The 144179-nt window shown below is 36.4% G+C and overlaps 9 protein-coding genes across 14 annotated transcripts in view; 3 read left to right on the top strand and 6 right to left on the bottom strand.

The window, feature by feature from the left end:
- ddr2l (discoidin domain receptor family, member 2, like) overlaps window positions 1-18898 on the bottom strand; it is a 41875-nt gene extending 22977 nt beyond the window's left edge. Inside the window, exons 1-5 of the mRNA XM_058776043.1 lie at window positions 18708-18898; window positions 8065-8172; window positions 7861-7963; window positions 6733-6961; window positions 2123-2270 (exon numbers count right to left, since the gene is read on the bottom strand). Of these exons, the coding sequence (XP_058632026.1) occupies window positions 2123-2270; window positions 6733-6961; window positions 7861-7963; window positions 8065-8125 (541 nt within the window). The 5' untranslated portion in view covers window positions 8126-8172; window positions 18708-18898. The remainder of the gene's footprint in view (window positions 1-2122; window positions 2271-6732; window positions 6962-7860; window positions 7964-8064; window positions 8173-18707) is intronic.
- A 31083-nt stretch (window positions 18899-49981) lies between these two features.
- ier3 (immediate early response 3) lies at window positions 49982-51152 on the bottom strand. The gene has a single exon (XM_058776261.1). The coding sequence runs from the start codon at window positions 51093-51095 to the stop codon at window positions 50457-50459; it is 639 nt and encodes a 212-aa protein (XP_058632244.1). The 5' UTR covers window positions 51096-51152; the 3' UTR covers window positions 49982-50456.
- Window positions 51153-68218: 17066 nt separating this feature from the next.
- Window positions 68219-74958, bottom strand: tor4ab (torsin family 4, member Ab). 2 transcript variants are annotated; one of them, XM_058776256.1, is made up of 3 exons: window positions 74847-74958; window positions 71964-72317; window positions 68219-71287 (listed from the first exon to the last, which is right to left on the bottom strand). In XM_058776256.1, exons 2-3 carry the CDS (start codon window positions 72303-72305, stop codon window positions 70472-70474), a joined length of 1158 nt encoding a protein of 385 aa, XP_058632239.1. In that variant the 5' UTR covers window positions 72306-72317; window positions 74847-74958; the 3' UTR covers window positions 68219-70471. The 2 variants fall into 2 exon arrangements, with proteins under 2 accessions (XP_058632239.1, XP_058632238.1); XM_058776255.1 differs by lacking the exon at window positions 74847-74958 and having other exon boundaries at window positions 71964-72822.
- Window positions 74482-90820, bottom strand: LOC131540899 (E3 ubiquitin-protein ligase RNF183). Its single transcript, XM_058776260.1, has 3 exons — window positions 90626-90820; window positions 87196-87839; window positions 74482-75038 (listed from the first exon to the last, which is right to left on the bottom strand). Exons 2-3 carry the CDS (start codon window positions 87768-87770, stop codon window positions 74849-74851), a joined length of 765 nt encoding a protein of 254 aa, XP_058632243.1. The 5' UTR covers window positions 87771-87839; window positions 90626-90820; the 3' UTR covers window positions 74482-74848.
- On the bottom strand, window positions 89559-99918 carry wdr31 (WD repeat domain 31). Of its 4 annotated transcripts, XR_009271354.1 has the most exons (12): window positions 99699-99918; window positions 99250-99347; window positions 99041-99172; window positions 98844-98970; window positions 97548-97622; window positions 97243-97387; window positions 97059-97159; window positions 96900-96967; window positions 95566-95707; window positions 95320-95482; window positions 90973-94353; window positions 89559-90759 (listed from the first exon to the last, which is right to left on the bottom strand). XR_009271354.1 is itself a non-coding variant. In XM_058776257.1 (10 exons), the coding sequence occupies exons 2-10, from the start codon at window positions 99085-99087 to the stop codon at window positions 94193-94195; spliced, it is 1029 nt and encodes a 342-aa protein (XP_058632240.1). In that variant the 5' UTR covers window positions 99088-99172; window positions 99699-99918; the 3' UTR covers window positions 90836-94192. The 4 variants fall into 4 exon arrangements, 2 of the variants coding, with proteins under 2 accessions (XP_058632240.1, XP_058632242.1); XR_009271353.1 differs by lacking the exon at window positions 99250-99347; XM_058776257.1 differs by lacking the exons at window positions 89559-90759; window positions 99250-99347 and having other exon boundaries at window positions 90836-94353.
- Window positions 99919-104448: 4530 nt separating this feature from the next.
- On the top strand, window positions 104449-115689 carry slc2a11b (solute carrier family 2 member 11b). Of its 2 annotated transcripts, none has more exons than XM_058774612.1 (12): window positions 104449-104589; window positions 105448-105546; window positions 106222-106382; window positions 106732-106856; window positions 109279-109408; window positions 109570-109718; window positions 111043-111230; window positions 112869-112979; window positions 113644-113745; window positions 113953-114028; window positions 114663-114790; window positions 115019-115689. In XM_058774612.1, the coding sequence occupies exons 1-12, from the start codon at window positions 104536-104538 to the stop codon at window positions 115205-115207; spliced, it is 1512 nt and encodes a 503-aa protein (XP_058630595.1). In that variant the 5' UTR covers window positions 104449-104535; the 3' UTR covers window positions 115208-115689. The 2 variants fall into 2 exon arrangements, with proteins under 2 accessions (XP_058630595.1, XP_058630594.1); XM_058774611.1 differs by lacking the exon at window positions 104449-104589 and adding an exon at window positions 104854-105050.
- Window positions 115690-116257: 568 nt separating this feature from the next.
- Window positions 116258-118028, top strand: LOC131541018 (glutathione S-transferase theta-1-like). The gene is made up of 5 exons (XM_058776488.1): window positions 116258-116561; window positions 116753-116840; window positions 117007-117157; window positions 117264-117437; window positions 117585-118028. The coding sequence occupies exons 1-5, from the start codon at window positions 116438-116440 to the stop codon at window positions 117729-117731; spliced, it is 684 nt and encodes a 227-aa protein (XP_058632471.1). The 5' UTR covers window positions 116258-116437; the 3' UTR covers window positions 117732-118028.
- Window positions 118029-122065: 4037 nt separating this feature from the next.
- Window positions 122066-126811, top strand: LOC131540808 (glutathione S-transferase theta-3-like). The gene is made up of 5 exons (XM_058776068.1): window positions 122066-122288; window positions 122691-122810; window positions 122959-123251; window positions 123393-123500; window positions 126710-126811. Exons 1-5 carry the CDS (start codon window positions 122165-122167, stop codon window positions 126809-126811), a joined length of 747 nt encoding a protein of 248 aa, XP_058632051.1. The 5' UTR covers window positions 122066-122164.
- An 11662-nt stretch (window positions 126812-138473) lies between these two features.
- LOC131541167 (glutathione S-transferase theta-3-like) lies at window positions 138474-141233 on the bottom strand. Its single transcript, XM_058776745.1, has 5 exons — window positions 140570-141233; window positions 140175-140262; window positions 139938-140088; window positions 139628-139801; window positions 138474-139471 (listed from the first exon to the last, which is right to left on the bottom strand). Exons 1-5 carry the CDS (start codon window positions 140691-140693, stop codon window positions 139334-139336), a joined length of 675 nt encoding a protein of 224 aa, XP_058632728.1. The 5' UTR covers window positions 140694-141233; the 3' UTR covers window positions 138474-139333.
- Window positions 141234-144179: the final 2946 nt, after the last annotated feature.

The raw sequence follows: 144179 nt of genomic DNA, 5'->3' as shown, positions 1-144179 counted from the left end.
GAGGGCCAGAGAACTCTCGGAATGCATCAGAAATATCTTAATTTGTGTTTCGAAGATGAACAAAGGTCTTCCGGGTTTGGAACAACATGAGGGTGAGTAATTAATGACAGAATTTAAATTTTTGGGTGAACTAACCCTTTTAAAATGCGTTTTGGTCGATTGGATCACAAGGAGACACATTCCCATTTGCACCTGCTGTTTTCTCTGTCCACTTTCGATCACTTCAGTCTTCATTTCTTAGAGGCGAGTATGAGCGGGTGTATGTACGAGCTTTTTCAAATTTTTTGAATCTAATATTGTGAAATAAGCTTGTGCAAATTACTTATGAACGCAAAAGGAGACAACTAAAAAAACCATATGGAGAGGAGAAAGTTTCTGCTCTGATAGGTACAAAACTGCGCTGAACACAGAGGGTTTGTGTTAGAATCAGGACTGGTAAGAGAACACTGTGCTTTTTACTTTTTTTGCCTTCAAACCAAACTTACAATTTCAGCCGGCAATGTTTAAATCCCTTTGGCTAGTGCGCTTCAACAGCACTTCCTGTAATGTTTAAGAATTAGGTCAGAAGGCAGAGAGGGGCATTTTTAGTAGCTGTATGAAATCATTCAACCATATGAGCATCTACACTAAGAAAGCAATCCATTAAAATGCATTTTCGACTACCTCTGGAAGTGTTTGTAGTTTGTTTACAGGGTTATCTTAGTATCATCGAGCTAATATTATAGTTTTTATTATTATTTTAAATTAGTTTTTATATATTTACTGTTTTCATTTTAATTGTCAGTTTTAGTTTTACTTATTTTAGTAAATCAAGATAAACTAAAGGAAAATGAGCAATGTTTGCAACTAGCTAAAATAAAATACTTTTTTATATTTTCAGTTAAAGTTTATTTTATTTCAAGTAACACAAATTGTTTTATGGTTTTAGTTTAAGTTGTTTGTCTGAATTTATAAATGTTTCCATTCTGCAGCTTAAAAGAAGGATCAGATTAATACAATTAATTTTTTATTTTTTTTGCATAATATTAAAGGGGTGATTGACTGTTTTTTTTCAAGGCTTGATTGTGTTTATGAAGTGCAGTCTAACGTGTTCATGCTTCGTTTTAAAAAAAAAAAACATTATTTTTCACATAATTTACCTCTATTCTACACTGCTCTGTCCCTTCTCTGATAAATGCTCCGATGATTTCCAGGTTTTATGAAGCCCCTCCCTCAGAAATACACGATGGGCTCAGATTGGTTAGCTGGCCCAGTGTGTTGTGATTGGCTAAACCGCCTCTAGTGCGCATCTAAACGTCCTGCCCCTCACCTCATCGGCATGTGCTCCGGTTATATTGTAAACAATGACGTCATCTATATTGCTTATCAATTTGAGCCCGATTGAGACGCAGAGGATATTAGTGAAGAGAATCGCGCAGAACCTGTGCAAGCACGGCTCTTAATGGTATGTTTGTTTGTTGTTGTCTCATGCTTTTAGATATGCTGTTATTTGTAAATGCTACTGCTTCTGTTAGGTTCTAATATAAGGTTTTATCCTGATTAAAGCTTTAATACAGCATGGCAACTGCACGCGCGTCCATGTACAACGCTTCTCACTGCTGTGTGAAAATAAGTGTATAAATGGAACAGTTCATTGTTGGAACTGCTGATGATCTGAATGAGAGAGAGAGAGAGAGATTTGTGTGGGGAGCAGGAACAGTATTAAGAACCGCTGCTTTAGAACATTGATTTTGAAACTTGTGAATCCATTAGAATCTAGAAGACAGAATCGCGATTCATATATGAATAGATTTTTACGTGCACCCCTAGTTTCTCTTCCTCTTCTCTAAAACAGCGCAGCATGGCCTCACCCCTTTGCTGCATGTTCCCGGGGGCGGGGTTTATCTGGGTTTGTGACGTCACAAACCCGGGAAGTAACTCGTTGTAGTCCTTATGAGCCGTTTTTGTAGCCATTAAACTGCCATCATTTTAAATGACGATATCTCAGTTTGCATTGACCTTTCAGCTTTGTAACTTTGCAGATATTGTTTATGCTCAAACAGCAACATTACACACTAACTAACGTTAAAAAAGTGAAATCGCAATCAACCACCCCTTTAATTATGTAATTCTTATGACTTACCCTGCCAGGCGCATCCGAACAGCTCTACTCTCATACACACAGTGTGTACGGCATCGGTGACGGGAATCAAACGTAAGAATCGAGTGATGATGGGAGGATGGAGGTCTCTCACCACAGAGTCGTAGGTGTTTATATTGCCCATTATAGTCTGCAGAAAACATTAGTTAAACAGAATGGCACAATATCATGCTACATCATGAACATAGTTACAGCAGGATAAGCATGCAGTGGTCACCACATAATAAAAACATTATGGACGAACATAAGTGAAAATGCTGCACAATGAGACAATCGACAGAAAACAGAAACCATGCAAAACAACTTTTTTTTTAAGAAAAGTTTGTAAATTTTATAGCTAAGTTTTTTTTTCAAAAAAAATATTACGCTGCACAACTCTTTTCAAAACTGATAATAAAAAGTGGTCGAATTATTAAAAAAAGGGGGGGGGGTGGTGTGGGCAGTGTTTTTTTTGGGGGGGCTGTACACTGCAGCTAATTTTGCACAAGGATTACAAAATTTGTAAGACTTTTATTTAATGAAAAATTTGCCTTATTAAACAAACTATTATTTATAAGCTTTTTTATATTTATTTATTCTTTATTTATAAGCTCTTTTTGGGGCCTGAAATGGAGGAATTTTGGCCAATACTGCCATTTAAACAATATTTTGCTGAATGTGTTTTTGTGCTGGCACTTTTGCTGGGACTGTCATGGATAAATAAATATGACAATAAAACTGGCAGTAGGTGGCAGCAAGTTTTAATAAATTTACTGAATCATTCAAATCAAACGATTCGTTCAAAACGGCTGATTCAATTAGAAACAAAACAAGTGAATGGACCATTTAATCACTGGCTCACTTGATTCGTTCAAAAACAGATTCATTCAAGGAATAAAACACCATGTTTCTCTTCACTGTTGTATAAAATTATTAGCATATTTTTGCTCGCGCACATGTGCTGATACTCAGAAAAGTACATTATTTGTGCAATGAATATAAAAACATAAAAACTTACATGGGTATTTTTTCTTTCATTGCTTGAATTATAAGGGCATTGTAACTGCATTCTGATGGGCTTCATCGCGCAGTGAATGCTTTGGAAAGATGTTTTTTTGTTTTTTAAGTCGGCACAATACTTGATAATATCAGCTCTCTTATATCGTCTCACAGACCCTAACACACATTCAGTAAAATAACAGTATGTCAGGGGAATGTCTTTAAATTCTAATCAAGGAAAAATCAAATTATCTTCTCTTTAACACTAGAACCGCCACGGGGTAAATTTTACCCGTGGCTGTTTTTCAAATGTACATAACAGATTTTCAACAAAACATTCAAGTTTCCCAGTCATTGACTTTTACTAAAATTGTGTAATTTACAACCCAATATTGTTAAAAATTATTTTGATAAAACCAGATCAAAAAACGGAGCATTTATACCTAAGCGCCGCACGGGTCAAATTTACCCGCTATATAATGCATGTATTTTCGCGCTGTCGTTTTCTTGCCGCTTGTGTTTTAACATTGTACATTTCTAGGCAACGCCTTTCACTCACCGATTTCAGTTTCATAAATAAAGTCAAAATGACTAAAAAAAAGGCGATTTATGGAAGGTAGGTATTAGAAACACTAAATACCACGAGTGATGGTGAGTCTGATGGTAATTGCGTCCTGGGTCGGCTCAGCATCTGACAGTGATCCAGACATCATATTTAGATGTTTTAGCCTAACGTTACTCATAATTGGTCAAACTTTGGTTTTATTATTTCATTTTTGTCTTGCCATATCGTTTATTGTTCGCTACGGTGCTGCTATTTATTCTAGTCTGGCCATTTCCTGAAGAAAAAAAATCCGATCTATGATGTAATGTATAATATATATATATATATATATATTTTTTTTTTTTTGATTACCCGAAGTTTATTGTTGTTGTTCTCTCATTCAAATTATAAATGACGTAACTAAACAAATTAATAATTGGGCCTAGGTGAAGCTGTGCGCTTGAATTTGTCATAGCATCATCCTATGCAGTGTGGTGAATTATTATTGATCATTATTGTCTAATTTAAATAACATGGGTTATCCTAATATATTGATTAATGACATAGTATTATAATATTACACCACCCAAATATTTACTACCTTCTAATTTTCGTTGTCAGTGCAGGCTTTTTTTTTTTAGCTTACTGACCATTATGGATTAGTGTATGCTGCATTAAAAAGTCTTTAACATAAAACCACAGGGTAAAAATATAGTTGACGACTAGACATAAGCATTTCATGACTCTAGACACTTCTTTGTGAAGACAGTGGCATAATACAGCGAAATAATATGTTCTTTAGCCATATAAAAACAGTTGCCAGGTGTGTGGGTAAAATTCACCCGCTGGCGCTTTTAGGTATACAGCGACCTCTGGCGGTTCTAGTGTTAAAGAACTTCAAAAGTTGCGCTTGAACCATTTTGCGTGAAAAATGACAGAAACTTGCTCCAGCTTGTGCGCAGCTTGTTACAGTACCGAGCACTGATTGGCCAATCTCCGTTATACAGTTTAAGTATCGCATAAGTAGAGAATTTTAACATTTAATTTGCACGATACGTTTTACATAATACACAACATTATTAATCTAAAGGTGATGGTGGTTTTACAACCCGAATTCCGGATATGTTGGGATGTTTTTTAAATTTGAACAAAAATATTTTAATTCACAATAGAACATAGATAACATAACAAATGTTTAAACTGAGAAATGTTACAGTTTTATGCACAAAATGAGCTCATTTCAAATTTGATGCCTGCTACAGGTCTCAAAATAGTTGGGACGGGGGCATGTTTACTATGGTGTAGCATCTCCTCTTCTTTTCAAAACACTTTGAAGATGTCTGGGCATCGAGGTTATGAGTTTCTGGAATTCTGGTGTTGGAATTTGGTCCCATTCTTGCCTGATATAGGTTTCCAGCTGCTGAAGAGTTTGTGGTTGTCTTTGACGTATTTTGCGTTTAATGATTCGCCAAATGTTCTCTATAGGTGAAAGATCTGGACTGCAGGCAGGCCAGTTCAGCACCCGGACTCGTCTACTACGAAGTCATGCTGTTGTAATAGCTGCAGTATGTGGTTTTGCATTGTCCTGCTGAAATACACAAGACCTTCCCTGAAATAGACGTCATCTGGATGGGAGCATATGTTGCTTTAAAACCTTTATATACCTTTCAGCATTCATAGTGCCTTCCAAAACATGCAAGCTGCCCATACCGTATGCACTTATGCACCCCCATACCATCAGAGATGCTGGCTTTTGAACTGAACGCTGATAACACACTGGAAGGTCTCCCTCCTCTTTAGCCCGGAGGACACGTGATTTCCAACAAGAATGTCAAATTTGGACTCGCCTGACCATAGAACACTTTTCCACTTTGAAACAGACCATTTTAAATGAGCCTTGGCTCACAGGACACAACGGCGCTTCTGGACCATGTTCACATATGGCTTCCTTTTTGCATGATAGAGCTTTAGTCGTTATCTGCAGATGGCACGGCGGATTGTGTTTACTGACAGTGGTTTCTGGAAGTATTCCTGAGCCAGAATACTGGAAGTATGTCAATGTAATGTCATAGTAATGTCAATGACAGAATCATGCCGATGAGTGATGCAGTGTCGTCTGAGGGCCCGAAGACCACGGACATCATACAAAGGTCTTCAGCCTTGTCCCTTATGCACATATTTCTCCAGTTTCTCTGAATCTTTTGATGATGTGATGCACTGTAGATGATGAGATTTACAAAGCCTTTGCAATTTGATGTTGAGGAACGTTGTTTTTAAAGTATTCCACAATCTTTTTACGCACTCTTTCACAGATTGGAGAGCCTCTGCCCATCTTTACTTCTGAGAGACTCTGCCTCTCTAAGACATCCCTTTTATAGCTAATCATGTTAAAGACCTGATGTTAATTAACTTAATTAGTTGCTAGATGTTCTCCCAGCTGAATCTTTTCAAAATTTCTTGCTTTTTCAGCTTTTTGTTGCCCCTGTGCCAACTTTTTTGAGGCCTGCAGCAGGCATCAAATTTGAAATGAGCTCATTTAGTGGATAAAAGTGTAAAATTTCTCCGTTTAAACAGTTATGTTCTCTATGTTCTATTGTGAATAAAATATTGGCTCATGTGATTTGAAAGTCTTTTAGTTTTCATTTTATTCAAATTTAAAAACGTCCCAACATTTCTGGAATTCGGGTTGTACTGAAGGGATGCTTTTTGTCATTTTTTTCCACCAGGGGTGACATCCCCCTGCATCCCCCCTCAATTCGAGGCCTGATAATAAGACACTCGAGCAGCAAACCAGTAAAATGTTAGTGTCAATCAGCCATCGTGGGAGGGGTCCAGGTCTGTGTGACGTTACACAGACAGGCATCTGAGAACGCTTGATTTGAAAAAGGGGTTATGATTTATCTGTATTTTAAAAAAACCACTGGGTGGATTTTTATCATTGTAGGGTGGTTGTGTACACACACTGCCAACACACATTTCAGTTCAAACAACATGTAAAAGTGAATTTTGCATCCGATGACCACTTTAAATATCGGACATTTAGTAAATACTCTCTTGTGCATTTACCTACCTCACTACCAAAGCGGTTTCTCCAGGAGATCCAGTGGTGTCCATCGCGACTGTACTCAAGACGGTATTTGCGTGCAAACTCGTTGCCGGAGTTGCGTGCGTAGCGACCCTGTGTAGCGACCACAGTGAGGAAGATGAGCTGACGAAGGTCAAGCTGAAGATACTGAACATCTGAGGGCTGCAGCTGACCAGCAGGACACCAGGCGCCGTCCCCCTCCTCACGGTTTAACCTGATACCACAACAGACAGATGCTCATTTCTCATTTTTATTTAGTTTAACTTGAAGTACTAAAATAACTAAATAAACTCAAAATTATTAAAAATTAAATAAAACAAAACTACTAAAACTTTATAGAAAATTAAAGCAGGAACAGAAAATGTAAAAAAATTCTCATTCAAAATATTACAAAATTATAAGAGCATATCAAAGTAGAAAATGGTTATTTTTTTGTATTAAAACAAATTTTTTTCTTATCAATATTTATTATTTTTGTTTAGTTTAACTTAAAGTACTAAAATAACTAAAACAAAATTTCTAAAACTTTAACAGTGTAAACAGAAAAAAAAAAAATAATAATAATAATAATAATCTAATTGGAAATATTAACAAAAACTATAATAACATGCCAAAATAGAAAATAATTATTTTAAATTGTAAAAATATTTTACAATATATTTTTTTAACTTTATTTTTGATTATATAAATGAATCCATGGTGAGAATAATAGAGAAAGGTTTAAAAATCATTTAAAACCAATTACTTTTGAATGGTATATATAATTTATTAAAAGTTTTCTTTTTTAACTTAACTTCCTGTAAAACAATGTGAATTTATTTTATTTAAGCTAATACATTTTCTATTTTTTATTTTTCTTTAAATTAATTTGAAGTAATAAAACAACTAAAACTAAAAATAATAAATGATTGTATTTTTTCTGTTCCAGCTTTAATTTTAGCTAGTTTTAATAGTTTGTGTCCTTGTAGGTCATAGTGTGTATGAGCTACAAGGACACAAACTATTAAAACTAGCTCAAATTTAAGCTGGAACAGAATAAATACAATCCAACTCAAAATATTAACAAAAACGTTAATAGTATATCATATGATACCAAAATAATGCTGATGTTACCTTGCATACTGAGGGCCTGTGGTTTCATACCACTGGCTGGAGGCAGTGATGTCATCGTTTTTGATCCTCCCGTCCTCCATACCAAGAGGATAACGACAGTGAGCTGACGAGGTCAAAGAAGGACACAGAGAGAAAATGAATGTTTTTGGAGCTGTCTGTATGGATGCATATGTTTGTGTTGGACTGCATGTACTCTACCATTACCTGGGTCTATCTGGCCATTGATGTTTGTTAGTGAGATGGTCAGCAGCAGATAAAGCAGCATAGTGAGACCTCGGAGTCTGCCGACAGACCAGACTACAGACTACATCTCTGTGGAACAGAAAGAAACAGCAGTACTGTAGCATCTACTCATTTCCAGCCGAAATAAACAGAACAACATCAGAGCCTACTGTAGACCAAAACAAGGTTCAGATTCAGAACAAGATGAATCTAAAACTAGGATGCGCATTTTATAGAAGTGAAACAGAGAAAATAGTGAATTAATTTCCACATTAATGTCAAAACACCCAAGCAAGTCCTCTTTTTATATTGTCAATAAAAATTAAACACACACTGCAAACATTAAACAAAAGACTCAAGACTCATATTTTTGGGATATACACTATTCAAAAGTTTGGGGAATTTCTTTTGAGAAATGAATCATTTTATTCAGCATGTATGAACGCATGTTAAAAGTGACAGTAAAGACATATTGTTACAAAAGATTTCTACTTAAAAACAATACATCAAAGAATCCACACATAAAAACTTTTTAAAATTATAATAATAATGTTTCTTGAGCATATTAGAATGATTTCTGAAGGATCATGTGACACTGAAGACTGCAGTAATGATGCTTTGCATCAAAAGAATAAATTACATTTTAAAATATATTCAAATGGAAAATGGTTATCTTAAATTGTAATAATATTTCACAAATTTACCGTTTTACTGTATTTCAAATAAATGCAGTCTTGGTGAGAATAAGAGTCTTCTTTTAAAAACATTTAAAAATATTCCCAAGCCCAAATGTTTGAATGGTCCTGTATAAAAAATAATAATAATAATAATAAAAAAAAAAAATAAAATAAAATAAATATATATATATATATATATATATATTTTTTTTTTTTTTTTTTTTCTGTGCATTTTAAGTGTGTGTTTTATCTGGCACATAATTTCTGCCGTTGAAGAAAACATCTTTAAACTCTGAAGGGAGCCGACTGTAAACGCAAGACAAATCGGCACCCTGATGCTTTCATGCACGGCGCAGCTGCAGAATCCTCTGGGTTTTCTGAGTCCTGTGGGAACCCACAGGTCATATTAGCATCACTGCTATGCTAACTATGCAAACTATGCCAGAGCAGATGTGGCCGGGAATCACTGAGAATTCTGCCTCATTCAGGGTGGGATTCTCATTAGCGACGAATAAAAGAGGTCTTTTTAAAACACACAGTATCATTGAGACTATAATTGTAATAAGTACCATGCCGTTATTTGCATGTGGGACTGCACATAAACCTTTACGTGAACAATAATGTTTTCTTGCCAGCAATTACTCATGCATGCCTTATTATTGTGCATTTTATAAATAAAAGTTGGTTTGCTGAACATAAACTCTGTGACATGATTATCTAATAAAATGTTTTTTGTTTTTTTTAAACCACCAGACTCTCTCTCTTACTCACAAACAAGCTATAAAATAGCCATATTATTCTGAGGTTTCCATCCAAAACTTTAGAAATCATTTTCCACATCTCCTGCTCCTCATCATTAATGGTAAAGAACAAACATCACTATTATTGCTCATATTTATGCTTAGAGATTTAGAAAAAACCTTTAACCCTATTATTAGCGGTATTAAATGAACATAACTTGTGACAGAGATGAATAAGTCCTCAAATCATGTGGCTTGTTGAGGAGAGGGATTTTTTTCTTTTCATTCATTCACATCTAAGCATGTGGATGTGTGCTGAAGTGAGTGATTTGAGGCATATCTACAGACAAAATTTCATAGACATTTCAGGCCAGAAGTAGGGCTGCGTGATTATTCAAAATAAACCGAAAAAAATGAATAGTATTGTAATTTTTAAAGTTGCACTGTAAAATTTAATTATTATTATTATTCTATCATTCTTCAGTAACACTTTAGTATAGGGACCAATTCTCACTATTAACTAGTTGCTTATTAGCATGCCTATTATTAAGATATTGGCTGTTTATTAGTACTTATAGCGCATATTGCACAAGACCATATTCTACATCCCTAATCCTACCCAATACCTAAACTTAACAACTACCTTACTAACTATTAATAAGCAGCAAATTAGAAGTTTGAGGCAAAAGTCTTAGTTAATGGTTTGCGAAAATTCGACCTTTAAATAAAGTTTGACCCATTCTTCTTAAATGCTCAGTTTTTTTTTTTTTTTACACATTGAAACAGAATAATAGTTTCATATTTTTATTTGGTAGTAGTAGTAGTATTCATAATACTAGTACTGATTGATAATAATAATAATAATAATAATTAGTATTGGGCTATTACAACAACAATTATTACTGTTGTTGCTGTTGTCCCAATTACTACTATTTGAACAACAACAACAATAACAATAATAATCATAATTATTATTAATTGTTGTTTTTATTAAATATCATTTGTCAATTTTATTTAGTTGTATTAGTTAATATTATTGGTAACACTTTATTTTAGGGTCTCTTAAATAGTTGCTAATTAGCATGCATATTACAAAAATATTAGCCATTTATTAGTAGTAATTAAGCACATATTAATGCCTTATTCTACATGACCTTATTCTACATCCCTAATCCTACCCAACACCTAAACTTAACAACTACCTTACTAACTATTAATAAGCAGCAAATTAGGAGTTTACTGAGTGAAAAGTCATAGTTAATAGTTAATAAGTGTTCCCTATTATAAAGTGTTACCATGTTATTATTTACTGTTAATATTATTGTTATTATTACCAACAATAGTTGTTGTTATTGTTGTAGTAATAATAAAGTATTATTATTATTATACTACTAAGCAAAAATGATAAACTATTGTTTAACAATTTCACTTTAAAATAAAGAAAAATATAATAATAATAATAATAAATGTTGTTGTTGTTGTTTTATAGTCATTTTAATTTATAATCACAATTTTTTTTGCCAAATTGTGCAACCCAAACAAACAAGCACAGCAAACCTGGAGCTTAAAAACACACACAATCTAAATCACTATCACAATATTTATCAGAAACTATTTTTCTCAAGGTGGAATGACTTTGAAACCAACTGAATACAAACATGCTAAACACCACAGCAGCATCCTAAAAAGCATCCTGGCACCGACGATTCCTGCTCTAGGTGTTCGAGGTGATTTCTAGGATGTTCCTGGTGGCTGTTAGGGTGTTCTGTGATGGATCATTTTTATGTTCCTAGAAGACATTTTCTTACCAAACACAGACAAGAAACAACATATGACAAATCAGTGTTCTGCCGGCCAAAGCTTCAGTCAAAAGCCTGAGCCAAACTTCACTGCTCTCCTCCAGAGCCGAGGGCCGCGGGGCCCCTCTGATAGCAGTGCGTATCAGCGCTGGAAAGACTGAGATAAATGTTAGTGTTGTTGTTAGGACAGACATGTTTGAGAGTGTGTTGAGTGCAGTGCGATTACTGTGGAGGGTCTCTCTCGCTCCCCAAACCTCAGACCGCAGGAATGTGTCTGATTTCATGAGTGCATCACGCCCCAGCCATTACCCCAGAGACAATTACACACAAACCATCAGCAGTCATTACTTACAACCATCACAAGTTCAGCGAGTTTGGCCGTTATGAAACAACATCACAGACAAGCGATCATGGCTGATTATATCGATTATTTGTGCTATAGACATGAATGATACTTCAAATCATTCCGCTTGTGTTGTAACTTATCTGAGCGGTCAGACTCTTCGAGTTATATCACAATATCACAGAGACTTGAGGATGAACTTTTTGGTAACACTTTAGTTTAGGGACCAATTCTTACTATTAACAAGTTGCTTATTGGCTGTTTATTAGAACTTAAAGCACATATTGTCACGTGTTGTTGGAGCTTGGAAACGAGGAGATGTGGAGACGAGGAATATTGTAACTAACAATCTTTAATGATGAACTCAGGAATTACAGAACTGACAACCACATAGACATACACAAGAGCGAACACTGAGACCAGGAAACACAGGGCTTAAGAATACAAGGGAGAGGAAATAATTAACAACACAGGGCTGGGGATGAATTAACTAATGATGACATGAACTAGGACAAGGATAGGAACTCCAAATAAGGTCACAAGAGGAGGGGAAACACAAGACGCTGAGACACAGTCTGACACTACCCCCAAATTTTTGAGGTAGTTTTGGGCTGGCGATCAAGGGGAGCTGGCTCTTGGGGGCGCTCTGGCAGCGCAGACTTTTGGGGGCGCTCTGGAAGCACGGAGATAGGGAGGCGCCTTCGTGGCGCAGGCACTGGGAGGCGATCTGGAAGCGCGGACTCTTGGAGGCGCTCTGGAAGCGCGGAGCTGGACGGGACCAGCGGAGACACTGGGGGGCACTTGCGAGGGGCAGGCACTGGCGGGCTTGCCATACTCTCTGTCAACGGGCTTGGGCAGGCCGCGGATGGCGGCGTGTGAGGGAGAGCCGTGGGCGGCGGACTTGCCATACTCTCTGATGGTGGGCTTGACATTCTCTCTGTCAACGGGCTTGGGCGGGCCGCGGACGGCGGCGTGTGAGGGAGAGCCGCGGGCGGCGGGCTGGTTCCGACTCGGGACCGGACACTTCCCAGACACCAGTAGACCCCTTCCCTCCAGCACAATCCTGTGGTGTCTGGGAGGTCCACGGGGCGGTGGTAAGAGACCCCGAGCCGGAACAGGTGGAGGATGGTCGCATCGTCCCATGCGACCTCCGGGGCCAATTTACAGAACTACCCCGCAAATTCAAAAAAGGGGAGATCCTGACGGGCAAGGGCAAGGATCGGAGCGGCAGGTTCCATCACTTCAGTTTCGGTTTAGGTTCGGTCTTCTGTCACGTGTTGTTGGAGCTTGAAAACGAGGAGACGTGGAGACGAGGAATATTGCAACTAACACAATCTTTAATGATGAACTCAGGAATTACAGAACCGACAACCACATAGACATACACAAGACTGAACACTGAGACCAGGAAACACAGGGCTTAATAATACAAGGGAGAGGAAATAATTAACAACACAGGGCTGGGGACGAATTAACTAATGATGACATGAACTAGGACAAGGACAGGAACTCCAAATAAGGTCACAAGAGGAGGGGAAACACAAGACGCTGAGACACAGTCTGACACATATTAATGCCTTATTCTACATGACCATATTTTAGATTCCTTAAACCTACCCAATAAGTAAACTTAACAAATATCTTACTAATAAGCAGGAAATTAGGAGTTTATTGTGGCAAAATCGTGGTTAATAGTTAGTTATTACTGAGAATTGGTCCCCAAAATAAAGTGTGACTGACTTTCTTTTTTTTTTTTTTACTTAACCAAAAAAAAAAAAAGAAATCACCTAAAATACTGCAAAAGAGCAGTAATTTAAATAATATAATGTATTAAATCTGGCTTAAAATGTGTATATATTATATGACATACACTACCATTCAAAAGATTGGTGTCAGTAAGATACTTTTATTCAGCAAGGATGCATTAAATTTACCAAAGATTACAGTAATGACATTATAATGTAACAAAGGTTTCTATTTCAGCTTTCAAATAAAGGCCTTCTATTTTTCAAAGAAGTATAAAAAATTATCTAAAAATGTATTACGGTTTCTACAAAAAAAAATTGCGGCACAACCGTTTTAAACATTGACAATAATCATAAATGTTTCTTGAGCATCAAATCGGTATATTAGACACTGAAGACTGGTGTAACGGCTGCTAAAAATTCAGCTTTGCATCACAGGAATAAATTACATTTTAAAATATGCTGAAATGGAAAACACTTATTTGAAATTATAATAATATTGCACAATTTTATTGTTTTTATTGTATCAAATAAATGTAGTCTTGATGAGCATAAGAGACTTCTTTCAAAAACATTTTAAAAATCTTACATGCCTCTAAACGTTTGAACGGTAGTGCATTATCAGAAACAGTTTTCTTATCATTACACAAAAACAAGTGATTTGCTTGGCTCGCGTGTTTATCATACAGCGTGTTCTCAGTGTGTTGATGAGAATACCCCATGAGCCATTACATAATACACTTGTTACGGTGAACAAAAACACATGCATGCACACGATCAAACAGACAAATGAAACATTTTCAAAGAAAATTGTGTGATACTTTACAGCTATTGCATGAAAGGGGGCTGCAGATATAATGTGCGTACTAAAGGAAGAGGAGGATGGAGGTTGCAGATGGTTTATGTAATGTTTGGCTCAAGTAAAGGCCTGTCCAGTGCCGGGATTCCAGCCTTCTTGCTCATCTTTCTAAGGGGCCTCATGTGACTGACTGGGAAACACAGCAAAGCAACAAAACACTAACAGCGCTAACAGACTTTTTGCTAACAGGGAGTATCTTAAAAACAACATGCAATACAGTCCATTTTCTTTAAATTCAGAATAAATTAAAGGAAGTATGACAAAACTACCATGATGCATAAATACCATAAAATTTACATAATTTATTATTGAGTTGTTACTATACTAAAACATCAATAGTCAATACCAAAATCAGTGAAATTTCACAATTCTCCAAGCCAATTTTAATACTAATGGTTGTCATTTAAAATCCGAACATCATTGGTAATGTTATTGTTTTAGTGATTATGCAAACAAAAAGACATTTTATTTGTTGTCTGTTGATTTTTAAATATAAAACTTGGTGAAGGGATTTATGTGACTGTACTTTTTGAACATCTCCAGCACATACTACACTGACAAAATGAAAAATTGCTAATATATTTCACAAATAACAAAAAAAAGCAGTAAGTGAAATAAATATGAAATTTAGAAGTAAAAAGATGGAAATAGTATTTTCTTGTAAAACAAACTCCAATAATCTTTGTTACATTTACAACTTTTAAGCATTTTTTTTTTTTTACAGTGCATTATGTTGCGCTTACGTTGTACCTTTACTGAAAAGGATTTTGTATTTACAAAGTGCTACAAACAATGAACAGTCTGTTTCATGAAGGAAAGTCACATCGCATAACCTACCCAAATTCCAGACTCTTACAACCAGCACGTACATGCATGCATGCATACTGACAAAACATGCAAACCTCTGCAAGCATGCAGGAACGTGTTTGCCCTACTGAGCTAGAATTAAAGGACAGAGAGAAATGTAAATCCATTCTGTTCACTCTCATCTGCACAACATGTTTCGCACACAAACGCATGCATCACACTCACATTCCTGCATCCTGGTGTTAAGGAACTGTAGTACAGTTCACTCAATGGCCTCTGCCGAGTCTTACTGCCAAACATCTCAAATTATGCAACACAATAAACAATGTGCAGAGCAAAACCAAGAGAGAGTCGCTGGCAGCTCACCAGAGAGATAGAGCGAGAGACTGCACAAAACCACAGCCAGAACCGACATTAATATTGTAAATAATCTCATTCAACAGCCAGTTAGTCAGGTTAGATAGACCTCAAGTGTACTTCAAATACACCACACAGGGGGAATAAAACAGGATAGTAAAAACTGAGAATTCTCAATGTATCCAAAACCAAATGCTTTGTTGCCTCAAGGACAAACTTACTGTGGCCACAACTCCAGTTGAAGAAAACTTAAAGCCTTTAATCTATTCAAGGGTTCATGCTGAGATCTCTTTATTTTTTGAGCATGGAAAAAACCCATAGGAAAGAAGAAAACAACAACTAATATAGAAAACAAATATAGACCGTATAGTCTCCGGTTTATATGTTTCTGAATTTATGAACTGACAACTGTATAATATGAATGCAATGTAAGTTGTTTTGGATAAAACTGTCTGTCAAATGCATAAAATAAAATAAATATCAGTCTGTAAAGTAAATACAAGTCTGCAATTAAAAGTCAGAAATCTCAATTTGTTTGAATAAAATTGTCTAAAAAATAAATAAATGCAAGAATAGCTGTCCTTGCATTGATGTTCTTTTGGTTTATGAAAGTAACTTACTATAATAGCAAAGAATCAGCAGCACAGTTTATCACATATAGGCTAAATGTGAAAGAGTGAAGTGACCCACTTTTTAAAAACAGGACTAGTGTTTTTCCATTGTATCACTACTACTATTGCTGCTTGTAAATGAGTAACTTAGATTAGCTAGTGTGCTATGTACAGTACCGTTCAAAAGTTAACATTTCACCATTTATTTGATCAAATAAATACAGTAATAATGTAAAATATTATTACAATTTAAAATAACTTTTTTCTATTTGAATATATGTCAAAATGCAATTTCTTCTCATGATATCAAAGCTCCAGTCAGTGTCACATGATCCTTCAGAAATCATTTTAATATGCCGATTAAACATTTCTTATTATAAGCACCAATATCAATGTTGCTTAATATTTTTGTGTAAACTGTAGTACAATTTTTCTTTTAGTAACAGTATTTATTTGTAATGGAACTATTTTGTAACATTAAACATTAAATTCATATTGCCTCTATAACAAACATCATCATCTCTTTCATCCCCATTATGACAACCTGAAAACATTTCTTCATTGACCTCAAAATGGCTTCAGCAATCGGACTGTTGCTGATTCTGTCAAGCGTTACGGTCTGCAGTAACTTTCAGAGATAAACGTCGAACAGAGAGCCTGATAATAAGACACAGACAGAAACGAGAGCTGTGAGCATGAGAAAATTTATGAGAATTTATGCTCAAGGCATTTTTCATTTGTTAGGCAACATCTGACCTCTGCTCTGGCATACAACACTTTCTTGCATCACAGGAGAAAGAAAAACAGCACACTTAATAAAAAGCACAGAGGAAATCACTGTTATAACCAGCTTTACGAAGATTAAACTCAGAGATGAAATGCCTCAGATTCTCAGCTACAAATGCTTTATGATTGATTAAAAAGCACTAACCTGTCATCTCACATGAAACAGGTCAATTTGATGAATTTCAAAGATCCTTCACTTTTCAAAGCAGCAAAACTATCAATCTATTACCAATTCCTAATAATAAATGATGATTCAAGGAGATTTTGCAGCTTTTGTCTTTGGTGAATGCTTCTAATACACTCCATTTAAAGTTCACCCTAAATATAACTTGCTGAAAATGTACTCATCCCCAGGCCATCTAAGTTGTAGGTGCGGTTGTTTCGTCATCAGAACAGATATGGAGATATTTAGCATTATCACATGCTCAGCAGTGGATCCTCTGCAGTGAATGGGTGCCGTCAGAATGAGAGTTCAAAGTGATGTAATACTAAATTTATCCAAATCTGTTCCAATAAAGAAACAAACTCATCTACATATTGAATGGCTTGAGGGTGAGTACATTTTCAGCAAATTTTCAAAAAAAACTTTCTTTAATGCTTAAGTATTTTTTTCTATAGAGGAGATGGGAGCTGAACAGCACTTTTAAGAGTAAGTTGTCACAATGGGAAAATGCCACTATTTTAGGGTTTTCTGCACAGTTTAAACAGTAAAGCAATTATAAAAGACAAAACTATGCATGAAGCATTAAACATCGTAAAAAAAGTTACAAATAAAAACATGGAACCATTTTTTGAATAAGATAAATTGTATAAAATCACAACTTATATGTGAAAACCACAAATGGCCCATTTAAGAAAAAAAGCCTTAGTCCTGAGAACAGTTCAACCTTCCAGCTGAAACCTAACTTCATTCTTATATAGTTTTCTTTTGCCTGAATGCGACATTACCTATCAGGTGGTCTGACTACTAAAATTAATTTCTCTACTTTCCATATTTTCATAATGTTTTGATAATAAGCTATTTATTAAAACTAATTCTTAGTATGCAAGGCGTAAAATTGTATAACTCATTATCACCCCATCAGTATAGCACACTCAAATCAAACTCAAACTATCAGAAGTTAGGCATTATGAATCACGGACATGTCCGAAAGACTCGATTCTCAGTTCAATGAATTGAACTGAGAATCGACTCACAATGATCCGAATTAACATATTCGAAATAGACGGTTCTCCAATTTAATCAGTCGTTTGAGAATGAGAATTGTTGACTGGATAAACGCTCAGTCTGACTCGCGAACGAATGGTTCAGACCGGTTAGTGAACCGATTCAGAAAATGATTCGTTGAATCGGACATCATTCGTGCAGAATTCATCATTTAAAACATGTAACATTTTTTAGCTGTAATAAAGGTAACAGTAATCAGTTCTTGTAGGTAAAAGTAGGTGCGCACTGCGGCCTGGTTTATAAAGCTGATGACAATGAGACAAATAAAATCACAAAGCAGCAACTTTAACAGACAGAACCAAACAAACTCTTCAAGACAATAAACTGTAGGCTAATAACACTCACAAAACACTTAACCATTCAATCGATATATAACCCCATCAAACAAAGCACTATTTAAATAATATTGTCAGTGTAGCCTATTCAAACTTTTTCAAACAATTGCCTGTAAATGAAAGTTAATAAACCTGTGCTGATGTCTAACAAAAGCGTCCAAAGTTGACAAAACAAAGTTTCAAACATCTGTGAATCACCTCGAGTTCAACAGCAGCACACATCTGATCTGTCTGAACGCAAGAGTGTTTCTCAATCGCAACAAAGAGTTGAGAAAAATCAACAACTTCAGTTTGTCTTCGGAAACTTCACTATCCTTCGCTTCAAACTGATTAAATACCTGTTTTCCGGATCCTGACAATCGTTTATCCCACCGAAGTCACATCCGAAAGTCAACGCGCCATTACAGATGTCGAGGCATTGTGTTCAAGAGTTATGTTCTTCAACACTGTTACAATGCATCGGAAGATCTGCTGCAGGAGAAGAAGAAGAAAAGAAAAAAACGCTCCAATGTGATTTTTACATCACATCCCTCTTCCGGCCGCTTGAGAGCAATGGATGTAACGCCGATCAACTCAAGAAATAGCAACACTTTGAATAGAAACAGGCCTATATGAAAATATGAAATATATTATTTCATTTATATTATTTATAAATAAATAAGATTTATTTAATAAATACAATAAATACAATTTACAAAATACAGTATTTTATTAAACGCATTTTAAAATCTAAATATTATATATTTATTAATTATATTATATTATATTATATTATATTATATTATATTATATTATATTATATTATATTATATTATATTATATTATAATTTATTATATTATGAATAAATTGACAAGCCAAAGATGTTCTTTTTAAAGATAGTAACATACATTTGTGGCATGAATTAAGCTATATGAAATATATATATGTGTGTGTGTGTGTGTGTGTGTGTGTGTGTGTGTGTGTGGATTTTTGACATAAAAGAAAAATCAATAATTTTGACCCATACAATGTATTGTTGGCTATTGCTACAAATATACCCGTCACACACACACACACACACACAAATATATACTGTATAAATATATTTTTTATTTTATTTTATCTATCTGTCTTCTTTTTATTTAAAAAAATACACATTTGACCCATCATCAATTGCATATTTATTCTCTAACTGCTAGCTTTTCTTGTAAAACTAGCACTAGCTTTCTTTTTTCTATTCTATCTACTTGTTTAAAAAAAAAAAAAACCACTGGGTTTCTTTTTTGTATATTCTATCTACTCGTTTTCTTTAAAAAACAACAACAACAAAAGAAAAAAACCTTTTTATGTGTACTGCGTTAGGCTAACCAAGACTTGTCATAGCACTTGCATGTTGTTGCTCCTTTGTTGGTTTTGATTGCTTCTAATGTCCTCATTTGTAAGTCGCTTTGGATAAAAGTGTCTGCTAAATGACTAAATGTAAATGTAAATGTAAATATATACAACCCGAATTCCGGAAATGTTGGGACATTTTTAAATTTGAATAAAATGAAAACTAAAAGAATTTCAAATTACATGAGCCAATATTTTATTCACAATAGAACATAGATAACATAATGAATGTTTAGACTGAGAAATTTTACAAGGTTATGCACAAAATGAGCTCATTTCAACTACAGGTCTCAAAATAGTTGGGACGGGGGCATGTTTACCATGGTGTAGCATCTCCTCTTCTTTTCGAAACAGTTTGAAGATGTCTAGGCATCGAGGTTATGAGTTTCTGGAGTTTGGTGTTGGTGCTGAAGAGTTCGTGGTCGTCGTTTTTCGTTTAATGATGTGCCAAATGTTCTCTATAGGTGAAAGATCTGGACTGCAGGCAGGCCAATTCAGCACCCGGACTCTTCTACTATGAAGCCATGATGTTGTAATAGCTGCAGGATGTGGTTTTGCATTGTCCTGCTGAAATACACAAGGCCTTCCCTGAAATAGACGTCATCTGGAGGGGAGCATATGTTGCTTTAAAACCTTTATATACCTTTCAGCATTCATAGTGCCTTCCAAACATGCAAGCTGCCCATACCGTATGCACTTATGCACCCCCATACCATCAGAGATGCTGGCTTTTGAACTGAACGCTGATAATAAGCTGGAAGGGTCTCCCTCCTCTTTAGCCCGGAGGACACGTGATTTCCAACAAGAATGTCGAAATTGGACTCGTCTGACCATAGAACACTTTTTCACTTTGAAACAGTCCATTTTTAATGAGCCTTGGCCCACAGGACACGACGGCGCTTCTGGACCATGTTCACAGATGGCTTCCTTTTTGCATGATAGAGCTTTAGTTGGCATCTGCAGATGGCACGGCGGACTGTGTTTACTGACAGTGGTTTCTGGAAGTATTCCTGGGCCCATTTAGTAATGTCAATGACAGAATCATGCCGATGAGTGATACAGTGTCGTCTGAGGGCCCGAAGACCACGGGCATCCAACAAAGGTCTTCGCCCTTGTCCCTTACGCACAGAGATTTCTCCAGTTTCTCTGAATCTTTTGATGATGTGATGCACTGTAGATGATGAGATTTGCAAAGCCTTTGCAATTTGACGTTGAGGAACGTTGTTTTTAAAGTATTCCGCAATCATTTTACGCAGTCTTTCACAGATTGAGCCTCTGCCCATCTTTACTTCTGAGAGACTCTGCCTCTCTAAGACATCCCTTTTATCATGTTACAGACCTGATGTCAATTAACTTACTTAGTTGCTAGATGTTCTCCCAGCTGAATCTATTTAAAATTTCTTGCTTTTTCAGCCCTTTGTTTCCCCCGTGCCAACTTTTTTGAGACCTGTAGCAGGCATCAAATCTGAAATGTTATATTACATATTTATGTAATGATATTAAAATGTCTCCGTTTAAACATTTGTTATGTTCTCTGTGTCCTATTGTAAATAAAATATTGGCTCATATTGGCTGATTTGAAAGTCTATTAGTTTTCATTTTATTCAAATTTAAAAACATCCCAACATTTCCGTAATTTGGGTTGTATGTATATATATATATATATATATATATATATATATATATATATATATATATATATGTATGTATATGTATTGTATAATGTGTGTGTGTGTGTGCATTACAGTGAACAAAACTGTACTGCTGAGTATAAATAGCCAAAAAATAGCCAAATTCTTTTATGGCATGCATAGATTTGCATGAACGCACATATTTTGTCTCGTATCCCTCCCCAGGTCAGCAATGTCAAATCATAATTTTATAAGGACTCTAGTGTATGCAACAACTGTTCAAACACTACTCCTTCAGTAACTAGTCCTCTAGTAACTTGTAGTAAAATCTGCAGTAAAACAAGATATATAGGGGAGAATGGAGCAAGTTTTGAGTCCAGTCTCCAGTCACATAAATGCCTGATTTCTCAAAAATTAAGTTTATTTATTTATTTAAATTTTATATTATTTTATTTCATTTTTTATTATAATTTTATAGTATTACTAGTATTATAGTATTATTATTTTATTTTAAATACCTAAAAATCTTTTATTCCAGGCAGCTCCCGCTGTATTTGCTCATGTCGTGCATCAGAGGGCAGCACAAACTCATGTTTCTGTCTCTCTGACAGCTGTTATGCCTTTTTGAGGCAGCAGCTGTTTCGGCACATTCCTGAAAAGACGTCTCCAGAATTTTTGCATTTAGTCAGGGGTGATGCAAGACCTAGCAGCCTTATTGGCAGTCTGTGGAAGCACACAGGATTGCTTGGAAAGTCCCAACAAGACTCTTTAATAATTATTATTATTAAAATATTAGTTTTTCATCCATTAATGCAGTATTATTTAGGTTAGAACAACCTCATTTATCTTTATTTATTTATTTGTATTAATTTCCACTTAAATAACAGTTCTAATGGTTAAGTCAGATAACATGGAATATATGGAATATAAGTGTTGCATGTTTCAAATTCAGCTGGTCATTATGCCAAAAAAAAAAAAAGAAAAAAAAGAAAAAAAGAAAAAGAAGCAGCAAAACAACCAACCAAACAAACAAACAAAACAGTATGATACAAGACAACATATGTTGTATGTATGCTTATGATATAAATTGAATTATAGTGAAAAAAAACTGAACATAAATTTCCAGACATTCATTGAGTTAGCATGTTTTCGCAGCATTTTCACACACTTATAAAACGCCAATTTAATTCAAACTTTAGGTTTGAATAACCTAATAATAATTCATTTCCACTTAAATAACAGTTCTAATGGTTCAGTCAATTAATCAGATAGGGAATACATGGAATATATGTTTTAAATGTTTCAAATTTATATGATAAAGTCAGCTGGTCATTATGGTAAAAATAACAGAATGATACAAAACACAAAGTTTGTTGAATGCATATGTTGTAGACTGAATTAGTAGACTCACCCCATCCAACCCCCGCACCCCCCACCATGAAATAAATTTCCAGATATTCATTGAGCTGTCATGTTTTCACAGCGTGACCGGCAAAATCTATCACACTTAAAAACATCGCAACTGACAGGAAGTGCTTTGTCACTGTGGAATCCTGACCTCTTCATCCTCAAAGCAAACTGGTCTTGGCTGGATGACCGTTACTGTAACATGTGAAAGTGATGAAGCATTTGGGAAAGGCCTCTCTTAAACAACGCTGGAGTGATGTAACATGATTTCCTCTCCTCTGCTGGCCAGCGTGAAGGAGAGAGAGGAAGTGAGCACTCGGGCAGAGCTGTGACAACACAGGAAATACTGAGAGAGTGGAGAGTCTGGAAAACACATTGAGGGTTGTGCAGGGATTCTTCACTTTTCCGTAACATTTCAATTGATTCACTATATAAAATGATTTGTGAGTTTTTCTATGAAATGAAGGGCTTTTGCATTTGGAAAGGTGATTTTTAAAGTAAACCTTTGCATTGACACATATATCCTGAGATTTGATCACAAAAAGCTGTTAAACATTTTAACCATTATTGACCAGGAAAACAACCCAATTGTTGGGTATGTTGTCACATTAAATGGGCTAAATTATCGTAATAGTAACTGGTATTAAATAGCACTTGTTATTATAAGCTAAACAGTAAAACAATTTTGGAACCCAAAACAATTTATGACCAAATTGATAATAAAGGTATTTGTTTGTTTGTTTATTTATTTGTTAGTTAGTTAGTTATTTTATTATTTATTTTTTTATTTTTTTATTTTTTTATTTTTTTTTACAATAATTTACAAATAAACTGTATTGTGGTTTCTTTTTTTAAATACTTGTTCTTTTTTTATTTTACTTTCCGTTTATGCCCCTCATTGTTTTGATGCTGTGTGTGTCATGTGTTCCCGCCTCTTGTTTCCTTATTTGGTCATGTTCCTGTCCTTGTTAAGTGTGATTATCAGCTAATTCTAGTTCAGCTGTTTTAATCATTATCTGTAATTATCATGTGTATTTAGTTCCTGCCCATTTAGGTAGATTTTGTCTGGTCTACTTGTTATTCCCCGGTGTTCCTGTCTGTGTCAATCTTCTCTTGCCTTGCCTTGCCTTGCCTTGTTTGGATTCATTAAAGACTATTATTTGAGTTATCCTCGTCTCCTTGCTCCTCCCTGCTGTGTGCACCGTGACAATAACATTATTTCGTTTTAAATAATGGATTTTTTTTTCTTTCTTCAATTTGTACTTTTTGCTTACTTTTATTTATTTACGTTGTTAGTCCTTTTTATTTATTTATTTTTTTTCTCAGTCGCTTTGGTGTATTTCTCGAATCATCCTTAATATTTGCAAAGAAGTATATGCATTTCTCAGAACAATTCATACAAACAGCACCGCACAATGGATTTCCTGTAACTTAATCTGTAGTTCATCTCTCAAAAGTAAGTATTTATGTCAATGAACATATCAGTGCAATCAGAATGAAAAGTCATTGTTCACAAAAAAGATAGTCAAAATGCTTAGTCATGCTGTCAGTATAATGGTGCACTCTGTTGGTATTACATGATGTAAACTATGGAAAGAGTTTGGATGACAGTTACTGTAAAATGCAGAAGGCTGCGCTTATGTATGCCATGTATTCTTCAAATGTACAAATTTACACATTACTGTATGTGGGATGGTGACGTATCAGTGAGTCACTCTGTGTCTATTCCCGAGTTACAGGTGACTGTCTGTCTGCAGCTGGATTAAATGAACGGGCTTCAAAAGGGACTCGTAAGAACAATGGCGGTGGAGCAGTTGTTTGTTGGTGTTTGCGTATGAGTCTGCCGGAGAACTCGCGGGATATGGAGGATATGGGAGATCGTTTCCGTTTTGATTAATCTTTTCCTAGATTGGACGTTTGGGTTCTGAGTTTTGCTATTGGTGTTTGTTGGATTGTTGTTATTGGTACTAAAAACAGGGAGCATTACATAATCGATGAACTTTTATCTTTGAAGTTTGAATGATTTGTCACAAGTATTTCCTTATTGATAAGAATAACATCTTTTCATTTTACTAACTGTATTACAGCACAAAGAATGAATGAGAAAAGCAGTATTTTCCCCCTATATCTTTACATACATACCAAAAAAAAAAAAAAAAAACCATCAACATTTACAAAATGTACATGTGAAAAATAAAAAAACATAAAAATATATATAAAAAAGTTGAGAAAAAATATATATAAAATAAATTCTGAAGCAATAATTACAAAAAAAAAATAAAAAAAAACCATCATCAGTCTAGTATAATGAGATCTCAGCTGCTGCAGGAGTCTTTCTGTGTGTGTGTGTACGTTCTCTCTGTGTTGACGTTGGTTTCCTCTGGGTTTCTCCCACAATCCAGGGACATACAGGACAGGTGAACTGGAGACTGTAGTGAGTGTGAATATGAATGTGTGTGATGGACTGGCCATCTGTCCAGGGGTTTTTCCTGCCTATGACCCAGGAAAGGCTCCAGCCTCGTGACCCTATAGGACGAGCGCTAGGAAAAATGTATGGAATAGATGGATGGATGTTCAGTACTCTGAGGGTTGTACTCCTCCCTCTCTCTGCCACTCTTTTTTCCCCACCAATGTGTCTTCCCTGATCCATGTTTCCAAACAAAATCATTCCAAAGCCATCCATTTATCAAAAGATAACCAAAAAAGAAAGAAAGATAACCAAGAAAGAAAGAAGAAGAAGACTAAAAATAGGACATTTGGCTTGGCTTTCAGTTGAAATTGCGTTTAGCTGTGTTTGGAATAATTATTATTCAATTTCATAATAAATATTCTACTAAGATTTTACATTTCAATATAATTCCTGCAGAAATGGACAGTTTGCCATCGTTCTGATTTGAATGTGCTTTTATCAGTTTTGAAAGCAGTGTGTTAGCATCTGAAAAATGTGCTGAAAATGTACAGTGTTTTGCAGGTTGTGGAGTATGAATGACAAAAGTGTTTTTGGATTTTGAAAATTGTGGTTATGTGCATGCATTTTGTCTGAAAGCAATGAAAAATTATTCACAGTTTGGTCCACATAGACTTCTGTATCGCTGAATGTGTGAACAGTTTTGAAAATGAGGCTTCAGTATTGAACAATGCTTGTTAGCAACTGAAAAAAAACAAACTGTAATTGAGGATATGGTTGATCTCCCAATATTTAGCTGCACCCTTCAGCCATTGTAATAGTCCACAACAGTGGCCCTTATTTCATCTGATATGCACCTCTGTCCTTGGCCTCTTCTGCCTCTTCCTCTGTTTTGCCTCTGTATCCTTCCACCATCTTTACTCCTCTTCTTCCTCTCGTCTGTTGACCCTAATCGTTTTCTGGATGTTCATCAGAATTTGTAACTCTTGTGTTGTCCTCTGTCTATATATGCTTTCCAATTGAAGATTCATGAGATGCACCTTTGTGCTATTTCAGAGAACTGGTTTATAATTGGTTGATCTACATTCTACTCATTAGTGAAAGTCAAGATTCACTTGCACAATTCATGGCAAATTTAAGTCTAATAGAAATGTGTAGAAAATATGCTTGACAGTTTATGACTAGCTCAACCATTTTGCATTTAATGACTTATACGATGAACTAATAACTAGATGTTTTGAGGGGTAAGACCATAGCACAGAGAACTGTATAATATACATTTTGAGCCACATGATATTAGCAACTGAAAATGTAGGAAACCGAAGACAAATGTACATAATCAGTTGCGTGAATGTACCAAAGCAATCGCAATTTGTTCAAAAGAAGGAGAAACTGCTTTTATGATGTGCACAAGTGACTAGATGATGTGGAGGTTGAACAAGTAGTTTTGAGAATTTCATTTCTGATCTGAGAAATGCACCAAAGCCACTGAGAAAAACTGTAAACATTTTCTTGTTTTATTTAATTTGATTGATCAAGTGTCAATGGAAAACATTTTATCATGTCCATCTTTTTTAATTTGTATATGAATAGACCAGTCTACTGACAGTAAATGCATCTCCTTGATTTATTTTTAATGATCTAATAAGTCAAACACTCCACTGATTATCACAATAGAATAACTTTTTCATAACAACTCTTTCTATAATAGTTTATATGAACATATTTTACCGCCATGGCCCATATATAATAGAAAGTTATGATAGTTATGATTTTGCAAGAGCACTTTTGCAACAAAGGGGAGGAGATGCAGGTAAAATTCCTTGCAGGTATGAGCAACAAAGTTTCTCTTGCTACAGTTCAGTTTGCAACCTTTACTGGTAAACTCCCTATCATTCATTCTTCTGAAGAAACAATTAAAACAAGATCACAATCGACCTATATTTAGCCTGACATATTCACTCCGCTGCCAGACATCTGGAATTCATTGTTACAGTAATCTACAGTTCGTGGAGTGTGGTCTTTACTCTCTTGTAGGTACCAGACTGTTTGTTTTTTAGGATCAAGACGAGATATGATAGGAATGGTTTTAGAGACTGTGTAAATGTGCAAAAAGCTCAAGGTAAAGGTCTTTACTTAAATGAAAAACTATGTTTTCAGTGATTTTCTCACATGATCTGTTTCTACTGTTTTGACAACAGAAGGTTTAAGAAACATTTATGTGTAGATCAGGTTCTGGGTTATTCTACTTTTTTATTGTTAAACAGTCAAAAACTCTGTATATCATATTTACACAAAAAAGGACCCATTCTGAAATGTGAAAAGGACTGCTGATTTTTTATAGATTGATGATCAATGATATTTAATTGTATGGATCTATTGATGATTTCATGCAATTTAGACAGACAATGACTTTAATATATTTATTTGAAAATTAAAATGTATCATTTGAATCAACATGATCTCACAGAATTCCGTGTAATGTCCACGGACTTAACCCTCTGGTTGTGTTCGGGTCAAATTGACCCGAAGAAGATTTTCTTTTTTCCGAAAATACTAGTTAACGTTATCGCATTGGACTCAAACTTACTGACTTTGTTCACATAGGGTATAAGTACTTCTCATAATTTTTTTTTTAATTTTCGAATTTTTTTGTGGGTTTTATTTCACCTAGTAACACTTGTTGTGTTCCCGGTCAAAAATGACTGGACTCCAAACAACTGCTTATAAATCTGTCATTATGCTATATTATCACTAAATATTGGATTCATTCTTTTTATCAACTTGTTTTCTTTCATTTAGGACTGGTTTTGTGTTTCTATTTGCATCTGATTAATCGTAAGCCTCATTTATCTGAGAGTAGGTACCTCATTTTTTGAGTGAATTTTTTTATTTTTATGAATAATTTTCACAATATTAAACAAAAAATTATAAAAATTTGCACTGTTTATCACACTAGTGTGCTTTAATGATTAATCAGGAAGTTTGGTTTTAAAAGCTTTTATTTTGTACAAAATTGAAAAAAGTCACACTTGTCGTGTTCCCGGTCAAAAATGACCAGACTCCAAAAAATTGCTTATAAATCTCTCATTTTACTATATTATCACCAAATATTGGATTCATTCTTTTTGTCAACTTGTTTTCTTTCATTTAGGACTGGTTTTGTGTTTCTATTTGCTTCTGATTAATCGTAAGCCTAATTTATCTGAGAGTAGGTACCTCATTTTTTGAGTAAAAAAAACATTTTTTATGAATAATTTTCACAATATTAAACGAAAAATTATACAAATTTGCACTGTTTCTCACACTAGTGTGCTTTAATGATTAATCAAGAAGTTTGGTTTTAAATGCTTTTATTTTGTACAAAATTGCAAAAAGTCACACTTGTGGTGTTCCCGGTCAAAAATGACCGGACTCCAAAAATTGCTTATAAATCTCTCATTTTACTATATTATCACCAAATATTGGATTCAATCTTTTTGTCAACTTGTTTTCTTTCATTTAGGACTGGTTTTGTGTTTCTATTTGCATCTGATTATTCGTAGGCCTCATTTATCCGAAAGTAGGCACCTCATTTTTGGGTGAAAAAGCATTTTTTATGAATAATTTTCACATTATGAGAAAAAAAATTATGAAAATTTGCACGGTTTCTCACACTAGTGTGCTTTAATGATTAATCAAGAAGTTTGGTTTTAAATGCTTTTATTTTGTACAAAATCGCACAAAGTCACACTTGTCAAAAATGGCCGGCCATTGAAAGTGAATGGGGAAGAATGAAAATAAGAGAAACAACTACCGTAGTATTCAGGAGCATGTTGTGCTTGCAAACATAAAGGCCTTGGACCTGTGCGTGTGTGGATGCATGTATACTCACGCTATCACACACACACACACACACACACACACACACACACACACACACACGCACGCACACACACACACACACACATCTATGCATACAAACTATTGTGAGTATTACACCTATTTCATCCTACCCTGAACTGCATGCAATATGCTTTTATGAATCTGATATTATAACTCTCTCTCTCTCTCTCTCTCACACACACACACACACACACACATGCTCAAACTGCCTTGTCTTTGGCCTGCATTGACTTCAAAATAATCTTTTTTCCATCCTTTGACCAGAACGTTACATCAACTTCAGCTGGTCCCTCAAAATCAGAAGATTGCTCCTCTTCAGTTGTTGCAAGGTTTTCAGCTTGTTCAGTGATGTTTTCCTCTTCCAATATATCTTGCAATGCATCTTCACTGTAAGATTCATCTTCAGTTGTCCCTTCCTAGGCATTTGTATGCTCTAGCATTTATTTGTAAACTTTTGTCTACTCTGTGAGAACACGAAAGCCTCAAAACCTATTGTCATAATGTTTTGTCTAGAATGTGGTGAATGGGCTCCGTGATGGGCTCACAGAAGTGATACCAATGTAAGTCAGTGACAGGCATCAGCCGTGCTCCACGCACGGATTCACTGGTTCAACACTTTAAATATGCCGACGCGATAATTTATCGTCCTCATTATTGTTCAGAACTGGGTAGGTTTAGGGTAGGGGTGGGGTCAGGTACTCCAGTGAAAGTATAACTGCATCGGAGTCACTCTTTTTACGTGGTCCGATGCAGCGCTGGTGTTGAACCAGTGAATCCGTGCATGGACCACGGCTGATGCCTTCTGTGAGCCCATCACGGAATTTTCGGCGATTCCGTGATGCCAACACAGATTCGGGGTTAATTAAGTCCGTGGACATTACACGGAATTCTGTGAGATCAGGTTGCTTGAATTATGACATGGGACGTAAAGTCAAAATTGTCTTGTTGGTAAAGACTAATAATAATGATAACAATAATAATAAAAACAACAACAATAATAGCAATAATAACAACAACAATCATTATTATTATTAAAATAAGACATAAAATATGAATTACAAATGATTTAATGAATAATGCATTGAATTGTCAAAGTCAATGTGATGTAACATGTAGGGACCCATTGGAAATTTTGTGACAACAAGACCATTATATCATACAGGAAATGACATCGCATAACATCACTTTTGTAATTAACCTTTTTTTTTTATTGGGTTCCATCTGACGAGTATGACGAATAAAAATCTCATCAAAGTGATTACTATGACACTATTACTTTATGATCTTTGTTGTGTTGTTGTGTTAGAGTCCCATAGCAACAGTCCTGACAGATCCATGAGCTTTAGATCTGTTATCAGAAGTACAATCTGTGATCGATGACAGTGTTATGGGTGTATGAGGTGAGGAGGTTTCCTCTTTGCCACCCACTCCTAGATGCCATTCCGTCTTTCTATAGCTGTCTCTCCAGCACACATTCTCAGATTGGTACGGGTTCAGGCATGCCCATGCAGACACATTCACCCTTATATAATTCCTGCTGGTTCAAACAAGCTCAGGGAAACATCCCGGCAGGATAGACATCCACCAAACCGGTTTATTCCTGCCCTACCTCCAGATGATGGAGGAGACTTTCACGTGATATGTTAGGAGTGTATAATTAGATAGAATCATTATAGAATCATTCTTCACAAGAGCAGGCATGATAGTTCTGAATGAACCCAGAAAATCCAAGCTGCCACCTATCAACCATCCCAGAACAGCCTAGCAACCACTTAGAGCATCTTAGCAACTATCCCAAAACACCCTGGCAACCGTAGCAGTGAATTCTGTGCATGCAGTCAAGCAACATTTTCTTCTGAAAATCTAAGCTTGTGGATCTGTTTTATAATGTATCTCTTTTCATGTGCTTCTTTTTCTGTTTAAATGTCTTTTGTTGTTCTCTCACATTCATAAAAAGATTCCAAACCTCTGCACTGTAAAAAAATTAAAATAAATAAAAAGTGAAAAAATGTGAAATTTATGGCAAGAACAAACAAATAAAAGGTAGCTGTGGTTGCCAGAATTTTACGGTTTATAAAAAAAAAAAATTTTTTTAAAAAGGCACAAGCAACTTTTTAGGTTTTCATGGATTTAACTTAAATTTACAGTGTAAAATAATAATATATAGAAGGTGCACAGTGTCATTGCCACGCTTAAGCTACTGTGTTTGAGCAAGGAACGCAGAAGAATAGCGATAAACAGACTTTAATCGTCGTACATATGGATACAGGACAGGCAGGAACACACGTAGCAAGGGGTTTGACGAACAACACCGGAACCAAGAACAAGGGACACACAGGGCTTAAATAATAATCAAACTAAAAAAGATGACTAAACACAGCTGGACACAGATTAACCAATAATGAACTAATAAGAACAGGAACTACCAAATAAGGAAATAACAGGAACACAACGGGGACACACGTGACAGTCATTCACACAAATACTAAACATCATCATGATAACATTTACATTTAACCATTTAGCAGATGCTTTTAACCAAAGTGACTTACAAATGAGGAAAGTAGAAGCAATCAAACCAACAAAAGAGTGCTGTGACAAGTCCTGGATAGTCTAACACAGTACACGTAGTAAAGTGTTTTTTTTTTAAATAAAAAAAAAAGAAAAAAAAAAGTAGTTAAAATAGAATAGAGAGAGATGAGGCCCGTTTCAGAAAGGAGGTTAAGTGAAAACTCTGAGTATGTTAACCCTGAAATTAGGGAAACTGCGGGTTTTCCATTTCAAAATGGGAGGTTTGTCAAAACCGAGAAAGCAGGGTAAATCAAGCCCGTTTCTGAAAGAGAGGTAACTTATACTCAGAGTCAGTTACAGTGGTAACTCACTCTGTGAACCTAACCTGGTCGGGAGCAGGTTTTCTTCGGTAAACCCGGAGTTTCTTTCCGTCTCCTCCCCCTTTTTATATAGTGTTAGGGAAGATTAAATATTCATTCATTCACGCTGCAAAATTGAGTATTTTTGTCTTATTTCAAGTACAAATATCTAAAAATTCTCAACATGCATTTTATATATATATGAAAAATGGTCTATATTTAGTCTTCTTTCCTGGGGGATTTTCCTTTTAAGTGCATATTACATAAAACAAGTAAAATTGTCCGCCATAGGGTAAGAAAAATAATCTTAATACAAACAGAAAAAGAATATTTTTAATTTCTTACCCCATTGGAAGATAATTTGCAAAATAAGAAAAATGCACTTTAAAACATCGGAGATGCAGAGCACATATGCATAAGTCCGCTATATGCAGATTTTAAGGAAAGTGTGCATCCCTCTCACACTCATTCTGATCATTTTTCCTGGGCACAAACCGTCAAAGAGGGGTTTCACAGGACTGTAAGTCAGTGGTGTAAAAATCGGTTTAAATTAGGCTAATCTGATAAATGACGTTCACTTGATAACATCTTTCTGTGACGTCTGGAAGTAACCCAATAATCAGAATTTCCTTCAGGATTTCCAGTGTGGTTGGATGCATTGATGACAAGCATATCCCCACCATCTCACCTTCTGAAAATGAAACTGATTACTGTAATGGAAGGATGCCAGATGGAGGGGTAGTACCAGCCTTATCACCACAGCTGTTAAATAAACAAATTATTCACAATTTCTTGGTCCTCGATTTCCTAATACAAAAGCAAAATTTATTCTTTTTACTTTTGGATTTTAGAAATCTTCCAATACTTGACCATCTCCTCTTCATCTGTCAGTGGTGCTGGTGCAGGTTCTCCCTCTGCCTTCTTGCTGTCGACAAGTCAGTAGTTAATTTTATTAATTAAGAAATGTAACAGGTTGGATTAGAGAATATTTAATTATGTGAAAAGAGTGTTAGACTATGTGGAAAAAGCTGCAGAGCATTGAAATAGACATTGAATGATATTTAATGTCAAATGTTTGTAAAGTAATTTAGCCAACACCCATGAACCTTTCATGCTTAAAGCTTCACCTTGATTGAATTGTGTTTTTATACATTTTTAGCAGAGGTGTAAAATACTTGAGTAATTTTACTTGATTACTGTACTTAAGTATTATTTTGGGGGATTTTTACTTTATTCAAGTACAATTTAAACTGACTACTTGTACTTTTACTTGATTACATTTCTAAAGAAAAAAAACAGTACTTTTTACTCCTTACAATTTTATTTCAACTTAAAAAGTACATTGCATTTTTATGTTATCTTATACACATTAAATATGGGAAACGGAAGCTCAAACGTGCGTGCTTGACATGAGAACCAATGATCATTGTTTTCACACATCAAGCGCACACACAGTTCTGCTTCAGTTATGACTTTCATCAGGTAAATGTCTGGGTTCAAAAGTTCACCATCAAATCTGAGGAAGCATGTTGAGGTAGCAAAGTTGCGTTTTCCCCCAGAAAAGATTATTCATTATTCTTTGTTTTGATAGAGCTATTAGCTGTGCAATACATTGGCTGAATGCACAATATTGAGTGCAAATAAAATCATTGATCATTTAAAAAAAATATATAATTAATATTTTTTGGGGAATTCTTTTTTTTTTAAATTAAATGTTACAAATCTCCAAAAAAGTGTTTAAATGAACATTGTACGTTTACTTAATTGTAATTCATGTTTAGTGACGTTCTTACCAGGTAGTAGATAAGTTGTATTAATAATATGTCATTATATGATGCATTGAGTAGGAATTTGGACTCTCAATGTATATTTTCTTAATCTTAATAATTAAACAATTTGCTCATTAATTCATATAATTAGTAGCAAATAATTATGTAGCAATATTTCCTGAGAAAAGTCCCCACAAAAAAATTCCCCAAATAAACAATTAAAAGATTAATTATCCTTTTAGACAGTGACGTAGACAACACAAAAAAGTGGCCTTTCAAAATGTATGTTTTAATTCTATGACTCTCTTCATTAATTCAACCCATTCTTGCATTCTGTCTGGAATATGTTTCTAACCTCTGCATCACATTGTTATTAAAAGTGATATTTCACCCAAACATTAAGATTCTCATGTCACCCCAGATGTTTATGACTTTCTTTCTTCAGATGAACACAAGTAAAGATTATTAGTCCTTATAATGCAAGGGGACAGGACCACTTCAGAAAACACACAAAGTGAACACAACGGTCAAGTTTAAAATATTAGTATTTGTAATTTTCATTGTTTCACTTAAGAAGACACTGATTCATTAACAGGGCTTGTATGAGTTACTGTCATATTCACTTTGTGTAGTTTTTGAAGCGTCATTTTTGGACGTCCCATACTTGTTATACGAAAAAAGATGATTTAGTTTAGATGATTTAGATCTTAGTTTGTGTGTTCATCTAATAAATGAAAGTCACATATATATATATATATATATATATATATATATAATTTAACTGCATGATTTTTACTGTACCACCAATAACCTACTCCTAAATATAATGTAGAAACTTAAATTTTCTGTAAAGCTGCTTTGCAATGATTTGTATCGTGAAAAGCTCTATACAAATAAATTTGAATTGAAAAACCTGTATTTTTCTCCCTTTAACAAAACTTCTGTATGTCTGTCAGAAAAAAAAGTACTTCTACTTTTTTAATACTTGAGTACAATTTAAAGTTGTACTTTTTAAATTTTACTCAAGTATGTTTTTGGCCAGATACTTGTACTTTTAATTGAGTAAAATTTTCACTGAGTATATTTACTTTCACTTGAGTAAAATATTTGAGTACTTTTTACATCTCTGATTTTTAGCTGCTGCCATGTTCTTGTTTCTTTTTTCTGTCTTTTTTTCTGTCTTTTTTTTTTTAAGTGGCCATGGGATACCATTAAAATGAATATTAGTTCAATAATTTACAGTTTTCACCTCTGATATTATAACAGTTATTACGCATCGACGGAAGTACGCGTGCTGACGTCTTTTTGGCTGGAGCTGTTGCCATGGTAAATCATAATTTCGGCGCTCTGCTGATCAGGACTTTTCATAACTCTGAGTTCAAGTTTAAACTCAGAGTTGGTTGAACCTCCTTATTGAAACGGGCCCCTGGTGTTAGGGTCAAGTTATTATTATTATTATTTTTTATAATGACTAAAAAGACAAGAAGTAAGTAGTTTTTTTATTTTTTTTAAACAAATAAATAGAAAACAAAATAGAACAGAAATAGAATAGAGACTGCTAGTGTTAGAGGATCAATTAAATAAAATAAAACAAGTAGATAAAATAGAAATAGAATAGTGCTAGTGTTAGAGGGTCAAGATTTTTTTGTGTGTACTGTATATATATATATATATATATATATGTATACAATGGTGTGAAAAAGTGTTGGCCCCCTTCCTGATTTTTTTTTTTTTTTTGCATGTTTGTCACACTTTAATATTTCAGATCATCAAACAAATTTAAATATTAATCAAAGATAACACAAGTAAACACAACATGCAGTTTTTAAATAAAGTTTTTTATTATGAAGGGAAAACAAAATCCAAACCCACATGGCCCTGTGTGAAAAAGTGCTTGCCCCCTCCTATTAAATCATGAAAGAACTGTGATTAACCACATTATTTTAGAAAGCTGAGTTAAATTTCACTAGACACACCCAGGCCTGATTACTGCCAGACGTGTTGGATCAAGAAATCACTTAAATAGAACCTGTCTGACAAAGTGAAGCATGTTTGAAGAGCAACACATCATACCGTGATCTTAAGAAATTCATAAACAGATGAGAAACAAAATAGTTGACATGTATCAGTCTGGAAAGGGTTATAAAGCCATTTCTAAGGCTTTGGGACTCCAGCAAACCATGCAGAGCCATTATTCACAAATGGAGAAATCTTGGAACAGTGGTGAACCTTCCCAGGAGTGGCCGGTCTACCAAAATTACTCCAAGAGAACAAAGACAACTCATCCAGGAGGTCATAAATGAACCCAGAACAACATCTAAAGAACTGCAGGCCTCACTTGCCTCAATTAAGGTCAGTGTTCATGATTCAAGAATAAGAAAGAGACTGGGCAAAAACAGCATCCATGGGAGAGTTCCAAGGCAAAAGCCATTGCTGACCAAAAATAACACAAAGGCTCGTCTCACATTTGCCAAAAAAATATCTTGATTATCCCCAAGACTTTTGGGCAAATATTCTTTGGACTGATGCAACAAAAGTTGAACTTTTTGGAAGGTGTGTGACCCGTTACATCTGGCGTAAAACCAACACAGCATTTCATAAAAAGAACATCATACCAACAGTCAAACATGGTGGTGGTAGTGTGATGGTCTGGGGCTGCTTTGCAGCTTCAGGATCTGGATGACTTGCCATAACTGATGGAACCATGAATTCTGCACTCTATCAGAAAATCCTGAAGGAGAATGTCCGGCCATCAGTTTGTGACCTCAAGCTCAAGTGCATTTGGGTTCTGCAGCAGGACAATGATTCCAAACACACCAGCAAGTCCACCTCAGAATGGCTCAAGAAAAACAAAATTAAGGTTTTGGAGTGGCCAAATCAAAGTCTGGACTTAAATCCAATTGAAATGCTGTGGCCTGACCTTAAACAGACCATTCATGCTCGAAAACACTCCAATGTGGCTGAATTAAAACAATTCTGCAAAGAAGAGTCGGCCAAAATTCCTCCACAGCGATGTGAAAGACTCATTGCCAGTTATCGCAAACGCTTGATTGCAGTTGTTGCTGCAAAGAGTGGCACAACCAGTTATTAGGTTTAGGGGGCAAGCACTTTTTCACACAGGGCCATGTGGGTTTGGATTTTGTTTTCCCTTCATAATGAAAAACTTCATTTAAAAACTGCATGTTGTGTTTACTTGTGTTATCTTTGATTAATATTTAAATTTGTTTGATGATCTGAAACATTAAAGTGTGACAAACATACAAAAAAATTAAAAATCAGGAAGGGGGCCACCACTTTTTCACACCACTGTATATATAAGAAAACAAGTAGATAGAATAGAAATAGAATAGAGAGTGTTAGTGTTAGAAAATCAGGTTTAACATGATAACCAGTGATGGGAATAACGGCGTTATAAATAAACGGCGTTACTAACGGCGTTATTTTTTTCAGTAACGAGTAATCAAACGAATTACTGTTTCCCCCGTTACAACGCCGTTACCGTTACTGACATTAAAATGTGGCGTTACTATATTATATTATTAGAATTTAATTTTTCAGTTCATCTGAATGGATGCGCAGTGTAGCTGTATTTGACATACCATAAACTCTAGTGTGAAGCGCACGCCTCGCCGTCGCTTTCTCTCACATACACGCACGCAAAGAAAGATACAGAGCAAGAGAGTGTTTCATAACATGCAGAATTGACGCGCTACATGTAAACTATATTCTTTGTTGCATTTTCCTGTCAAAATAACGGAGTTCCTTTGGAATTCTTTAGCTTTTAAGAACTGCCGGTTTCTCTGGTAGTGGGCGGAACTAATGCGCAAACGACAATTTCATTGGCTGGCTCTCACCTATTATCGTCCTTGTTTTGATTTCAGCAAATCAATTCGAGCGAACGCAGACAACGTGATTAATATTCATGAACCCAGCAGCTCATTGATCCTTAGGGCGTTTTATATTGATGACAAATATGCCTTCACTTGGTTATTCTAATTACTAAAGTTCTATCATCATATAATATTAAATTATCATAATATTATATTATAATGCTTGACTGACTGGTACTAAGTGACAGTAGATAAATAGTGTAGATTAATGTAGAATGTTTTATAATAATAATTTATTCTTTTTGGTGTCCATTTCATTAATTTAACATATTTAATATTGGGGGCATCCAAAGTTATTTGACATTTGAACATTTTTTTTTTTAAAGTAACGCAATAGTTACTTTCCCTGGTAATTAGTTACTTTTATAATGATGTATCTCAGTTACTAACTCAGTTACTATTTGTGAGAAGTAACTAGTAACTATAACTAATTACTTTTTTAAAGTAACGTGCCCAACACTGATGATAACATGCATGACACTAAAATAATGCAATAAAACATTACTTTAACAACGTAAGATGTAACATAAATCCCTAATATACATAACTGGTCAAAATAATAATAGGCCTAATAAAAAATAAAAATAAAAACAAAGAAAACCTTCAAATATGAAGTGTCACACAGGGAATATCAATTTGCAGTTTTTCCAAAAAATAAAATAAAAAATACACTTGTTCAGTGTGTGTGTGTGTGTGTGTGTAAGTGCGCGTGTGGGAGAGAAAGCGAGAGACAGTGGTGAATGAAAGCATGACAGAAATTCTCACACACACCTTTCACGGATGATTTCAGTCTTTATGCTACACCTGAAACTCAGGTTGTGGTTGTACCTTTAGTCTCAGTGGTTTTACTGTAACTGTAAAAAACGATGACACGAAGAATTAAGAAACCTTACGCAACAGCCTAGCTCTGAAAAATCATGATTACATCAGTTTCCTTCCTGTGTGCTCCTTTGCCTAAACCGATTTAAATGACTTATTCATATGCAATTTTGGGACTCACCCATTCTACATTTGCCTGTCACAGTTGTCATTCATCCGGAATGATTTCACTCATTCAGTCCACAGCTTACTCAGAACAGAATCCTATCACCTTCCTTTTTAAACCTCATGATTTCCTTAAGTTTTCTCATTCTTTACATTTCTAGAACAATAGTCACATTCATAAAACCTGAGATGTGTGTGTTATTTCAGTTCACACGTGTTTTGACCATTCCATCAGCATGAAGCAATATTCTCATTCTTCTCCTTAATTAGCTATCTTCAGACCTCAGTCATTTCAATAATGCCATACATGCCTTTGAAAACAGCACGAGTACATACATGTACATATTACAACACCAAATGATGCATTAACTGCACAATTCACACAGCAGTGGTTTCAGGACAAGCAACAGAATATTGCCGATGCTGAGTATTATGATTGCTAAGAAATAATAGTCAAAAAGCTTCAAGATGAATGTTTTTAAAAGAAGTCTCTTATGCTCACAGAGGATGCATTTATTTAATCACAAATACTGTAAAAACCATAATATTGCGAAATATTATTCCATTTTAAATAACTGTTTACTAATTTCATATACATTTTAAAATATAATTTAGTCCTGTGACGCAAAGCTGAATTTTCAGCATCAATACTCCAATCTTCAGTGTCACATGATCCTTCAGAAATCATTCTAATATGCTGATCTGCTGATTTTATAATTATCAATGAAATGTTTTTCCAAACTTTTGACTAATACTGTATATTGTTTTCATTATTTATATAACTATGCCGGCTACAGTTCTGTTGAGTTGAACAGCTGCATGAATTGTGTGTGTGCATAGGCGTAAATCCCGGGGGGGACGGGGGGGACAGGACCCCCCCATCTGAGGCTTGTCCCCCCTAAAAATATCATTACAAGCGACTCTGTGTATTGAAAATAATATAATGGACATATACTTAAAATAATTGTGTGATTAGTAAAACAAAATAAACGCAAAAAAAAAAACGTTTTAAGTTCAGAAATGTTTTGATTCCCCCCCTCCCTTTCCTCACAGTGGTTTGGTCCACTGCCTGCTTTCCTTCTTTACCGATACACGCACACGAGTAAGTAACTTAGGCTATCAAGGCTGTTTTATTCTCTTTAAACATCGGGTGAAATGATTCTTTCTCTTTAACACAGATGATGCTGGATCATTAATAAATTCATGACAAAAAATTATGACATCCGATGTATTTTCTATGAGTGATTATAAGGTTAACAAGCTTAATACCGTAGCTCACCCACTACAACTAACATGGCGATAAACCTGTGTGTGAACTGATATTAGGCTAATATTGTAGACCTACGTGTTGGGTTTTGCTCAATATGATGTTAAGTGGCAGATCAGTGGGTTTAATGCAGTCGAATTAATGCGAAAGAGACATACTAGGTTTCAGACGAAACCTAAAATACTATGGATGACGCAAAATAATAATTATAATATGACCGCGTGGTGAACCATGAACTCATATTTAAACACGGTGTCCATGCTATGTACACACATCTATCCTTACAAGTACAATTTTGGCTGTATTATTTGTGTCCCCTTCAAAAATTGCTCTTGAGAAATTTTACGTTTATTTTCCCCCCCTACTGTCAGATGAAATTTACGCCCCTGTGTGTGTGTGTGGGTCTGTGTGTTTTAAAGATTTATACTTACATTTACGCATTTAGTACATACGGAGACCTGCACATGACATGCAATAAAAAATAAATAAATCTTGCGCTCAATTTAATAATTCGTGCCCTCGTTCTAGGTAAATCGTGCACATGTTTTAATCATTACCTCAACAGGTGCTGGTGCTTTATTCATAGGCTAAGTATCGTATCCACCGCCTTTGTGAAAAATTATTCCATGCAATGCTGCAAGGCTTTTGAGAATGTGTCTATAACTCATTCCCAACTCTAAATAAAACCATAACGTAACATGACATAACATAGCAGCAACATGTTTATGAAAATGTGTATGCGGACAGGAAGTAGGCTACAGCTAATTACTATTTCGTGCGCACGATTTACTTAAAACGAGGGAACGACTTATTAAAGCGTGCGCAAGATCTAGCAAATCGAGGGAAAGAATTAATGAAATGTGCCCACGATTTATTTATTTTTCTTGCATGTCATGTGCAGGGCTCCGTAAGTACACACTTTTATGCAAAGCAAATTAAATTGCTTTTAAGGGTTTCCTGGGAACCAAACCCACACTAGCAGCAGTCACTAGCAGCAGGCTTAACCTTTTCATAATTCCTAGAACTATTTAGCGGAAGTTCCCCCTTTTTGCCATGCCCCCTTAGTTCCTGCGCACCGTTTTAGTTTTAGAACAGTTTTAGTTCTAGGAACTCTGTTTAGGGAAACTAAATTAGCTCCTACTTCAGAGTAGGGTCTAAAACAGTTCTATAGGAACTACCAGTGACGTAAGTGTACGTTGATTGGTTGAACGCATAAGAAACACCAGCTACCTGGTAACACTGCAAGATGTCACAGGAGATTTAGTCAGATTTTTGTGATCTTTCAATCGTGTAAATCGTTCGTTTATATTCCATCTCCGTTATCACAAAACCCATGACACACAACAAAAACAGCTCCGATCATTTTTGCGGGCACAATGGGCTAGGGCCAGCCCACACCAAACCTAAACAGGCCCAATGTGGGCTTGCCCAGGCGAGGTCCACAGCTTTGGGCTCACTGTAGGCCCTCTGTGAGCAGGCCGCACTAGCAGATCGCCCACATTAATCCCATGATGGCCCAGTGTGGGCCAGCCCATTTGGGCCCAGAGCAACTTTTGTATCCTTTGGGCCCATGCAGGTTTTGTGTAGGCAGCCCTGTAATGCAACTAGGGGAATACACACAACATTGACTGGCCATTCTTTAGCCACTCAATTGAACTGGAATGGCTGAAACCAAAAGAGACCTTTTCAAAACCTGTTGTCTCATATAGTCCAGGAATCTTCAAATCTAGCTCACGAGAGCCACTTTCCTGCAGAGTTTAGTTCTAACCTTAATCAAACACACCTGAGCATGTCTTCAGGATCATTAGAAAATCACAGGCGGGTGAGTTTGATCAAAGTTGGAGCTAAACTCTGCAGGAAAGTGAATCTCACAAGCCATCCCTGCAAACATGTCTTTGCAGGGCCCATGCTGGCTTTTTGTGGGCACAGTGGGCTAGGGGCAGCCCACACCAAACTTAAACAGGCCCAGTGCGGGCTTGCCCAGGCGAGGCCCACAGCTTTGGGCTCACCACAGGCTCTCTGTGAGCAGCCCAAACTATGGGACTGCCCACATTAATCCAATGATGGCTCAGTGTGGGCCAGACACAAGCCTGTTAATAAGAATAGGAATTTCTTCCTTACCGCTAGGGTGTTTTAGGTTTCCTTAAGTAAAGCCATGTAGGTAGAGGGAGTTAGCAAGCCCAGTCTGGGGCGTTATCCGAAAACTGAAAAATGCTGCCTTCGGAGGCTGCATTCCAAGGTAGGAAGTCATCAAGGCATGTCCGAATCTAAAGTTAGCTTCACTTCCTGTCTCATGAGATACCTTCATCTGATCGATTATTGAAGTCAGCATAGATGTATCCTTCGCTGCCTTTGGTATCCTACAATCCTGTGCGTTCCATTCCGTGATGGTTGAGCTAAAAAAATAAAGATGGCCTCTGAAAGTTGCGTTCAGTGGTCAGTTTGGGTGTAAATGTATATTTCTGACTAACTGTTTGCACTTTTGATGTTATTTCTAGTGAAAAATCTGTATTATGGTAATTGAATATTCATTTAGTTATCACCAAAACTCGTTCTATTTTGTTATAGATCATCAAACCGTTACGCTGCCTCAGAAGGCTGTCCGAAATCATGAGGTGCTTTTGTGCAAAAATGCTGCCTGCAAAGTCATTGCCTCATAAGGCATCAAGGCAGCTGTCAGTCCTCTGTCGTGTGTCATGTGTTCCCGCCTCTTGTTTCCTTATTTGGTCATGTTCCTGTCCTTGTTAAGTGTGATTATTAGTCAAGTCTTGTCCAGCTGTGTTTTAGTCATTATCAGTTATAGTTCCTGCCTGTTTAGTTAGATTTTGTCTGGTCTACTCGTTATTCCCCGGTGTTCCTGTCTGTGTCAACCTTGTCTTGTCTTGCCCTGATGTCACCATTAAAGTAGTAGAGCTCTGGGTGGGGTGGGTGGGCCGAGGAATGTGGCCACGGCCACAAGAACCACCTGCCATGGCCTCCTGAGCTCCCTGCACAGCCATGGCCTCCTGAACTCTCAGCACCGCCATGGCCGCCTGACCTCCCAGCTCTGCCATGGGTAGCCAGAGCTCCCAGCCCTGCCATGGCCTCCGTCTGTCTGTTCCGCTCTGGAGGTCTCCTGTCCATGTCTGTCCTGAGGGGCCTCCAGAGTGCCCACCCCCCTCCCCGGTGGAACTGTTATGGCGCGGGTCGCGCCTTCCGGGAGGGGGGAGTTATGTCAGTCCTCTGTGGTGTGTGTCATGTGTTCCCGCCTCTTGTTTCCTTATTTGGTCATGTTCTTGTCCTTGTTAAGTGTGATTATTAGTCAAGTCTTGTCCAGCTGTGTTTTAGTCATTATCAGTTATAGTTCCTGCCTGTTTAGTTAGATTTTGTCTGGTCTACTCGTTATTCCCCGGTGTTCCTGTCTGTGTCAACCTTGCCTTGTCTTGCCCTGATGTCACCATTAAAGAATATTATTTTGAGTTATATCCTCGTCTACGTGTTCCTCGTTCCTCCCTGCTGTGTGCACCGTGACAGCAGCAAGTCACCTGCCTAAGTTTTGGGATGCAGCCTGGGACAGGATGGCCCTGTGCGGTAGCTGGAGGAGCTGAACACGCAGTGCCAGCTGACGCTTGGGCTCTGATCCTCTGGGGTGGGTGGGGCATTACTTGTACAGCAATACAGATACATCACCCATGAGCGTAAGATATATAGGTGCTGGTCATATAATTAGAATATCATCAAAAAGTTGATTCATTTCACTAATTCCATTCAAAAAGTGAAACTTGTATATTATATTCATTCATTACACACAGACTGATAAATTTCAAATGCTTATTTCTTTTAATTTTGATGATTAAAGCTTACAGCTCATGAAAGTCAAAAATCAGTATCTCAAAATATTAGAATATTACTTAAGACCAATACAAAGAAAGGATTTTTAGAAATCTTGGCCAACTGAAAAGTATGAAAATGAAAAGTATGAGCACGTACAGCACTCAATACTTAGTTGGGGCTCCTTTTGCCTGAATTACTGCAGCAATGCGGCGTGGCATGGAGTCGATCAGTCTGTGGCACTGCTCAGGTGTTATGAGAGCCCAGGTTGCTCTGATAGTGGCCTTCAGCTCATCTGCATTGTTGGGTCTGGTGTCTCTCATCTTCCTCTTGACAATACCCCATAGATTCTCTATGGGGTTCAGGTCAAGTGAGTTTGCTGGCCAATCAAGCACAGTAACACTATGGTCATTGAACCAGCTTTTGGTACCTTTGGCAGTGTGTGCAGGTGCCAAGTCCTGCTGGAAAATGAAATCAGCATCTCCATAAAGCTTGTCAACAGAAGGAAGCATGAAGTGCTCTAAAATTTCCTGGTAGATGGCTGCGTTGACTGTGGACTTCAGAAAACACAGTGGACCACAACACCAGCAGATGACATGGCAGCCCAAATCATAACTTCACACTGGACTTCAAGCATCATGGAATCTGTGCCTCTCCACTCTTCCTTCAGACTCTGGGACCTTGATTTCCAAATGAAATGTAAAATTTACTTTCATCTGAAAAGAGGACTTTGGACCACTGAGCAACAGTCCAGTTCTTTTTCTCCACAGCCCAGTTAAGATGCTTCTGACGTTGTCTCTGGTTCAGAAGTGGCTTGGTAGCCCTTTTCCTGAAGACGTCTGGGCTCGGTGACTCTTGATGCACTGACTCCAGCTTCAGTTTTCTCCTTGTGAAGCTCTCCCAAGTCTTTGAATCGGCTTTGCTTGACTGTAGAATTCTCAAGCTTGCTGTCATCCCTGTTGTTTGTGCACCTTTTTCTACCCAAATTCTTCCTTCCAGTCAACTTTGCTTTTAATATGCTTTGATACAGCACTCTGTAAACAGCCACACCTTTCAGTAATGACCTTCTGTGACTTACCCTCTTTGTGGAGGGTGTCAATGTTCGTCTTCTGGATCATTGCCAAGTCAGCAGTCTTACCCATTATTGTGGTTTCAAAGAACAAGAGATACCCAGAATTTATACTGTAGGGATGGTCATTTATTCAAACTCAAATGTAAATATTCTAATATTTTGAGATACTGATTTTTGACTTTCATGAGCTGTAAGCTCTAATCATCAAAATTAAAAGAAATAAACATTTGAAATATATCAGTCTGTGTGTAATGAATGAATATAATATACAAGTTTCACTTTTTGAATGGAATTACTGAAATAAATCAACTTTTTGATGATATTCTAATTGTATGACCAGCACCTGTACAGTAGGTGGCGGTAATACTCCTAAGGAGTGAACGGCCATTGAACAAAAAGAAGAGGGAGTTAGCAATAGCAAGCAGCAGTAGTCACCTGCTGAACACATTGTGCTGTGTCCTGGTTGGGAAATGTCATTTCAAGCCCAGTCTAAAAGAGTTTTTTTTTTTTTTTTGTGTACATTGTACATTGCTGATGTTTTTTTGCAGACCATTTTCTGGACTATTTTTGACTGTTACTGGTTAGGAAGAGGCTGGTGTTTGAGAGCTGTGACGTGTTTTCATTACAAGAGGTTGGATTATTAATTTGCTATCAGCCAACTTCAGCTATGGACAGTGTTTGGACATTGATGTACTAGATAAGACTTTCGCACACATCAACTTTCACATGACAAAATCCTACAATCTTACATTGCCTTGTTTGCTTTCTTTTGTTTTTTGTACTTTTGTGTATGTACATTTTTTGGCTATATGTAGCTGTATTAACCTGAATTGAATGCTTTCTGTTTTCTATTTTATTGTATTTAAAAAAATCCATTGATTTGAAATCCCTTTGACTACTGTACATTTTTGACAATACATACATTAGTTATGTGGTGACTGCATCCATTTCAGATGTATTTTGGTAACACTTTATTTTAAGGTGTCCATAATACAGAGGAATTACCTAGTTAAGTACTTAGTAGTAGCCGTTGTACTTACATGAAATAAAATGTACTTACCATGTAACTAAGTTATGGAACAGCCTGTACTTACAGTTTGTAATTATGTAGATGTAATAGGCAGCTACTGATACACATATGTAACAGACCGAGTCTGTTACACAGCTACTTATGTAACCAAGAGATTGTTACATATGTGTTGCAGACTTTATACGATGTAATTATAAATGTAAATACATGGGTATAAACTACTTAAAATAATGTGTATCAAGATTGTACTTAAGTGTACTTCATGCGTTTCTATACTGTACACCTTATCCAGGTGCACTTTAGTTTGATTTAACCCACCAGTACACAGCTTAAATACATGTAATACATTTCTAATTACATTACAATTACATAATATTACACTGCCATAAGCTACTTAAATAAAGTGTATCAAGATTGTACTTAAGTGTACAAGTAGCTGTGTAGCAGACTCTGTCTGTTACATATGTGTAACTGTAGCTGCCAATTACATCTTCATCATTACAAACTGTAATTACAGGTTGTTCCATAACTTAGTTACATGGCAAGTACATTTTTATTTCATGTAAGTACAACGGCTACTACTAAGTACTTAATTAGGTAATTACTCTGTATTATGACACCTTAAAATAAAGTGTTACCCTGTTTTTCCCAAAGACTTGCGTTACAGTAGCTGAAAAATATTTAAAGTGAAACAGATGTATTGTTGTAGATTAGTAGTGCGGGCCCTGTGTGGGCCTAGTGAGGGCTTCCTGGGGTCTAAGTGAGGGCTGCCCGTGCAGGGCCAGCGCTAAGGGGCCAACGTTTTGCCAATGAGCAAATTCTCAAGTGGGCCCGTAAAGGGCCAGTGCAGGCTTATTTGCAGGGACTATTGGTGGAAGTACCCGCTTTTTCCATGTTCGCATCAGAGGAACTAGGAATGGTTTTAGTTCCAGGAACTCCATTTGGGGGAACTATTTTAGCTCCTACTTCAGAGTAGGGCATTGGTCTCAAACTCAATTCCTGGAAGGCCACAGCTCTGCACAGTTTTGCTCCAACCCTAATCAAGCACACCTGATCCAGCTTATCAAGGTTTTCAGGATTACTAGAAACTTCCAAGCAGGTGTGCGTTGGGGCTGGTTGGAGCTAAACTCTTCAGCGCTGTGGCCCTTTAGGAATTGAGTTTGAGACCACTGGAGTAGGGTCTAAATCAGTTCTATAGGAACTAACAGTGACGTATGTGTATGCTGATTGGCCAAATGCATACGAAATGCCATGTTAAAATATGTATGCTGTCATGCTGTCAAGTTCCTAGTACTAAGTTCCTAGAATTAGCCTACATGGTGCGAAAGCCCCTTATCTGAGATAAGGCTGTCTGAGAGAATTGCTCACTCTGAAATAATGGATTTATGAGTGTGAATGATCAATTTAACTAACCAATTCCTCTGTTAATATTCAGAGAATAACTGACTATATCTGTACTTCTTAAGCAAAATATCTAGTGAAAATTAAGTGCAGTACACTTTTAAAAATTAAGGTTCAAAACGTTTTGAAGAGATGTCATGGAAGAAACATTTTTGGTCCTCCAAAGAACCTTTTAAGAACAATTCTTAAAAGAACCTGAAGAATATTTAAAAAATCTAAATAACCTTTTTACACTATAAATAGAACCTTTTATGGAATGGAAAGAGGTTCTTCATGCAACCATAGATGTCAATAAAGAACCTTTATTTTTAAGAGTGCAACTGCAGAAACCCATACTGAAACAACATGATAAACCCATACTGAGCCCATACTGTACAACATGATAAACCATTTTGACTTAAAAGTCTGCAAAAATATTACTGATTGTGCCAAACATTTAATATGATTACAGCATTCTCATTAAAAAGGATGAACTTTTGCACACAAGATTTCTGAGATTGTATTTTGCTAAAAATGCTTAAACATTCACATTCAGAACATGATTTATATTGCATGTGGCCAGATTTTGTTTATGCGCTCCAAGGTATCTCTACACACTCTCAAGGTCATGCTGAGGTTTGATTGGACTAACCGGAAATGACAATTTGGCACGGAGTTGAGGCCAAACACATGCAGGTTATTCTAATAGAGTCATATAGAGCTCTAGAAGATCACCTGTGGCTTTTCTGCAGTGTTTCTGTGTGAGCATACGGGTATGTGTCAAGGTACGGTTTGGACTTTTTGTACAGTCGGTCTTTGATCAAGTACCAACAGGCTGAACACACCTTGGCCACGGGAGGAATTCTCCTTTTCTCTTCTTTTCATAGCACGGTATCTTTTCATGTTGTAGCTCTTGGGTTTCAGTGCAGTAGGCGGGATTCATCCAGAGCATGTGGTGCCATTTGACTCACGGCTCTGGAATGCCAGCTCACAGACACATACAGAGAGAGACGGCAGGGATGAAAGGACAAAACAAGGAAAACCAGGAGGTTTGCGTGCACAGGGAGAGTGTGTGTTTGGTTTGGGGGAGTTCAAATGTAAACCATATCTATTTAAATTTGTGTCTGTGGAAAGTAAATGGTTTTTTTATGCGCATTGGAGAGGAAGTGCATCGGGGAATCTCCCACAAGGCTTCCTTGTGGGCTGCTGGCCACAATTTCCGCCAGGGTCATACACATGTAAACACAAATATGACCGATGAGAGTCTGTATATGTGTCTGTGTCTAATAATATGTTAGAGGAAATTTCTGAGAATTGACATCAAAAGTCATTCTAAGAATGAAAGCAACATGTAAGGCCCAGGATGTGTAAGAAAACCTTTTTAAACAATCATTCCAAAAAAAAATAAAAAAATTAGTTTTTAAAGCATGCAAAGACCTTATTAAGCAACTTTAAAACAATATGAAAGTGTAATATTTCAGGCAAAGTACAGTACATGCACTATGTCGAAAACTTGTTAAGAGTGTTGATAGGAAAACTTAAATGCAAAAAGCTGAGGACTTATTTTGTAGATTCTCGCATAATAATACCATATTATATTATATTTTGAATACATATTAGCCAAAATATGCATAAAAAATGTATGTGTGTATATATATATATATATATATATATATATATATATAATATTTTGCCATTATACCTCACACATTTTCATCTTTATATTGCTCATAATATTCATTACTGTGGTTAATATTATGATGAATATCTCTAGAACAAAAAAAAAAAAAAAAAAACTCGCACATCCATTTAAATGATATGCTGTATTCTGTGATGACTGAAACAATACAATAATGTTCTGGCAACCACAGATGCCACTTATTTTTACAGTTCACCACATTACTATTTATTATTTATTTTAAAACTCATATAGTAATACAGATTTTTTTGTTCTTCTAAGTAATAAAGATTGATTATGGAGAATATAGATGAAACAATGTGTCATCTATGATCTGTTGACCTCATTTTGCATGACTTGGTCATTTCACTCATTTCTTTTTTTCTCCATCTCCTTCTCTAAATTAAGGTATGATGCATTTGATTGACAAAGCAGTGTATTTTCCCTTAAAACGCAGTCATTATGTAGTTTTTTTAAGAATGTGTCAGTGAGGTTTGGTTCATGATACATTCTAAAAAAGTAACATATGTTACTTCAATGAGTTATTTAGGCATGATCTTTTAAAATAACATTCATTAGTGTAACCTGAAAGAAGCCAGAGTGATTCAGTCAAATTAAATAATAATTAGAACTGGTATTTTTAGTTTTCACCACATTTTAAAGTGAGCTGCATGGCAAAACATTTTGCAGCGTGTTTTCTGAATACAGCCATGTAATGAAAGTGAAGAATGACACAAAACATAATTACGATCACTGCAAATTTATTCATTAAATGAACATTATTGTACTTCACACATTTTCACTTCTATAATGTTCATAATAATTACTACTAGTGTTACTATTATGATGATTATCTCTTAAACTCTAACAAAAACTCAAAATTGAAGAGTAATTATTATTTCTGTTCTAATATTTCAATCAAATCCACAAACACAGTTTTTTAAAGAGCCATATCAGCATAAGTGTTCATGCATGCACAAAACATGTAATGAGTCATATATATATATCATTTTTTTTACATTTTTTTTTTCATATTTCTTGTTTGAGTAGTGTACTTTTAGACGTGGCACTGAGAAATCACAGTATTTTGAACCAAGTTTGTGAGACCACAGCTCATTCTAATAATATTACAAGAAGACAATGAAAAAGTAAATAAGAACTGTAGATGCAAATGTCAGTTTATTTTCACAAGACAATAGGAAATAAATAAGCAAATAACAATAAATAAATATCATTAAATAAATAGCTACAAGAAATATTTCTTCATATAACATAAAAATCTTCAATGTGAGATTCAAGTATTTCTGCGAGCGGCAGCGTTCAGCAACACAAATGGTCATTGTGACACCCTCATGAGTTTAGACGTACAACAGGTCTACTTGTGAGGCTACAGTTCAAGGGAAACATTTTCAAGTAAATCTAAATGAGCCATTCAAGTTTCATTCCATTATAAAGTTTCTTCGTCATTCAAGTCCATCGGATGTCTCCTCAGCTTGTGTTTTCCATCACTTCGTCCCGCTCTGTGCAGTCAAGCTGGGTTCTCCAGGCACAACTTGGGTGCCACAGGAGCCTGGTTTTCTCCTCCAAGAAGGTTCAGTGAACTTGACTAGTCCACAAACTTGATTCTGAGTTCATTCAGTTCTCTGTGCCAAGTCTATGGTACACTGGGTAGAGTAGGGCCACCACGTATCCATTCCTCCTGCTCTGCTGGTAGAAAGTGTTGATGTCCTCCTCCCAGCTTGAGCTTGGGCATGTAGTGTTCAGAAACCAGGTGTTCTCCTTCTTCTCCTCGCTGCTAGACTGGAGCTGCTGATGAGACATCAGGCTGAGGTCCTCAGAACAGCTGCCCATCATCTCTCTGGCTTGCTCCTCAGCAGACTGGAAGCGGAGAACATTGCACGAAGTTACATCGGTGAAGGTCGGTCCTTCACTCTGCGTGGTCTCGACGGATCCCTCCTCCGTGTAGATCTGCAAGAAGACCACCAGGCACAAGACGAGCAGCCAGCGCTTGGCGGGGCTCTTCTCGGCCGGCGGCAGATATTTGCGCACTTTGGAGGGGTACATGACGCGGGTGTTCCTCTTGCGCGGGCGCGCCGCGGCTCCGCGGGGAGGGAACGCCGACTGCTGCGTCTCCGGGATCCGCTCGAAGGTGAAGATCTCCGGCTCGGTGTTGCGCGGCATCATCGGTCTGAAATCAAACTGCGACTGCGACTGCGGCTGGAAGAACGTGTTTGTCGGGAGCGAGAGGACCAGGCTGTCTGATCTGGTGTACATGGCTAGTTCAGGTCAGTTCCGGTATGCGCTAGTTGCTCTGTGTCTCTGCTTCTCAAAAGTGACTTCTCTAACTTCAGCGTGAGGTTTATATATTTTGCTTTTAAGAGACGCCCATAAGTAAAGCCACACCTTCGGGCGAGACGGAAAATACATGGTTTTAGCCAAAAATTCCAACGTTTTACATCAATATATGAGCTCAACAAATGTCAATAGCTAAGTATGCTTGAATTCAGATAGTTCAGTAGGAAAAAAGGTTATATAAAAGCAAAAAGATACATTTGTCAAATTATATTTTCATTTTAAAACAAAAAATAATAGGATCACATTGCGTTAGATTTTAATTACTTTTATTTATTTTTATATTTACTTACTTAGGCTACTTATTGTTTGATTGATTAAAAAAAACAAAAAAAACCTCCCATGCATTTATTATTTTTCACGTGTGAATTAGTCTAGCCTATATAATGAGTTTCAGTTAGCTGACTTTATTTATCTTTTTAAATATTTATTTATTTATAAACATCTGTTAAATTGTGTATGTAAAAGTAGAGGTAGGGCCTACATTTCAGTCATTTTTTTGACTTATTTGACACCACACTTAGACTAGCTAAATATATATATATATATATATATATATTTAAATTGGATTTTGATATACTTGTGGTATCAAAATCTAAATATTGGTTGAAAAAAAGTTTTATATTGTCTTCCTCGAAGTAGCAAGGCCCGATAATCGTAGGCTAATGAAAAGTACAAACTTGCATTATTGCATATTCGACAAGTAAAAATCGCACCCTAACATCTAATCGATCTTTAGTTATTGAAATATTTGAAAACCCTGTCGAAGAACTATATATTAATTATTAATTATATACTGTAAAAAGTGATAAGTTGACTTAACTTAAAAAAATTGCCTTAAAGTTAAGTTAATAATAATTAAAAAAAAAAAAAAAGTTAAGTGAATTGTCGTTCACTTAACCTTTTTGAAAAATTATTATTTAATTAATAATTTTAAGGCAACGGGTTTCCTCAATTTTTTTTAAGTTAAGTCAACTTATCACTTTTTACAGTGTTTATAACATGACATAATCTCGTCCCCCATTGGTTGCCACCCTGACTTTGGAGGACAAAAGCTTTGCAAAAACTAAACATATTTCAAATAAATAAATACATACATATATAGGCCTACATACATACATACATACATACAACCCGATACATAGGCTACATAAATAAATAAAATTCTTTAGCAATACAGTATAAGGGCAAAAAAAAGAGGAAAATTACGCCTACACCTTTCTGTCTTTTAGACCACGTAAAGTAAATAAATCAAAATGTGTTTTCATTTGAAAACATGTTCATCAGGTTTATTCAATTCATTTTTACACAGCATTTTAAATGTATTTTTTGAATAACTTAATAGGGCATCACATAATTGACCCAAATGTGTACAGTTTAATATGAACAAATTACTTAATATGAACAATTTAGATGTTAAAATATTCATATTTCAGTTGATTTATCTGATGTTGCATTAGTGTATTTCATTCCACATAAATTAAATGCAACTGATTAATTAGTGTATTAACAGTTGTGAATAATGATTTAATTTGTTACTTGTTGTTTTTGAAATTTACTGAGTGTAAATCATTTCAAAGTAAATCCTACATCATTTTACTTCAGTGTAGAATCACATCAGTGACTCAAGCTATACTCACTGTGTCTGAATAGGTAGTATAGTATTTGCTGTGTTCCTAGGAATTTTTACCACAACTTGAAATAGAGGCATCGTTTTACAGTAACATTTTTGATGTGATTATGGGGCAATAAATTAAACTGAACATAAAACTAAGAGTTTGGCAAATGCCTTTTTCATTAAACTTGCATCACCTAATTTATGTTTTTTTTTTTTAATCACCGTTGTCTTGTTTCCCACATAGCTACTGATTACAGCCGTAACACGCAACAACTTGAGATTTCCCAAGCCTTATCTTAGATGAGAGAGAGAAGAAATGTTTTCGGTCAAGCACCCACAGTGTAGTTTAGTCTAGAATTTCCTCAGGGAAACTTTCACTTCAGAGAAGAAACGTCTGAATTGTGAGATATCGATTGTGATGATTGAGTGGGAAAACAGAATTGTGGGGATGTAATCTCAGAACTGAGAGAAAAAAAGGTACAATTGCAGGATGTAAACACAGAATTCTAAAAAGCCAGAATTTTTTATCTAGAATTCTGAGTTTATGTCTTATGTACAGATTTTTTAATAGTGCTAGTCCAGACATACAGTTTTTTTCTGAACTTGCAGCAGACGGCAAGTTGGTTAGTAGCCTAAGTGGGTCACTTGAGATGAACTGCACCATTAAATGCTGTGAATTTTTATGAGGATTCCTTGTGCAAGCGGTTGTGGCCTCATATGGACTAATTCCCCTGTGTACCTGTCATTAGCTTCATGATATGAATGAACTTATCCCCACTGTGGTCTGTGGGGAATGTCTGCTCCGGGTGAAACCTCAGGCCTGGCATGTTTACTTTAGGAAGGGCCTCATGGGCTTTGCGTCACCTTACTAAAATTAACGCTCGAGGTATGAGAGTGAATATGCTCGTGGGTGTGAGCGTCGAGCTTGTATGACTTATGGTTTCAGTGGTGTGAAGCAATGTAGTTCGGCATGCGGTGACTTTAACATTGTGCTGTTTCAAGTATCTGAGCTTAATCATGCATAGAACAATTCTGTTATCGCTAAACTATGGAGGCACGCTTTTCCTCCACGGAAGAAAAAATCTCTTTTAAAAAATCGTATAATTTTGGCTTTATCTCACAATTCTAACTGCGAGACATAACTGATTTTTCTCAGAATTGCAAGATATAAACTGTGGGATAGAAAGTATAACTTTCATTTATATCTTATTTTGTGGAAGACAAAAAAGCATTTGCGAGAACGAGATGTAAACCCAGCTCAGATAACAAGTCTTCATAGGTTCTCTCAAAGTTATGAACAAAGGTTCTTCCAGTAGAACATTTGTTCAGTGTTATGCTCTTTAATAAATTGATCAAAACTTTAGCACAAAAACATTATTTATACATTGTTGGACCCGAAACCTTTTAGTTGGACGTTAGTCTAATGTTTTTTAAATGTTACTAGTCTACGTGTTTTAGAATGTTCAGAGAACATTCAAAAGTAACATCCCAGTAAGCTTTGCAAAGTTCTAAAATGGAACGTTTCCTTTAATGTTCCCATAACCAAAAACATTTAAAAACTGGACATTTTGAATGGTCCGAGAACATTCAGAAGTAACGTTTTCACAACCTAATAGGAACATTAGCAAAACATACTTAGAACATAGGTTATTTTGGTCAGCTGGGAGCTCAGAACTCAGGAAAATAAGTCATAATTGTGAGATGGAAACTGACAAGTCACAATTAGCTTCATTCATTCATTCATTCATTCATTCTGTGGTGGAAATGGGCTTCCATACTAAACAGCATTGCGGCTGCACCGGTCAGTGTGAACTAATGCAGACTCATCTGGAGCTCTGAGTTTAATCTGCTGTGACTGTAGAGTGTAGATTCTCAGTAACAGAAGGGAACAGTTCTCATGAGCATGTTTGACTGAGCTTGTGTTTTTGCGAAGGCAACAGATGCAACTTGACAGGCAGAACAGTGAACATCTGAGTTCTTGGTTTGTTAGCGGGATGTGGGTCATTGTTCGCTTTTAATTCTCATTACAGTGTGTCCTTCATGCCAAGTGTCTACGTGCTGATTATCATGACAGTTCAATGTCATTTATCAGCAATGCTGCTCATTAAAGACAGGGGGCGGACTGTTTCATCTTCACATACAGTAGCTACTTGTATTTACAGTGTGCCTTAATTACTTCTTCATTCAGTTTCATTCAAACTCATTTTAATGCGTTGCATATAGTTTGAATAGAGTTGAATAAGGTTCTCACAAAACTTTTCTTTTTCCAAAAAATAAATAAATAATTAAATGAATAAATAAATAAGATTGTTTTGCAAAAGAAAATTACACTGTAAAAAGTGATAAGTTGACTTAACTTAAACAAATTGAGGAAACCCGTTTTTTTAAAATTTTTAAGAAAATGATAATTAAAAAAATAAGTTAATTGAATTGTCAATTTTTTTAAATTATTATGTACTTAATAATTATTTTAAGTTTTTTTAAGTTAAGTCAGCTTTCACTTGTTACAGTGTAAGCTCTAAATTCTAATATATTAATATCAGTTAATACCATAAATTTTTTGATGCATGATAAAATAAATGTAAAGAAGTCTTAATGGTCCAAAAGAGAAGCTTACATTTGCAAAATATAAATATAATATGATATAAATATACATTTGCAAAATATAATTTTCTTAAATGTTCTTAAATGTGCAAAATCTAATTTCTTATTTATTTATTTATTTAATTTTTAAGATGACACACATTTCAACAGGTTTCATGATATTCAATATAAAATATAAAGAGCATAAAGGTGACTGAGGAGCACACAATGAAATGTTTCTAAAGTCTTAAAATAGATCTCTTTATTATAGACCTGTGTCTGTTTATAGATCAGAATGCTTGCTCATTGTGTAGGAATGACAATGTCTGACCTTTTCTAAATAATTCAGTTGTCAAAGAAGTTGTGAGAACTCTGTGTGTTTGACAAACGTGGCGTCATGTGGATTAAGGCATCTCATATGTCTGAAGAATTCGAGACATCTAAATATTTGACCCCCAATTAACCATCAGCAAGTCTGCAATTTTAGACGAGGGTGGATCATGCACTTACGCATTTGGCTGAAAGCTTTATCCACGGGGACTAACAGTGCTTTCAGGTTATTCGTTTGTGTGTTTTGTTTGAGAATTAAACCTGTGACGTTTGTAAAGCAGCACTGTACCTGCTGAGGTACAGGGTCACTTTCAACTCAACTGACAAGTCAACAGGCTTTAAGTCGTACTGACTTCTTCAAAAGTGCATTGCTTAACCTCAGAGGTCATGGTTGGTCTGTCTTGAAAGCTTCATACGTTTCAAATCAGATTCTCTGTAAGGAAATGAATGAATCTTTTGGAAACCAGGCTGATGCATTCTGTAGTAATCATTATAATCTGGTATGGACCAAATGACTAATGATCGCAACGAAATCACTGCAATGAGAGTTTGTTGAAACCAATGAAAGCGAAGCAGGTACAACATAAGCGGATGAAATGCATCACACCTTCTCCGTGTGAGAGATGAGAAAACTTCAAGGGAAAGCATGAAGTCATTGCTGTTCAAGAATTCCTCTTCTTAGCTGTAATGTATGCTAAAACACACACATACACAATTTGAAAGAGCTAAAGGGGTTTTCTGTTACCTTCAGCAGGTGTTACACTTTGTCATTCATTTTAGACAGGTGTTTGGCTCATGTTGTTTTCACAATGATGTAATGATGACTGGTGGGTTTCAGGCAGTGTAATGTGTGAGTAGTGAGTGACTAGTGAGGTCTTATTTAATTTAATTTAATTTTTAAAAAGTATTTAAATTTTAATTGAATGAATTTCATAATTAAACTTAAATTAATGTAATTAAGAATTTAAGAATTGAATTTCACAACTTAAGAATTTAACTTAATAATTTAAGAGTTTAATTCAATTTTTTATATTTTATAAACTTATATTTTAAGTTTTCATTTCAGTTTTAGTTCGATTTTTAAATGTGTTATGTGTTTTTGTTATTTTTTATTAGTTTTTAAAAAATTTATATTTTGATTAAGTTTTTAAATTTCAATTTTAGTTTTAATTTATTTCCAGTTACATCTAGTGCTTTAACTTAAATTTATTTCAGTTAGTTGCCATGACAAAATGTATAATTTTCGTTTAATTGTTTCTATCCAATATTTTATTTCAGCTTCATTTAACAAAATTGTTAAATATTTTGAGATATATATATATATATAGATAAAATGTAAATATATTTAAATATTTTTCACAACAATATACTAATTTACCTATATTTTCGACATTTTTTGTTTGTTTTATTATTATGCTTATTGCATATAGCAGTACAGGATTTGATGTAGAATTCAGTCGTTTGATTTTACAGTTATGTTTATGACTAGCAGCTGGATTCATACAATCACACACTAGTCTCATCATAATGACACATTGACAGTCATTATTAACAGATAAGTCATATTGCATTAGCTCAGAAATAGGAGGGGCAGATATATTTAATTGGAAACTTGTCGTTAGAATACAAGTATATCTTTCATCACAGATGCCTGAGGGAGGTCAGATAATGTGTGGTTACAGAAGATAGAAAGATAAAGTTTGTGTGTACGTGACTGCTGTTTATATGGCAAAATTGTATTAAACTAGCCACCACAGTGCAGTCGGCCATCAACACACATTCACCTGCTAGCCGGAAGAGCATATAACACTATATTAGTAGCAAAGTTAAAAAAATTAAATAAAAAATATGTGCACCTTGACTTCAGAGAGTTGATTTCTATGAAAATGTCTGTAAACAACAAAAATGTTGGGAAAGTGTCATTCTGACCTGTCATTATAAACAGTGTGTCGTTCTTTAATCTACCTATTAATCCATTAAAATTGCCATAAAAAGTCAGTTTTAATAGCTTTGAAGTTTAGATTTGTTTATATACGTTTTTAAAAAAATGTATTATATTATTTTACTATCCATATATGCACATCTAGTTACCATTTCTTGTTTCACTTGAATATTAATGCATTCTGCTCAAGAAAAAAAAAAAAGAACCTGACATGATGTTACATCCAACTGTTCTGTACATACCAAAAATTAAACAACAAATTGAAACTGAATTGAAAGCCATCATATATTAAGAATGAAGATACATTTTTATCATGTTATTTGTATGTTAAGTTTTTTTCTACATTTTTGCTGTCACACCATAGGACACAGTCCAATTTTTATTTGACAACCCATATATGTATGTATGTATTTATTATTATTTTGTTTTCATGTTTTCTTTTGCTGCTTTTCAATGAATTTGAATATTAATTGAGCACTCACAAAGAAAACATTCACAAAGAAAGATGTAATTACGTATTTATTTGATTAATGATGCATATCATTGCTGTTATGTTGTCTTTGTAACGATTACACAGTGATTTTTAAGCAGACAAAGGAGGACTCAACACATCCAGACGGAGCACAGACATTTTACATCATCACACAATCGTTTTTTTTTTACCCATTATGAATATCCCCCGGAAACACGTTCAATCGCACACATAGTATTACACATATTTTACAGTCAATGACAGAAGCATTCCCAGACACACACAGACACACACACACAGCTGAGTCTCAGTGCTGTAGAGCGTTTAGCGCAGTGTGTGAGATTTTTTTTCACTCTGTGATTCATCACTTTCCCCTACGCTGAAGTGACGTGCATGCATATCAGGTTACAGTCGGAGCTTCGACCCCAGTGCGGCGATTCAATGAATGCAGGAAACCCAGTCCAGCTCAGACGAGTTCAATCAGTCACACTGCTCGTTTTTGCAGAAGGGCCCCTTCTTTTTTCCCCCTTGTGTGTGTGAGCGTCTGCACACACTCTTGTGGCCAAGTACGGATGGAAAAGCTCACTCAGCGAATAGACTAACCCCTGCAGCCCGCCGTCCGAGCGTCCTGTACAGCTCAGCATGCGTGTTTGCATTCACATACTGCTGTTGCATTTGGCACCGGTCTCAGAAACAGCTCCTCATTTCCCAGTACAAGTTGCATGACTGTTCGATTCCCCAGCATTGAGCCACGTCTGTCTCTGAAGGCGGCTGGCTGAAGGGATTCTCCTCAAGCGGCGAGCTTTGATCGTTCTGGGCCTGCGGTTGGTCTGGGACACCCTGAGTGTCGCAGAGCCCTTCCTCCATGTAGATTTGGAGAAAAAGCAGAGCAGAAAGCAAAAGCAGCCAGCGTCTGGCAGGATCTGACTCCTCTTTTGGCACGATCTTCCTCAGGCCAGGAGGGTAAAGGACCCGTCGAGCACGAGGTCTTTGCGGTCTGGAGGGTTTTGGGGATATGGAAGGCGATGTCAGTGGTGGCTTTTCTCCATCTCCAAACCTTTCCAGACCAGAATGAGAATGTTTTAAGCATGCAGAGCACATCTTTTTTGGTGTTCTGTTCTTGTTTTTCTTGAAAATCTTCTGGCTCTTTGTCCTAAAGATCTCAGCTTAGTCAGTCAGTTTTTGCTGCCTATTCTTTCTTCTCTGCTTATTTCATTTCTGCTTTTTATAGATGCACTTGGGATGGGTGTAACCTGCACACCTGAGGTTTCTGGGCCCGCCTTGTGTGAGGTTGATTGGTTCCTTGGGTTATTTTTAGAGATGCACATGTCTGTTTACCTTTGCGACCTCCCTCCTTTGACAGGAAAGCCCTCATGCTCTGCGACATGCCTTGCATACTTGCTAATTTTCTGTTTTATTTGTTGCAACCGTTAACTGTTTAAGCATGTCGCTTCAGATGCTGATTAATATCACAATAGTGCAACATTTTTGTGGCTTTTCAAATTAGTGTGTTTTCAGGAACGCCTTGGTTTGCTACCCTGAGGGAACAAACACAATCTATACACACTGTCTCAACAATTCTGAGGCTTTCAGTAAAAGTTAGAGGCTCTGCATCCGCTTTTTGTACAATCATGATGCAAGTTGGGCACTGTGTTGAAACAAAATGTAAGAAATTGGGTGTTCCTCGTTGCTTGCATCTCCGTGCAAAACACATTGCTTACTTTCTGTACTGTTTTTTTTAGAGAAGTGCAAGTGCAAGTGCAAGTGCGAGACAGCCAGGCGGGGTCTTGTACATCAGGCCCAGAACATCACGCTTAGGTTTTCATAAATGGGTTTGGGTAATGTAATATTTCACGATGTGATAACTTCTTCAATAATTAAATTTCAGTGTGACCAATGCTATAACCTACTTCATCAATAATAATAAAATTAATGTTATATATTTAAGAAATATATGTAATATATATTTTGTTTATATATACTAAAAATATGTATGAATACACACACACACACACACACACACACACACACACACACACACACTAACATGTAAATATTTCTTACATATATAACAGTATGTGTGTGTGTTTTTATATATACACAGTACACATATATTATGTAAACACAAAGTTTAATTTTGGTATGCGTTTAATTGTGATTAATCGAGATGAATCGATTTAACAGCACTTACAGTATATATATATATACACTCACACACACACATACGCACACACATAAACATACATACATATATATACTGTATATCTCTGTGTGTGTCTGTATAAATATATAAAGTATAAAAAAAATTTACATATAAATTGATAAAAGTTGGCAATTTTATGTAATAGTAATGTGATGGCTCGAATATATAAACACTTAATTAACTACAAAATAGCTACATGATGCAAAATGTGAGCGAAACAATAACAAGAAATGATAGATAGATAGATAGATAGATAGATAGATAGATAGATAGATAGATAGATAGATAGATAGATAGATAGATAGATAGAAATCGACCAGTCTTCAGTGTACAATTATCCTTCAGAAATCATTATAATATGCAGAAATCATTATAATATGGCACACACGACACCATCCACATCAATGGAATGGCTGTTGAGCGTGTCTCCAGTTTCAAGTTCCTGGGGATCCACATCTCGGCGGACATGTTGTGGAAAACCAACACCTCCAGCCTGGTCAAGAAGGCTCACCAGCGCCTCTTCTTTCTGAGGACACTGAGGAAGAATCAGCTCTCCTCAGCTATCCTGGTGAACTTCTATCGCTGCGCAATAGAAAGCATCCTGACCAACTGTGTCACAGTATGGTATGGGAGCTGCTCTGTTGCGGAGCGCAAGGCACTGCAGCGGGTGGTGAAAACTGCCCAGCGCATCACAGGGACTCCACTACCTGCCATCGAACACATCCAGAGGAAACGCTGTCTGCATCGAGCTCGCAGCATCCTTAAGGACTCCTCTCACCCAGCCCACAGACTGTTTTCTCTCCTGCCCTCCGGCAGGCGTTTCAGGTGCCTCCGGACCAGGACCAGCAGACTAAAGAACAGTTTCTTCCCCAGAGCTGTCTCTTTACTGAACTCTAACCCCGTTGATCCACTCCTCATATATTATTAACTCTTCTCTCCTACCTCACATCTGCCTTATTTGCACTACTGAATGTAAATTTTATTACAGTAACAACTGTTTACTTTTGTATCTTGCACTACCATACCTAAATTGGATTATGCTCATTTGCACTGCCGACTGTTGTTACATTATCAATGCTTACATTAACATTTTGCACCGTATGTCTAATTGTAATACGCAATCACTTCCACTGCACTTTTACACCTTGTTTATAGTAATAGTCATCTGTATATATATTATATTGATAGTACATATCACCTGTAAATTCTGCTTATAGTAATAGCCATCTGTATATTTATTCACTATACATATTTCACCTGTAAATTCTGTATATTTATTCACTATACATATTCACCTGTAAACTCTGTATATTTATTCACTATACATATTCACCTGTAATTTCTGTATATTTATTCACTACACATATTCACCTGTAAATTCTGTTTATATTAATAACCATCTTTCTATATATATTTATACATATACTCAGTACATATCCTTGTCCTGCACTTATTCAACCATTGTATATACTGCACTTGCTACTATTGCACTTCTGGTTAGACCTAAACTGCATTTCGTTGCCCTGTACCTGTACTTGTGTAATGACAATAAAGTTGAATCTAATCTAATCTAATCTAATTTGCTGCTCAAGTAGTATTTCTTATTATTATCAATTTTGAAAACAGTTAATTAATATACAGGTGCATCTCAATAAATTAGAATGTCGTGGAAAAGTTCATTTATTTCAGTAATTCAACTCAAATTGTGAAACTCGTGTATTAAATAAATTCAATGCACACAGACTGATGTAGTTTAAGTCTTTGGTTCTTTTAATTGTGATGATTTTGGCTCACATTTAACAAAAACCCACCAATTCACTATCTCAACAAATTAGAATATGGTCACATGCCAATCAGCTAATCAACTCAAAACACCTGCAAAGGTTTCCTGAGCCTTCAAAATGGTCTCTCAGTTTGGTTCACTAGGCTACACAATCATGGGGAACACTGCTGATCTGACAGTTGTCCAGAAGACAATCATTGACACCCTTCACAAGGAGGGTAAGCCACAAACATTCATTGCCAAAGAAGCTGGCTGTGCACAGAGTGCTGTATCCAAGCATGTTAACAGAAAGTTGAGTGGAAGGAAAAAGTGTGGAAGAAAAAGATGCACAACCAACCGAGAGAACCGCAGCCTTATGAGGATTGTCAAGCAAAATCGATTCAAGAATTTGGGTGAACTTCACAAGGAATGGGCTGAGGCTGGGGTCAAGGCATCAAGAGCCACCACACACAGACGTGTCAAGGAATTTGGCTACAGTTGTCGTATTCCTCTTGTTAAGCCAGTCCTGAACCACAGACAACGTCAGAGGCGTCTTACCTGGGCTAAGGAGAAGAAGAACTGGACTGTTGCCCAGTGGTCCAAAGTTCTCTTTTCAGATGAGAGCAAGTTTTGTATTTGGAAACCAAGGCCCTAGAGTCTGGAGGAAAGGTGGAGAAGCTCATAGCCCAAGTTGCTTGAAGTCCAGTGTTAAGTTTCCACAGTCTGTGATGATTTGGGGTGCAATGTCATCTGCTGGTGTTGGTCCATTGTGTTTTTTGAAAAACAAAGTCACAGCACCCGTTTACCAGGAAATTTTGGAGCACTTCTTGCTTCTTTCTGCTGACCAGCTTTTTAAAGATGCTGATTTCATTTTCCAGCAGGATTTGGCACCTGCCCACACTGCCAAAAGCACCAAAAGTTGGTTAAATGACCATGATGTTGGTGTGCTTGACTGGCCAGCAAACTCACCAGACCTATTGAACTATTGTCAAGAGGAAAATGAGAAACAAGAGACCAAAAAATGTGAGTTGAGCTGAAGGCCACTGTCAAAGAAACCTGGGCTTCCATACCACCTCAGCAGTGCCACAAACTAATCACTTCCATGCCACGCTGAATTGAGGCAGTAATTAAAGCAAAAGGAGCCCCTACCAAGTATTGAGTACATATACAGTAAATGAACATACTTTCCAGAAGGCCAACAATTCACTAAAAATGAAATGAGTTTTTTTTTTATTGGTCTTATGAAGTATTCTAATTTGTTGAGATTTGTTGAGGGTTTTTGTTAAATCTGAGTCAAAATCACAATTAAAAGAACCAAAGACTTAAACTACATCAGTCTGTGTGCACTGAATTTATTTAATACACGAGTTTCACAATTTGAGTTGAATTACTGAAATAAATGAACTTTTCCACGGCATTCTAATTTATTGAGATGCACCTGTAAATATTTTTAGGGAAATTGTGTTTTTAGAATTCTTTAATGAAGAGAAAGTTCAAAAGAACAGCATTTATGTGAAATATAAATCTTTTGTAGCAATGTAAAAGTCTTTACTGTCACCTTCGATCCATTTAATTTATCCGTGATAAATAATAATAATAATAACCATTTCCTCTGAAAAACAAAAAAACAAATTTTACTGATCCCAAACTGTAGTGCATATTTCCAATAATTCTGTTCAACAGACTTTTACCTCATGGTATTTTAATCAGTCTGGAGACGTCAAAGAGTGATACATGAAGTGAAACAGTATCCACATCTGCTGCTGGTGCTATTTTGAGTAGTTTGAAGACAGTTCTCAGAAAATGTTACTTAAAGTCCCTAGTGATAATATTACTGGCTTCTAAATGGTAGTGAGTGGCCCGAGGCACAACGAAAGCAGACAGAACATCCTGGGCGTTTCTGAGATTTCAAGGAACACCTGAAGTAGAATGTTTCATTTTCACATTCCACACAGAATTATTTTAGGCACTGGCCTTCAAAGAATTCCTCATAGATGCTCATTTGTACCTCTGTTGCCAAGGAAATTGACAATCCACTCACCTGGAGAATCTATGAGTGTTGATGGTTACTAATATTAAACACAGCTAGAAGAAAAGCCAGGCTCCTACACAAAATCGTGCAGATGGCACTGATGACTGATGCGCATAGAGTCAGAGATTACAGACTCTTTGAACTTTACAACAGTCCTTATAATCACCACCCACACAAACATCCAAAATGTGCAATTAGTGTTTACCCGGATGTATTTTTTTGGGTGAGTGATGGGGTCACGTTACCTTTTAGATGATGCCGTAGTTGTGAATGATTTCCACTTCGTGACCGGCTGTTTGTGGAGGCGTGTTTATATAGTAGCTGCTGCATCACTTACAAATGAACTTTCACACAGGTCATGTACAAACTCTTAAGTTCTTAAAACATTTAGGATCTCCTCAGAGATGGACATAGCAAACTACCCAATGTCAGGCCGAATAGTGTAGTTACAACCCTTGATATTGCTTTTATAGCTAAAATAAAGATTATAAAATTCATAGTCAAATTCTAAGACCTGTGACTGCACAGCATATTAAATCAATATTGAACGGTCTACAGTTGTACTAAATTACAATATTAAAAATCCATGAAAATAATGCACAATGCACTGTATTAATATGACTGAAATGTTGAATGATTGTATTTTATCTATATTTAAAATTTCAAACTTTTTGCTTTTAAGGTTAATGGAAATGTATGTAAAATTACAGGATAATGTCCTTGTTTTTTAAATATACATTTTATATATATAAACACACACACACACACACACACACACACATATATATATATATATATATATATATATATATATATATATATATATATACCGGTGCGTGGCCTTCCGTCCGATTGCCACCAGAGGTCGCTCTTCTACTATATCGACTCTCACACCACACAGACTGTTTACACATCACCCTGGACTACATTTCCCATGTTCCATTGCACTGATTGGATTCGCCTGCACTCAATTACACACAAGCTATATTACAGCCACTCAGATCGTTCTCAAACTGGCGAGTATTGTATAGCGTTTATCACTCTCCTAGCGATAGCTACTCAACGGAGCCAGTTCTAGTTTTTATAGTCTAGTCATAGTCTTGCCTTGCCTGTTTTCCTGTGCTCAGATTCTTGCCTGTGTTTTTCAGATACCCTTTTGTCTCCCCGTTCGGACTCTGTTTGCACCTTGCCTGGACTATTGCTCTCGTTATCAGATTACCCCTCTTGTCAAGCCCTGTTGGATTATGATATACCTGTTTGCTGGTGTTTCGACCCTGCCTGTGTTTCCGACCACGTCTTTTAATAAAGCTTGCATATGGATCCGCACACCTCACGTCTCGTCAGCTCTGTTACAAATATATATTTGATTTTTTTTTGCACCCTCAGCTTCCAGATGTTCAAATAGTTGTATCTTGGCCAAATATTGTCCGATCCTAACAATCATCAATGGAAAGCTTATTCATTCAGCTTTCAGATGATGTAGAAACCTCAATTTCAAAAGACTGACCCTTATGACTGGTTTTATGGTCCAGGGTCACAAATATATTAATTTATGTATTATATTATAACTGAAATATTTCTAATTCATATATAAAATTATGAATTTATATATTAAAGTTCGATATGTGGTACCAGCAAGTTCAGTCAACAGGTTGATTACGGTACATAGTCTTATAAACAGCCTGCTATATATAAACAGAACAAGTTTGCGTCAAGGTGATCAATCACAAAATAAACTAGATGTTTACATATTCTGTGAACAACTGAGTGGTTCTTACCCACTGCTATGGAGCTGTTTGTCATCGTCAAGACATTCCTTTGCAATAGCTAAGGTAGTCTTTTTAGTGTGTTGCTATGTGGTTCTGGGTGGTTGCTAGGTGGTTTCTTCCTGGCCTAAGTTAAAAGAGCCCAACCCTAGTCTCTATATGATATCTGGTCCCTAAACATGGTTTGAGGGCCTCTTTCTGTGCTCGTATGTGGTATTTTTTCACCTTTTATAGTGTGGCAAATCAAAATCAAATCCTACTCACAAAGCATTCACGTCTGTACACTGTCATAAAAAAAAAGGTACAAACGCTCTCAATGGGGTGGTACCCTGTCAAAAGTTACTAAATTGCACCATTTTAGTATTAAAATGTACATCTGAGGTACTAATTTGCACCTTTTATGGAGAAGTATAAGGTACAGAGGTGTGCCTTTTAAATGTGCCTTTTACCTTATTATTTTATCTTATTAAAAGGATAAAAGGTGTACCTTTTGAAATTTGTATCACCCCAGTGCCAACTTTTGTACCTTTTTTGAGTGTAGAGTGTAGCATATATGGTGCAGGACAAATGCCAAAGAGTTTGTTTAAATCACTTACCGTAAGCAATAATGATAGTGATGCTTGACTTAGTAAAATGATAGAGTTCATTCTGCAGTAAGAGTATGCCAGGAAACTGATATCATTTCCACACAGGAGGTAAAATTGATGTTAATAGGCCTGTGATTTGCGTCACTCTGGGTGAAACTCCGGCTCTGCAAAAGCAGGAGTCCAATTTCATTTTTTTTTTTTTTTTAGTGCAGTGTGTTTTCAGTTCCTGATTTAACAGGATATTTTGTATGTTTTTATCCGGGTTGCTTCACTATGTTTTCCTGTTTCCACTGCAGTCTACAACCATAAACACTTGATATTTAAAATCAATTTAATAACGCAGTAAATCTATTGTATAATGTCCAATAATGCAGCAATGGAAAGTTCTGGAGCCTTGAAAGATCCTGTTGCAGTAAAATTGCTGGCAGCTATACAAAGTTAGTCTGGTGTTGGGCTGAACCACAAAACGGAGGAATGTACTGGCCCTCGTCTCCACCTTCCTTTGGATATTAACTCTTTGTTCACAATAGCTTCACGCGATCTAGAGATCAGGCGCACAATCAAACCTTCATGCTTGACCTGTCACCTTTCAGCTTTCTCTTATGTTGCCAAATGATACACAGGATGTTTCTTTGCAAACTCTAAATCTGTTGTGGTGCTGCTGTACTGTCAGTTTGTGAGAGACATGAAAATTTGACCCCTCCAGCAACTGGCCTTTTCCACCCTTGTAACTATTTTGAACCACACTGATTTACCAGAAAGTTCAAAGCACATAATTGAACTAACTGTAAATGCTGCTGTCAAGATTATGCATGTCTCAACATTCATACTGAGGTTATTTAACCTCTCAATGGCACGTGCTTTAATTGCAATAAGAAAAGTGTGCAGTGAAAAAGAAATTAAAGTAACTATGCAGAATTAGGGCAGGGTGTTATGGCAATATATATAATATATATTTAAAAATAAGAATTAAATATAATTTAATAACTATTCCCTTGAAGTAACAATAGTGGAAAATAAATAAATAGCGGATTTAACATCAAAATGTTAAAATGTATATTTCCTTATTTGTGACCCTGGACGACAAAACCAGTCTTAAGTGTCAATTTACCGAAATTGAGATTTATACATCATCTGAAAGCTGAATAAATAAGCTTTCCATAGACGTATGGTTTGTTAGGATCGGACAATATTTGGCTGAGATACAACTATTTGAAAATCTGGAATCTGAGGGTGCAAAAAAATCTAAATATTGAGAAAATCGCTTTTAAAGTTGTCCAAATGAAGTTCTTAGCAATGCACATTATTAATCAAAAATTAAGTGTTGATATATTTACGGTAAGAAATTTACAAAATATCTTCATGGAACATGATCTTTACTTAATATCCTAATGATTTTTGGCGTAAAAGAAAAATCGATAATTTTGACCCATACAATGTATTTTTGGCTATTGCTACAAATATACCCCAGCGACTTAAGACTGGTTTTGTGGTCCAGGGTCACATTAAAGTATAATAAAAATCTAGTTAATAATTATCAAGGCATGTTTTCAATACTATTTAAACATTAATACAATATATAAGACTTTTTAAAATATCTGTGCACAAATATTACAATACAACAGAATATACTGGCACAACTGTTCAAAGAGTTCTAATTCAATTTATTGAATCAGACGGACTAAACTGACAAAATTATGTTAAAAATTGCAGACGCATCTGAAACGATGCTTTCCCCCGGCATAGCACTTTTTTAACCCTGTATTAATTTATCACAAATTTAACCCTGGGTTAATGCCAACACAGAATTGTGGTGCCATTGTTAAATTACACCTAAAAATTAGTCTTAAAAACAGGCTAATATGAACAGTGTGAAACATGGAACAAGAAAAGTCAGAATTGCATTAAAATGACTGTTAAAAATACTTTTGCGTAGTGGAAAGCCATGAATATCTAAATGAATAGTGCAGTCAGAAATACTCATGTTTCAAGACATTTTCTCCATGTGGAAGGTATTTCACATGGAAAGCGTGTGCATGTGTGGTGATTGCGTGACATTCGCTTTTCGGCCGTGTCTCCAAGTGATTAAAAGTCAATCTTGTTATGTTCAGCATTCTCAGACAGAGGGCTGTAGGCAGGTATGGGCTTTGTAATTGGGATCCAAAATGATTTGTGGTGGTAACCAGGCTTCTGTCTCTCACATACACATATACACACAAGGGTGAAATCAAGATCAACCTGCCAATCACAGCGGAGGAAACAAACCCAAACAACAAGCAAGCGAAAACAGCAGCGCACACCACAAACACATGGCAGAGACAGTTAGTGCAGTTTTATATACTTCGGTAACACTTTATTTTGATGGTCCCTTTTGAACATTCTGTTGACACTAAGTAATGTTGCAACTACATGTCAACAAACTCTCATAAGAGTATTAGTAGACTGTCTGCTTCATATCTACCAACTCCTTATTGTGTTGGTCTCCCAACAGATATTCTACTGACTATAAGTAACTTTGCAAGAACGTGTCAACTTAATCTAACCCTAACCCTACCAGTCAACTAATACACTACTAACACTCTAATGAGAGTCAGTAGAAATGTAGGTGCAACATTACTTATAGTCAATAGAATGTGTTAAAGGGACCATCAAAATAAAGTGAAACCTATACTTCTATATACGGTAAAACACAATTGAAATATTTCAATGCTGCAACAAGCAGCCAGATTAAATATGATTTGATGGTTCTCTTCACAAACGATAAACGTTCTAATATTTGTGGTGTAATGTGACAAATATTGCAAGACACTTAAAATGTCAGTATATCCAGAAATAACCATTAAAATCCACAAGACTTAGCAAAAGACTATGATATGATAGATTATTATGATAGAAACACTTACTGACCTGGTCTGTGTGAAAGGTACAGTATATGCAATCTTTTATCTTCATTGTCATGGTGGCATAAAGCTGATAAAGTTGCTAAATCATGTAACTTTTATACAAGATTCACAAGTTCGCCAGAAATCAGTGTGACGTAAAACACTGTTTCTAGAGCAAACTCTCTGTAACATGTGACCAGAAGTTCATCCTCTGAGAAAGTAGTGCCAGCTCAAAAGCATCAACTGCATTATTAATTGTTGACCGTTCTCTGAATATCAGATCTTGAGGACCATCAGAATGAATTTCTATATGGAAGTTAAAATTTGACACACATATTGTCAGTATTTGTATTGAACTGATCATTTACAATTTTTTTTTTTTTTTTTTAGAAATGCTTTATAAAAAGAAATGAACTATACATTATACAATTGAATTATACAAAACACAAAAAGCAATATTTTACACAAATTTTTAGGTGCCACAACAGCTTAACATGAATATCACTGCGGTGTAATGTTACTGGAATTGAAAATAATAAAAATAAAAATGTAATTCATTCCTGTGACGCAAAGCTGAATTTTCAGCAGCCATTACTTCAGTTGTTGTTGTTACATATCAGCTTCACATGTCACATACCTGTATAGATGAAAAATTCAACAATATAATAAAGACAAACATTTATGTACTTAGACAAAAAAGACAAGATTTTGTACATCCAATTCTATAAAGAAACTTTAAATGTACTGGTGATAAAAATTGCAAAAGTTTTTCTGGGTCAATCTCACAAGTTTGTCCATTACTTCAGTCTTCAGTGTCACATGATCCTTCAGAAATCATTGCTGCACGTTCTTTTTATTATCAAAAAACAGTTGTACTGATTAATATTTTGTGAAAAATGTGATATTTATTTTCAGGACTCTTTGATGAATAGACAGTTCAAAAGAACAGCATTTATATGAAATAGAACTATTATGAAACATTATAAACATCTTCACTGTCACTTTTCATCAATTTAGTGCATCCTTACTGAATATTCGGTGTAGCATATCACTGAAATGTGATTCTAAGATGGCTGAAAATAGCTGAATAATGAGAATATTACACATTTTCTAAAGCTCTCTCAAAGCAGGTTCACTTTTCCCACTACTTGTCTGCATCCAGTTTTTGCGTACTGTCTTCCAGCTGCAGTGTGATAGGCCAGTTCATCCGCCAGTCTCTCTACATGGCTGAGGTCGGGGTAAAACCCTTCGAGGGTCATTTCCTCTAGAAAGCATTGAATGACATGTTCCCGCTCCAGCAGGGAAAGAGGGATGAGCTCGACCGCGGGCTCCGTCCATAGAGGATGGATGAGAGACAGGGCCCGTTGGAGCGGTTTATGGGCCCCGGAGGTGGAGGTGTTTTGAAGAACATGAGCTGTGATCTGCCTTTGCCCCAGACTGCTGAGAAAAACGTAAACCACGTTCAAAAACTCATTGGTCTGATTGGACTGAAGAAACGTCTGCAGGATGTCCAGCAGCGGAGGCGGCATCAGTTCCACCTCGTCCAGGATGAAGAAGGGAATCTGCTCCTCTTCCTCGGCTCGAGTCACTACCTCTGATATACGCTGAGCTAGTTTGGAGGCGCAGTGCTGTGCCGCGTCCTGTAGGGGGCAGTGGTGTTTGGATAAATAATGCACCACTAGCTTGTCGTCGACCACAGAGCGGAAGTGGCGTGCCAGCAGGCGACCCAGGTGGCTCTTCCCGACGCCAGACGCCCCGTGCAAAGACAGGGCGAGGGGTCGCTGGTGGGCGTAAGTGGACAGGTAATCGTTCAGATGCTCCATCAGCTCCTCTAGCGCCTCCGGCTGGCCAAACACCTCCCTGTTCAGCGACCTCTCCAAACCCTCCAGATCGTACTTCAACACATGGTCGTCCAGATTCTCAATAGCGTTGTAGACCTGGGAGAACAGGAACAGAATCTTTTTAATAAAAAGTATATATATGTTGATTTTAGGTAGAGTGACCATTTATCCAATTTTACCCCTTAAATGTCCTGGCTGGGATTTTTAAATTGCCTATAAGGTCAAGTTTTGTTTTTTTTCCCTACTGACAGTGTTTCTATTGTACAGATACATTATACTGTATATTTGCGCTGCTTTGATGGTTCTCTCTAGAATCTACCTTCCTGCTTGCCATGATTGGTCGATTATGTACAATGCATGCACGCAATTGGTCAGACTACTTTTTAGTCACAAGTATGAAAACAATAGGAAAACAAAGCAAAAACCTAGACCTTTTAGCAGAGGTGGAAAGTTCAGGTTCAGAAAGTAAAAGTCCTCCTCAGTATTTTGTTCCAATCACCTGGATTTGATAATCAGCACAGTTTTTTCAGCCAGGAGACAGAACTAATTAGTGAAATTAGCTGGCTGAGTTCATGGTGGAATAAACATATGTCAGGACTTTTACTTCCTGACCCCTGGACTTTCCACCTCTGCTTTTTAGTAAATTTAGAAATCCCGACTAGGACATGTCTGGTAAAAAGAGGACGAACCAATGGTAGATGGGGGAAACTTCTTTGAAAACAATCAGTTCAGGCACAAAATGACACTCAAGGAAAAGATCAGGCAGAATGACCTGGATGAAGACGATCACGCTGAAGAGCAGCAGGAAAGGTTTCGCCCCGCTGCGCTCTTTCTTTGGCTTGAATATCAAAGCGTCATTTGGGAACAGCACACGGGACTTCCTGCGCTTGGACTTCCTGGTCTGGGGAGTCTTAGGGTGCAAACTCCCATCAGACACAGTCGAGTTAGTGCTCAACCTGACTGAATTAGATCTCTTTAGGTACTTCTTCTTGATCCGGATCATGGCTTTCAGCTGTGGGGAGAGGATAGAGGTGCTTTGCCTACCTTCCTTCTCCTCATCTCCTCTCTCCGTTTCCACCTGAGCATTCATTGAAAGGCCTTCACAGTCCACCATCGGCCTGGGAAACTGAGAGAAGCAAACATAAGACATATATAACAGTATTTCACATTAGGTGTGTGTTTTATAGCATACAGCTCCTCAAAAGTCATGCAGTTCTGCTAGAGGTCACGGAAGGTAGCGTGACTTGCTTTAAACAGTCTTGCATTTTGCTGTATCTTGGCAAATGTTTGATAATTAGAGGTAATTAAGAACTGGATTTGGCAACAATATACATGTGTGTATAGAGGGTGGATGTAGATCATGAACCTGAGGCAAGAAAAGTGTAAAGCAAAGAGCATTATGGCCCTAAATCAACCTAATTGCTCTTTTCAAGTTTAAATAGTTGCACATTAATGGTTTTCACTTTTCAAGGTTTTTTAAGGTCATTGAGAAAGTTCTGATATTAAATTATGTTCACATTAAAAGCACATTTCCGATATAGGCTATAATTATACAATAGAGTCTATTGACAGTATTGACAAAAATGTGTGGTTAAAAAAAAAGAATTTATATTGAGAAATAGCCAAGGACTGTGCCGTATATTAAGAGGCAGGCAAGCTCTGCTTCATCTCAAAATTACCAAAAAATTTAATAAAAATTATTTGAAAAATTAAATATAAAATAATTACTTTATTTCTAATTTTTGATTAGTAGAAGTACAAAAATTACTCAATCTAAAACTGGAATAAAAGGGAACGGAAACTATGATAAATAAAAACAGAAAAAAGTGACAAAAATTTAAATGACAAAAGCAACAAAATTACTAAATAAAAATGAAAAATCTAAAAAAAAAAAAAGGTAACAAATATTACTACAAGAATAATAGTATACTAAAACAACAATGAATCAATTATTAATTCATTCATAATTATAATTTTTATCCATCTGACATAAAAAAAAAATCTTGCCTGTCAGATGAAGAATCTGTGAAATTATTATTAGACTTAAATTAAAGAAGAGACCTAAGCCATATATTTTGTTCCCTCATGATGACCTAAAACGTATCAGCATTGTGGCAATCTTTTGCATGATCAAACATAACTCATATTTTCTTCAGAAAACATTTAGTAATCTAGTTTCTGTTTATTCACACGTATACTGTACATGTAGGGAAAATCCAAACATATTTCTAACTAAATTTTTCGACACAGTGCTCTCTGTGTATTATTTCCCAGTCATATTATCTGAAGAGTATTTCCTCTTCTTCCACAAGTCTGGGCAAAAAGAGAGAGAGGGAGAGGGCTAAGCTCTCATACAGTATGTGAGTGTGTGATGCGTTTACTGTTTTGCATTACTGTACACTTACATTGCCGCTTTGCATTACAGCAAATGCAAAGGAAGGAACAACAGGGAGTTGATGTATAACATACTATGACATTGTAAATTACAGTGTAAAACGTTATTTTTCAAAGCTGTAATTAAGACAGAGTTTTTTTTTTTTTTTAGTGGCCATTGACAGTATTTTCTGAATAATGAAATAGTAAACAACATTATCCAAAATTCCCTCTGTATTTGCATATTTTGAAACATAACATTTCAGAAAACTTGTAATACAAAAAATGTTAGCAACATACGACGATATCTAGATAGTCTTACCGGTATTCACCAGTGGTGTCTTGCCTTAAATTTAAATGCCTTGTTTATTTAACGCAATGACATTCAGAGAGTTTTAAGTGTGACCTAAGTGTCAAAAAGACATTGTAGATGCATAAATGAAAACATGACTGAATATTTGAATCTTTGGAGTGATGGTTGGAGAATGGTGTTTGTTTGCACACAGCTCTGTGAGGTCAGTTATGCAAACTTTACCATGCAAATGGTTCTGTTGCACAGCAGCAGTAACATAAAACATGAATATTCGATTTTAAAAATAAAAGTTCTTTATCGGCATCTATGGTTCAGTGAAGAACCTTTAACATCTATGCACTCTTAAAGATATAGATTCCAAAAAAGGGTTTTTGCAGAGATGTCATAGAAGAACCAATTTTGGTTCCCAAAGAACTTTTCAGTCAAGAGTTCATAAAAGAACAGTTTTTTTATTTTCTTAGTGTGAAGAACATTTTAAAAACCTATAGAACCACTATAAAGAACCTTTTGTCTAATAGAAAGGTTCTAAGAATGTTAAAGGTTCTTCATTGAACCATAAATGACTATAAAGAACCTTTATTTTTAAAAGTGTGCATCCATCCAGGTTTCTTACTAGTGGAAAAGTTCTTCAGATTTTTAAAATGTGCTTCACACTATAAGAAGAAATGGTTATTTTAGGAACTGTTCACTAAAAAGGTTCTTTAGGCAACCAAAAATGGTTCTCCTATGGCCTGAACCTCATTTTTAAGAGTCTAAAGACAGTGTGACAATGATCCAGAAATATGAGTTAGATTCCAAAAAAAAAAAAAAAAAATCACTGACAGATAGATGCCTGAACTTGTCTGATTATACGGATATGCAATATAATATGGGCCTTTACCTCACATGGATCAGTCTGGTATCAGCTGTGATGATATTATGCATTGATGAGAAATATGTGAATCATCAAGATTGATCAGAGACGGTTACCTTCAAAGTTGCATGAGGTGTCTTCTTGCTTCCTGCTCCTTGAGTCTTGGTGAGATTCCCTCTTCCAAACGCACCAGTCCTGTCCACCTGTCGGATACCTGCTCACTCCTGTCGCATTCACTCCATCTCTGTGTTTGAGCTCCACCCTCTCGCTCCCTGTAGTCATTTCCTCTTCCTATGATATGGAATAAACTGCAAACAAGTAGCCAGTATCAGGGTCAATGTAAAACTGTAGCTGCACAGTCAGATGGAAAAAGTCCCAATGCAAATCATATAAAAAACTGTGCATGCTTTAAAGCACTTTTTAGACTAATTTGGGATAGTATAAATCATCCTATTATTAATATTTATGGTTGAAGTTGAAGTCTATTAGAGCATGGCCTGCTGTCTTAGGGCCCCTTAAATAAGTCAAAATAAACAGCTTTATTTGTAGATTTGTAAAAAATCTTAAAAAGTTTGCATATGTAATTTATGTTGAATATCATATTTGATACATCAGGCTTTTATAGTTCATATGATATAGTGAGGACATGGAGATCATACTCCAGGAGGCAAAACTATCAGTGCAAAAACATGCATTTTGGCGCAGTTGCTGATATTTACATGTCAAAAGACATGGGGAAGTTGTGGCCTAATGGTTAGAGAGTCGGACTCGTAACCCAAAGGCCGTGGTTTCGAGTCTCAGGACCGGCAGGGGGAGTAAATAACCAGCGCTCTCTCCACTCTCAATACCACGACTGAGGTGCCCTTGAACAAGGCACTGAACCCCCAACTGCTCCCCGGCCACCGCGGCATAAATGCCTGCCCACTGCTCTGGGTGTGTGTGTGCAGAGGTGTAAAATACTTGAGTAATATTACTTTACTTAAGTATTATTTTGGGGGATTTGTACTTTATTCAAGTACAATTTAAACTGACTACTTGTACTTTTACTTGATTACATTTCTGAAGAAAAAACTGTACTTTTTACTCCTTACAATTTTATTTCATCTTGAAAAGTACATTACATTTTTATTTTATCTTATGCACATTAAATATGGTAAACGGAAGCTCAAACGTGCGTGCCTGATGTGAGAACCAATGATCATTGTTTTATACATCAAGCACACATATTTCTACTTCATTTATGACTTTCATCAGGTAAATGTCTGGCTTCAAAAGTTCACCATCAAATCCGAGGAAGCATATTGAGGTAGCAAAGTTGCATTTTCCCAAAAAATGTTTATTCATTATTTGTTCTGTTTTGATAGAGCCATTAGCTGTGTAATATATTAGCTGAATGCACAAGGTTGAGTGCAAATAAAATCAGTGATAAGAATTTAAATACCATTAATATTTTTGTGGAAATATTTTCATAATTAATTAAAAATCTCCAAAAGTGTTTAAATAAGCATTGTTTGTTAAATTAATTGTAATTCATGTTTAGTGATGTTATCACCAGGTAGTGGATAAGTTGTATTTATAATATGTCATTATATGACACATTGAGTAGGAATCAGTACTGTCAATGTTTGTTTTTGTTTTTTTATCTTAATAATTGCATGATTTGCTCATTAACTAATCTAAATAATAACAAATAATTATTTATCAATATTTGCTGAGAGAAAAATAAAAAACTCTAAAAGCCCCAAATAAATAATTAAAAGATTAACACACAAAAAAAGTGGCCTTTCAAAACGTTAATGTTGTATGTTTTAATTCTATGACTCTTCTCATTAATTCAACACATTCTAGTATTCTGTGTGGAATATGTTTCTAGCCTCTGCATCGCATCTTGCTCTTCAAAGGGATAGTTCACCCAAAAATGAAAATTCTCTTATCATTTACTGACCCTCATGTCATCCCAGATGTTTATGACTTTCTTTCTTAAGATGAACACAAGTAAAGATTTTTAGTCCAGATAAAATATTAAGTTTAAAATATTAAACTTAATATTCAAGTTTAAAATATTAGTATTTGTATCCTTCTTACACATATCATTTCACTTAAGAGGACACTGATTCATTAACAGGGGTTGCATGCGTTACTGTCATATTCACTTTGTGTAGTTTTTGAAGTGTCATTTTTGGACGTCCCATACACGTGATTTTTTCCCCTAAAATTCTAAAACTTTTTTTTTTACTAAAACTTAGTTTACTTTTAATCCCTTTCCCTGTATTTGTTTTTCCGGTGTTCCGCTGTGCTGCATTTTAATTGTTGTTGTTGCACTAGATATACGTGTTTGACCTGCACCACTGCATTTTGTTTAGTTTTCTCCCTTTAACCAAATTTCTGAATGTCTGTCAGAAAAGAAAGTACTTCTACTTTTTTAATACTTGAGTACAATTTAAAGTATTACTAACAAATATAAAAGTTATTCTTACATATACTCTATAAAATCAGTAAAGATTTCACGGCAAAAAGCCAGCAGAAGGAGGACATTTGTACAATTATAAAGGCCTTTACTTGCTGAAAAAGGATAAATTATCACCATCGACAAAGAGCTTGCCAGCCAATAGTGTTTTTCCATTTCCTACAGTTGTTTAGCATAATCTTATACAATCTTTTATTCATGCAACACAATATATTGAGTTTCATTTTTGAATGAATGAATCAATTAATCAATCAATCTGAATGACCCATCTCTGCATCACTGACGTATCTCTACATTGTTCACAAATTGTCTAAATAACATTTACATAACCGCTCTGTGGGTGGAACAGAAAACAAATTTACTTTGCATTATTTGCAGTCTATTTCACTAATTATTCAATTAGGGTAATTTTGCTGGAGGAACAGGATTCCTAACAAAATAATGAACAGTAGGAATTCTAAGTCCAAGTGTCCAGACAGAAACAGACCATGAATTTATCCATGAAAGTTTGTGTCCTTGAATTTCCACCTTACAGACGTTTGTCACAAATTTCGTCATCTGTACGTTTGTTTGTACACAAAACTGAACGACCGCTTGAGTCACAATCTTGAGTGGACATTGAGTTGATGTTTTCATGGCAACATTACATGGCAACACTTTTGTGATTTGCAGTTCTGATTTTATTGCAAATTACATATATTTTATGCCATACAGTAGAGGAAACACACTTTGGTAATTTAACCCAGAAAATACTTATAATATTGTCATAAATAAATAATTATAAAACTACAACAATAAAAACATAACTTGCACTTTGAATGGATAAACTATATAACAATAAAAATAATAATACATAAATGTATTAAAACATATATTCTAATTACAATTAAATTAGTATAATTTTATTTCAATAATGAATATTATTATTATTAGTGTTATGAAATTGTTATTATTGATTTATTATTAGTGTTAATAATTATTATAATTAATAATATTAAAATAATAAATATATAAAATATATTTTAGTTGTTTAAATGATTTATTATTATAATATTTTTAAAAATAAATAAAATAAAATGTATTTGAATAATTTAATAAAATAATAACATTGATTTATTCTTTTTTAATTTGGTTATGGTTAAATTATTATTTATTATAATAATATTTACTTTAATAATAATTAACATTAAATAATTGTTAGTAAATTATTATCATTGATTTATTATTGCTGTTAATAATAATAATAATAATGTATATTTTAATTATTATTAAATTAAGATTATTATAATATTATTAGTATTAGTCTAAGTGATTACATGTAATCTGGAGTACGTTATCAGATTCCAAAATGAATGACTTATTAGATAAGATAATCTTTTAAGATTATATTAAATTTTAAAATGCTCATAATCAGACTACAGTTACTTGTTTATTGATATAATGATTTATTGTTTATTGATTGACATGATTACTTATTTTTCACACAATAGTAATAAATTATTCATAATATATTTATTCTCCCTTTTTCATCTTTTACATTTTTCTGTCTAAATTAACCTACTGCTTATATACATATATCTGTCATTGTGATGTGACTGAGACTGTGACTGCTTTTTTCATGAGATGTTATGATAAAGAGATTATATAATATATATAAGGGTGCCGATATTTTTGGTGTGTATATATATATACACACCACAAATATTGGCACCCTTGGTAAATATGATCAAAGAAGGCTGTGAAAATTAATCTGCATTATTAATCCTTTTGATCTTTTATTTTAAAATTTCACAAAATTCTAACCTTTCATTGGATAATAAGAATTTAAAATGGGGGGGAAATATCATTATGAAATAAATGTTTTTCTCTAATACACACTGGCCACAGTTAATGGCACCCTTTTAATCAATACCTTTTGAAACCTTCATTTGCCAGTTTAACAGCTCTAAATTTTCTCCTATAACGCCTGATGAGTTTAGAGAACACCTGACAAGAGATCAGAGACCATTCCTTCATCCAGAATCACTCCAGATCCTTCAGATTCCCAGCTCCATGTTGGTGCTTCTTCTCTTCAGTTCACCACTCATTTTCTACAGGGTTCAGGACAGAGGACAGGAATGGCCAGCAGAAGCTTGGTTTTGTGCTCAGTGACCCATTTTTGTGTTGTTTTTGAGGTTTGTGTTTGGATTATTGTACGGTTGGAAGATCCAGACATGGCCCATTATATGATTTCTAACAGAGTCAGTCACTTATTGATTTTTTATCTGTTGGTATTTGATAGAATCCATGATGCCATGTGTCTAAACAAGATGTCCAGGACCTCCCGCAGAAATATAGGCCCACAACATCAAAAATACAGCAGTATATTTCATTGTACACATGGGGTGCTTTTTATCCCTGTGTTCACCAAACCCATCTTGAGTGTTTGCTGCTAAAAAGCTCATTTTTTAGTTTCATCTGACCATAGAAGCCAGTGCCATTTGAAGTTCCAGTCATGTCTGATAACTGAATATGCTGGAGTTTGTTTTTGGATGAGCGAGGAGAATCTTACTTGAAACCCTCCCAAACAACATGTGCTGATGTAGGTGCTGTTTGACAATTTTTTAAAGGTTTTCTGACCCAGAGACTCAACTATTTTCTGCAATTCTCCAGCTGTGGTCCTTGGAGAGTCTTTAGCCACTCAAACTCTCCTTCTCACCGTGCATTAGGACGATATAGACACATGTCCTCTTGCAGGGAGTTTTGTAACATGTTATGTTGATTGGAACTTCTTAATTATTGCCCTGATCGTGGAAATGGGAATTTCCACTGCTCTAGCTCTTTTCTTAAAGCCACTTCACTAATTTGTGAAGCTCAATTATCTTTTGCGGCACATCAGAAATATATTCTTTGGTTTTTCTCATTGTGATGGTTGATTAAAGGAATTTAGGCTTTGTTTTCCCTCCTATTTATATTTCTGTGAAACAGGAAGCCATGGCTGGATAATTTCATGTTCATAATCACCCTGGAGTGCTCAAAATTGTGAATATGAATGGGAATATACTTCAGAGATATTTTACTTCATTTCTAGGGGTGCCAATAATTGTGTCCAACGTGTATTTGAGAAAAACATTTATTTCATAATGATATTTCCCCCCATTTTAAATTCTTATTATCTATATAAAGGTTAGATTATTGTGATTTTTTTTAAATTAAAGATCAAAAGGATTAACAAGGGTGCCGATATTTTGGCCATGACTGTATGTATGTATGTATGTATATAAATATATATATATATATATATATACACATAAAGGGGGAGTGTTTCCTGTTCTTCAGATAGAAAGGTTACTCATCCACTGGGAGAAAGCCATCATGAAAACGCACTGTATGTGGGAGTGATGTGAGTAACACTGCTTGTTTGTTTGTGGTGAAATTTATTGACCTTGTCTTCAGAGACACAAGAGTCACTCGCTCATTTGACTGCAAGAGCGGAGAAATTTAGCGGGGTGGGAGGAAGCTTGTTTTGTTTGGCATTTTTATGCACTTCACAATATGACATTCTTTGTTGTTCTGTAAAGCACAACAGTGACTGTTTCAGCTGATTCAGGCATTTCATTTTCTCAATAGGGATGAAGTCTTCAATAAAACATTGTAAAAATTAACCAAACTTGATTGCTCTGAGATTCATAGCAAAATTACAAACTTAGAACAAAAATGTATATATGAAAATTAAAAAAAGCACTGAAAATCAAAAAAATGAATGGTACAGTATAAAACTTTTGTTATAAGTTCTAGTTTTAATTGAAAATAAGTAAAAACTATTGCAGTAAAATCTTTGGGGTCAGTAAAATCAAATCAATTTCATTCAAAGATTTTTTTTTCAAAAGTGACAGTAAAAACTTAGACATTGTTATAAAAAATGTTACAATAAATGCTGTTCTTCTGAACTTTCAAAGAATCCTGATAAAAACATATCACGGTTTTCACAAAAATATGAAGCAGCACAACATTAATAATAACAAGAAATGTTTCTTGAACATCAAATATACATAGAATAATTTCTGAAGGATCATGTGACACCGAAGACTGGACTGATGCTGAAGATTCCACTTTTCCATCACAAGAATATATTACATTTTAAAATAGAAAACAGTTGATTTTATTTGAATAATTGCAGAGCATAAGAGATTTCTTTCAAAATTTTTCTCAAAAAATCTTAATGAATATATACTTCCTAGTACTAATAATCTGGATAGTAGCCTAATCTTTTTTTTTTTTTTTTAATAAAGTTTCAATTATACTTACTTCACATTTTAACATCATTACGTAATCTCAGGGTTTATTGTAGATCTGTCCTTAATACGTATATGTTAGCCTATTATCAGTACATTATCAGTACAAACCAGTTTCTCAACAGAGAAAACAAAGGTTTTTTTCTTACTTATGGAGACTGCTCTGTTGGTAGAAAAAAACACTTGGAAATATTAAGACAGTAATAACTGTGGTAAACATTATTTAATAGTACTTAAACATCAATAAAAGCTTTTCATGTAGTGTGCCACAACTCTCATTCTCATATAGTACACACACATTTGTTTTTGTAAAAAGTGGGGACATTCCATAGGCGTAATGGCTTTTATACTGTACAAACTGTATGTGCTATTGCCCTACACCAACCCTACACCTAACCCTACTCCTTACAGGAGACTTTGTGCATTTTTACTTTCTCCAAAAAAAAAAAATCTCACTCTGTATGATTTATAAGCGTTTTGAAAAATGGGGACATGTCCTCATAAGTCACCTTCTCCTTGTAATACCTATGTCATACCCCTGTCAATATACAATTTATGTCCTCATTTGTCACAAAAATGCGTGCACCCCCCCCCGCAAAAACAAAGAAAAGGAACAGACAAACCTCGTGCCAGTTCCCAGGAAGGACACACCAGCCCACACTAGTTTACTGAGGCGGACACACACACACACATTCTTTCAATGAAATCTCTTTCTACATCAGTAACACATTCAAAGCAAAAGCACAATTGTGCATTGTAGTTTACATGCTGTACACAAGCAGTAGAGTAACACAAATAGACTGCTGTAATCTGGTCTGCTCAGTCTTTATGTTGGCTTAAAGATCATCTGACGTATATTAGCATTAGCTGCGACAATACGAAGGCAGAGATGTATGATGCATTATGATATCACCGGCTGGAAGAATCACTGGTGACCAGTCTAACCCAGCGTTTACCTCACTACAGTACGTAAAAACCATCTCTATACAGTACAATCAAACCTTCTCTAAAACAGAACTTATAATGCTTGTGGATATCTTGATTCAAATCCACACAGAAGCAGCCAGCATGGCTTATAACCAGTCCAGACTGTAACATTTATTTTAAGACCAGATATTTCTGAAACACTTTACAAAAAGGTCTCATTTTAAACATTAGCTAAAGGAATAGTTCATCCAAAATTTTAAAATGCTGAACATAGACCATCCAAGATGTAGATGAGTTTGTTTCTTCTTTCATTGGAACAGATGTGGAGAAATTTAGCATTAGTACATCACTTGCTGTCAGATCAAAAATTATAATTAACATTGTGTGAAGTGAAAAGCTGCTTGTTTGTAATGAACAAAGTATGGTGACCCATACTCAAAATGGTGCTCTGCATTTAACCCATCCAAGTGCACACACACAGCAGTGAGTAGTGAACAAGTGCACACACACACACACACACACAGTGAACACACACCCGGAGCAGTGGGCAGCCTTGCTCCAGCGCCCGGGGAGCAATTAGGGGTTCGGTTCCTTGCTCAAGGGCACCTTAGTCATGGTATCGAAGGTGGAGAGAGTGCTGTTCATTCACAATCCTCACCTTCAATTCCTGCCGGCGCAAGAATCGAACCAGCAAGCTTCAGGTTACAAGCCCGACTCCCTAACCATTAGGCCACGACTACACCTTAATTGTTGTTTCCAGCTAAAATGTGAATCCTCTATCATTGTGATATTGCATGAATGCTCATGCATTGGCTAATGCAGGGGTTAAAGCAAAAAAAAAAAAAAAAAAATATTTTGCCTGAAATATTTTCCTCAGCCAAACCCCATTTCACAGCCATACCTGTCACACACCCAGTTTAAGAGCCGTGTTTGTCTTCTTGTAATTAGGAGCGCTTGTCCTCCTAATTTCAAAACATTTAGGAGCACCTTCTAATCAATAATAAAAAAATTCTGATCAAAAATTTGCCTTCTTAATACGAGGTGACATTTGACTCAAAGTGATTTACAGGGGCATTTTCTTTTTACCTTTGTAAATGCATTTTTATAATTTTATTAAATGTATGCAGTGTTTCCTCTAGCCTTCCTAATACGAGGTGACATTTGACTCTTTAAAGTGACTTACAGGGCTATTTTCTTTTTACCTTTGCAATGGCATCATTTTCATCTTTGTCAAATTCAAAAATGTATGTTTATAAGCTTTTTAAAATCTCTATTTAAAACAATATAATAAGAAGCAGAATAAGACAAAAAAGTTACCAATCATATGAAATTAGTATTAATAAAAAAATTATTTGTACTACAGAGGTGGCACAGAAGAACACAAAAGTGACTTTCATTTTCAGACGTTTAATGAGGCTCAGAGGTGGCATGAGTGCAATTAGAGATTCATGTGGAGATTAATGTTTTAAATATAAAATTTTTAATACAGAGATATTAAAAAATTTAAATAACTGAAATTATACGCTAAAAATGAACCTGAAACCGCCAGCAGGTGGCGGCAAGTCACTGATCTCTGAATCATTCATTCAATTGATTCGTTCGAACTGATTCGGCTGATTCATTCAGGAATTAAGCAGGTGATTGTCTTTGTGAATGTGTAATCATGAATCACTAGATCTGTTCAAAAATGCACTTTCATTCATGAATGAAACAGCTGTGTTTGCTTTTAGAGATCGGCAGCGGCTCAGCTGTTACTTTATTTGGAACTATTTTCATTGATGATATAGAGCAAAAATCATGCAGTACTTGTTTAGTGATCTGTTGTATTAAATCAATTTCACATTTGCGAAATCCCTTAACAATTATTAAAAGCTGTCACTCTCCTTATCGCGATCTGTGGGCGCACAGAAAATGCGAGCGCGCGAGCGAGTTATCAAGACTCAAAAGCACGTGCAAATGATACATTCAGTCGGAATCTGCGGGAATGAGTAGAATTATCATTAATAGCTGCAGTCCCGCGCAGAAATTCAAGTTCTGCTCTGTGTTTTCTGCTAATAACCCGACTGTGAATGATGCGAGCGGTGTTACTATGTTTTCAGTGAGAAGCTGCAGCCGTGGCGGGGATGATTTTTGGTGTGCCGGCAGAACAACAACAACAACAATGCGCTACATGTTTCTTTTCCCCTCATTTTTTCCTATTGACGATATCCGTCGTAGACTCACTGCGATTAACGGAAATCCGTCGTAGTGACGGAGAACCTGCTAATATTATCCCTGCTAGTATTAAATGAGACCTTATTGAGTCATTGTGCTCATGCTGTTCTATTTTTAGATCTTTCCTATATAGCACACTGATGTGTTGATTTCAAAATTCTGAAAAAGTCCAGCTAGTTTAGTGCAAATAATTACTTTACTTCCTTCATTTTCCCCTGACATCCTCTTAGCTGAAGTCACTTAAGTTACACAGAAATTAGTTTCCCCATTTCTGAGGTTTCAGATGGCACTCATCATCTTTTTACTGGTTTGTTTGGTTTTGTCAGCCATACAAGGAAAGAGAGTGGAGGGGGCAGCTTCGAGCTCTGGTACTTTTCCATTGCGTAGGCAGCAGCACATTACCTGAAGCTCAGTGAACGAACTCTGGCGAGAGGACGCCATCTGGTGCACGTGAGGGGCAACGAATTTGGCTCTTTTTTTGTCGTTTCTACATGACTGACAAACTTTGATAATGCTATCGCTATGTAATCGCTTTGTAAAACAAGACAAAACGACTTTAATAGCTGTGCTGGTATTAGAAAACAAAAACAATTCATCAACGTAGTAAACAAGCATGCATAATAAAACAAATAATTATAGACCTAATAAAAAAAAAGTATTTTTCTTATTCTACTTATATTAGTTTTCTTCGTGTGTAAATGTTAACAATACTTTCCCTTACAAAAATTAATCATGGTTTTACTACAAAAAAACAAAACAAAACCATGGTTAGCTACTAGGTAACCGCATGGTTTTGCTATACTAACCATAGTTTAACCACGGCATTTGTAGTAAAACTGTGGTAATAAAAATGGTAGTCAATACGCCAAAAAATCATGGTTACAACATTTTTACTATAATAAAACCATGGTTAATTTTTGTAAGGGTTGGCAATAAAGCCTTCTTTTACCATGCAAATAAAGCTAACTGAATAGGAATTTAGTATAGGAATTCGGTTCAATGAGGAGGAAATTGAACTACAAAAAAGGTTAATTCTATCTAATTCTATTATTCTAACATATTGAAAGAAAACGAGGCTATGAGGGAAAGAATTGCAGTGCATTCAATGGATTGGACTGCTGTTTAACAATTTAACAGTCCAGCTGAAAAAAACGTCTTTCCAAAAAACACAAAAAAACCCAAAACAAACAGAAAACCTTTAGTATACAAACACTATGTTTTCCAAGTTGTGAGTTGGAGAAAATTACAGGATCTAGGATCTTTATACAGTGCGTGCCATTATAAATACTGTAAATCTGTCCCACACAGCCTCATTTTCATCTGTTAAAATTCAATATGGCGTCTAACCTGATTTGCAGTGGTTCTCAACCATAATTTAACTTAACTGCATTGCTAAAAACAGAATAAAGAGGCAAACTGAAATATATATATAAAAAAAAAAAAAACAACTTCTTGAATCACAAAAAAATATTGTGGTTAATTTTTAACACTAGTTTCTGTTCAGTAAAAACTGGGGGCCTTTGTCACAGTTATAGCTGAAATACCGTACCTTATATTGGGAGCCTTTGAATATTATGTTGGATAATGGGAGGCCTTTGAGTCAAAAAGGTTGAGAAACACCGGTCTATAAAACAAGACAACCCCTCTTTACTGTAATAAAGATATTGTATGGCACAATCTGCTGTATGTTATCATTTTCATAGTCTACAGCTGTATATAATCTATCTCATAAATATTTTGGAGATGTAGTACTGACTACCGTCCTCTTAAATTTTGTGAAGATACAGTACAATTATGAGGGCACCCTGGAAGAATTTAGAGCCAGAACATACCAAAGAGTACCATAGTATTACCATCCCATACCACCAGATTATTGTCTGTAAGGAACACAAAACAAAGGAACAAGGTGCCACAATGTTTTGTACATTTACCATAGTAGTACCACATAAACACCATGGTACCATGACAGTGCTTTTTTGTAACCACTATCCTCCTTAGTTGTTAAATATAGCAGTAGGCTTCATGACAAGGGAAATTCTGATTTGCCTATAGGATGGAAAAATTCAAAAATGTGTTTGTTTTTTTATGCTGTCATTTGGCCTTTTAACGCGGATACAGTCAGTAACAATAAAGCCCAAAGTATACTTTGCACAGTTGAACATTCAACCTTTCAAAGCCACTTACAGAGTGTGCGCACAAATGTGCGATATTGATCCCAGTGTCTGCGTTTTTCCTCTCCAAAAGTTGAGCAATAAAAATGTCTTTGTATTTGTTAAATTATTCGCTGGTGTATTTTAATCCCCTCAGACAATCGCTTGTCAATGCAGAAGTCTATATTGTTTTTGTTGTCGTAATTTGTTGCTGTTCTTATTCCATTTCTTTTCCAACTGTGAAACAACAGTCCAAGCCAGTGTCGCCACCTTGTGGACAACCTAATTAGTGCAAAATAATTTCAAAGCGCATATGCAAGCTGTGCATACACTGTACATGACATTAGAAAAATTGAGCTGCGTGCGATGTTCGTGTTATGCCACTGTACTCATGCTCTAGTGTACATGTAAAAACCAAAGTATTTGGGCTTACTTCTTGTTGATGATGATGATAACAATGGTGAGAATGACGGTCACTATGGCCACCATGCTCATGATAAAAGCTTTGCACAGTGGCGCTCGCAGTATGGTCATCAGTAGGGACCTCTCTCTACCCCCATCTCTGCCCCGCTGCCCCTCCAAGCCCGCTGGGTTCCCGACGTCCAGTGTCTGGCTGACGGTCTGCGTCAGGGCCGGGGCAGAGCTGGGCACTCTCTTCACCTGCAGTTTGCCTTTGTTGCGGTTGAAGCGGATGCTGTAGACGTGCTGCATGGCAGCCGGGAGGTAAGACAGCACCGCAGAGTCATTTGCTAGCTTGGGAAGACCCAAGTCGGGTAACGGGGTGTATGCGCGGCACAGAGGGCACTGGATGGTGTCGGGTTGGGTGGACTTGACGTTCATCCGTGCAAGACACTCCAGGCAGAAGGTGTGCTTGCATTGGAGTACCTTAGGGGTGTTGAAGACATTGTTGAACTGGCAGAAACAGATGGCGCACTCCAGATCGGGGAGCTCGACGTTGTCATCCACAGGTTTGTAGGGGTCACGGAGGGAGTTCGGGTCAGACTCCATGACAAAGGGAGGAGGTGAGGGAAAGGGAAGTCAACAGGCATTTTTAAGATCCATGGCGATGTGGCAAGTCTGAAGAAGTACAAGAACAGTTCAGTTTCACACTGTTTGTTGTTTTTACCACCACCAATAGAAAAAATAAAAAAGATAAAAAATTCATTAAAACTGTCATTGTACACAATGAACATTGTTGGCTTTGTGACAAATTTCTTATGCTCCTCTATTGCAAGTCATCCTTGTATAAAAATAAAATAAAAATACCCGCCTTAGTACACAATGAATATTGCTGATCTTTTTGCTTACAGTGGGGCAAAAAAGTATTTAGTCAGCCACCAATTGTGCAAGTTCTCCCACTTAGAAAGATGAGAGAGGCCTGTAATTTTCATCATAGGTTTACCTCAACTATGAAAGACAAAATGAGAAAAAGAAATCCAGAAAATCACATTGTAGGATTTTTAAAGAATTTATTTGCAAATTATGGTGGAAAATAAGTATTTAGTCAATAACAAAATTTCATCTCAATACTTTGTTATATACCCTTTGTTGGCAATGACAGAGGTCAAACGTTTTCTGTAAGTCTTCACAAGGTTTTCACACACTGTTGCTGGTATTTTGGCCCATTCCTCCATGCAGACCTCCTCTAGAGCAGTAATGTTTTGGGGCTGTCGCTGGGCAACACGGACTTTCAACTCCCTCCAAAGATTTTCGATTGGGGTTGAGATCTGGAGACTGGCTAGGCCACTCCAGGACCTTGAAATGCTTCTTACGAAGCCACTCCTTCGTTGCCCGGGCGGTGTGTTTGGGATCATTGTCATGCTGAAAGATCCAGCCACGTTTCATCTTCAATGCCCTTGCTGATGGAAGGAGGTCTTCACTCAAAATCTCACGATACATGGCCCCATTCATTCTTTCGTTTACACGGATCAGTCGTCCTGGTCTCTTTGCAGAAAAACAGCCCCAAAGCATGATGTTTCCACCCCCATGTGGAGTTTGGAGTTGGACTGTTTGAGGTTGTGGACAGGTGTCTTTTATACTGATAACAAGTTCAAACAGATGCCATTAATACAGGTAACGAGTGGAGGACAGAGGAAGTTACAGGTCTGTGAGAGCCAGAAATCTTGCTTGTTTGTAGGTGACCAAATACTTACTTTACCGAGGAATTTACCAATTAATTCTTTAATAATCCTACAATGTGATTTTTTTTTCTCATTTTGTCTCTCATAGTTGAGGTATACCTATGATGAAAATTACAGGCCTCTCTCATCTTTTTAAGTGGGAGAACTTGCACAATTAGTGGTTGGCTAAATACTTTTTTGCCCCACTGTATGTTCCTTTATTGCAAGCTGCTTTGGATTAAAATGTCTGCTAAATGTATAAAAAAAAAAAAAAAACTTTGTACATAATAGAATATTGTTGGCTCTTATAATTGCTCATGTTCCTCTAAAATAAAATAAGATAAAATAAGATATATGATAAATAAGATAAAAGATAAATACAATTCTGTGATGGTCTGGCCATCTGCTGAGGGTGTTTCTCTGCCATTAACAAATGGTTTAGAAAATAAAATAAAAAATACCTAGCTTTGTACAAAATGAATATTTTTGTCTTTGGATAAAAGCATGTGCTAAATACATGAAAAAAAAGCCTGCTTTGTACAAAATAACCATTGTTGTCTGGATAAAATCATGTGCTAAATACATGAAAAATGAAATGAAATGAAATAAAATAAATCTGTAAACCTGTGGTCTGGCCATTCATTAAGAGAGTTTCTCTACCTTCAACAAATTTATTTTGTAGAATGGATGGATGGATGAAAAATAAAATCAAAAGAAAAAGAAAAAAATGGATTTGGATTCTCTGTGTGTCGAATTTCACATATCCTACTTTGGATAAAAGTATCTGCTAAATGCACGAATGGAAATGTCAAAACAATACAATAAAATAACATTTTGAGACTTGTGAGCCCTGCATATGGTTATCATGTGTTTTGGATGTTTTTTAACTAGCTTGGCTTGCAAGACTTGCTTGTTCAAAGAGCAAATTTCTGAACTTACTAGATACTTCAGGTTACTCTGGATGGACTGTCAACATAGCTATCAGTTGTAAAGAATGAAGTACGACTGGTAAACAGACTTGTTTGTTGTTCTGCCCACACACTAGATCTGTTCACAATAACAGATTTGCCTTGGAAATGCTTACAGGTTTCCATCAAAGAACGGCCCAAAACTATGCAAAGCAGCAGAAGGGAGTCCCATTACTGACGCCCATGATGCAGATAGAAAGGATTGGGTTGCTTCATTAGAGGTCCATCAGATGACCTTTGGTTTGGCCTCAACTGATCATAGTTTACATTTATGATGGCAGTATAGTCAAATAAGATGCGTGTAAATGGCTCTAATGGCTTTAACATGTAACTGCAATGTTTCTTAGTCTACTAACACCTGTAATTGTTTTATTTATTTTTTTATGGATTTGAGTTGCATCACAGTGTAAAATGCAAATGGGACGCTCAGAATGTATTACCTTACGTTTACCTACATTACATTTTTTAAGTGTCGAACATCTGATTTCATATAACAAACCTGAGAGATGCATAACACATTTAGATTTCCAAACCCGTCTTGGTCTCAAAGCCTTCTTCTTTTAATGGCATAATCCCATTTAACCACATTGGTTTTCAACTGGAGATTCATAAACTATTGGATTTGTGCTGCAAATTTTGCTCGACTATAATCAAGTCAAGCAAAATATCCCATTAAAGTCACTCTTCCACTTGGTATAAAGACAGCAGACATAAAAATACACTCATATAATGTATAGATCCACAGTTACTCACTTATCTCAAGATCTACTCTTACCCCGTCAGATGAGGCAGGTGTCCTGGACATTGTGGCTGTTGTTTGCGTCTTTGTTGCCTTTCGGAGAGGATGAGATGTGCCAGTGTCTTTTCTCAGTGCCGTCTCTCTCTCTTTGTACATCTACCACGCTTTTCCTGACATGTTTTACATAGAAAAACAAAAACACCAAGAGTCACTCCACACCACTTTCTTTCTTTTTTAGTATCTCTCTACCTCTGTTGTAAAGAATGGCAGCATTTGAATACTGGAGCAACAGGCAGGAGGAAATGCACAGTGAGTAGTCAAATACAGCCGCCAGGCAGATCGGCAGTGTAAACTCTACCAAAGAGGGAATAGAGAATACATACCTGAGCTGAAGAGAAGACTGTGAGCCAAAAGCCTTCGGTCTTTACTTCACCAAGTTACTGTGACAGTACTATGCTGATATATACTGTATATAAACATTATGTTTGTAATACCATCTAGAAATTCTGCTTAAAATAAAATTACAAATACATTTTGCAACAGTGGACATTTTGGTACAGTTCTGTTAATGTACACGTTTTTAAAAAAAATCATTTTAAGGTCTTATAAAGAACACTTTACCAATACCAACAGGGAAAACTTTTGGTTTTGTTCATTCAAACGTTCTTCATACTTCATACAAAGATCAAGCTGCAAGTATTATTTCACAGATGTTTCCATTTCCTGCTGTGACTGTATGCAAAAAGAGACAAAAAAGGTGTTGACTCCATTGAACTGAAATAATGTATTCTCGCCACGTGCAAATACATAAACATTTCCTTCAAATTGATAACTCCACACCTCGGCATTTACATAATAGTCAAATAAGCACATCTTTCTGTACGATTAAAACAACATCACATAATACAAAGTATGTCCTTGCTTGGTTTTTTCATCAATGTTCTGTTAATGTTATAGTGGCGGCAAAAAGTATTTTAACTTTAAAATATATGTCTTGTCATTGCATTACACAGCAAAATGTAGTATCGAAGCAAGTTGTTGCCAAATGCAAAATATCATGTTAATAGTCAAAAATAAATAAATATATAAAAAAAATTACATTACATTTAATAAAAAAAAATAAAAATAAAATCCATACAATAAAACATGAACAAATATAATAAAAACATCAACAATTAAAATACATAATGTAAAATACTACTACTATTAATACAAAAATAAAATGCAGTTTGTATTGAGGAAAGCACTAGCAACATTTGCTTGATATTTTGTTGTCTAATGCAATGACATTCAGGCAGTTTTAAGTGTGACTTAAGTGTTCAAATACTTTTTTGGTGTTGCTGTGTATTTATGCAGAAATAAAAGACATAAAACAAACAAACACTCTCTGGTTGGTATATTTGAGAAAAAAACAGTTCTCATTGCACATCAAATCAACATTGCCATGATGGCAAGACCGTATTTTCAGAAAAAAAAGCTGCAATATTCTTTTTATTCTAGAAATATAGTTCTAATAATAAAGAAAAAAAATTATATATTAAAAACAACAATGACAGAAAACACATTGTGTCACTGATTTTCACTGATTTCACATTCTCCATTGTCTGATCATGTTTCTGGGAAAATATTGAGATCTTCTGTTTTTGTATTGAATTTCCTAAAGGGCCACATCGTCTCATAAGCATCCTCTCCCTCTCCTCGGGGTCTCTGTGTGTGTGAAATACAAGACCAGGCTGTTTACATAAATGTTCGAATGCGTTTATGTGTGTGTCTGCAAACTCTAGCAGCTTCTGTGTGAAAAATGATTCAGCTTCCCATGTTGCCAAACCCTGAGTTTGTGTGAATGTAACCGGCAGTGTGTGTGTGTGTGTGTGTGTGTGTTTGTGTACAGGGAGAGAAAGAGACAGAGATTTCACATCTATGTGCTTTCTGCATGAATGCTTTTGGCTGTGAATCATTTTGACCCATTAGCAATTACTTAATGAAAAGTGCAAATAAAAAGTCTCCAACAGGAGTGTAAAAAGTACAGGGAAATTATACTCAAGGTATGGGTATGTTTTTTCCTCAAAATTTTACGCAATTATAAGTTAAAGTATCCAGGTGAAAATATATTTGTGGGAATGTATAAAAAAGGAGTCCACATTTAATTGTAGTTAAGCATTAGATACCAAAAATAAACATTATTTTTAGCTTAAGAAATAGATGAGAGGAACAAGAGTGTCCCGTTAAATTAACATTAATATGTGATGCACAAACTTTGTTAACTTTTTACTCACAGTTTTTTTCATTTTAATTACACAAGACATATTAAAGTTAGCCCAAATTTTTTTATCTAAAATCAAGTTTGCACATCTTATTTTGGTCTTCGGTATAACGGTGTTTATAATCCAAGAGGTTTAATCAAATTCTTCACAATGTTAAATGTTGTTGTGGCCACTTATTTTTTACACATTTGGCAGTTTTAAATATTCAAATAAAAGTTAAGCAAAATTATTTGACTGGCTTGTTAGCTCAGCAAGCCTAATATATACATACATATATATATATATATATATATATATATAAAATACATATATAATACACACGTACACATACATACACACACAATATAGTAATAATTTTAAAAATGTTTTAAACCACAATACCTTTTTTTATGTATTTTGAAATTGTAGGGACTAATTATTAAGTGTGGTATAATTAAGCTTAAACTTTGTAAAATAATACATTAACATACAGTATAATTAAGTACAATTACTCCAGTACTTTACACTCCTGGCTTCCAAAAACTTATTCAAGCATATTCAGCAACCAAGCAGAAGTTGAGTGGCATTATACTGCCTATATCATTTTACACAGTAACACACACACACACACACACACACACACACAGCAAACACCAGCACCCATCTTATCTCAGATTATTTTTAACCCTGAATTAAGCCATATTTGGAAAATGCCATTGTAAATCATTTCTGCAGGTAGGGAGTTTCATAGCCACTCAGTCTCTTTGCCTTAGGTAAGTTAATTATGTTTTTACACCCTTTAATGGTTTGTGTATTTAGACGATCAAACACTACATGGTCAAAAATATGTGGACAATGTTGGTACATTTAGACACATTAAGACAATTTATGCCCCTATTAGTTATACACCAACCTGTTAAAGAAATAGTTCACCCAAAAATGAAAATTTGCTGAAACTTTACTCACCCTCAAGCCATCCAAGATGTATATGAATTTGTTTCTTCATCATAACAGATTAAGAGATTTAAACAAACACACAGCTTTTCACTTCCCAAGACATTAACTGATGGACTGGAGTGGTTTTTATGAGCTGTTTAGACTCTCATTTTGACGGCACCCATTCACTCCATTGGTGAGTTTTCCCATGTAGAAACAAACTAATTTACACCTTGGATGGATTTAGGCGAGTACATTTTCAGCAAATTGTCATTTTTGGTGGACCTATTTCTTTAATAAGTATAAGGTGTCCACATACAGTACTTTGGAAATGCAGTGTGCATTCTCATTTCCAGGAGTTCCAGTTATTAAATTTGTTCGTTTTAACTCATCGGTTTGATTTTCCAGGCGGTCCAGATGGACGTCAGAAGCGAGCCACTTCAGTGAGGCTGGGCACTGCTCCCTGATCTAGATGCAGCTGGTGCAGTCCTGTGTTAAAACTGGCACACAGGAGACTGCTGGAGTCACACGGAGCCAGAGACACCAAAGGCCCTGAACCGTCCAGCGTTAACGTGTACAAACATGCTGAAGAGAGAATATGAAGGAGACCAGAGTCAAACCATGAAGATTTTAAGCGGATGTGACTCTTTTTTCCATGATTATACTAGCTTGACACGTTTAGCAAAAGATGTTTGTTTCAGAAAGCATGACACACCTGAAAGAAAATGTGAAAGAGTGTCAACTGTTGCTTATGACATTGTTATTTAAAGGAGAATTGTGTTATTTGCAAAACCTGTCAAAAATTTATTTAATTTCACTGTAAATCACAGCTCTTAAATAATGGTTATCTAAATATGTTGGATTTTAAAACACTTTAAATACTACTCACAGAAAAAAATAAAAAATAAATTGTATTTACTGAAAAATACAGCAGTAACAGTAATATTGTGTAGTATTATTGTTATTTTAAATAAGCTGTTTTCTGTTATAACATATTTTGAAATATAATTTATTCCTGTGATACAAAGCTGAATTTTTAGCATCATTACTACTTTAGTGTCACGCGATCCTTCAGAAATCATTCTAATCTGCTGATTTGCTGCTCAACAAGCATTTCTTATCATCATCAATGTTGAAAATGTTTGTGCCACTTATATTTTATGAAATTTTTCAGGATTCTTTAAAAAAAAAAATTATTTTGTAACATAAACATGTCTTTGCTGTCATTTATGATCAATGTAATGCATCAATGCTGAAGAAAAACATTAATTTCCTTCAAAAATAAATAAATAACTTCTTTCTTACTTACTGGACCAATTTAAATTTATTTTCAATTAAAAATATGTCAGCCAGAGGAGTACATTTCCCCAGCTGAGTCTGGCTCCTCACAAAGTTTCCTTTTCTCTTAACTAAACATCTTAGAGCGTTTTCTGACTTGACTTCCATAAACAGGAAGCTGGCCTATTAACCCATGAGCCAGCTGGCCAATTCACTTCTTTACGTTTAAAAACATAATACAAGTGTATGTGTGTGTGTGTGTGTGTGTGTTACCTGCAGTGTTCTGATCCCATATTTTTACTGAGCTGTCATACGACGATGACACCACGAGGGCAGGACATCCGGGACGGGGAGGCACAAACACGCAGCATGCGGTGGTCTGCAGGTGTCCTCTGTACTCAGCCACCTTACAGCCGGGCTGCCTGAGGTCCCACAGCTACACACAAGCATAAACACACAAATCTTTGAATTCATGCACATGGAGAACTGTGTGCTGACAGTATCCGTACACACACTCACCGTGGCTTCACAACCCTGACCACCGAAACCATTGCTGGATGACAGCAGGTGGTAACAGTTGGAGCTGATGTCACAGTGTGTCTGGATGTACTGCTTTGCCGGAAATGTGTTAGTGACCTGCCAGGTACGGCTATCCCACACCCTGAGACAGATTATGCAGAGCACACACACACAAATCAAAAACATTAATATAACGCTTTTAATAAAATGCATTGTTTCAAGGTAGCTTTGCAGAAAATCATGATGTTAATAAAGTTTACATTGGCTTAACATTTTCATGTCTTACAGTCACATTTAGCAGATAAGATATGGGCATGACATTATTTGCTCACCAAAGCATTCTCTGAAGTGAATGGGTGCCGTCAGATTGATAGTCCAAACAGCTGATAAAAACATCACAGTAATCCACATGACTCCAGCCCATCAATTAATATCTTGTGAAGTGAAAAGCTGCTTGTTTGTAAGAAACAAATTCACCATCAAGACGCTTTTAACTTCATGGCTAAAAAACGAGTACATAATATTGCTTTCTCCAATTAAAAAGTCATCTCATCTGAATCAGGAGAGAAATATGCACAGATCAAGCACCATTTACAAGTGAAAACAGTCAAAAATAGTTCAAAACAAGTATGTCAGTGGATTTTGATGTGAGAGGACAACAGGGGATGAACTTTTTTCTGCTGGAGGAAGCATTGTTATGGATTATGTCCGGAAGCAGCGGCATACAGTTAAAACGCCCTGATGGATGGATTTGTTGCTTACAAATATTTTTTTCAATTCACAAAATGTTAATTGATGGACTGGAGTGGTGTGGATTACTTGTGGATTATTGTGATGTTTTTATCAGCTCTTTGGACTCTCATTCTGACGGCACCCATTCACTGCAGAGGATCCATTGGTGAGCAAGCGATGTTAAATTTTTCAAAATCTGTTCTAAGAAACAAACATGATGGTTTTGTGGGCGAGTACATTTTTAGCAAATTAGAATTTTTGGGTGAACAATTCCTTTAAATATTATTTAATGGACCTAAGCTGACATGAACAAACAATAAACAGTTGTATATTAATAACCAACCTTAACAACGATTAAAAAAGTATTGTAACAAATGAATTACTTATTGATTAATGCATGAACTAACATTAACTAACGAGACCTTATAGTGAAACATCAAAGATATACTATATATCTAACTTTATATCCAGAGCTGTGTGGTGATATAGCTTACACGATCATGTAGCTTATTTGTTTAACAAATATTTCCTGAGAAATGCATCTCTGCAGACAACAACTGTTCACCAACACAACAGACCATATGACATATCAGCGATCTGACCTGATAGTTTTGTCTTCTGAGGTTTGGACAATAGATGTGCTTCCTGGTACCCAGCACAGATGAGTTACCTGAAACAGGACAGTACATGTTCATGTTCAGGGACCATTAACATATACACAAGAATCTCACAAGTCAATTTCTGAAGACAGCCTTTCTAACCAGGTTACGTGAGATGGTGTTTTTCTGCAAACATTCTCCAGACTCAATGTCCCAGAGGCGCATGGAGTTATCACGAGAACCTGTGCACAGCTTTGAGCCATCTACAAAATGAATAAAACCACATTACAGGATGGCATTTGAGATCTTGTGGTCAAAGCATGTTATTGTTTGAGGGTTTGCTCACCAGGGCCTACCGCTATCCCGTTAACTACGAGCTCATGGCCACAAAACTCCTGGACAGGTTCTGTATCTCGACCCAAATCCCACATCAGCACCGTCTTATCACGGGACGCACTGAAGATCAAGGAACTTCCTTTAAAACAGCATAACTAAAGAAAAACAGAGAGATTTTTATACACACAGTACATAAAACACACTTATTCATTGAGGCATCTCTATGCTTATGAAATAATTAAGCAATATTTGTTTTATTCATTTTTTCACCACCAATGAAAATTGTTCCAAAATAAATCCAAGCGGTGCCTTTACCTTTGTAATCTCTCTGCTGTGGCCCTGGAACGATTTACACCGTTTTCCAGCTCTCCAGTCATAGACAACAACAGCCTGACCAAAAAAACAGTGACACATATCATGTTAAAATGCACATAATGTCAATCAATGAAAAAGATATTATAATTATCATTGCCTGTTGATATAAAGCCTTAAATGTGGAATGTGTAATTTCTGTGCCAATAATCTGAAATACAAAATTAGATTTTTACATGCTTCTTAATGTTACACAAGCATTGCTATTTTAAATAAACATAGTTCTTTTTAACTTTTTATTCATCAAAGAATCCTGAAAAAAGTATCACAGGTCCCAGAAAATATTAAACAGCACAACAGTTTCAACACTGATAATAAATTTGCATATTAGAATGATTTCTGAAGTAACATATGACACTGAAGACTGGAGAAATTATGCTGAAAATTCAGCTTTGCTTCACAAGAATAAATTATATTTTAAAGTATTTTAAAATAGAAAACTGTTATTTTAAATTTCACAAAAAAAAAAGTATTTTTTATTAAATAAATGCAGCCTTGATGAGCATAAGAAACTTCTTTAAAAAAACATTACAAATCTTACTGATTCCAAACTTTTGAACAGCAGTGTATATAAGTTTTGTTTTGATTTTAGTAATTTACTTTTAGTACTTCAACTTAAACTTGACATTTTTCAACTAACATTTATACATTATTTATTGAATTAGTCTGTATTTTCATATTTTAAGTTTTTCATTTCATAATTTTAGTTAAAATTTTAGTAATTTGATATGCTTTTTAATTTTCATTACTTACACTCACACACAAACACACACACACACACACACACACACACATTTCTATTCCTATTTATATTGTTTCAGTTTTAATTTGAGTAATTTTAGTACTTCAGCTTCAACTTATTTGAGGAAACAATTTCCAGTTTTCAACTCATATTTATACTTTATTTTAATAAACAAAAATGACTTTAGATAGCTTTAGTTAACAATATATGGTTCACTTGAATGTTTCGCTGCACAGGTTTCTAACGTTACTGGGTAACACCAATTTCTTTAAAGAAAAACAAATGATAAAATGCTGTGCAATACCACAATTCAATCAGTTTTACCACTTTATGAATAAGCCACAGTAACCAAGGTGGGTAGAGCTAAGCAAAGGGTCAATTATTTGTGCAATTCCATTAGATGCTCAAGCAATTTTACACTTAACTTTTGACATCCAACACCCCTAACACTTATTTATCTCCAAACCTCCCTCCTATTCAATGCTTCTCCAGCTCACCTGGTCATGCCCTCCTGACACGCACAGGTCAGAGGTCAGGCTGACGACACAGTTGATGGCATCTGTATGAGCGGGTTCATACTGCACTACCTGGTGCACAGGTGCAAGCTCCGCCCCCTCTTTGGCCCTGTCAACAATACAGCCTCAATAATCACAAATCCATCACAACCAAATCATCATTACTCATCATATCTCACTTGTAAAGGTCCGAGCGCGGCCGAAACTTGCTTTGTAGTTTCCCCATGCCTGTATGGGCATCTAATCACCCGATATCAGGAGGTCTCACTCATGTCTCCACAGCGCAAGCCATCTTCAGACTCTTTTGGGATCTGTAAGAATTACACACAGTTTTTTACACGTTGATGAAGACATCAAGTCCCTGGCAACCTCACAAGGGAGCTATTACCTTCCAAGAACAGATGCTGATGTTGTGTCTCTAGCATAAGCTGGTAATCAGTTATGTATTGGGTTCAGTTATGTATGGACACAGCTTGCTTCTGAGAGCTACAGGAAGACAGGGAGGGCGACCTGAATCCTATTAAGTGCATTAGTGCCTCATCGCATTAGGTAACAAGTAAGATGCAATATGGCAATATTTGGCCAAACCAATGTCTCCATGTCCTGCAATAAACCTTCAGATTTGAAAAAAAGCTATTCAGAGAGAGAGAGTGAGCGAGAGAGAGAGAGAGGGGTACCCGTGCAAAATGCATTGCTCTGTTGAAAGTAAATCAGCAAGAACTGCATGACAAACATGCAGCATCGCTTTTAATCCAAACATCTACTATTAAACTACACGAGACACCTCTAGACGCGCATTAAATGCAGTAAAGTTAGCGACACCAAAACAAAACTTACCGTCCCAAGCCTTAAGACGCTTAGCTGGATACCGCTGTCAGTGTGTCAGTGTTATTGTGAAGGGCTCGCATTTGTGCGTGTTATGTCGGAGCTTGTTGAAAGTACGTGAACGAAGGATTTATCGCGCATCGTGATCCGTTTCGGCTATAAATCTTCCGCGGCTCCTCGAGTTCATCTTCTCCATGAGAGACGCTTTCGCTGTTACCAGGCGCACGGAGGTCACGTGAGCGCACAGGAGGCGGGGCTTCAGGTCACATGCAATTTCTGAACAAAATACAAATGAATTTAGCAAAGCAAAACGTAAAAGACTTGAAGAGGAGACTGTCATTTCTAAAATAATGTCTCTCTCTGGGAAAATGCAGGATGGTTTGTCAGAAACTGAATTATCAGAATTTATTGATCTGCAAACTCAGTTAGACTCAGTTTATAAGAATAAGGCAGAGGGCGCTTTTATTCGCTCTAGAAGAAGATGGCTAGAGCAAGGAGAACAAAGTACAGCATATTTCTTCAGAATGGAAAAAAATAATTTTAGAAATTTAACTATTAACTCTTTAAATTTAAACGGCACAGTTATTTCTGATCCTAAGGAAATCGGCACATTTTGTGCAAACTTCTATTCAAATCTTTATAACTCTAAATATTGCAAAGACTCAGCTTTGTCTTTTTTTCAGTCCTTGGAAGATGTTAGGACAATATCTAATGAAGATAAGAACACCTGCGATAGTGATATATCCATCAATGAAATAATTGAGTCTATTGAAGCTCTAAAGAACAATAAGTCTCCGGGCACAGATGGGCTGACAGCCGAATTGTATAAAAGTTTTGCTGTTGAGTTAGCACCTTTCCTGCTTGAAACTTATTTGGAGAGTATTGCGTCTGAGACACTTCCGCCTACCTTATCTCAGGGATTACTTACTTTAATACCTAAACCTAAGAAAGACATTCTTTTGATTGATAATTGGCGTCCAATCTGTTTATTAAACTGTGATTATAAGATATTAGCTCTGTTACTGGCCAAAAGACTTAAACGGGTTCTGGACTCAATAATAGACGAAACTCAGTCAGGCTTCATCCCAAAAAGGCATATTGCTAACAATATACGCATTGTTTTAGATTTGTTGGACTATGATGAACTGATTAGAGATGAAAGTTTTATTCTTTTTTTAGATTTTTATAAAGCCTTTGATTCCCTTGAACATGAATTTATGTTACAGTCCCTATATAAATTTGGTTTTGGTGATTTCTTTTGCAAAACTGTCCGAACGTTATACAAAAATGGAAACTGCTCAATTAATCTGAAAGCTGGTACTTCTCCAAGATTTAATGTGTTTAGAGGGGTGCGCCAGGGTTGCCCGGTATCACCTTATCTGTTCTTGATGGCTGCTCAACTCCTTACTACTTCCCTGTTGAATAGTCAATTGCAAGGGATTAATATAGCAGATAAACAGATTATCATAACTCAATTAGCTGATGATACCACACTCTTTTTAAAAAAACGACTTACAGATCCCCATTGCTCTTGATCTCATTAAAGTGTTCTCAAAAGCTTCTGGTCTATCTTTGAATTTAGATAAATGTGAACTCCTTCCCTTAAAATCTTGTTCTGTTCCATTCCTGCATAATATTCCTGTTAAGTCTCAAGTGAATTATTTGGGTATTACGATTTGTAAAGATGTCAATGCGAGAGGAAAGTTAAACTTTGATCCAGTAATTACTAAAGCTAAGAAAAAGTTAAATTCCTGGCTCCAAAGAGACTTGTCTTTACGAGGGAGAGCCCTCCTCGCCAAAGCGGAGGGTGTTTCTAGATTGACCTACCCTGCTCTTTCTTTACATGTGGACAAGACAATTTGTGTAGAGGTTGATAGAATGCTTTTTGATTTTTATGGAAACACAAGAGACATTACATTAAAAAATCTGTTGTCATAAATAGCTTTGAACAGGGCGGTTTTAACTTTCTTGATTTTGCTTCCCTGAACAATACGTTTAAGGTCAATTGGTTGAGGCAGTTCTTGAATGATTCTGATTCCATATGGAATGCTATTCCAAATTATATTTTTTCTAAAGTTGGCAGTCTCCCCTTTCTATTAGTATGCAATTATAATATCTCTAAATTGCCCATCAAATTGTCAAATTTCCACAGGCAGGTGCTTCTGGCCTGGCACTTGATTTATAAACATAATTTTAGTCCCCACAGGTATTTTATTTGGAATAACCATGATATCCGATATAAAAATAAAACACTTTTCCTTTCAGATTGGTTTAATAATAATATTGGTTTAATAATAATATTATTTTGGTTTCTCAACTTGTAAATTTGTTTTCTTATACTGAATTCTTAACGAAATATTGTATTCCTGTCACCCCGCGAGACTTTGCCATAGTGATGGATGCCATCCCCAGTGGAGCTATTGCACTTTTAAGAAACTCAGCGGATTCTTTACTCTCTTCTACCTCTTGGATGCATCCATGCGAAAATGCAATAGGGAAGATCTGTTTTTCATCCTGTCCCTCTTCTAGGAATAGAAAGATTAGACAACTTTTTCAGAGTGATATTATAACTGTCCCTTCTATAATTTCATATTGGAGTAATAGTTTTAATGATATTCCTTGGAAGAAAGTGTGGTCTCTATCCAATAAATATTTAATCACTAATAAGGTTAAAGAGGTATCATTCAAGTTGTTGCATCGATTTTACCCAGTCAAAGTCTTTATCAAAAAAAATGTTTCCAGAGTTGGATCCCCTTTGCTCCTTCTGTGGAGTGGAAGACGAGTCTGTTCCTCATCTTTTTTGGGACTGTATTCATGTAGCTACTTTTTGGGAGAAATTTTGTCTGTTTGTACGTGCTTCTTTATTAGTCAACTTTTCTTTGATGTTTAAGGATGTCTTATTTGGATTTTATAATTCTGACCAAAATTTAAAAGACAAATATTTTCTTATAAATCTATTTATTTTTCTAGCCAAGTTTTTTGTACACAAGTGTAAGTTTTTGTCTGTCAAACCTCTTTTTATAATTTTTTGCAAAGACCTTAAATGTTATTTGGGTACCATCTCTTCTTCTAACAATGCCAAAGCATTAAAGTCTGTTACAATCTGCACAAAGTATAATATTTCAGCTTTTTTGTAATGAAAACCAAAAGGGTCTCAAGGCTTTTCTCTCTCTCTTGAATTTATTTTAAGTTTTTGTTACCCCTGGCTCAATTTTATTTGTATTTATTTTTATTATTTTTATTTTTACTTGCTTTTATTGTACTTCCTTTCACTGGCTTTTTGTCTTCTGAATTAGTGTTTATTTTTGCTCTTAATTGTGACACTGTACTTGATGTTATATTTGTTCAATAAAAAAAAAAAAAAAAAAAAAAAAAATTTAGCAAAGCAAAAAGAAAAAGAAAAAAACAACAGTAAACGAAATTAAATTAAGCTAAAAAACCCCCCTAAAAAATTAAATTAAATTATGACATTACAATCCAAATTATTTGAAATCGTACAGATACAAAACATATACATCAGTTTATGCATAGTAGCCTAATAATCGTAATCTTACTTCTAAAATAAATCAAATAACTATTACATCAATTATTTATTTTTTAACAACAGATATGTCTTCTCAGATTTATTGTTGTTCTTTATAGAAATTAAAGAGTCAGTGGAAAATAGTCTAATATTAATTCAAATTAAGCTAAAGAAATTATGCTCTGAATGGGAAAAAATGTGTTTAGGGACAAAACATATGTAAATATTTTGGTAAAAAGTAATTATGTGCCCTGTATTCAGCAAGAATTATTGACTTAAAAAATAAAAAATAACTCCCATATCTGCACGGTGCAATATGTTGCGCATTGTAATGTTAGTTTTTAAATATAGGTTATTTATGTCCATACTAGTACCAAGTAAAACTGCATTTAACAATGTCTTGAAAATTTGATTTCAATCCTTAGAGCAAAGTGGAGTTAAGCATTGAACTAACTCTCTAGATTAATATATCGCAATACATCTTAATTAACCCCCTTAACTAATTTAACTTACTTTAACATAATTGTATAATTTGCTTGTTTGTGTAGTTAGAAATAAGAATAATTATATTATATTATGATTATTTGTATAGTATTTTCCTGTCAATGCTGCTTGGCTAATAATTAAGTTTATACTAAAATTTAGTTTTCTAGACTCATTTCTCTTTGAAGATCTGCCCTCCTGTGGTCAATGAAGGCATGGCTACTCTCACCGAACAGTTCATATCTAAACTAGGCCAGTGGTTAGGCATTACAGAACATCTGAGTTTGGTGAACCAACACAAGATTTCCTTCTGTCTCAAGCATTTTAGATAGTCATCGATATAGCATGAGCCTACTGTTCACCATACTTTTGGCTTTAAATGCACAATTTTTTCATAAAATGATGATACTGGTGTGGTCTGAGACTTCCAAACTGGTTGAGTTTCCTATGAATTAGAAAGAGGCTTATGGGCTCTGCAGGTCACTTGACTGAAACAGCAACAATGTGCTCTTTGTGATCAAAGGCCAAACAACACAATGCTTGATATAGTTGAATAAATATTTCTACTCGCAAAGAACAGCCATCTAGCATGAAGTGTTTCATTAGTCATCATTATAAATAACCATTAGAGGACGATTCAACCGTAATCACAACATCTTATATGCACAATTCTGAATTTGTGCCTAAGGTAAATGTAAAGTGGTGGTCAACTGGAGCTTATGATTGCACTGATGACTGCACACAGACTTACCGCCCTTCAAAGTTAATCTTTGTAGTGAGACCTAGAAAGCACGATGGAATAACTCAGTTCTTTATCACTCTGAACTTTAAATGTTGCTCTAAATGAATGAACTTAAAATGAATGGCCCAGAAGATTCTCCGACTTTGAGAAGAAAGGTAAGCTTTCATTTGGCTTTGAATTTACGGTCCACAACAAGGGCTCTCCACAGCATTATCCACAAGACTGAACATGGAAAAGCAATTGACATGCATGTGTTAAAAGACAAAAATATCCTAAAGACACCCTACAGAGCTTCTCAGTGGCTCTAAAGGGAATTTCATCCTGAATTAACTCTGAACCCATGCAGTTTTCACTGCTCATGCTATGAACAACAGCACGATTGTATCTCTGCTGGTATATCTGTTATGCACCTTATCTAGAGCACTAAGAGTAGTTTTGTCCTAGGATGAGTTCGCATTTCAGAGACAGTCTGAATCTGTGATTAAAAGCGTTTGGAATATTAGTATAAATGCTAAAATATTTTCAACGAGTCTCAAAAATGGGCAAAGACAGTGGAGAGCTTAAGGAATATCAACCTTTACTTAAAGACTTCAAAGAAACAGCTCAACAAATAAAGGTATGATAAAATAAAATGTATTATTTTTTATGAAATATATTTGAAAAATACTATTAATTATTATTGTTACCAAATTATTTAATTGCTTTTTATTATTTCTTTAAAATATATTTAACTTTTTTATTTTATTTATTAAAATATTTATTATTATAGGTTATAATGCACTATTCAGCATAGCCATATGAGCAGTGATGGTTCATGCTATATTATTACATTAACGTTTTAGCAGATTTATTGTATTTTATATTTGCATGTCACGACTCTTCACTCTTCTGCTGTTACACTGCAGTTTCCCTCACTTTAATACTCTTCTCTTATACTCTATACATTAGCTGTTAACGATGAGCTGAAATCAGAATCACTTTTGAACATGCCTTTTGTTCTCTGTTAACTACAGGTTCCCAGTAAGTCTCTTCTTCTGGCTATCTGGGCAGCTGGCATAGGTGGAACGTTTCAGTATGGGTACAATATATCTATCATAAACGCACCTACCAAGGTAAGAAATGCGTGCATTAACGTGATTATTCTTATCACTTAAGCCTGTTTGTGTTTACATCCACAGCAGACATTATGGAACATTCATTAGTCACATGGAGTTCAATACAGCATGAATGTGTGTGATGTATGAGTTATTATTGCAGTAGCTCATCAGACTAAAAGTCACATGAAATTTGTAGTTAATATATCCTTGCACATTTTTGATGGACTCACCCAAAATGTACTGAATCCAAAACACAAGACTAATTGTTTGGTATCACAATTTGTCTGAAATGTTAAGTTTAAATAATACTTTAAAGTCTGTCTACAGATGCAAATAGATTTTAATAAGACACTAAATGTGTATTTTGGATGTTTCGTTCCAGTAGTCAACATTATGCATGCAAAACAACAGGCCGAAATCTCAAAACTGACCGTTGCATGAAAAACACATTGGTTTTGGTTGTAGTGTCTATTTTGCCTTAATTGTTAACCCAGGTTCAATCTTCATGCTTTATCTTAGATTAGTAACTGATCTACTAAGAATTATTTTCTTCTGTGGAATATAAAAGAAGATCATTTGTGTCTCAGTGTTCTATTTTTGTTAATGTTCCTATTATCCTTCAAGTTAAAGCACCCTTTCCTTTCATGTCGGATCGTATTTATTCTCTTGACTTGTGTGTTTCCTCTCAAGGCTGTACAGAACTTCATTAATCAGACATGGACTGAGCGCTACAACACTGAAATCTCCACCCAGGTGCTCACACTCCTCTGGTCCTCCATAGTGTCCATATTCACTGTCGGTGGACTTGTGGGAGCGTCTGTGGGGGGAACTCTGGCCATTAGATTTGGAAGGTGAATTCCAGCCAAAAAATACAGACATATTTGAATGATGTGAGCAAATGTGCACACTCTCAGAAATAAAGGTACAAAAGCTGTCACTGGGGTGGTACCTTTTCAAAAGGTACACTTTTGTACCTATTAGGTTCAAATATGTACACTTTAAGTACTAATATGTACCTTTAAGGTACCAAAATGGACCCTTTAGGTACAAAGATGTACCTTTTGAAAAGATACCGCCCCAGTGACAGCTTTTGTACCTTTATTTCTGAGAGTGCAGGACTGGGATCAAATGTGAAGCATTTAGGGACGTTACAGCCCTGTTTAGATGAATTTCTAATCTTTTTTTTTTTTTTTCCTCCAGGAAAGGGACACTATTGTTCAACAACACCTTTGCTCTGTTGGCTGCTTTCTTCATGGGCTTGAGTTATCCCTCCAGGACTTTTGAGCTTTTAATTGTTGGGCGCTTCCTGACGGGAGTAAATGCAGGTATCTCAAGTTTTCAAGCACATGGTTGATCAGTTTTGTATTAGTATTCAAGAAACATTGCATTCAAAAGTTTGGGGTCAGTACATTTTTTTATTTTTTGTAAGAAATTAGTTCATTTTATTCAGCAAGAATGCTTTAAAGTGATCAAAAGAGTAATTATTTTATTATTATTATATTAATAGAATTATTATATTATTCTGTTTCAGATTTGAACTTTCTACTCACTATTCTATTCAAAGAAACCTGAAAAAAAATGTGTCACAGTTTCCACGATAAAAGCACTGTCTTAAACTGTCTTCAACATTAATAATAATGAATAATAAGAAATGTTTCTTGAGCAGCAAGTTAGCATATTAGATATGATATATTAGAATGATTTCTGAAGGATCATGTGACTGAAGCCTGGAGTAATGATGCTGAAAATTCAGCTTTGCATCACAGGAAAAATCCATTAAAATAGAAGACAGCCATTTTAAATTGTAATACTATTTAAAAAAAATATTACTGTTTTACTGTATTTAATCAAATAAAAGCAGCTTTGTTGAATGTAAAAGATTTCTTTCAAAAAGTTATAAAGAAATTACCAACCCCAAACTTTTGAATGGTAGTGATATTAAACATAATACAGCAAGATATAAAACTACTTTTGCTAAAGCCCCCCTAAAAATGGCCTAGCGACGCCCATGCACACACACACACACACACACACACACATATATATATATTTGTGCTGTCAAACGATTAATCGCATCCTAAATAAAAGTTTTTGTTTACATAATATATGTGTGTGTACTGTGTATATTTATTATGTATATATAAATACACACACATACAACATATATTTAGAAAATGTTTACATGTATTTACATGTATATATTTATATTTATTAAAATTATATTATATATACATATATTTAATATATAAACATAACATATTTTTCTTAAAGGTGTCATATGACATTGCTAAAAAGAACATTATTTTTTGTATTTGGTGTAATGCAATGTGTTTATGCGGTTTAAGGTTAAAAAAACACATTATTTCCACATACTGTACATTATTCTTGCTCCTCTAAGCCCCGCCTTTCTGAAATGCGCCGATTTTTACAAAGCTCATCGTTCTGAGAAGCGAGGCGTGCTCTGATTGGCCAGCTATCTAGTGCGTTGTGATTGGCTGAATACCTCAAGCGTGAGACGGAAATGTTACGCCTCTTACTGTATTGTGATGCAGTGTCCCGGCGCGACGACACAAAAACAATAAAACCCATTACAAACGAAGCATTTGTTGCATCCAGTGGGGACATAATTACTGATTATAATGACTTACTGTCTTTTATTACCATGTTTGCATTTGTGATCGGAGAAACGATAAACAACAAGCGCTAATCTACACAGCTCAAAACTGGCATTTGAATAGTCAGTGGCAAATTCTTTAAATATGAAAACATACTTACAGGCTTTGAGTCAAGCGCCAGACTGTCCTTGCAAAGTTGGAATTGCCCCACTTTATAGAAACAGTCTTTGAGCATAGCTTATAGGCTACTCCCAGGTTCAGGAAACAGTCCTCCGTAAAATGTGCTGCACACACTCGAATATTTGGGTTGAACTGTTCTGGAACAGTGTTGTAAATACAACTTAACCACTGATGTCTAGTTGTGTCCTCTTTTGGAAGCCCAAACAAAGTAGTTTCGCTTTCACAACAAAACACAGCATCTCCAGGACATGGCGCCGGCGGCAGTAACAATACTACAGCGAGAATAAAAATTACGCCCTCTTTCTTTGCGTAAACATTTGGGCTGTGTTATGCAAATCTTCCCGCACTGTGACGTAGACATGTGGGAGCGTGTTGAAATGAGCCGTTTTATGAGGGCGTGGTCTAGTCTTAACTTTTATAAAGAATATCTCTTTGGTTTTGAGACTTTAGTCTTTGCAACTTCAGGGATCTTATCTATGAACAAACGGCTTGTAACACTCCAAAGAGAAAGGAATACTTGAAATCGCATCATATGATCCCTTTAAATATATACATGCATGTGTGTGTATTTATATATACATAATAAATATACACAGTACATAGTTTTATATCTTGCTGTATTATGTTAGCATTTCTTTCTCTATTTTTTCTCTAATATTATCAATGCACAACCTTGCTTCACTGTTAAACCCTAAAATGATTTTTTTAATACTATAAAATTTTGTCTGAATTAGAATTACATTTTTTTTTTTTTTTTTTTGGATAAGAAGTGTGAATTTCTGTAATGAATAAAATTTGTTGGTGCCTTTATGATAAATTGCATGTGCTTTTCCTCAATTGTATGTATCTGCTAAATGAGTAAACATAAATGAGAAGCCTTCTGAATTAAGGTACAAAACATTTTGAGTGTATGTTTGTGATCCCATAACTGACATATTATTTAAAATCACAGGTATCGCAATATGTGTGCAACCTCTGTATATTGGTGAGATCGCACCTAGAGCTCTGCGTGGTGCCATGGCGATGGGAACTTCCATTTTCATCACCGGAGGGATCCTAACAGGACAAGTGATTGGCCTCACGTAAGACAAAAAAGCAGTTTCTCCATTTAAAACATATGAGGAGGGTCAAAACTCGTTCAAGCCCAACACAGTGAAAAGCATGTAGAATAAAGTAGATGTCTGATGACATTTATATAGATGCCAGTAAAGATGTTAAGACTCATGTTTTGTGTGTGTGTCAGTGAGTTGTTAGGTAAAGAGGAGTACTGGCCCATCCTCTTGTCCACCATCTGTATTCCAGCCATAATGCAGCTGCTGACTCTTCCCTGGTTCCCCGAGAGCCCTCGCTACCTGCTCATCGACCGTGGAGATGATGTTGCCAGCAAAAAGGGTACAGGATGTTTTAATAACTATGTGTACAACTGCACAATATTATTAAAATAATATAATATTTGTTTTAAGGCTAGTAGGATGTGGTTGGATATAATACACATTTTTAAAGGTAATGATAAAGCTTTGAGTTTGTATGTCCTGAATCCTATATGTCCTAGTTTGTCTCTCTGCTCTCCTTTAAATTCATTTTTAGAGTTCATTTGTTTATTTATTTATTTTTTGTGGATTGCTGAGGTCAGTTAAAATACACTACCATTCAAAAGTTTGGGGTTAGCAAGAATTTTGAATTGTTTAGTCTCATATGCTCAAAATTACAGTAAAAACTGTAATATTGCAAAATATTATTACAATTTAAAAGAACTGTTTTATATTTGAATATATTTCAAAATGTAATTTATTCCTGTGACACAAATCTGAATTTTCAGCATCATTGCTCCAGTCTTCAGTGTCACATGATCCTTCAGAAATCATTCTCATATGCTGATTTGCAGCTCATAATGTCAAAGACAGCTGTGCTTTTTTTTTTTTTTTGTGGAAACTGTAATATGTTTTCTCAGGATTCCTTGAATAGAAGAGTGAATAGAAAGCCCAAAAGAAGAACATTAATTTCTTCTACAATCTATATTAAAAACGCCTATTTAATATTTTTTTTTAGATTTTGCAACACTATAAATGTTTTTCCTGTCACTTGCTGAGTAAAAGTATTAATTTATTTTAAATAAAATCTTACTGAATAAGTACACAAACTAAATCGAGAAACATACAAATTTAGCTATTGAGGTTATTTTAATTTTACTGTTAAAGTCTACGGACAACTGCAGATTGAAATATCAACTGTTCATTTGAAATGTCTGCACATTTTCTAAAAACATTTCCTATAAGCTTCATGTGATAATTTAGAAATTGAATTATAAAATAATTTTTTTTATATTTTAATACATAAATCGATGACAATAAAATAATTAACCAACAACCCAGGTAAAAAAACCACCATGAAAATGACTAGGCAAAAAGTTAATTGTTTCCTGCTTGTTTTTGGCTGTTTTTCTGGCAAGTATAAGGTCACGAGTCACATTTAAACTCATGATTCATTTGAAAGAAAGATGGTTTTGTCATCTCTGCTGCATATAACCACAAAATCAGAATGTTTAAAGACTGAAGCGTAAAATCTCATTGGAGTGATCACACTTGAACGGATGTCATGATGTGAGCACCCTGTAGGGAGCAAAATCCAAACTGATGAGCTGTAACCAACAACAGAAGCGAGGAGAAGAGAATCTCGTGAGTAAAGGAATGTTATGCCCTTTGCCACTTTCTTTCAGCTCTAATGTGGTTCCATGGCCCAGATAAGTACCACGGAGAAAAGGAGGACATGGAGAGAGAGAGGGTAAGCGCAGTTGGCATTAAACCCAAAAAGCCCTGGGAGCTTTTTACGGACACTAGTCTTCGCTGGCAGCTCCTGACCCTCGTCGTGATCCACACGTCCCAGCAACTCAACGGCATCAATGCGGTGTGTATCTCACCCAGACAGCAGGAAACAACAACTTCACATCAGTGGCTTAGATTAGCCTTGACTGCTGATGTGTAAACTATTAAAACCAAAAAAACCCAAAAACTCCAAAATGGCATGTGATCGCTCTGCTGTGGATTAAACCCTGATCTTTTCTCAGAGCAAATGATTATTAAAGGGGATAAAAAAAAAATAAAAAAAATGGAATTGTTCAGATTTTAGCTTTGAGGCTGTGACATTTACTTGAGCTCCTATAATGGGCATAAAAGTGATTTTGCACACATGCTTAAAAGCTTTTATGGAGTGTCATGTGAGATACAGTAGTAGAACTGCAAAGCCAATGGTGAACCATGTACAGTAGCCGCAAACATTTAGTCCCAACAAAAAGTAAATACATGAATGTCATTGCATTTAATAAAAAATCAAACCATTAGATAGGATAAACTCATATTTCTGAAAAAGTTTATTTATTTTTTATAATTTGTTGATCAAATTAGATTTAAACTAGTGCTGTCAAATGATTAATCGCTTCCAAAATAAAAGTTTTTGTTTACATAATATATGTGTGTCTACTGTGTATATTTATTATGTATATATAAAAGCACACACATACAGTATATATTTTGAAAATATTTATATGTACTGTATATATTTATATTCATATAATTCATATTATATATAAATATATACATATTATATAAACAACATATTTTTCTTAAATATATACATGTATGTGTTTGTATTTATATATACATAATACATACTGTATACACAGTACACACACAAATTATGTCAGCAAAAGCTTTTATTTTGGATGCGATTAATCGTTTGACAGCACTAATTTAAACATCTCTTTCTTACCTTTTTGTAATCTGAAGAACCTTCTTTCGTCACAAAGAAACTTTTGTGAAACAGAAAGGCTCTGCAGATGTTAAAGATTCTTTATGGAACCATTTACATTTGGACAAAAAAAAGGTTCTTTTATGGCATCGTGAAGCACCTTTATTTTTAAGAGTGAAGGTTACGTAGCCTACGTTCTAAAAAAAAAAAACATTATTGTACCGTAGCCTAAATGTGATTTATTCATGCACACAGAGAAATAAAAAAACAAACAAAAAAAAAACATATGAATCTTTGACCAATTTGGACCAATCTTTGAATCACTGACCAACAGAAAACTGCTTAATTTGAAAAGTGACTTTGCGGACTGTGCTTCATGCCTTGTTGTTGTTGTTTTTTTTTGCCTGGGAAATTACAACGAATTGTGGCTAATGTGACCACACCTAAGAACAAAACACGTTTTAAAACGTAGTGTTCACAATTCTTTTCGCTAAAAAGTGACGTGTAATTTTCAAAACTTGTCATTATTTCCAGTTTTGTTATTATGTTTATGAATTTTTGACATTGTTATTTGTTACTTTAACCTAGCTATTGTTTAAGTAATCAATCAATCAATCAATCAATCAATCAATCAATATTTTTGCTTTGACATGATGGTATGCTACAGTTTTGCAAAGAGAACCATTCGGTCCAGTGGTGGAAAAGAGTCTTTTTGTTAAGTTTTATTGTCACTTTCCAAATATTACATACATTTCAGATCTACGAGTGACAATATATGTATGTCTCTTCTCCCATTAGATTTATTTCTATGCAGACTACGTGTTCACCCAGGCTGGGATTCCAGCTGACAAGATTCCATACGCTACAGTAGGAACTGGAGCTTGTGAGTGCATCACCGCACTGACATGTGTAAGTCTGGACTTTGTCATTATACCTGTGCAATTTTTTTTTATATCTCAGAATGCATGACAAAGAGCATAGAAACAAAGCAAATACTATAATGTACTAACTTTATGCTATTGGATTATGGGCAGATTTGGCATACATTTTTTAGGCCAATGCCTGATGATCAAGCATCATATCCCACTTGGCTAAATCACATAAAATGACCTAAATCATACCTTGAACCAGACTTTGAAAGGTGTTTTTTGACATGTCAGGTCTATTTATTTCTATAGCACTTTATGTCTTGTTTTAAGAATATTTTACTTACCCCACTGGTAGGTCATTTTACTTGTTTTAAGCAAAATGCACTTAATATAGTCTAAAAGCAAGACAAAAATACTAAGTAATATAAGTGTTCAAAGCAGCTTCATAGTAACAAACAGGGGAAAAACAGAATCAAAGAAGCAAGCTTTTTCATATATATACATAGTTGTAAAAAGACAACAGTGTCATTATTCAGCTTCAGTCAGTTCAGTGTTGGTTCAGATTAATTCCAATAAGCGCAGTAAGTTCATCAATTGTGAAATAAGTTCAATTCAGCTGTAAGCAGCTGTACAGAAGACAGTAATATCATTATTCAGCTTAAGTCAGTTCACAGTTGATTCAAACTGATGTTTGTGTGTTTCAGGGTCTTCTGATCGAATCTTTGGGAAGAAGAGCTCTGATTATTGGTGGATACTCACTCATGAGCGTGTGCTGTGTCTGTTTCACCATTGCCCTCACTTTCCAGGTTTATAGTGGCCCAACACCTGCTGTTTTTCTCAATAAATTTATTTTGTGCACTGCACAAATATTTTTATGTCATGTCACTAGTATAAACTATTAGAATCATACTTGGGGTTGTGTAATGTTGGAAAATGGCATAAAGTTTGTGATCTCAATTTTCAAATATTTATGCAGATATACTGATGTTTGTTTGGTGTTTTTTTCCTCACAGGAGTCCAGCCCTTGGGTTCCCTACCTTAGTATGATCTGTGTTTTTGCCTTCATTCTCAGTTTTGGCCTTGGACCAGGTGAATGAATGAGTAAAACAAAAAGAAAAAAAGAAAATTATGTGTAGCTTATGAATGTTTTAACATTAAATGAACAGATCACCCAAAAATTACAATTTGTTGAAAATGTGCTCACCCTCAGGCCAGCCAAGATGAGTTTCTCCACAAGTAACTCCAGTCCATCAATTAACATCTTGTGAAATGAAAAGCTGTGCGTTCATAAGAAACAAATCCATCATTAAGACGTTTTACACTTCAAAATGTTGCTTCTGGCTAAAATAAAAGTCTGTATCCATAGTATTGATTTCTCCAATGAAAACTTCATGAGTCAGGAGAGAAATATACACAGATCAAGCAGTGTAAAGTTAAAATGCCAGCTTTCCACAAGATGTTAATTTATGGACTGCGGTGTGGATTACTTGTGGATTATTGTGATGTTTTTATCAGTTGGTTGGACTCTCATTCTGACGGCACCCATTCACTGCAGAGGATACATTGGTGAGCAAGTGATATAAAGCTGAGGGTTAGTACATTTTCATTTTTGGGTGAACTATTCCTTTGATAAAAACCCGTCTCTATCCACACTTATTGTTATATTATGATGGTACACACTGGTATAGTTTGATCAGTAATATCAGTGTGCATTGTGCTGTAGGTGGTGTGACAAACATTTTAACAACAGAGCTGTTTACCCAAACCGATCGGCCTGCTGCATACATTATTGGTGGATCTATCAACTGGATCGCTTTCTTCTTCATTGGCATGATCTTTCCGTTTATTGTGGTATATATGAGCTCCTTCTTTCCTTTTTATTGACATATGGTTACTCAGTTTTTTATTATTCAGAATTGCACAAAGCAATTGCATTTCTCCAAGATACAGGACCTTATTTATCGTGCCGATTCTGTAAAAACAGAAGAAAAAAAAATGACTTTTTGATGAGAGTTATTAAAAACAATGTGGAATTTAAATTTAGTTTTTAACAAACTTCTCTTTCTCAACCTCTCTCAGAATGGACTAAAGCAGTACTGCTTCCTTGTTTTCCTCGTTATCTGTTGCTTGGTGGCCACTTACATCTTCTTTGTGGTCCCTGAGACCAAGAACAAGACCTTTCTGGAGATTCAGAACGAGTTTCACTCTAGAAAGAAGCTCATTGCTGCCAATGGAACTGAGGGCCCTCTGCTGTCCACACCGATGTAAAACACACAATACATTGACAAAGCACTGTATTTTAAAGGGCTTTATAAAGTCTGTGTACTTATGTATGAATGTGATAAAATACCTAGGAATGTAAAACCAGAAAATATCTATAAAAAATGTCTCATTTGTGACACAGACACCACTACATCATGTGCCTTCAAAACTAATACTGCCTTTTACATCGAGGAAAGTCACATGATGGTAGGGACGTTCAATAGCTAGTGTTACATCTTGGATGTGTTTTATACAAATGAATATGGTTAAAACTACTATGCAGAAATACTACAAAGTACTATTTTGAATCAGTGTACTTGTATGATACTGGTTTTTGTAATTACTTTTTATCTTTAATTCTGTAAAATGGATCCATATTATAATCTTAAGCAAGAAACCTCTCATGAAATCATAGAATTAATCATGCTCAAATTTATTTGAATGTCAGCAGCAATTTTGGCATTAAAGGAAATGTTTGCACAACACAATTGTTTGTAGGCTATCTTTCACACACAGTCAGATATATATATATATATATATTTTATTCTTAGCATTCTCAAAGTTTGCAAATACTTTACAAGCACTAAAAACCACGGTGTGAATCAAGCTTGAATTCACTTCATTTTAAAGTCAACAAACATTTTGAGAAAATTATGACAATAAACATTTTTTTCAGAGTGTATAATGCTAGTCTTTCACAGTTCTTTTCACAGCATCTTTTATTCTTAACATCCTTAACATATTTTAAAGGTTTTTTTTTTATTTATTTTTTTTAATAACGATAACGATAAGTTCCCATGTGTCATTATTCAGACGCAAATTTATAACGCAGTAGTAGCTACTATTATCAGAGCACAGCTGAAGCCCCGTGCAACGCGTTTTCACGTGGTATGTGTTGTTTTTCTCAACGCTGATACGAATCGACCATTCACTGTTGTTTACATTTACTTGATATTTTTTTCAAATATATCATCTTATAGAGATTACAGAAGCGCAATACCTATTGTTTTTCAGTTATAAATCATTGAAGTTAATATATTTTAAGTAACATTCTATTTAGTGTCCACGTGCCTCAAGACGTTTTTGATTTTGATGCGTCTCGCGCTTGTGAGCCACTACCCGCCCGCTGGCCGCTGCAGGAAGAAACCTTTGTGACAGCTTGTGATTGGACTGTCGAGCAGTGACACTTGTGAAAGCAGGAATACGTGTTGTTTCTGTCTACAGTTACAGTTGACTATGGCTGGCGGACAGGCAGTGAAAGCGTACTTGGATCTCTTGTCGCAGCCAAGCAGGGCTGTACTAATATTCCTTAAACACAACAAAATACCACACACGGTAGAACTCGTTGCGTTACGAAAAGGTGAGCAACATTGTTGTTGTGAGTGTATTGTTCAGAGGAGGCAGTGCAGTGTGCATTTTTAAAGTCCAAAGACTGTACAAAGGTTACATAGCCCGAGCTGTCTATATTTATTTCATAATGTTGCATGCTTTTTATTATTCGAACTTCATCCTACATTAACATTCACAACTTTAATGCCCTTGAACATGTAGGGCAGCACAAAACACCTGAGTTCACCAAACTCAACCCCATGCAAAAAGTGCCAGTGTTGGACGACAATGGATTTGTGCTTACTGAGAGGTATGGAAAGATTGTAGTTGTAAAAAAAGAAAAAAAGGAAATCTTTGGTTAAAAGAGCATTAGGAAATCTGTCATTTTAAAAACTGAAATTAATATTGCTATTAGTAGTATTTTAATAGGTGTTATTTGTATCGTTATTTCTATTATTAACCATCCTCTGTGACAGTGACGCCATATTGAAATATCTGGTGACAACCTACAATGCCCCTGATCACTGGTACCCCAAACTGCCACAGAAGAGAGCCCGAGTGGATGAGTACACAGCCTGGCATCATGGGAACACACGTTTGCACGCTTCCACAGTTTTCCTGCAAGAGGTAGGGTTTAATATGTGGCTAGTTAACATGACATTTCAAGCAGTGTCGTTATTCTTCATCGAGAATACCATTTTAAAAATCTTTTTTGACTTGTATTCCTGTACAGGTTATATTTCCAATGATGGGACAGCCAACAAATCCTGCAAAGTTTAAAAAGGCGCTGGCAGACCTGGATAGCACACTGGACATACTGGAAAACATGTTTTTGAAGAGACAGGCCTTCCTGTGCGGTGACGACATCTCACTGGCTGACCTTTTAGCAGTTTGTGAGCTCATGCAGGTAAGAACTTAGAGCTGCTAAACATACTGTGAAGTTTATTGCATTTAGAGGCCATTATGCATCATTTATTAGGACGAAAATGAATATTTAGGCACAATTCTGCATGTGTAAAAACATACATAGAGCTAATTTGATTGTCTCTTTCAGCCCATGTGCAGCGGGAGGGATGTTCTGAAGGACAGACCTAAACTGCAGAGCTGGAGGAGTCGAGTCCAGTCAGCGCTCTCAGACTCCTTTGATGAAGCTCACTCTGTTGTCTACCAAATAAGGCAGAAGTTCACAGCTAAACTGTGAAAAATCAACTCTATTCAGAGCGGTTCATTCTGGAAGATTATATGTCACAAATTATTCATTTAATATGAATAACATGGAAAGGTGTTGTAATTTACATCATGAGATTAAGGATGCTTCTGTCTAACATGGATATGCAATTTGCTCAGTATCATGTTTGATTAATTATATGGTTTGAAAAGAGGCATATATCCATATAAGAGGCATAAGTTTAGCGAACTTTATGTGCCCATAGTCTGTGCCTTTTATCTACACAATGGTAATGTGGTTTGCTAAATGAATAAACCTGTGATGATTCAAGTATAAATGAAGGAGAAGAAAATTTAAAAACATTGTATTGTTGACAGGAACTGGTAAAATAATACTATTTACAAGAGTTAAAGTATGTGAACATCAAGACCCAGGTTTGCTCTTGAATGATATTTTTCCACTCTTGTGCCTTACCTTTCTGTGATGAAACTGTCCAATTAAAACTTTCAGTTAATAATATGCAGTTTAATGTTGCATATCACATTCACACGACACAAACATCCTTCTAAAAATATTTGTATTTTTTTCTTGAATTCTAGACAATGGGTCTCGTTCACTAATAATTGCGTAAATTATTCGTATTTGTATGAACATTCAAACTTTTCACAAAAAAAGCGTTATGCCTAATTCACAACACGTGCATATGCACATTATTTGTTCTTAATTGTGCTAATGTTAGTGAATTTGGAGTATTCTAAATGAGGGGCTGCGTACACAAGGTTAGTCTTTTGCATAAAACACGCCCAGACCATCTCCATATAAGGACTTTCTGCACAACCTTTCCTTTACAGACTTTTGTATGGGGGTAGAATTGTAGCATAATTCCAAATAAATAGATTATGATCCACAAATAAATGTAAAGAGATTAACAAATATTAAACATATTGACAAATAAATAGAATGAGATCCACAAATAAATATTAGAATTTCACAAACATTAATTAAATTCACAAAAAAATAAAATAAAATAAATAAAATGAGATTTGAAAATCAACATTCACAAATATCGTTTTTGTGGTTCATTTGGCTACGTTTCTGGACCTTGATCGTGGTTGTTCCCTTGCTGTCTATGGGAGGGTCGGATTTCATCAAAAATATCTTAATTTGTGTTTCGAAGATGAACAAAGGTCTTACGGGTTTGGAACGACATGAGAGTAATTAATGACAGAATTTTCATTTTTGGGTGAACTATCCCTTTAATGCAGGGGTGGGGAACTTTGATCCTGGAGGGCCACTCTCCAGATTTTTGCTCCAACCCTGAAAAAAAAAAAAAAAACTAACTGCATCCTGAAGACATTGATTAGCTGGTTCAGGTGTGTTTGATTAGGGTTGGAGCTGAACTCTGCAGGGACACCGGCCCTCCAGGATCAACATTCCCCACCCCTGCTTTAATGGTAGTAAAAATGTTCCCTCTGTCTTTTCCCCAGTACAATCAGTAATGTGGATTTCGAAAACTATATGGATGGGTCGATCCATTCATCTGATTCAGAAGAGGAAAGCCCAGTACCAGAGGCAGCAGGGACTGAAAGTGAAGAAGTTCTAGAACAGCCCCAGAGACCCAGAAAAAAAAGTCAGAACATACAAATTAATGAAAAACTTATGGACTTTTTAGTAACACCCAGGGCGGTCCTTTTGCGAACGGACCGAGGGGGACCTACAATCTTGTCCCTGATGTCCATGGTGCTTCGCTATCCAGTTGTTTTAGTGTTTTTGTTAGTTTTTCCTGTTTTTTGTTTCTCAAACACGATCAGTTTTACCAGAGAAGAACATTCGGCAGAACACACCACAAAATCTCCTACCAGTTTTTGATTATTTGGATGTTTTGCTGGACATAGTAGTCGGCAGAGCGGTGGTGCAGTTCAGACGCTTCAGGACGCGCAGATGGGGGAAGCGAGCCGGCGCGCTTGTGAAGCTCAGACAGCGCGGATTTAGAACAGCTTTGCCTAGCATCCATCTGACGAATCTCCGCTCTCTACCCAACAAAACGGACGAACTACTTCTGCTCTCCTGGACAAATAAGGATTTCTCAAACTCTGTGTTTCCCGGAAATCTGGCTGAACGATGCCATTCCAGACAGTGCGTTTCATCTGCCAGGCTTTCAGCTGATCAGAGCAGATCAAGACGCAGAATCCACGGGGAAATCGGCGGCGGCGGGACATGCTTCTACATCAATGAGAGGTGGTGTACAGATGTAAGAGTGTTAAAGAAAATGTGCTGTTCAGATCTAGAAGCTCTCTTCATTAACTGTAGGCCTTTCTACTCACCACGGGAGTTTTGCTCGTTCATTCTCGTAAGTGTTTACATTCTGCTGCCACCAATCTGGACGAGCTCACAGAGACTGTAAGGTCCGTGGATGATGCAGTCAACATGGGATGCATTACATCCTGCAGCATCTGGACAAATCAGGGACTTGTGTGAGGATCCTGTTTGTGGACTTTAGTTCGGCCTTCAACACCATCATCCATACACTCCTCCAGACCGAACTAACCCAGCTCTCTGTCCCTAGCTCTATCTGTCAGTGGATCACCAGCTTTCTGACAGATAGGCAGCAACTAGTGAGACTGGGGAAATTCATGTCAAACAGCCGCTCCACCAACACTGGTGCCCCTCAGGGATGTGTTCTCTCCCCACTGCTCTTCTCCCTCTACACCAACGACTGCACCTCTAAAGACCCCTCTGTCAAGCTCCTGAAGTTTGCAGACGACACCACACTCATCGGCCTCATCCAGGATGGTGACGAGTCTGCCTACAGACAGGAGGTTAAAGAGCTGGCTGTTTGGTGCAGTCTAAACAACCTGGAGCTCAACATGCTCAAAACAGTGGAGATGATTGTGGACTTCAGGAGAAACCCCCCTGCACTCCCCCCACTCACCACAGGAGCTGCTGAAACAGTTCTACTCAGCTGTCATTGAGTCTGTCCTGTGCACTTCAATAACTGTCTGGTTTGGCTCAGCTACAGAGAATGGTTTGGACTGCTGAACGGATTATCGGTGCCCCCCTGCCCACCCTTCAATAAATGTATACATCCAGAGTGAGGAAAAGGGCTCAGAAAATGACTCTGGATCCCTCACATCCAAGTCATCCCCTTTTTGAACTTTTGCCATCTGGCCGGCATTTATGTTTCAAATGATTTTTATTTTTCATTTTTTTGTTTATTTATATTTACATGTGTGTATTTTTTATTCTCATCTTATTTTTATTGTCTGTGTGTCATTGTTGTCTCTGTGAACTGGAAGCTTATGACACTAAAACAAATTCCTTGTATGCACAAGCATACTTGGCAATAAAAGCTCTTTCTGATTCTGATTCTTTGACAGCTCTTTGGTCTTGCCCATGGTAGTGGAGAGGTTGGAATGGAAGATACAGATTCTGTGGACAGGAGTTTTTTATACACACAGCGAGCTGAAATTAGGAGTATCTTCTTAAAGTGACAGGACTAATCTGTGTTCCACATGTGCACATACCCAATCTGTGGGAGCCAAAATTCCTGCTGGTTGGTAGGGGATCAAATACTTATTTGACTTACTAAAATGTAAATCTTTTTTTTTAACATTTGTATGCTGCTTTTTTTCTGAATTCTTTTGTTTGAAATTCTGTCTCTATCAGTTAAAATAAACCTACCATAAAAATTATAAACCCTTCTTATTTTTTAAGTGGTCAAACTTACAAAATCAGCAGGGGATCAAATAATTATTTTCCCCACTGTACATTGTGCATTATTTAGAAGTGAATATTCTTTGTTCACATTTGAACACAGTTAAAAATTATTTAACTGTGCTCTGATTTCAGAGTTATATTGATATCAACTTAGAGCCTTCTGGTTATCTCCCTCCGCAGGTGTACTTCACATTTTGAGAGTCGAGTCACTCTCCCACTCTTTACCGTAACTTATATTTAGGCCACTCTGGCATTGTGATCGTTTGAATATACAGCATTCAAAATCTACATATACACATATTTAATATACACAATCAAAATCTGACCTGTTACCGCGCTAAAAAAAAAAAAAAAAAAACACTGTCACACCTGAAACGGCAGCACGTCTGTCTACTGATCCCTCTGCGATTGGCTAAAAGTGTGGCGGGCGACCGTCAACATCAGCACCAGTCAACTCTGCAGAGGGTGCGTGTTTTTGTAGCATCATGATGACTGATCGGATGCAGTACATGCACCCTTTGTTTTGTTTTTTAACCAATTAGCCTATACTGTTTAGATATGTGAGGACCGCAAAACCAGCCCAAAGTTTGTCCAACTTCCCAAACCACTTTATACCCGCACAATCAAATTCCAAACCACCCAATCTAGCAACACTGCTTGTGATTAGACTATCTACGAGTGACGCTTTGTAAAGCAAGAGAGTAGTTGTTGTTGTTTCTGTCTGAAGACGGACGCACTGACAGTTGAACATGGCGGGCACACAGGCAGTGAAAGCGTACTTGGATATCTTGTCGCAGCCATGCAGGGCTGTACTAATATTCCTGAAAAGCAACAAAATACCACACACGGTGGAACAAATTGTGATACGAAAAGGTGAGCAAGTTTGTTGAGAGTGTGTTGATCGATGTAATGCAGGCTTGAATCCAAGCCTGTACAAAGGTTATCCTGCAGATTTACACAACCCTTCTTATTTATTTCAAAACTTTGTATGCTTTGTATTAAATGGCCTCCTAATCATCCCCATACACTGATTGGCTTAATCACTCTGTCTCCTCTCCACCAATAAGCTGGTGTGTGGTGGGCGTTCTGGCACAATATGGCTGCCGTCGCATCATCCAGGTGGATGCTGCACATTGGTGGTGGTTGAGAAGATTCCCCATTTCTATGTAAAGCGCTTTGAGTACCCAGAAAAGTGCTATATAAATGTAACAAATTATTATTATTTGAACTTCATTCTACATTAACCTTCACAAATGTAATGCCCTTGAACTGTAGGGCAGCAGAAATCACCTGCCTTCACCAAACTCAACCCCATGCAAAGAGTGCCAGTGCTGGACAACAATGGATTCGTCCTTACTGAGAGGTACATATTTGTAAAAAAGAGGGAATCTATTTTTTTAATTGAAATTTATTTTGCTATTAGTAGCAGTAGTAGCATTTTTTAAGATGCATTATTTGAATAGTTATTTATATTTTTAAACTATTACCTGTTTTTAACCTATTTTGAATTGTCCTCTGTGCCATATTGAAGTATCTGGTGACAACAATGCCCCTGATCACTGGTACCCCAAACTGTCACAGAAGAGAGCCCAAGTGGATGAGTACACAGCCTGGCATCATGGGAACACACGTATGCATATTTCCACAATCTTCTTGCAAGAGGTAAGGTTTCCAATGCTAGGAGTGCCAACAAATCCTGCCAAGTTTGAAAAGGCATTGAAGGAACTGGACGGCACACTGAACATGCTGGAAAACATGTTTCTGAAGAGGCAGACCTTCCTGTGTGGTGAGGACATCTCATTGGCTGACCTGTTAGCAGTTTGTGAGCTCATGCAGGTGAGAGCCGCTAAACATGCAGTGAAGTTGATTGCATTTAGAGGCTGTTGTGCATCATTTAATTTAGACAAAATTAAAAATTCATGCACCGCATGTAAAAACATAAAAAGACACATGAGCCCATTTGATTGTCTCTTTCAGCCCATGTGCGGTGGGAGGGACGTTCTGAAGGACAGACGTAAACTACAGAGCTGGAGGAGTTTGCCTTCTGATGCTGGTGTAAAGAGTTATAGTGAATACAGTTTGAATGTACTGCTTTTTTCACTAAAATATTATATTATGGATTTATTTGTTATTGTGTTATTGATTTATTTCTGTTTTTCTTTGAGCAATATTTGTTGATTCTGCTGTTCACTGTTTAGAGACTTTTATTTTGAAAACTTCTTCTGGCGCTCTACTGACGCCATTTTCAAGTGAGTGCGCTTCATTATATGCTGGGGAGAGGTAAGCGTTTGTCAGAGCCACAGAGAATAGGAAAACACCCCACTGCTCTTTGCAACCACTGCAACACACAAGAGATTGATTTTTTTTAAATTAATTAATTTATTTATTTTTCTCTTCTCCTTCCTCTCTATGAAGCTACTGCCCATGCTCCAGTCCAGTAGGTGGCGGTAAATGCGCCTTAAAGGTGGTTTGCCATCCGCCAATAAAATTAAAAGAAGTTTGTCAGAGCTCTTCATTTTATGAATGAATTAATTTGCAAAGTGTATAAATCGATTAAATATTCTATTGTAAATGGTACTGAGACTATATGCAGTGTTCTGTTATAGGTTTTATGCACGAGTGGATTAAGAATGTGAAGCTATATCGTGTGGGCCATATGATATGCTATTGGCATGGTTTTGTGTCATTGGCTAACAAATATTATATTATACAGGGATGTCTTTATGGAATGCCCATGAGAGAGAGATATTTCACTCTTATTGTTTATTTTCCTCTATATTCTTGTACTGTGTTAATACTATAAAGTTTTGGTGTTAACGGTGTCTTTCTCAATGGTTACACAAAGTCAGTTCGCATTGTATATGCTGGGGAGAGGGATGTCTTTATGGAATGCCCATGAGAGAGAGATATGAACTTTATTCATGTTAATCAACAGATGGAGTGAAGTTAATGCGGGGCGTGGCTGTCCATGAAACCCTTTTTGGTGAACAGAAGTGAAAGTGTCCTGGGCCTTCTTACACACAACACAGACGTTGGTAGCAGTGGTCAGGGACCGGTTACACTTGTGCCTTACATTTGTAATAAAAATGTCCAATTAAAACAGTTTCAATTAAACTTAATGTTGCATATCACATTTACGCATGAGACAAACATCCTTCATAAAATGTTTGTAATTTTTCTAGAATTCTAAACAAAAAAGCAAGTATTTGGAATCATTTTCCAAAAAGAGATTGTAAGAACGTCTGCGCTCTATGAAAACAAGAAACAAATGACAGCTTTTCCAAAATTGTAATTTCTGACTTGTCAATAAAAATTGATTGACTGTTTTCATTTTCTTTAACAAAGCATAGATTTGTAATAGCAGACATTGACCAGTTATCAGCCATAACATGAAAATAGTTATTTGTATTTCTTAGAATTTCACGTTTCTTGATACGTCCACTAGAGGTCTGCGCGGGACTGTTTTTTAAGTCCCGCACCCGCCCGCGATATATTAACTCTTTGTTCACCCGCTGTCCGCTTTGAATAATTTTCTTCCCGACCCGACCGTTCCCGCTAAATTTAGATCTCGTTTCCAGAATCACACATTTAAATTTCCTCTATTGAAAAAAAGACGGATAGGCTAACAAATAAAAGTGTAGTCTGCACAAAATTGTATTTGTTATTTTATTCGTCGTCAGTCTTTTATTGACAGCAAACTGTTAAACGAATTTTGTGTCTTAAGACATTTTGCTGCCAACACAGTAGGAAAAAAAAGTGTCACAGAGAAAATAAAAATGTACAAAAATTGTATTCCTTATTTTTATTCGTCTTGTCAGGATACAATTCGTTTAACCTTTACAACACAATAGGAACAAGTGTCGCAGAGAAAAAAAAATGTAGGTTGTACAAAAATGGCCTATTATAATTTTATTCGTCTTGTCAAAATACTAAATTCGTTTAACATCTTGCTGTAAACACAGTAGCTAGCCTAGGAAAAGTGTCGCGGAAGAAAAATAAATAAATTCGACATCTGTCATTTAAAATTATAGGCTAAGCAAAATATAAACAAAACCGAGTTGAGCGCTCTTCAAGGACAGTGCATCCACACTTTGCTCCATCTTTATTCTGCTCTGTCACTCATCGACAACCTGCCTGTTCTGTCTGCGGCCGTATATTCACTGGTAGGCTAGCCTGCTCTGAGAATCGTTATGCACATGCTGCGCACAGACACTCGCAAATAAAATGAAGCACTGTTTCATGCGTGCTGCGTGTGCATAACAGTCACATGCAGGCTGTACTGGTGCTTGAATAAAGTGCAGATATGTTGTTCTGAAAAGACGTCGGCAACGGGATATTGCTAGACCGCCTGCTCCCGTTCAAATTGCACCAGAGTTACCGACCGCAACCGCGTTTTATTCGGGAATTTAATCCCGCGCCGCAAGAAATCTGGTCGGGTCCCGCGGTTCCGGCGGGACAGCCGCGGGAGTGCAGACCTCTAACGTCCACTGGAAGACAATGGATTTGTTCGCACTAAGGTATGATTAGTTATGTTTGCTCGAGAGTATATGAAAGTCAGGAAATATAACACTGATTGAGGCTGCAATAGATCATTTCTGGGTATGGAAAGTATTTTGATGTCATTTATTATAAAGTGTATTTATTTGCGTTTGCTTTAATTTATTACAAATACAAATCTGGTGCTTCAGCAAATATGTCTTCTGTGGAATAGAATACATTACATATAATAAACATATTTATGTTTCTTTTAATACCTGAACACAAAATGAATACAGTAGCCTATATGATCGTAGAAACCCAGGCAAAAACCATCACAGTTTCTTCTAATCAAACAGGCTGAACTTTTGATTGATGCTGAAATTAATTTATTAAAATTGATAAGAAAAGATTTGCAAACATTTGTTTTTGGCTAAAATTTTTTATATCTCTTAGCATCACTAACTTTTTCTTCGTCTTTGACATTTAATGGAGGTTGGCAAACCAGCTTTAGGTGCATCTTCCGCCACCTACTGGGATGGAGTGTGAGGCATTCTTTATTCATCTTTAGGATTTTTGTTGGTATTGTATTGTGGCTTGGGAAAACTTAATCCAATAGCCAATTATTAAACAATTAAACATACAGCAAGGAACACATGTATGGGTGAGTAAACGCTGAAAAAGAAACATTACAATATCATAGTTCAGCTTTTGATTATACCGAATACACAATTATACTGAATACACAGACTGATTATTCAGTTTAAAATAAATTTGAAAAAGATTTTTCAAATCTTTGAAAAAATGGTGTTTAACAGGAAGAGGCCAGTCTCGATCATACTCATCAGAGTCAGACTCATCGCTGCTTTGAGACAAAAAGTTTGTTTCTGAGTCCTCCCGATGTTTATTTACCAGCATAAGATAATTTTGGTCATGAAGCATTTTGTTCCAACAGGATGATATGGATATGTAGTCTGGCGGCTTGCTCGCTTTATACCTCATGCCAGGCATTGTACCATCCCACTGGAAATTGTACCAAATTTTTTCATCCATAATAAAGTTGCTCCAAATTTGATTGTAGAAGTATGTCCAGTCTATGGCGGTCAAAAGCAGGTAGGAGCATTAGGGTGTATATTCATCGTAAGATTCCAAAACGTAGAGTTTCACAATCTGCAACTCTTTGTCAAACACAAATCTCCCCACACGATCACAAGACACCGTGAAATCTCGTTTCACAATATCTTCATCTTCAATGAGAACCTTTCTTAGGCTCTTCCCTTGATTTTTCCTTGGTGCTAAAGTCAGCTCCTCTCTCATTTCAACATAACTTCTTGGTGGTGTTACACACATCATTCTTCTAGATGTTTCAGGACTGTTTGGAGCAGCAGCAGCCATTGTACCAGGAGACTGCAATGTCTTCTCCGGTTAACTATGTGGCCGCTAAACCTTATTTAAATACCAAATTCTGAATGTAGGCATGGCCTGTATGTGTGAAACAACCAAGGATGTGACGCCTTCAGTAGTAATAAACATTGGATGCTTTGATACATTCAGTGAGATTATTATCTCTTTAACAATCCTATGTTTTTCTTGCGAACAAGGCGTTAAAAGTATCTTGCTGTTAAATGCACAGTGTTTTTGTTGTACAAATCAGCCAAGAACTCACATTCACATCTCCTGTAAAATGTTAATGTGTTAATTGTATTATTATTCTCAATCTCAATCTTTTAGGATAAAATATTTTCAAAGATCCTTGTGCCACATTCTATATTCACACACATTACCCAAACATTTTGTTAAATATTTTATTCAATCAAGCAAATTCACATAACCTAAATATTGATGAACACGAACAAATCATAGAAAGAAAAAAAAAAAACACAACAATTTTCATACTGCTACAGCTAAGTCTCAAGCTAATTTTTTTTGGTCTGGTTTCAGAGTCGGGCTACTACAGTTATAAAATTCAACGACAGGCATGACAACTTTGTAAACACTTAACAGCTAATATTTAAGCTAAATACATGATATTTAGAAGGAAAAAAAAAGATATACTGCAATATTTCAAGGGACTGTGCTGTTGAATACAGTAATTTCATGCCGCATTGTTTTAATAAAAGTGGATCAGTTATAAAGACAATCATGACAACACACAGCTGCTGTTGTGCGTGTTTCTCCAGGATCAAACCTTTTGGTCAGATAAATACCTAAAACATGTGTCTGTGTGCTGGTGCAGACCGTCTAAAATGGTCAAAAACATGCACCTTTCAATGAATTAACTACATGACATCTGTGATTTATTTATTAAAGTCATGTTTAGAGATGCGTACAAAGCAAATAGTGTTTCCAGACTATCTTCAACTTGTAATGTGCAACTTTGTGTTCTAAATGAAATAGATGTACATGTAACAGAGAAACTGTAAGATCTGCGTGTCTCGTGGCCGCTTTGTAGACAGAACCAGAAAAAGCTCTACAGTACATCACAATCTCAGTTTAAACAATCTCATGTAGAAGTATGGAATTAGATTTGTGCCAAATAAAATGAATGTAATTTTTCAAGAAACGTATGAAAATATCAATTGAAACTGAATAAAATGTCTTTGAAACTAAAAAATAAATAAATTACAGGCAAAATCTTTGACCTTGTTTTTAATATACTGCATGTTTTCTCATCTTTCATTCGTTGATCTGTACTTACAAATGCACTTCCAGAGTTTTCATTTACGCTTCTAAAGTTTTCATTTATGATTCTGAAGTTTTCGTTCGCCATTCTGGCACAAATCTCTCGTGGGGGCGGGTCTAACAGCGGTGTGTTCTCATTGGCTACTGAGTTTTTGATTGACAACTTCTTGACCTGGAAGCGTCTGTGTTAACGGCTTCCTATTTCATTTTAATGATATAAAGTTAGGAGTTTTGTTTTTGAATTCAATCTGTATTTATGTGTTGCTACTACTCTGTCAACATAAGCTTTTAGGAGCACGAGAAAACGCGAGAGAAAAAGGTCATATTGAGGTTTAATTATTAAAGTAGCCTACTGTAATACTGGAAATATTGTATAATGTCCAGTGTTCTCTTATTATATGTGTTTATTGCTCTTGATTATTTTGCATTATAGGGTCTAATTAGGTTGAGCTGTTAAATTTGAAATATAATACTATCCTGTGATATTCAGACGTCAAGAAAGTCTCACTCCAACCAGGCAATCAAGCTTATTTTATTACATATCCCACACAAAGAATGTTCTTGCTGCCTATTGTTTAGTTATTTTATTTAGTTAACAACATCATCATCTAACATTTAAAATTGGAAATACATTTTTAACAATCATCAACTTTCAAGTGTGACTTTTATAAACCAGTTGAATGAATGTAAATGAAAATATGAATTAATTCAAATAAATTGACATTCTTTATTGTCACTATAGCATATACACAAGTGTCAAAGTGAAAGTCTTGGATGCAATTATGTTGTGAGGAAAGACCAGAATCCACAAAACACTAACTGCATAGTATACATAATGCACAGTATTATTATAATTTACATTACCACACAAAATGCACAAGAACATAACATACAGAATGTTTAAAATTCATATGTTTTAAACACTGCAATGATCCTTTCAACAGTTCCTGTTACAGTATAAGTTACAAAACAGTGAATGAGTATGTAATGTACTGGAGTGCAATATCAGTCTTTACAGGGATAGTCCACGCCAAAAAAAGAAAATTCTTTCATTTACTCACCTTCATGCTATTCCAGATGTATATGACTTTCTTTCTTGACACAAAGATTTTTAAGAAAATAACCCATCTCTGAGAATCCACATAACACAAGTGAACTGTAACCCATGCACATACTACAGTTGAGTGGAAGCGATTATTAATAGTCAAAAGTTTATATTATTAGTGTTTTTCTTATCTGTTGTTTCACTTCAAAAGATACTGATTTAAAAACTAAGGTCAGATGGATTACGGTCACGGTCGCTGTGTGTGCTTTTTAAAGCATCTTTAGGACTCACAGAGATTAATTATTTGCCTAAAAATCTTAACTTGTGTTTACCTGTCCAATAGAAAGAAAGTACAGTAATATGCATTTGAGACCGCATGAGGGTGAGTAAAATTAAAAATATATATATTTTTATTTTTGAACTATCTCCTTAACAATCATATGCTGTTGGTATGCCAATTCAAGATCAGCATAGACTAATAAGAATAAAGTGCAACCTCTTGTGTACTTGTGAACAGTGTTTGTTTTATCTAGAGCTCCAAAGAAGTAAAGATATTTGCATAATATCAGGTGTCTGAAGATCAAGATCCCAGTCATTCAAAGGTGATGTGTCTGAACACAATAAGATTCTTGTCTGATGAGGGCAGTGGATCTCTGGTACTATCACTACATCCTCTGGGTCAGCATCAGAATTTCATGGAAAAGTTGCTCCGCTCCCTGGAAACAGAGAACGGACATGTATCATAGTCTAACAATACAAACTGCTTTGAACTCCCATGGCACATTTCAAACTTAAAATATTTCAAACAAATAAATACACAATATAATTATTTAATATATATTAGTATTAACTTGGTACTAAAATACCTCAAAGTTATATACCATTAATCATCTGTAATACTGCTGTGTAACCATTATATGGCTGTATAGGCCTATATAATCATGACTGTGTATACCCTAGTTGCTGGAAACTGTTTTCAGTCATAATTATTTGCATGTATTAGGTTTTGCATTTGGATATATATTTAGGCATTATTTGTCAAAGTTTGTTTGTTTTCCCCTGAAATGTTCATCTGAAGTGACTATTTTTCATTAACAGAAAAGCATGGTAAAAGGCTTACATTGCTAAAGTTGACAGCGCAGTGATTGACAGCGCGCTTGTAAAATAGCATTGGTTATTGTCAGATACAGTAAATTTAGTACTGTACACTCTATGTGCTGGGGAAAATATGAACTAATCGAAGCAAATATGATCTAATTGAAGACTGTAACTGTGTGTAGATAACCAGGTCCTGTGATTGGACTAAATCAAGACAACTTACCGTGAGTAACGTTATCCTGATAACGACGATGATTGATGATCATGATGATTATATCATTCATCTGTGCTATTCCTAGGATATCATCTCATCAATGTAGTGTAGCAGCAGAAAAATACTGATAAAATAATAATAAAAAATCTTTATATATAATTTTATATCATTAAAATGAAATAGGAAGCATCCACACAGGCGCAACGATACTGACGCCTTCGCTTCCAGGTCAAGAAGCTGTCAATCAAAAACTCAGTAGCCAATGAGAACACACCGCTGTTAGACCCGCCCCCACGAGAGATTTGTGCCAGAATGGCGAACGAAAACTTCAGAATCGTAAATTAAATCTTCAGAATCGTAAACGAAAACTTTAGAAGCGTAAATGAAAACTCTGGAAGTGCATTTGTAAGTACAGATCAACGAATGAAAGATGAGAAAACAGTTGCAAAACATGCAGTATATTAAAAACGAGGTCAAAGATTTTGCCTGTAATTTATTTATTTTTTAGTTTCAAAGACATTTTATTCAGTTTCAACTGATATTTTCATACGTTTCTTTAAAAATTACATTCATTTTATTTGGCACAAATCTAATTCCATACAGAAGGACTATCCTTTTATTTTCAACGGCATGCTCTGAGAGTAGTCTTCATCTAAAAACTGTACAAAAACAATGAAAAAGTATAGAGTGGTATCAGCTAGCGGGGTAGGCCAAAACTTTAACAAATTTAGAAGAGAGGATTTCAGTATTAGGTATTTGTTATACTGATACATATTTCTGTTGTGCAAACATATTTCCTGTATAAACGACTATGTCTATAACCTTTTCAAAGGGGATGTAGTGTAATGTTATGGTTCATAATTGCGGTCACATTACCTACGCTTTAATGTCGAGCGGAAATGTTGAAACGAGTACGACGAATAAAATGTGCACATCTGAGCAAGAACTCTAGATGTAGTGGCGTAAGAAAAAAGTAATTTAAAACAACATTTACAAAAATATACCCAGATGATCACGAGTGGGTTTTCTGTATTCATATGATATTTACTTAGTGAGTCTTGAGTTACATAGAGAGCACTAAAAAATGCCTTGATATTTTGTGTCTGTAGCCTTTTCAAGACTGAGCACGCCCTCAAACTTTACTGAATGTGTAGCTTTGAGCACAATGGTAAGATATGTCAATTCAGTTGTAAGTGTAAAACAGCACGCCTTAATTTTTGTGTCGATACTTAATGGGGTCTCACATCAAATAGATGAATAATCGTCCTAAAAAGAAATAACGACTTACTCAAGTAGACATTTTCATTTATTTATATAAACAGTGAATGCTGATGTCTCTCAGAGAGAGAAGGCCTCACCTACAGTACAGTCATAGTAGTGACATAAACGGTCCAACAAACAAAATGTGTACAGTATCATCCGTAATCCTGATCATTTGACTAAGTAAAACGCCTGTCGTAATAGACCGAGAGGGGGGTTTTCTGTATTCTGAATGCATTGTGGCACTTTTATTAAATGGTGCTAACTAGGGCTCTTGAATTTACAATTGTGCATGGGGGTCTGTAAAGGGGAAAAGCATGGACGATAAGGTTTATTCTACACCTATTCTATATGTGAGTAAAATAATAACTTAAGAAAATGGTAATAAACAGCTGAAACAACTGATACAACTCTTTAATTTCATGTTGGATACTGAAAAAATTTCACATTCTGATGCGTCTAAAGCATCAGACAAGCCTTTAAAAAAAGGCATGAACCCATGGTACTCGTGCAAAATATTAAAAATATGTTGAATGAATGTGAAAATATGTTTTCTTTGTTCGGTTAAGAAGCTGCATCTGGAGCCCTGTATTGGAACTTAGAAAATAAGAGCTATTCCGCTTGGATGTGAAACAACTCAGGGGCAAATTACTTGAAACGTATAGGTTTGTAAAAAAGAAAAAACTAATCTGTCGTCTGGTTTAGTTGTATTTTAAAACATCCCTTTCTTAAAAACATTGTGTAAAACTTATTTGGTACCACGATTATTGTTTCATCATGTATTGACCGCATATTTATTAGACTGATAAAAGTACTGTAGCATGAACCTTTGTAGAAATAATAAAAGTAAATCTTATAAATTAAAGAGAATCAGTTGATGACATTGTGTCAAAACACAACGGTTATGAAGATACATTTGTCAACCTTTTATTCAAATGTTCAAGCTACATTAAAAAGTATAAAATGGACAATATATGATTTTGGGGAGATGGAACACTTGAAAAAGTTGGAAAACTAGCTTTTAGCGCTCAGTGGAGACCTAGACTATTGACCTTTCTGAATGGTGTGTGTGTGTGTGTGCTGTGTCTGTACTTGTTTATATGATTTATCAAGACAATTGTATGATTATATGTGTTTTACACTGCTATAATTACATAAATGCAGTTTATGAGGATACTTCTTGAGTCATAAAATATTTACAAACATACTAAACAATGTTTTATTTAAAATGGGGGTCTTTGGGGAATTGGAGGAGTTTTGACATACCCTGACATTTGTGTTTTTCAGTATCTTAAAAATATAATAATGGTTAAAGTCTGATTATACTGTATTTGTCACAAACTGGGCTACGATAATATGTGAGCAGCATGAATGTACATGTTTGTGTTTTTGTTATTGAGAAAACAACGTTTATGTGTGGTTAGTGAAAAACTAAAATTTTTGTTTAAAATGTATGATAAATGGCTTGCTTTGCTTGAGTAACATGTTTGTTACTATGATGTCATAAATAAATCTATATTTTATTTATTTCCATATTCTTTAAAATAGAGATAAGTCTCTTTTTAGCTTGAAATGTTTATGTATGTGTGTACTGGTTTATATGATTTCTCAGAACACAAATTTGTATAATGACACGGGTATTACACTGATATAACATTGCAAATGTGGTTTATGATTAAATTTCTTGAGTCCTCATAATTAAGATCGCTTACAAACAAAATTTTATAAAAAATGGAATCATGTGCAGGAATTTTTGTGTGATGGGTAGGTCTAGAATCTGTAAAGTAAAAAAAACTAAACAAAACATTAATTACGTCTGTATGGAGTGTCCCACAAACCATATGTGTAGTAATAGTCCTAATGATTGACCTCTGCAAAATTTGTTATTTTTTGCCATTTGGCGTATAATCTTTATAATCATTATAATCTATAAATTTATAATTGATCCTAACCCTAACACGACAATCTCTTTTCCTGCTAGTGTAAGTGTTTGAACCACTATAATTAATCAAGGAGTAAGCCAAGCAGCTGCCAGATGACCGGTGATGTTTTTCAAATATTTTTTATCCCCAACGTTACTCGATATTTTCCATATTTGACTCTTGGTTCCTATAGTCCGGTATAGTTTGCCTGAGCATGTTTGTGTGTGTGTGTGTGTGTGTATGTGATGGCTGGTCCACCTCCACCTCCCCCTCCCCTACTTCTCATTTCACTGAACGATGGGGAAGTACTCTGCACTCAGAGAATTTCTAATTCAGCTTCAACTATCTGCAAGCCTTTTATTTTAGGATGTACTGTTAATGTGTAAAGACATAATTTCATATCCTCTCTGAAAATGCAAGTCGTTTTCATTGTACTCAAAGGTTTTTATTGCAATATTTATTTTTATTCCTTAAGCTAAGTTTTTAATTCTTCATTTCATTACAATGCTGAGAATACAACCAATAGAATGTGTGTGTGTGTGTGAGAGAGAGAGAGAGTGAGAGAGAGAGAGAGAGAGAGGACCCCTTGTTCCTCTAGTCTGGTATATCTGCCTGAGAGTGTGTGTGTGTGTGTGTGTGTGTGTGTGTAAGAGAGAGAGAGAGAGAGAGAGAGAGAGAGAAGCCCTGGTTCCTCTAGTCTGGTATATCTACCTGAGTGTGTGTGTGTGTGTGAGAGTTATTTTATTGTATTATTACTCATTTATTGACCCCTTTAGTGATGTAATTTTACACATCTAAAATGCAATGACCGCACTGGCTAGAACAATAAATCACCTTGAATTTTAAGAACTATCTCTAGCTTAAAATTGTTTTTCTTTACTTATTTTTCAAATTGTCCTTAAACCAATATCTCTTTCTCACATCCATGCAGGCTGACCGAAACCCATGGGATGGCGTGACACCACATAAGAGCACCTGCTGCCCCATCAATCCAATTTAAACAGATGTCGCGTTACGAACCGGAGGTCCGGCAAGCTATACCACAAACACCTGTCATATCACAGCCGCTGTACATTAACGAACAATGTAACCGCTCTCTTATTTGAGGACACATAAAGATGATGCATTACAAACACATGTCGCGTTACGAACCGGAGGTCCGGCAAGCTATACCACAAACAGCTGCGCATTAACGCACAATGTAACCACTCTCTTATTTCATGGATGAGGATACATAAACATGATATATTACAAACACGTGTCATAACACCTGTCATAACTGTAACATGGCTGACGAGACGTGAGTCGTGCGGATCCATGTGCAAGCTTTATTTAGGCAGAGACGTGGTCGTACAGGCAGGGTCGAAACAATGGCAAACAGGTATGGCAGGGACAAGACAAAGAGTAATCCTAGGGCAAGCGAAGGTCGATGATCGGCAACAGTATCCAGTGGGCAAGGCAGAGAGATAATCCAGGGAACACGGGCTAGAATCCAATGGGGTGCAATGAGAGTCCAAACGGCAAGGCAAGGGTTAATCCAGGGAAACACGGGCTAGAACAAACACGGGAAAACACAAACCAAACAGGCAGGGGAAAACTAGGAAAACAACAGGGGCTCGGTAGAGTAGCTACGGCTATGGGAGCGGTAAACGCATACAATACTCGGCAGAGAGGCAGAGAAAGTCCAAGGCTTATAAAGCGTGTGAGATCAGTATGTGCGTGGGATCAGGTGTGCGTGTGATTAGTGCAATGAGTGATTGGTGACAGCTGTGATCAGTGTTGGATGATGGGAGATGGAGTCCATGTGGTGTGTGGTGTGAAAGTCCATGTGGTGAGCGAGTGACCTCTGGTGATGAATGGACGGAAGTGCAGACTAGATTCATGACAGAGCCCCCCCCCCAAAGAGCGGCTTCCAGACGCTCCACACAGTCTATAATCAGGAGGGAGGTGGAGAGGAGGCGGAACAGGGGGAGGGATGGAGGGCCAGGTCCATGTGGAAGTGGAGTGATCTGGGACCGAGGTAGAGCTGGCAGAGCAGGAAGCCAGGGCAGAGTGGACAGGACTGGAACCCACCAGGGTGGAGCCAACGGAACACAAGCCCACCAGGGCGGACCAGACGGGACTCGAGCCCACCAGGGCGGACCAGACGGGACTCGAGCCCACCAGGGCGGACCAGACGGAGCCGAAGACCACCAGAGCCAGATAGTGGACAACCACGGTGGAGCAGATAGAGCAGGAGCCCACAACGACGGACCAGGAACCCACAGCAGAGCCTGGGACCTAGGGAGAATGGAGACATAAAGAGGAGAGAGAACATGCACGGACCCAAGGGCCGAGGCAGGGAACACAGAAAGTTCATTGACGGCCTCCATAGCCGTGACATGACAGAACGAGAGTTCATTGGCGGCCTCCATAGCCGTGACAGGACTGAACGAGAGTTCATTGGCGGCCTCCATAGCCGTGACAGGACAGAACGTGAGTTCAGGGTCAGCCCTTCTGGCTGCGACAGGACAGGACGAGAGTTCAGGAACAGCCCTTCTGGCTGCGACAGGACAGGACGAGGAGTCGTAGATGGCCTCCATAGCCATGACAGGACAGGACGAGAGTTCAGGGACGGCCTCCGTGGCCGTGGCAGAGCAAGACGAGAGTTGGTGAGTGGATACCACTGACACCTCCAGAGGTTCTGCAGCGGTTGCCGCCACCTCTGGAAGTTCTACAGCGGTAACAGTCTCCTCGACCGCAACTCGACAGACCGAGAGAACATTGCAAGGCGCCACCACCATACAAGGGGCTGAGGCGAGCCCCGCCGCTTCTGGAGGTTCTGCAGCGTGTGCCGCCACCTCGGGCAGTTCTGCGGTGGTGTACGCAGCCCAAACGCAACATAAAGCGATTCCCATCAGGGGGAGCGCTTCGGACAGGGGAATATGCAAAAGAACAGGAGGGTTAGTGTGAGTTGGTTTGGGGATACCAGCAGTGCGTGCAGACACCAACGGTACATCCCTCAAACTAGACATCAAATTGGGATAGTGGAAGACTGACCTTGATGATCTGGGTGTGTCAGCCGTGACGTGAACAGCTGATACGTGCTGCTGTGACTCTGGACGAACGGCTGTGACGTGCAGCTTTGACTCTGGACGAGCAGCTGAGACGTGCTGCTGTGACTCTGGACGAGCAGCTGTGACGTGCTGCTGTGACTCTGGACGAGCAGCTGTGACATGCTGCTGTGACTCTGGACGAGCAGCTGTGACGTGCTGCTGTGACTCTGGACGAGCAGCTGTGACGTGCTGCTGTGACTCTGGACGAGCAGCTGTGGCGTGCTGCTGTGACTCTGGACGAGCAGCTGTGGCGTGCTGCTGTGACTCTGGGCGAGCAGCTGTGGCGTGCTGCTGTGACTCTGGGCGGCGGCTGTGGCGTGCTGCTGTGACTCTGGACGAGCAGCTGTGGCGTGCTGCTGTGACTCTGGGCGGCGGCTGTGGCGTGCTGCTGTGACTCTGGACGGCGGCTGTGGCGTGCTGCTGTGACTCTGGACGGCGGCTGTGGCGTGCTGCTGTGACTCTGGGCGGCGGCTGTGACGTGCTGCTGTGACTCTGGACGAGCGGCTGTGACGTGCTGCTGTGACTCTGGGCGGCGGCTGTGGCGTGCTGCTGTGACTCTGGACGGCGGCTGTGGCGTGCTGCTGTGACTCTGGGCGGCGGCTGTGACGCGTGCTGCTGTGACTCTGGGCGGCGGCTGTGGCGTGCTGCTGTGACTCTGGGCGGCGGCTGTGGCGTGCTGCTGTGACTCTGGGCGGGCAGCTGTGGCGTGCTGCTGTGACTCTGGGCGGCGGCTGTGGCGTGCTGCTGTGACTCTGGGCGAGCAGCTGTGGCGTGCTGCTGTGACTCTGGGCGAGCAGCTGTGACGTGCTGCTGTGACTCTGGACGAGCAGCTGAGACGTGCTGCTGTGACTCTGGACGAGCAGCTGAGACGTGCTGCTGTGACTCTGGACGAGCAGCGGAGACGTGCTGCTGTGACCCTACTTGGTTCTTTACTGACAGCAATGACATGACGGGCTGTTGTTGTGGCCGCCATTTTGTGAACGGGCTCCGGTGTCACTACCATTTTAGTCACGGACACGGTGTTGCATTCCTCTTCCGCGACACCCACAGTAAACGAAGAGCCAGCACACAGCAAAGCATAGTCTATAAAATCCTTTAAACTGACATTAAACTTTCCCTCAGGTAACCAAGACTTTACAGGCTCATTCAGTCCAAAACGAAAATGTCTTTTAATACCACCTCATCAAAAGGTACCTTGTCCGAGATCACACAAAATTGAGTGACGACTCCTCAATGGAAAGACTCCCTGTCGTAGATCGAGCAACTGGTTGAAAGGATCCATACCTGACCAGGGTCCATTGCTGGAAAAGCTGCTGGATCCTCGTGAGGCCGAGTATTCTGTAACATGGCTGACGAGACGTGAGTCGTGCGGATCCATGTGCAAGCTTTATTTAGGCAGAGACGTGGTCGTACAGGCAGGGTCGAAACAATGGCAAACAGGTATGGCAGGGACAAGACAAAGAGTAATCCTAGGGCAAGCGAAGGTCGATGATCAGCAACAGTATCCAGTGGGCAAGGCAGAGAGATAATCCAGGGAACACGGGCTAGAATCCAATGGGGTGCAATGAGAGTCCAAACGGCAAGGCAAGGGTTAATCCAGGGAAACACGGGCTAGAACAAACACGGGAAAACACAAACCAAACAGGCAGGGGAAAACTAGGAAAACAACAGGGGCTCGGTAGAGTAGCTACGGCTATGGGAGCGGTAAACGCATACAATACTCGGCAGAGAGGCAGAGAAAGTCCAAGGCTTATAAAGCATGTGAGATCAGTATGTGCGTGGGATCAGGTGTGCGTGTGATTAGTGCAATGAGTGATTGGTGACAGCTGTGATCAGTGTTGGATGATGGGAGATGGAGTCCATGTGGTGTGTGGTGTGAAAGTCCATGTGGTGAGCGAGTGACCTCTGGTGATGAATGGACGGAAGTGCAGACTAGATTCATGACAATAACACTGCTGCGATCATTAAAAGGTCATAAAGTTAATCCCTAAGGTCAAAGGTCAACAGCTGTCGGTCATCAATCAAAATCGGTGACATTCCGTGGCTTTATAATACTACTCATGTTAATTGTGACTAGTTGTGAAAAATATCTTTACAGAGTGCCTTGTTTTGGACAGGGAGACAGTTTAGCCGTGAACTTCTCTTATTTGGTAGACAACAGAGTGAGCTTCATCAAAGGAGTCTGAGAGCGCTGACTGGACTTGACTCCTCCAGCTCAGTAGTTTGGGTCTGTCCTTCAGAACATCCCTCTGGCTGCACATAGGCTGAAAAAGACAAGAGAATGTATTTTAAAGCTCTTCAGCCCTATAGCTTAGACGTCACCAAAAATCTCAAGACCAGGTGAAGTAAGACAGGTAGGACTTCTTTGTAACTGCTCTGTGTGAACACTCACAGCATTTTTAGAGGCTCTAAGTTCTTACCTGCATGAGCTCACAAACTGCTAACAGGTCAGCCAATGAGATGTCGTCACCACATAAGAAGGCCTGGTTCTTCAGAAACATGTTTTCCAGCTTGTCCAGTGTGCCATCCAGGTCTGCCAGCACCTTTTTAAGTTTCTCTGGATTTGTCGGCTGTCCCATGAATGGCAGTAAAACCTGTTCAGGAATACAAAACCTGTGAAGTCTGCCAAAATCAGGGTCAAAAACAGGTAAATGTGGTTTAAAACAGTTTTAGATGAAGAACAACGTTGCTGCTTGAAATGTCATGTCAACTAACCGTGTCAAACCCTACCTCTTGCAAGAAGATGAAGGAAATGTGTGTGCGCATGTTGGCATGATTCCAGGCTGTGTACTCATCCACTCGGGCTCTCTTCTGTGGCAGTTTGGGGTACCAGTGATCAGGGACATTATAGGCTGTTGCCAAATACTTCAATATGGCGTCACTGTGACACAAAACCAAAGCTTATAAGAATATCACACTCCAAAATAAGGTTTGATCTGTTTTTCTAGCTACACTCTCTCTTCTTACCTCTCAGTGAGAACAAATCCATTGTCCTCTAACACTGGCAGCTTTTGCATGGGGTTGAGTTTGGTGAACTCAGGTGTTTTCTGCTGTGCTAGAGATTCAAGTTCAAGAGCATTAAAGTTGTGAAGTTCAATGAATCAAATTAAGTTTGAATTCATAAAGAGTTCTGACAACAAATATTAACACATTATATTCAGAATAACTTTTGTATAGGTTTGGATTCAAATCATCTGGACTTTACAAATGCATTCAAAATGATATAATTCAGCCATAATATTTCTTGCCATGAAAATAACCACAGAAGCTGGAATGGTGTTAAACACAAACCAACAAACAAATGCATTCAAACAACTCTCACAGCCTCCACTGAACAACACACACACAACAATGTTGCTCACCTTTTCGTATGGCAGTGTTTTCCACCATATGTGGTATTTTGTTGTCTTTGAGGAATATTAGTACAGCCCTGCAGGCCTGAGACACAAGATCTAAGTACACTTTCACTGCCTGTCTGCCAGCCATAGTCAACTGAAGTGTGAGTCCTGTAGAAACAACAAGTAGCCTATTCCTGCTTGGGATGCCTCAGTCAATTCGGCCCGTTAACAGGGACAGGCTGGGGTGTGGTTGTGATGTAACTTTCGGGTTTGATACAGAACCAGGACCATTTGTTACATGCTTAAAATTCACCAAATCACAGGACATCCCAGACATCTTCAAATCACGGAGTACCTGGAGGAAAGCCAAGAGAACATGGACTCCGGACTCAGTTGGGATGGCATAACCCACTGATCCAATGTGCCAGAAACAGATCTGATAACAGAAACATCAATATGGAAAAAGTTGTGAGTATGTACGGTATGTGAAATGATTTAAGGTGTGTGTGGGGGGAATTTACTAAGGGTTTGACACAGGACCACAGTGGCCCATGAAGGACATGTCTAAAATGATACCAAATTACAGAATGTCCCAGCTATGGCACGGTTGCCCTGCCCTGATTCCAAGGGCCTGGCGATAGAGGGGGGCCCCTGAGGGAGAAACGCGATTTCTAACGAGGAGTTTATCCACTCAGTACCCTGTTAAAGTTGTACCAGTTCCACACATAAATGTAGCAGGAACTTTTGCATTTGTAGTTGTGCAATATTGACTTTCATATCTGGAATACATGTAGCAAATGAGAAAACAGCACGTCAGAACAAAAAGTTACTTCAGAAAAGTTAACTTAGTTTAGATACACTGAATTGTTTTTGCCAAAAATCTGTACCGTTACTGTAACTGACTTCTCACAAATACATACCTTTTGCTCTCAATACACTCCATGTATACACAAATATAATCCATACAATTAAATAATGTTTCATTTCTTTTATAAATAAATACATTGTTAAATGTAGCTGTTTGTATTGATATTTTTGCACAAGAATATCTGTAATCAAGTCTTGATTGACGTGCAATAAGCTCTTCATCATATGATGGGGTGCATGACTGACAGTTAATGTTGGTAACCATAAGTACCCAAATTTATGACAAAAATGATGAGAAATATCCCCTAAATTTGGCTATTGTTAAGACAAAAATCTTCAGTTTTTTTTCTTCTTTTAAATTCTGTGCATCACTAACTGGTTTTATTTTGAAAGCCATTATTCATCTTTATTTTAATTGTATTAGAGCAATATACAGTATATTATATCATTCCAGTCATTGAAAGTTAAATGCACAAAACCTGAGGCAAATTTTTTATATATATGTTTATTTATTTATTTTTAGAAAATCTTACAATGTCTATTCATTCCAAATGTCATAACATTACCACTTTTCTGCACTACAGCTTTGTCAACAATGAACATTGTTTTTACATTTTCTGCTCCCCTTGAGAATTTATAGCTTAAATGCACAAATCATTACATTTATTCATTTAGAAAACCTTCCTGAAAATATCTTGCGTACATATTTCAAAAAGCAAAAATTATATCTACAAACAAACAATAAATAAAGTAAATAAATAAAATGCAAAGGCTACTTAAACCCCCAGTTTCACCGACAAGGTTTAAGCCTATAGTCCCAGAGAGCTGTTTCAACTAAAATAAACTTGCACTGACTGATCTTAAAATATATCAGTGCCTTTGTTTTGTCTCAAGATGCACACCAGTAATGTTTTTTTCTAAGGCATGTTTATAGAAATTACTTAAATGTTCTAATTGAACTAATCCTGGCTTAGTCTAAGGCCTGTCTGCGAAACCAGGCCAACATGTTTAATTTTAACAAACATGACAGTGACACTGCATTGGTCAGATGCATCATTGATCCCGTAAGGGAAATTACATAAACATCTTGTCATGTTAATCGCGAATAGCTGTTACAGGGTGTCTTGATTTTAACAGGAAAATAGTTTAGCGGCGAACTTCTGTCTTATATGATAGACAACAGAGTGAGCTTCATCAAAGGAGTCAGAGAGCATGGGCGTAGATCACGCGGGGGAACACGGAGCGCTGAACACTACATGCAGTGTATGTTTCATTCATACTCGAAGCCGGAGGGCAGAAAGTTGTACCAGGGAATTCCTAATATGGACAAAAGGTATCGCTGTATGGAAACAGTTTGGAAACATGAAGACATTAAACATACGATTGAGACAATACATGGTTTATTGTGTTTTTCCAAGTCATCTCCAGGTAATAAATAAAGTATATGAACAATGCAGAGCTAATTGCCATAGTTACAGTATAGAAACTATTCTGCCTTATTATGTGATGAAAAGTGTATGTAGTATATAAACAAATCATTATTATTGGTTATTGTCCAGCAGTGTGTCTGATTTCTTAGCCAATTAAAAGCTAGAAATAAGAGAAAAATGTAAGTTGCCTATACTCTACCAGTCAAAAGTTTTTGAACAGTAAGATTTTTAATGTTTTGCTGAAAATTTAGCTTTGATCACAGGAATAAATTACATTTTAAAATATATTAAAATAGAAAACAGTTATTTTAAATATTAACACATTACTGCTTTTGCTGTACTTTGGATCAAATTAACGCAGGCTTGGTGAACAGAAGAGACAAATTATTTGAATTTATTTCAGACTATCCATTCGAAAATGTGTGAAAAAAATAACGCACTCTTATATCAATGGAAAGTTTATTTATGTAGCGTTCAGATGATGTATGAATCTCAGTTTTTAAAAATTGACCCTTATGACTGGTTTTGTGGTCCAGGGTCACAAATATACAACTGCAATCATAATTAATCCCATATAGGGTGATTACATGGATATATAGTGTACATATGTGTCTTTAAAATTATTTTTGTTGTTGTTTTGACACTTGGATTACTTAATTTATTCAAAATCTAAAAATTCCCCTGCTTTTTTTTTTTTTTTTTTACAGCCAACACTCATGCATTTCCACCCAATTTTCCACTGACATTTAGCAAAAAAAAAAAAAAAAAAATGCAGCCACTTTAATTGTGCCGACAACTTTCTCGTGAGATCCCATTCCCCACGACATCAAACTACCGCGAGATGCAGCCCTGCCTCGATCTGCATGCAGGGTGGATCCCACGAGATTTCATTCAGCATTTCCCATCCCCCACGCGGCACGCACTGCATCCAATGATTAAAAAGATGAGTGGGAAAAGGAAATCGGTTAATATCCCAGTACTGAGAGATGGAGAGTATATGGCAATTACAAATAAGGAGAAAGCTGACCTACTAGGCAAAAAGTTTGCAAGTGTGCATAGTGGAAGTAATTTGGATGAAATGCACAAACAGCGAAAATATGAAATTTTAAGAGATAATTCTGATGTAACAAAGAAAAAAGACTGTGATGGCTCAGCTCTTGACATGGAATTAACATTATATGAGATGAAATTGGCCTTAGAGGGAAGTGGATACACGACCCCAGGAGAAGACCAATTATGATGTTTAGACAACTACCAGATGAAGCATTGGAAAGCGTATTACATCTGTTTAATAAGATATGGAGAGAAGGGGTAATACCTGATAGCTGGAAAAGTAC

This window comes from Onychostoma macrolepis, chromosome 05 (assembly GCF_012432095.1).
Source record: "Onychostoma macrolepis isolate SWU-2019 chromosome 05, ASM1243209v1, whole genome shotgun sequence".
Taxonomy (NCBI): domain Eukaryota; kingdom Metazoa; phylum Chordata; class Actinopteri; order Cypriniformes; family Cyprinidae; genus Onychostoma; species Onychostoma macrolepis.
Note: the sequence above shows the minus strand (reverse complement) of the source record. Positions and strands in the feature narration are given on the sequence as shown.

Bases quoted from the DNA above. Each gene is read 5' to 3' on its own strand.
- ier3 (XM_058776261.1), bottom strand. From the start codon at position 51,095: ATGTACACCAGATCAGACAGCCTGGTCCTCTCGCTCCCGACAAACACG.
- tor4ab (XM_058776255.1), bottom strand. From the start codon at position 72,341: ATGTCTTATGTTTGCTTCTCTCAGTTTCCCAGGCCGATGGTGGACTGT. The intron at 71,288-71,963 runs GTCATTCTGCCT...CTGTTCTCCCAG, and splicing joins GCGTGATCGTCTTCATCCAG to GTCTACAACGCTATTGAGAA.
- LOC131540899 (XM_058776260.1), bottom strand. From the start codon at position 87,770: ATGGAGTCTGACCCGAACTCCCTCCGTGACCCCTACAAACCTGTGGAT. The intron at 75,039-87,195 runs GTAAGCCCAAAT...ACTTGTTTGCAG, and splicing joins ATCATCATCATCAACAAGAA to TTTATTCCATATCATAGGAA.
- wdr31 (XM_058776257.1), bottom strand. From the start codon at position 99,087: ATGGGGAAACTACAAAGCAAGTTTCGGCCGCGCTCGGACCTTTACAA. The intron at 98,971-99,040 runs GTGAGATATGAT...TATTGTTGACAG, and splicing joins CCGCGCTCGGACCTTTACAA to GGCCAAAGAGGGGGCGGAGC. The intron at 96,968-97,058 runs GTTAGAAAGGCT...GTCCTGTTTCAG, and splicing joins ACACCATCTCACGTAACCTG to GTAACTCATCTGTGCTGGGT.
- slc2a11b (XM_058774611.1), top strand. From the start codon at position 104,943: ATGCTAAAATATTTTCAACGAGTCTCAAAAATGGGCAAAGACAGTGGA. The intron at 112,980-113,643 runs GTAAGTCTGGAC...TGTGTGTTTCAG, and splicing joins GCATCACCGCACTGACATGT to GGTCTTCTGATCGAATCTTT. The intron at 114,791-115,018 runs GTATATATGAGC...AACCTCTCTCAG, and splicing joins TGATCTTTCCGTTTATTGTG to AATGGACTAAAGCAGTACTG.
- LOC131541018 (XM_058776488.1), top strand. From the start codon at position 116,438: ATGGCTGGCGGACAGGCAGTGAAAGCGTACTTGGATCTCTTGTCGCAG. The intron at 116,562-116,752 runs GTGAGCAACATT...TTGAACATGTAG, and splicing joins ACTCGTTGCGTTACGAAAAG to GGCAGCACAAAACACCTGAG. The intron at 117,438-117,584 runs GTAAGAACTTAG...TGTCTCTTTCAG, and splicing joins CAGTTTGTGAGCTCATGCAG to CCCATGTGCAGCGGGAGGGA.
- LOC131540808 (XM_058776068.1), top strand. From the start codon at position 122,165: ATGGCGGGCACACAGGCAGTGAAAGCGTACTTGGATATCTTGTCGCAG. The intron at 122,289-122,690 runs GTGAGCAAGTTT...CTTGAACTGTAG, and splicing joins ACAAATTGTGATACGAAAAG to GGCAGCAGAAATCACCTGCC. The intron at 122,811-122,958 runs TTTTAATTGAAA...TATCTGGTGACA, and splicing joins AAAAAAGAGGGAATCTATTT to ACAATGCCCCTGATCACTGG.
- LOC131541167 (XM_058776745.1), bottom strand. From the start codon at position 140,693: ATGGCTGGCAGACAGGCAGTGAAAGTGTACTTAGATCTTGTGTCTCAG. The intron at 140,263-140,569 runs GTGAGCAACATT...TTGAATCTCTAG, and splicing joins AAACACTGCCATACGAAAAG to CACAGCAGAAAACACCTGAG. The intron at 139,802-139,937 runs GTAGGGTTTGAC...ATTCCTGAACAG, and splicing joins CCTTCATCTTCTTGCAAGAG to GTTTTACTGCCATTCATGGG.